This window comes from Oryctolagus cuniculus, chromosome 11 (genome assembly GCF_964237555.1).
Source record: "Oryctolagus cuniculus chromosome 11, mOryCun1.1, whole genome shotgun sequence".
Classification (NCBI taxonomy): domain Eukaryota; kingdom Metazoa; phylum Chordata; class Mammalia; order Lagomorpha; family Leporidae; genus Oryctolagus; species Oryctolagus cuniculus.
This window is the reverse complement of record NC_091442.1, coordinates 23423193-23565687: the sequence shown is the minus strand read 5'-3', so window position 1 is coordinate 23565687 and position 142495 is coordinate 23423193. Positions and strand designations below refer to the sequence as shown.

General features: G+C 47.1%; 3 protein-coding genes and 1 long non-coding RNA gene across 10 annotated transcripts in view; 3 read left to right on the top strand and 1 right to left on the bottom strand.

Moving 5' to 3' along the window:
* The window catches only part of DYNLRB1 (dynein light chain roadblock-type 1), a 24714-nt gene extending 14515 nt beyond the window's left edge, over nucleotides 1-10199 (top strand). Inside the window, exons 3-4 of the mRNA XM_002710795.5 lie at nucleotides 5608-5775; nucleotides 9825-10199. Of these exons, the coding sequence (XP_002710841.1) occupies nucleotides 5608-5775; nucleotides 9825-9868 (212 nt within the window). The 3' untranslated portion in view covers nucleotides 9869-10199. The remainder of the gene's footprint in view (nucleotides 1-5607; nucleotides 5776-9824) is intronic.
* A 14169-nt stretch (nucleotides 10200-24368) lies between these two features.
* On the top strand, nucleotides 24369-27348 carry MAP1LC3A (microtubule associated protein 1 light chain 3 alpha). 2 transcript variants are annotated; one of them, XM_070051956.1, is made up of 5 exons: nucleotides 24369-25997; nucleotides 26309-26364; nucleotides 26442-26548; nucleotides 26765-26934; nucleotides 27191-27348. In XM_070051956.1, the coding sequence occupies exons 1-4, from the start codon at nucleotides 25958-25960 to the stop codon at nucleotides 26925-26927; spliced, it is 366 nt and encodes a 121-aa protein (XP_069908057.1). In that variant the 5' UTR covers nucleotides 24369-25957; the 3' UTR covers nucleotides 26928-26934; nucleotides 27191-27348. The 2 variants fall into 2 exon arrangements, with proteins under 2 accessions (XP_069908057.1, XP_051702140.1); XM_051846180.2 differs by having other exon boundaries at nucleotides 26765-27348.
* Nucleotides 27349-27543: 195 nt separating this feature from the next.
* PIGU (phosphatidylinositol glycan anchor biosynthesis class U) lies at nucleotides 27544-140662 on the bottom strand. 4 transcript variants are annotated; one of them, XM_002710794.5, is made up of 12 exons: nucleotides 140449-140662; nucleotides 130119-130183; nucleotides 109250-109309; nucleotides 107532-107594; nucleotides 101668-101777; nucleotides 99439-99539; nucleotides 77873-77970; nucleotides 51220-51374; nucleotides 48889-49032; nucleotides 47082-47206; nucleotides 41669-41811; nucleotides 27544-27968 (listed from the first exon to the last, which is right to left on the bottom strand). In XM_002710794.5, exons 1-12 carry the CDS (start codon nucleotides 140576-140578, stop codon nucleotides 27855-27857), a joined length of 1308 nt encoding a protein of 435 aa, XP_002710840.1. In that variant the 5' UTR covers nucleotides 140579-140662; the 3' UTR covers nucleotides 27544-27854. The 4 variants fall into 4 exon arrangements, with proteins under 4 accessions (XP_002710840.1, XP_069908036.1, XP_069908037.1 ...); XM_070051935.1 differs by lacking the exon at nucleotides 140449-140662 and adding an exon at nucleotides 139910-140017; XM_070051936.1 differs by lacking the exons at nucleotides 130119-130183; nucleotides 140449-140662 and adding an exon at nucleotides 111917-112172.
* Nucleotides 47984-52372, top strand: LOC108176607 (uncharacterized). Of its 3 annotated transcripts, XR_007919646.2 has the most exons (6): nucleotides 47994-48201; nucleotides 49478-49560; nucleotides 50022-50096; nucleotides 50324-50439; nucleotides 51164-51361; nucleotides 52142-52372. It is a non-coding gene; the product is annotated as an uncharacterized lncRNA (long non-coding RNA). The 3 variants fall into 3 exon arrangements; XR_007919645.2 differs by having other exon boundaries at nucleotides 47984-48201; nucleotides 49478-50096; XR_001793261.3 differs by lacking the exon at nucleotides 49478-49560 and having other exon boundaries at nucleotides 47996-48201.
* Nucleotides 140663-142495: the final 1833 nt, after the last annotated feature.

The following is a 142495-nucleotide window of genomic DNA, read 5'->3' as shown; positions in this document are numbered from 1 at the left end:
CTGAGCATGCCGTCAAGTTTGGGGGGTGGGGGGGCGCTAAGGAGATGGGTCTTGCTTCCCCACCTCTGCTCCTCTTGGAACAAAGGGCTTTTTGGATGTAAATAGAAAAGCTTCTATCTGAGTTTTCTACCTGAGTTTAGAGGAAGGGTGAGCAAGACCCTCTGGAGAATGGGGATCCAGAGCAGGGTGTTTGAAATGCAGATACTGGGCTGCATCTGGGAGATTGTGGAAGATTTGTCAGGCATAAGGGGCGGGGATCTCCACCTGGCAGGTTATCAGGTAGAAGGGGGCAGGGCAGGATGCGAATACCGGGCTGCCCCGAAACATTGTCAGCAGGTACATATGCTGGACATAGATGTCTTCTCTTTAGGCCTTTATGTCATACACACATAAGCTCATAACTGACTTCCTACCTAACAGCCTAACAGTTCCATTTTAAGAAATGTGTTCCAAGGAGATAATCCCAAAGGGAGAAAGAAACTTCTGTGATCACATTAGATGCCGTAGTCATTGATTTAATAATCAGATAATACCTAGAATAGTAGCATGATTGAAAATAATAATACTCTTTTCCAGGTATAACTGTAAGTTTACATAGACTAATTCAATTAATCCTTAAGGCAGCCCCCTGAGGATGGAACTGTTAATGTCTCCATTTTATAAATGAGGAAACAGACCCAGAAAGAAGTTCAGGTGTCTCTGGAGAAAAGCCATGGGTTCTTCACGCGGTAAAGAACTCAGGTGTGAGACAGAGATCAGTGGAAAGCAAAGTAGCAAGGTTTATCAGGGTAGGACATCTGTAAGAGTGAACGGGCACCGCTCCAGACAGAACCTGAGAGAGGGCGCCCAGTCACTCAGACTTGGGGGAAAGCAAGGTTGCGTGGTTGAATGGGGAGAACACACCTGGGCAGGCCAGGCGGGCGGCTCGCAGAGAGCTGAGTGCGAAGGCTTTGTTTAGACTACTGGTTTTTAAGGAAGTCTGTTTACCTCCTCCCCCTTCTCCTTTAGGATAAAGGTGGGGTTTTTTTGTTTGTTTGTTTTTTAAAGATTTGTTTATTTGAAAGGCAGAGTTATAGAGAGGCAGAGAGAGAGAGAGGTCTTCCATCCGCTGGTTCACTCCCCAGATGGCCACAACGGCCAGAGCTGCGCCCATCTGAAGCCAGGAGCTTCTTCAGAGTCTCCCACATGGGTGCAGGGGCCTAAGGACTTCAGCCATCTTCCACTGCTTTTCCAGGCCATAGTAGAGAGCTGGATTGGAAGTGGAGCAGCCAGGACTCGAACCAGTGCCCATATGGGAGCAGGCACTGCAGGCAGCAGCTTTACACCCTGTGCCACAGCACCAACCCCTGGGATAAAGAGTTTTGTGGAGAGTAAATTAGCAAATTCCTCCCCAGGTTTGCTGGAGCTGGGCAGAGCAGAGGGGCTTCCCCTAGGGCATCTGTGAGGGCTTTATTGTGCCATGTTATCAGGTCAGGTAATTCATTTGGCCCTGAGGGGAGAGAATTCTGGGAGCTTTCCTTGGAGGAAGGGCTGGGACCATCTGGAAGATACAGGATCCTTTCTTTCTATACCTATCCAGACCCTCTGCCATCCTGCTGCTACCCACACAGCGCAAAATAAGACTCAGATATGTAAGCCTGTGAGAGATTTGTGTCTAGTGTTCATTCTATATTCCCGGTACCTAGAATAGTGCTAGCTTAGAGTTGATAAAAACATCTGTTCACTTTTTCAGATTCCTTTTTCTTACTGTTTGCAAGAGCTGGGCAGAGCAGGAGGGCTTGGTGCACAGCCTGTCAGGTCCAGGCCGAGGGTTAGAAACCGCGCCTCCCCAGTAACCAACTACGTCTGCAGGCTACACAGTCTCCATTCACAGAGGCAGAAGTTTGAATGAGGTGGCCTAATAATTATGTTTGAGGTCTCCTCCAGCTTTGGCATCCTGTGAGTCTGAAATTAATCTCTTGCTTGAAATTCTTCCCAGCTTTGGTCCCTGCCCCTACACCTCCGTTTTCTTTGTTTTAGAAGAAACCAACAAACGGTCGTTTCTTATCTGCATTACACAATGCTCATTTGAACAGACGTGACCAAATGCATGTCAGTATTTGTCAGAACCTCTGAAAGTAGACCCTTGAGACAACCGCAATAATGCTTAGGGGAGTCTCTCCAAGGACAGTGGTGAGCACATCAGACTTGGTCCTACACTCAGAGCGCTTCCCTTCTGATGGGGAGTGTACAGAATGATCATTCCATGACAGGTGGTGTCAAATTCAGGTAACTGCTCCAAGAGAAAATGGTGGGGGCGGGAGGTGTGGTGGAGTGGGTCAAGCTACTGCTTGAGACACCCACGTCTCATATCAGGGCCTGGCATCAAATCCTGCCCCTGCTTCCAAGCCAGCATCCTGCTAATGCACCTAAAGGCAGCAGGTGGTGCTTCAAATACTGCCTGCCAGCCACGTGGGAGACACAGATGGAGTTTCTGGCCCCGGGCTTTAATCTGACCCAGCCCTGGCTGTTGCAGGCACTTAGGAAGTGAACCATCACATTAAAGATCTCGTCTCTGCATCTCCCCCTCTCTCTGTCACTCTGCCTTCCAATCATTAAATAAGAACTTTAAAATTAAAAAACAAAAGAGAAAATTAGGTGGTGCTTGGACCATTAGAGTGGGGGCACTGACCACCACGGAGGGGAGGTGGAGTATAATCAGGAGGTGGAGACCTAGGCCAGCATCATAATTTAGGCGACTAAGCCACCACCTGCCAATGCCGGCATCCCATATCAGAGGTTCTGCGCCGGGGAAAGCAGCGGAAGATGGCCCGAGCGCTAAGGTCTCTGCCACCCATGGGGAGAACACAGATCCATTGTGGCCATCTGGGGAGATGGAAGGTCTCTGTGTCTCTCCCTCTCTCTCTAACTCTGGCCTTTCACATGAACAAATAAGTCTTTAAAAAAAAAAAAAAAATGGAGACCTGAAGGACTGGGGCAGTCATGAGTGAGTGGGAGAAAGAAGAATTCCAGGCTGAGGGGTCTGCAGGGAGGTAGTCTGTGGTGTGCAGGAGGAGGGAGGGTCTGATCTGCTGGACTGTGCCAAGCCTTGAGACGGGTAGGTCTTTTAGTACGGGGGCCAGCACTGAACTCAGGGGAGGGTTTCTGGCCAGGCAGCCAGCCCAAGACCCCATCTGGGCTCTGGTCCTGGCCCTCAGCAGATGGGCTACTTGGTAGCAAGGCCTTTACAGATTTAAGGAAAAGTCACATCCCCTCAGGTTATCAGGAATGGGATTTATCATGTGATGATGTTAATTAAAAAAAAACAACATTGATTAAGTGCGTATTCATCCTCATAGCAGCACTTGGAAGAACAGGTGTTATTTTACAGGTGAGGCAGTGGAGGCTGGAGAAATTAAATCACTTGCCAAGGCTCCACAGCTGTGAGGGGGCAGAGCCTGGGCACGGGCCCAGGTCATCAGCTCTCGGGATTGCCTCCGTCATTGGCACCATCGTGGCGAGATTGTGATAGACACACGGCTCACACTGCCGTCCTCCAAGGGGGCAGCTCTAGAGTGGGGCCCCGTGGGCGCCTGGTGTGCACATTGTTGCCATTCAGGACCCAGCAGCATGGTGACCTGGTCCTCTGGTGACCACAACAACCCATTCTCGAAACTGCACCTGACCCACACAGCCTCTCACTCAACTTTCTTGCTTTTTTTCTTCTTTTTTCTAAGATTGGTTTTCTTTGAAAATCAGAGTTACAGAGAGAGAAGGATAAAGAAAGATCTACCCTCTGGTTCACTCCCAACTTGGTCACCATGGCCAGAGCTGCTGACGTGGGTGGCAGGGGCCCAAACACTTGGGCCATTAGCAGGGAGCCGGATGGGAAGTGGAGCAGCGGGGACGTGCGGCGCTCATGTGTTGCCGGCATTGTGGGCAGCGGCTTTACTTGCCACACCACAGTGCCAGCCCCTCACGTCCTCTTCCACCATGTCCTCTCCTGTTGACTGCTGTTTCTTGCTGCCCGGCAAGCAACCCTGAGGTCGACTGTGTCTGGCTGATCCGTAGGCTGGTCAGTTGTGGGCCAGATTAGTCAGGTCCTGGAAGCCGCCGGTGCCACATTCTTCCGACGTGAATCGTAGCTGCTTTGCTCTTGGAGTCTGATGAATGGAAACTTCTGCCAGCTGGTCGTGACCAGTCGCAGGCACCTGATGCTCTCATGGCCTGAGGTGGCTCTGGTTGATCCACGTCCCTCACCTGCATGACAGCGGGCACCGTGTGGTGAGCAGGCCCATTTCATGGTTTATCTTGGGGTGGCCATTCAAGACAGCAGCTGAGACTCCGGGGTGCTGCATCCCCTATTGGAGAGCCCGGGTTGAGTCCTGGCTCCTCTCCTGGTTCTGTGTTCCTGCTAATGCACCCCTGGGAAACGTGATGGCTTAAGTACTGGGGTCCCTGCCACCTACATGGGAGACCTGGGTGGAGTTTCCAGCTGCTGACTTCAACCTGGACCAGCCCTCATTTTGCAGGCATTTGAGGAGTGAACCAGCAAATGGAAGCTAGGTACATAAAAACTTTAAAAAAAGTTATTTCCTTGATGTCGAGGAAACAATCCTCCAAAGGCTTGATGCACAATAAGCTTCGTTGCCCAGCTAATTACAGTAGTAAAAAGTCCAGCCCAAGTGCACAACCCCAGACAAGTGGGGTGAGCTCTGTGGCCTGGCCACTGGGAGGCTCTGTGAAGGGGTGGCAGTGGGTCTGTGAGCGTCTGTGTAGACTGTTTGTAGCTGGTCCCAAGACTGCCCTGGGTGGGAACAGCGATGGTTATGGCCCGGGCAGAAGCTGGCCTTTTTTTCCCTCCTTTGCAGTACTCACAAGTGTGTAAAAGCTGTTATCCTTGGCCAGCGCCGCGGCTCACTAGGCTAATCCTCCGCCTGCGGCGCCAGCACACTGGGTTCTAGTCCCAGTCGAGGCACCAGATTCTGTCCTGGTTGCCCCTCTTCCAGGCCAGCTCTCTGCTGTGGCCCGGGAGTGCAGTGGAGGATGGCCCAAGTGCTTGGGCCCTGCACCCCATGGGAGACCAGGAGAAGCACCTGGCTCCTGCCATCGGATCAGCGTGGTGAGCCAGTCACAGCGCGCCAGCCGCAGCAGCCATTGGAGGGTGAACCAACGGAAAAAGAAGACCTTTCTTTCTGTCTCTCTCTCTCACTGTCCACTCTGCCTGTCCAAAAAAAAAAAAGCTGTTACCCTGGCTCAGGTTCTAAGGGTTATGAAGGAGCATTTCTTTATGGCTGGAAACCAGTCAGGCTGAGTGGGCCTGTGAAGAGAGTCCTCAGGCCTGCATTGGAATCCTGGCCCTTTGCTGATCTACTGTGTGACCGGAGGCAGGTCACTTCACACCTCAGGCTTATCTCGTTGGCAAATGAGGTTGGTGATGCCACCCACAGAGTAGTCTGGGCCTGGTGCTGACACGCTTCTGGTGCCCAGTGCCGTGCCTGCTTCATTGCAAGGCCTGGGTAAATGGTTAACTGCTAGTCCACTGCTTGGAGATTGCACATGTGGGGTCAGGAACTTGGCACAGAGGGTCCCAGCACCCTGCTTAGTCTCCTTCTGCTCCACCCTCAGGTATCCCCATCAAGAGCACCATGGACAACCCCACAACCACACAGTACGCCAACCTCATGCACAACTTCATCTTGAAGGCGCGGAGCACGGTGCGTGAAATTGACCCCCAGAATGACCTGACCTTCCTTCGAATTCGCTCCAAGAAAAATGAAATTATGGTTGCACCAGGTAAGGGGTCTCTCCGCTCCCCATTAGGTGCAGGCCCTCAGCACATGTGGTCTGTCAGGAAGGCCTGGCACATTGGTGTCTCCAGAGGGCCCGGGGGTCCTGGGGGATTGGAGTAGCCAGCCTCGCCCCCACATTCTCGCTCACGGTGACTCAAGGCCACAGGAGTTGTGGGCTGTGTCATGGGGAGGTGGACATGCAAGCCCGCCCCACAGGCTCCCCTACCTTGTTGTGGGGAAACTCAAGGAACATTTAGGACAGAGGTGTGATCGGGTCTGCCTGGGGCCAGCAGCAAAGGCGTCTGGGAAGAGCTGAGTCTTAGGGCCCAGAGCGAGGAGGAGGGGTGGGGAAGTTATGTTTGGGGGAAAGAGCATTCAGAGATTCTAAACCGAAATGTAAAGCAAGCGTGCCGTGCAGTCATTATGCTTGGGGAAACGTCGATTGGCCTGCTGTAAAGTCCAGTCCTGTCTCCCTGCTGCGGCCAGCCCGTCCACACGCGCCAGAGCAGGCTTCCTTCTTGTTCTCCATGGACTCACTGTGTGGTGCAGCAGGGCCTGCTGTTAGGCCTTCGGGGGGGTGAGATGCTCAGCCTGGGAGGAGCCCCCAAGGAGCCGCAGCAGGGCCACCTCTCGTGCACTGCCGCCCCGTGAGCGCTGGGCGTGGACAGATTCTCCTGCACTGTTTCCTCCTCCTCTGACGGCTGAGCCACACAGTTGCATGTGTGTGAGTTCAGGGTGCATGTGATGATGTAGTTCAGTAGTGATGCACTTCTCTGGGGTATTAATATGTGGAGGAAGGCATAGGAGGAGGTGCGACTTTGGCCCAGATTAGAAGGGAGCTCAAACACAAACTCAGCTGTGCACGTTGGCCCATGAGCAGAGGTTTTTAGAGTGGGAGGTGAGATGACAGTGTTTCGGGCCTGGGTGACTGAGGGCTGTGGGGCGGCTGAGGACGCTGAGTGCCCTAGGCTTAGCAACACGAATGGCGAATGGCGCAGGATTCTGAGATAATTTGATGGGGCGGGGCAGGAGGTGCCTGTTCTAGTTACCTGGAAGGAGGAAACTACAGAGCCACACACAGGCCCCAAGTGGTCTCCCAGGACCCTCCCAGGAGGGGAGAGGAACCTAGGGATAGCTGCAGAAACATTTATTCCAAAAGCCATGCACTGTTTAATGTGGCAGAGACAGATCAGCTGATGGCTGATGCTGTCGGGGCTTGGGGGGGGGCACTGGAGGCAGAGTCTGTTTTCCTGGCTTTGCTTGTTCTAGACGAGTCGTGGGGCACCTCCTCATCCTCATCTGTAAAGCGTCGGCTTGAGGCCTTGCTGCCCTGGTCGCCGCGGGGCACCCATGGGACTGAGGCAGAAGCCTCGGCATCCAGTTTGGACGGCAGTGGAATCTGGGACTCCGTGCTGTGTGCCTGTGGGAGAGACCTCCACTCCCCTAAAAGTTGGGTCAGGAACCTCCTCTCCACTCATCTCTGCAGACCGGCGCTCCCCGCCGACCCGCCCAGCTCCGAGTGTGCAGCCAGGGCAAGTCAGCCTGCGTAGACAGCGTCTCTTGGCCGGGAGCTTCTGAGAGTGGCTCACCCGGAAGGGCGGAGTTGTCTGAGAGTCTCAGCTCATCAACAAAGGTGTCTCTCCACCTTGGCCTTGAGGCCCCAGAGCCCGATGCGTGTGGTGGTGCTCCAGCCCAGGGTGGGTAGCTCCCGAGTGGGGTCCTCCGTGAGCACAGAGGCCTGGAGGCCCCTCAGCCTTTTCAGGGAGGCGAGGATGTGGTGGCCAGCAGTGCCCTGCACAGCACACGGAGGCCCAGGGGAGTGCACGCCTCTCACTCGTACTCTTTCTCACGTGCCCACGGCCTGTCCTGCTGGCGCGCGTGTGATGTGCTGAGCTTGCCTTAAACCCAGTGGGCATTTCTTCAGATCACCGTCGCCTTAGACTCCTCTCCCTGGGCCCTGCTCCCAGAGCGCCCGCCTTCCTTGCCGCTGGGCTGGCCAGCCGCTTCCTGCACTTTGCAACCTGGTCTCCTCCATTAGACAGAAAGTTCCTTGAAGACAGACACTTGTAAGCACATAGTAAGCATTTAACAGATATTTGTTGAAGAAATGAATGACTTCCTAAACGACCCCCACGGCTGTGGGTCCGAGGTGGGGTCAGGGATGTCTGTGGGCCATGATTTTTAGGTCTGATGATTTGGTGCTTTGATAAACCCACTTTGATGCAGCCAAGAAAAAAAGTCGGTTTTTAGAACCAGAACTCCTGTGGTCAGGAGCCACTGAGCAGAGCCTTGGAGGCATTAGGTAGGGCTGGTAGCTTAGCACCACCCTGGCCAAAGGCCATACCGACAGCACCCTGCACTGCAAGCGCCTGGTGCAGGTCCCTGGCCCCTCCCTCCCTACCTCATCTGCTCACTGATCAGCCCGAGGAGCTGATTCTCAAGCCAAAGCTAGCAGCAGGCGCCCCAGTTTGGCCTTTGAGCTGCAAACCACGTTCCAGCCATCCTCAGCTAGAGCAGCCCGCGTGGAGAGACGGCTTCAGGCACTTTTGCTTTTCACGTAGGAATTCACTGGTGCAAAGCTGAGCACTCCGCGTACACAGGCTGTAACTACCACCTCCCACAGGGCAGGCGGCGCTTTGCTGGATTGAGAGTTTGATTTGGAGAAGACTGGTATTGTTGATGATGCCTGTTTTTTTCAGCGGTTCGCTGGTTATTTCTGTTTTCATCAATAAGCGATTTGTTATTTACGCGGATTGCTTAGCCATGAAACTGTTAGTCACTTCAATGTGTTTCTTCCCTGCTGAGGTCCTCCTGTCATTTCTCTCTGCTCAGCAGGGGGGCAGCAGGCCAGAGGGGCTCAGAGTAAGGGTCATAGCCTGCTCCTCCACTGCACCCCACCCCACTGTGTATTTCCTTGGTTCTTGGGCAAGTCATTAACTCTTTGAGGCTCAATGTTTCCATCAATAAAATGGGAAAACAGTAGTTCCTGCAAGGTGTCCGGCACATAACAGATCTTCCCAGGCAGACGAATCAGTTAATTCACAGGCTTTTATTGGGGTTCCGCTCCCGGGCGAGGTTCCCTGGTCCCAACAGGGCAACAGAGTGGGGGCCGGGGAAGTCGCGCGTCAGAGATTGGGAGAGCTCCTTTTATAGATTCAGGGCGTGGGGGTTAAAGGTTGAGGCGGGTCTGATCCTCATTGGTTGACCTTTAGGCCCCCGCAGGGATCTTGATGAGGACTTTTCTTCCCCAGAAGTGCAGGTAGGAGCTCTCCATTCCCGGAACTGTAGGTCTTTCCTCCATGCGGATCCCAAAGCTACCAGTTCCCACCTAGAGTGACTCGGATTCACTGGGGGCCAGCGTAAGTGGTCCGCCCAGGCCCATAGTAGCCTCGATAGATGTTTGCAGGGTGATTAAGTGGGCAGGGTGGAGACAGCCTGCGTCTGGGCATGGTCAGCTCGCCTCTGAGCACTTGAACTTGCTGTGAATTCATGGTAGACGTCCCTCCTCACCAGACTGGATCCCTGGAACTGGAATCTAAGCAGTTTTGTCCACACACTTTGACACTGTACTTTTGAAACTTTGTTTTGCAGAAGGTCCTGCTTGTGACAAACTGCCATTGAATTCCACCTTTGACACTAAGTAGCTGGGGAAGTCTGAGTCACTGGTTCACCCAGTATTGGCTGCTCCTGGGAGCTTGGTAAAAATGCAGAATCTGGGACTCCACCCCGCACCCACTGAACAGGGACCCTGGGGGTGGGGCCCACCAGTCCTGCAGCTGAGCAGGATGTTTCTACTGAAGGACCGCCCCGCCCCGCCCCGCCCCCCCAGACAAGCGCCTGCTGCTGGGGGAGGGGCCTGTGCTTTCTGCCGCTGCGCCTGCCTGCGGGTGTTTTCCTGGCAGTGGAGGAGGCCTGGGCCACAGGCCTGGACGACTTTGATTGCTTCCCTCCCCGCCCGTGTTATGAGCAGTGATTTAATGAGTTGTTCACACTCTGTTGTGTGTTTCTGCCATTTTACATTGAGTGATTTGTGTTTCTGCTTTTCTCTTACAGATAAAGACTATTTCCTGATTGTAATTCAGAACCCAACTGAATAAGCCATTCTCTTGGCTCCTTGTCATTCCCTAATTTAATGCCCCTACGAGATAATGTTGTGTCAACTGGCTGGCGCATGGAAGTTGCCTTGCAGCCCGCGTAAACCAACCTGAGACCAAGGGCGGGCTGCTCGGCCCACCCCTCCCCAGGGACCCCTCTGCTGCGCCGCCGGCCACCCCTGGAGCTCCTGGAAGAGGGCCCTCCCTCTTTCTCACTTCCGTTTTGGAGCAAGAGCTTGTGAGAAGCCCACACCCAGCTTCCTTCTGACCTTCAGATCATCTTGTCGCCCTTGGCAAAGGCTGTTTTTCTTTAACTAAAAATAACCAAAATGCACACCGTGCTGTTGTGTCTTTAAGCACTAGGGTGAAAAGGCCCCTCTCTTCCTGTGCAGTCACATGGTCTGAAGACCAAGCCTCTGCCTCCCCCGGCGCTGCACTAGACCCTGGCTGTGGCCTGAGCGGCCTGCTGCATACTGCACCTGTGGCCACACTGGCCGTGGCTTGGCGTGTCGTTGCTGCCCTGGTTTCTGCCCGTAGACAGTCCTTGTAAGAGGTCCCACGTCTGCCTGTGTTTGAAAGGGTTTTCCTACTACATTGCACTGGGAAGGGAAGAGAGTGTGCTTGGTGCTTGCTCAGTACCCAGAATGCACTGCAAGTGAGGCACATAGAGAAGCTCTTATTCCCCGTGCCCTCCGCAGACAGGGAGGCCCTGGAGTGTGGGGACGGCGTGCCTGAGGCCCGCTGCAGGAACAGTGTAGTGACCCAGAGATCCTGGGAGCCGACTGCACCCCGGTGACCGCCCAGCGCCTGCCCTCAGTCCTCCCCGTGAGCTCCGGGACCTCAGTGCTCGCCGAGGCACTAGGCCATCATTACCCAGCGGCCCTCAGGGTTTTCCTCCCAAGAGACCGCATGAGTTTCTTTTTCCTTAGATTTTTCTTTTTGTCTTTGTTTCTTGCTACACAGGAAAACCATTCAAAGCTGTGTAGTGTGAACCTGGAAACCCCCCCATTGCCCCTCCCCCTCTCCAGAAGGCCACCATCCAAGTGTGGGTCCAGTGATGTTTCCTTACAGCATGAGGGGGTGAAACATGTCCCCTGGGGCTCAAAGATGTAGTTTATAAGGACTTGGAATTTCTTCACAATCTGTAGTAATGTATGGTACTGGGAGTGTCCCACTCTGTAATATACCCATGTTGTCTTAACACAAAAACAATCTTTTCCCCCCAAATCTTCAAATAAGATTCTCAGGGAAACCACTGTTGCTTACCCGGTCCCTGTGGGCCCAGGGAGCAAGCCCTGAAGGGGCGGTCACCTCACTGACTGTTCCAGGAGGTGGGAGGCGTGGGCTCAGGGCGGCCTCTGGTTCCCAGGACCCGGGAGGGCGTGGTTTGGGGGCCTGTTCCCTCCCTTGCCCCTGGCTCTTGCCACTCTCTCTCTTTCCTTCCTGTTCCCTGTCCTCAAGTGTTCCTCAGGGCCCTAGGGAGAGATGAGGCTCGGGCTCTCTTTAGGGGAACCCCTGACGACGCATGATATAAATAATGGCATTACATGTGCAGAAGTCCTAGGACTTCTGTTCTTACAAGGTAACACACACAGGAATGCGCTGCTGTCAAGGTCAGAGACTGCTGGCTAGGCCTGGGGGAGGGCATTTGCCCAAAGAGCAGAGCTGTGCCCCTGCCAGCATTGCATCATGAAGATTGTCAGAGAGAGAAGTGACAGGACGCCCTCCATCCAGAGTCTGGACTGCTTCCCAGTCCTCAGCCATCCTTTTTTAAAAAATTCACTCACTCGAAAGACAGGCAGGCAGAGACAGAAGAGACCAAGATCTCCCACCTGCGGGTTCGCACATCCGCCAAGATGGCCAGGCCTTCGCTGGGTGCCAGGTCCCTGCCTTCTGGGGTCTGCATTGCAGGAAGCTGGCGTGGAGAGCGGAGCCCAGACTCCAACCCAGGCACTGACAGGGGAGGGACTGTGGGCATCCCGAGCTGCGGTGGAAGTGCTGCCGATGCCAGCCCTGCGGAGTGTGCTGCGCACAGCACCTGCCTACAGCGCCTCTGTATGCTTCAGGTAGCTCGGTTACTGGTTTTGGCAGGTAAGATGGCACACAGAAATGCATCAGTGTTACGTGTACCACTTGAAGTGTCAAACGCTGACCTCTGACCTCTGACCTCATCCCTCTAAGATCACATCCTGCCAGCAAGTACTTCCTGGTCAGAGCTGCCAGCCCACCCCACTCCTGTTCGGATTTCCTCCAGGTCTGATTTCTGCGGTCCCCTTCACACGGGGCCACCATTTCTTCACAAAGACTCCATAGACTTCGCCCCCTTTCAAACTGGCTGCACTCTGTACATGTTTAATTGAGCACCTAAGTTGTCTGTCTCCACCCCAAATCAGGCTCCAGCTTATTTACCAAACTACCAGAGAGAGAAAAGGAGAAAGCAGGTGGAAAGCACTAAGCCCCAGACGTCCCACCGTGGCCACGCTCACTGGGAAGGAAGCAGCACTCGGCCCGCCGTCCTGTGGCCGTGCCACAGCCGGCTCCGCTGCGCTGGGCGGGGAGTCTGCCAGCAGTGTTGGGCCCGTGGCCTTGTTTGTGCACCTTGCGCTGTCACCTCCTCTGTGCCATGTTGCTAAGAGGGGTGAGGTGGAGAGAGGAAAGCTCAGAGTCGGCTGTGCCCGTGTAATGGCCTCTGGCTCTGAGCCTGTGTGTGTTTAGAGCTACTTGTGCTGCCGGTGTGTTTTGCAGGGTCTGGCTCCCGCCTGCCTTTCCCGTACTCTGGAAGATGCGCTCTGGCCGGCCTCTTCCGACTCCCACTTTGGCCCAGCAGCCCTTCTGGTAGTGAATTGGGGGTGAAGCCCCCACCACCTGTCTTACTGCATAGTGAGGCGCAGTGAAGCAGCGGCCTCTGAAGAGCTCCCGGCCCTGTTTTTGTTTTTGTTTTTGTTTTTGTGGACAGGCAGAGTGGACAGTGAGAGAGAGAGAGACAGGGAGAAAGGTCTTCCTTTACCGTTGGTTTACCCTCCAAAATGGCCACCGCGGCCGGCGCGCTGTGGCCGGCGCACTGCGCTGATCCGATGGCAGGAGCCAGGTGCTTCTCCTGGTCTCCCATGGGGTGCAGGGCCCAAGGACTTGGGCCATCCTCCACTGCACTCCCTGGCCACAGCAGAGAGCTGGCCTGGAAGAGGGGCAACCGGGACAGAATCCAGCGCCCCGACCGGGACTAGAACCCCGTGTGCCGGTGCTGCAGGCGAAGGATTAGCCTAGTGAGCCGCAGCGCTCCTGGCCCTTTTATAAGCTGCAGCCCGGGCAGGAGGTGAGGTCCCCTGGCTACCGCTGTGCTATTTCTGATCCCTTGGTGTATGGCCAGGCACCAGGTCTCGGGGTCTCGGCAGAATCTAAGATGAAGGTGATTCCACTTGGACAAAATTTGAGTTCACAAGAAGTAGGCCATTGATGACCGCCTGGAAGGCCAGGGGAAATAAGGAATTTCATGACGTTTTCCGATTCTCTGGATTGTTAGCGCCGTTTTGACATCTGAGGCTTGTTGGGCTTAGTATTAGAGTCTCAGATATATTTAGGGGAAGCAGCGAGAGCAGAGCTGTCCCTGTCCCTGGTCACAGCAGTCTGCCTTCCTGTTGCATGCGGGTGTCACTCTGCGGGTGTTCCGTGCAGGCCTGCTGTGTACCAGGTCCAGTGGCGACATCACGGACATGGTGACAAGGCTTCCATGCTGCTGCTGGTGAGGCAGCCAACAAAACCGTCCTTGGGCCCACCCTGCACTAACAGATCATAAGCCCTGAGCAGAATTGATTGTATATGTAGTATTTATTTGTTGAAGATTTATTTGAAAAACAAAGTGAAAGGAAAATAAAGATCCTCCACCTACTGGTTCACTCCCCAAATGACCACAACGGCCAGGACTGGACCAGGCTAAAGCCAGGAGCCTGGGGCTCCATGCTGGTCTCCCACATGGGTGCAGGGGCCCCAGCACTTGGCCATCTTTTGCTGCTTTCCTGGTACATTAACAGGAGCTGCATTGGAAGCCGAGCAGCTGGACTCTGACGTGGGACGCTGCTGCTGCTAGTGGTGGCTTCACTGGCTGTGCCCCCTGCATTGGTTTTTAGGACTCCCAGGCTTTTGTGTTGAGAACCACAACAGGGGCTATAGAATACTCAGGGATATGGAAGAACTCTTGAAAGATTAAAAACAAGCAATAAAGTCAGTAGAAACTTGCAAGAGAAAGTTGGGGAAGTCTCCCAAGTTTAAAAATACAAAACCTGTGTGGTGCCCCATAATCGTGAAATGTCATGACAGGAAGTCCAGAGGGAGACAAAACAGTACAAAGCTTAGCAATCAAAACAGCTCTGGGAGCCGGCGCTGTGGCTTAGTGGGTAAAGCTGCCGGTGCCGGCATCCCATATGGATGCCGGTTCGAGACCCGGCTGCTCCACTTCTGAACCAGCTCTCTGCCATGGCCTGGGAAAGAAGTAAAAGTTGACCCAAGTCCTTGGGCCCCCAGAAGAAGCTCCTGGCTTCAGATCAGCCCAGCTCCAGCCCTTGCAGCCATTTGGGAAGTGAACCATCAAAGGGAAAGACCTTTCTGTAATTCTGCCTTTCAAATAAATAAAATACATCTTAATAAACAAGCAAGCAGGGGCCGGTGCTGTGGTGTAGTGGGTAAAGCCACTGCCTGCAGTGCTGGCATCCCATATGGGTGCCAGTTTGAGTCCCAGCTGCTCAGCTCTCTGCTATGGCCTGGGAAACTAGTAGAAGATGGCCCAGGTTCCTGGGCCCCTGCACTTGCGTGGGAGACCCAGAGGAAGCTCCTGGCTCCTGGCTTTGGATCAGAGCAGCTCTGGCCATTGCTGCCAACTGGGGAGTGAACCAGCATTTGGAAGACTGATTCTCTCTCTCCCTCTCCCTTTCCCTCCCTCTCCTTCTCCCTTTCCCTCCCTCTCTCTCTACCTCTCCTTTCTCTATGTAACTCCAACTTTCAAATAAATAAATAAATCTTTAAAAACAAATGAACAAACAGAAAACCAGCATCAGGTATCCCAACAGCATCGTCAGGAACTGGGAGACCGTGGAGCAGGGCCTCACCATTGGGACAGAAATCGTTTGCAAGCTCGCCTTCCCCACCCAGCCACGCTGTCAGTCATGTGTAAGAGTACGTGGGTATTTCCAGACCTAGAACCGCGCATGAGTTCATCCCCCTCTCTCAGGAAGCCACTGAAGAACGTTTATCAGAAGCAGAGGCAGGCCTGGGATCCAGGCACTGAGAGCCCGCACCACAGGGACAAAAGGGGGACCGGGGCGAGGGTCCAAAGCCCTAGGCAGCAGGCCCAGCACGTCCTGGGCAGGGCAGGGATGACTCCCAAAGAACACTGCATCTACTCAGAATTCTGACTATTTGAAAGGCAGAGAGAGGTCTAGCATCCAGTGGTTCGCTCTCCACCTGCTCACAACAGCCAGGGCTGGGCCTGGCCAAAGCCAAGAGCCAGGACCTCCATCCGGGTCTCCCAGGTGGGTGTTAGGGACCCCAGTACTTGAGCCATCTTCTGCCCCTCCTAGGGTGCCTTACCAGGAAGGTGGACTCCAAACGGCCGAGCTGGACTTGAACCTGCACTCTGATACAACATTGCTTCACCTGCCAGGCACTGGAGAAGAATTTCATGTTGGTGCATAGAATAGCGACTGGCAGTGAGGGCTGGGGCGGGGCTTCTGCAGGGGTGCTGGTGGGGCAGGTGTGCTTGAGAGCGGCTTGGGGTACACCTGAGAGGACTTGTGGCTGGACTGGTGGACAGGCCAGGCCCGGGTGAGGGGACCCGGCGTGAGCAGGGGGCATTAGCTGGAGGCGCAGGTCTGGGGAGACGGTGGCCGGGACCTCCTTGGGTGTGGGTTGAGAAGTTTGGGCAACCTTCATTTAAGGGGCAAGACCCAGACCTGAGGCTTGGCGGGAAAATCCGGAGGTGGGGAGTCGCGGGTCGCTCTGGGCTGGGGACACTGTGCATGGGCAGTGGCAGGACCTGGCTGGAGCAGCCTCCCCGGGTGACAGGCCGGCTTGGAGGGCGGGTCTGCAGAGGTGGAGGTGGCAAGCCCCGCCCCATCCTTCCCCTTCAGGGAGGAGGGGTTAGACTGGGGAGGCCTGCGTGCTCCCTGGGCGGCACTGGGACAAAGGGGACTCCGCGTGAGGCCAGGAGCAAGGCAAGGCCAGCCTGAGACCCTCTGTGGGCAGTGGGGTTGGTGGTCTTGGCCTCCACTTGCCCAGTGAGCCGAGGCACCTGGGGACCGAGGAGGGGACAGTCTGGGCTGAGGGCTGGGCTCCCTGGGTGACTGTCAGTCCCAGCAATCTTTGGGAAATTCTACTGGAGTCTGTAAACAGGAACCACCAATCCTGACTCAGAGATAATGAGTCTGGGCTCAGCCTCCTGCGTCCTCCCAGCGTGAGCAAGCTCATCACCTGCAACAAGCCAGCACCACAGCCCCCAGGACTTCGGGTCACTCCTAATCTCACTCCCAGAAGCAGCTTCCTACATGGGATCCATTTTGCAGAAGAAGAAACTGAGGCCCCAGGGTAAACGTGGCTCAGAGCTGTTCAGAAAGCAGTGAGGCTGCCGGCGCCGCGGCTCACTAGGCTAATCCTCCACCTGCGGCGCCGGCACACCGGGTTCTAGTCCTGGTCAGGGCGCTGGATTCTGTCCCGGTTGCCCCTCTTCCAGTCCATCTCTCTGCTGTGGCCAGGGAGTGCAGTGGAGGATGGCCCAAGTCCTTGGGCCCTGCATCCCATGGGAGACCAGGAGAAGCACCTGGCTCCTGGCTTTGGATCAGTGCAGTGCGCCGGCTGCAGCGGCCATTGGAGGGTGAACCAACGGAAAGAAAGGAAGACCTTTCTCTCTGTCTCTCTCACTGTCCACTCTACCTGTCAAAAAAAAAAAAAAAGCAGTAAAGCAACCCCGGGCCCAGACCCACCGCTGGCCTGCCTGCCCTCCCGTGAAGGAGCCGGCAGGTGCTCAGCGAGGGGACCTGCCGTGACCACGTGGCAATCAGTGGCTGCAGGCCAGGGCCGCTCCACCCCGCTCAGGCCAGCCCAGGCCAGTTCTTTGGCCTTTTTCAGGTAAGAAAGCTCTTCCCTGAGCTCCAGCCCCTGGTTTTCTTAGTGTCCAGCGCTTGGATGCCCCCCCGTGATAGTCAGTGGCAGGGAGAGATGACTGTGGGGACCAAAGAGAGGTGCTCCCTCCAGGAGTACTGACCAAGCACTTGCCAGGTGCCGCACCCTGTCCAGGAGTCGGGCAGAGCCGGCGCACACAGGTCAAAGTCCTGCCCTTACGCAAAATAAATATTCAAAACAGTACTGGGTAGTAAACTTAGAACCATGATGAGTGGCCACTATAGACATTCCTAAATGGTTAAAATTAAAATGAAAGACCCTGGCTGGCCAGGAAGCAGAGCAACCACAACTCCCAGTCAGTGTTGACAGGAGTCTGCAGGGCCCAGGCACTCGGGCCGTCTTCCACTGCTTTCCCAGGCCACAGCAGAGAGCTGGATCAGAAGAGTAGCTGGGGGTTGGGGCTGTGGTGCAGCGGGTTAATGCCCTGGCCTGCAGTGCCAGCATCCTGTATGGGCACCAGTTCAAGACCCGGCTGCAGCATTTCTGACCCAGCTCTCTGCTGTGGCCTGGGAAAGCAGTAGAAGATGGCCCAGGTCTGTTGCGGCCAATTGGGGAGTGAACCAACGGATGGAAAACCTCTCTCTCTGCCTCTCCTCTCCCTGTGTAACTCTGCCTTTCAAATAAATAAATAAATCTTTTAAAAAAGAGTAGCCAGGATTCAAACCAGCAGCCATATGGGATGCCAGCGCCGCAGGATTAACCCACTGTACCACAGCATCGGCCCCTGACAGACGTCTGAAATGGAGCACTCTGTAAAAGTAACCCCCGCCCCCGCCCCCACAGTCTAGCGACTCCTTCTCAGTGTTTGTCCAAGTGAAACAAGAGCACAGGCACAGCCCGTACAGGAACAGCCACAGCAGCCTCATCCACAAACTGCCGTCAACGAATGAGAACCCGGTGCACCTGCCAGCGATGGTGAGAAAGGGTCTGTCACTCCCGGTGAGCGCGGAGGTGGGCAGTGAGTCTCGGGGGCTTTGGGTTGTAGAGAGCTCAGGCTCCAAATAACACCCCATGCAGAGTCCCGTCTCTAGCAATTCCTAGACTAGGCCAGGTAACAGGGGGCCAAATCAGAGCGGCGGGCGCCTCTGCAGGGGAGGGCAGAGACAGCCCAGGAGGCGGTGTCAAGACTCACGGTGGTGGTCCTGGTCTTGACTGCTAGAGCTACAGGCTGTGTGTGCCTGTCACTCACATCTGTGCATTTCATTCATGGAGAAAAAATAAACGTTGACGTGCATGTCAAAGGTCAAGGGAGAAAGTGTGCTGCTGACAGCTTGCCTGCAATGCGAGGCAGCCGTGGGGAAGCCAGCTGGGCAGACTGCATGGAGGGTGGCTGGGGCGTCTGGGTGCACCCCACACTCGGAGTTACTGTGCTGTGTATGTGTTCATGCGTTCAGAAGAAAATGCTTAGGAAAGTTAACAGCCCTTGTGTTAGGTGATAACTGCAAGAATGTAAGCCAAAATTGAGGGGGCTGAGAGGGGCTGGGCGGCGATATTCACAGGACCCCTCAGGAAGGTCTACCTGAAGAGAGGGGGCCGCGCGGAGGTCCTGGGGAGGGCTTCCAGGCACAGGCTCTCAGGCAGAAGCAAGTCAGGGGTTCCTGGAAGAGGAGGCCAGTGTGGAGGGGAGGTGGGTGCGCCAGGGAAGCAGCTGGGAACCAGACCCTGGGCCCCTGTGGGCCTGTGGTTTCACTCTGAGTGCTTGAGGTGCGGTCCCCAGGGTTGCTGAATGGCGCAAGGCCAGGGCAGGGCACAAAGCCCAGTAGGAGATGGTGGGGCTCGGGCAGTGGTAGAGCTGGTAACACACAGTCTGCAGAGATCTTGAAGGTTGAACCACAGGATTTGCGGACGGACGGGCTGGGGATGAGAAGGGATCAAAGGGGTTGAGGATGACTCTGAGGTTTGGGGCTTGAAAAATGGAGACAAGGAAGATCACATTGGGTACTTTTTTCTTTCTTTCTTTTCCTTTTTTTTTTTTTTTTTTTTTTTTTGACAGGCAGAGTTAGACAGAGACAGGGGGAAAGGTCTTTTTACCGTTGGTTCACCCTCCAATAGCTGCTGCGGCCAGCGCACCACGCTGATTCGAAGCCAGGAGCCAGGTGCTTCTCCTGGTCTCCCATGCCGGTGCAGGGCCCAAGGACTTGGGCCATCCTCCACTGCACTCCCTGGCCACAGCAGACAGCTGGCCTGGAAGAGGGGCAACCGGGACAGAATCCGGCGCCCCGACCGGGACTAGAACCCGGTGTGCCAGTACCACAGGTGGAGGATTAGCCTAGTGAGCCGCGGTGCCGGCCTTTTATTTTTTAAATTTTATTTGGAAAGCGTTTCAGAGAGGGGGGCGGCAGGAAGGGGGAGAGAGCTTCTGTCCACTGGCCACTCCCCAGATGGCTGCAAAGGCCAGGGCTGGGTCAGGCTGGAGCCAGGAGCATCATTTGAGTCTCCCACACAGGTGGCAGGGGCCCAAGCACTTGGGCCACCTTCCACTGCTTTTCCCAGGCCATTAGCAGGGAGTTGGATTGGAAGTGGAGCAGTTGAGACTTGAACCATCGCCCATATGGGATTGCAGTGTTGCAGGCCATGGCTTGGCTCGCTATGCCACCGGGGTAGGTGGTAGGCTGGTTCTGGGCAGGCCCCGTTTGAGGCATCTGCCAGCCATTCACATGGGCACCGAGTGAGGCCGGGCAGGTGGATTCAGGGGAGTCAGGCAGGAGGAAGAGCCTGGCTGAGTGCCAGGTAAGAGCAGGAGGAGGACAGGCTCTGAACCTTGGGCGACAGGCCCTCCCCCCACTCCGCAGCCTCATCCCTGCCTGGGTCTGACAAGTCAGAGCCAGTTCTACTGCCTCTGATCCCACTCGGGCTCGGGACCTTGTTGAGGGTTTGCCCACTGGGGAGCGCACAGCCCTGGGTCAGGAGTCAGCAGACTGCGGCCCTTGGGCCTGTGTGACAAGAGGTTTCACAGGGATGCGGCTGCACCTGTCGGGTTGTCTAAGGCTGCTTTCACACTACGCAGAGAAGTCGCCAAGACTCTGTGGCCTGCAAGCCTGGATCATTTGCTGTCTGGCCCTTTGTTTTTAGAGATTTATTTATTTGAAAGAGAAGAAAGGGGGAGAGAGAGAGAGAATCTTCTGTCTGCTGGTTCACTCCCCAAATGGCTGCCACCACCAGTGCTGGGCCAGGCTAAAGCCAGCAACCAGGAGCTTCTTCCAGGTCTCCCACATGGGAGCAGAGGCCCAAGGACTTGGGCCATCTTCTTCTGCTTCCCCAGGCCATAGCAGAGAGCTGGATTGGAAGTGGAGCAGCCAGGACTGGAAAGTTGCCCATATGGGATGCTGGCATTGCAGGCAGTGGCTTCACCCGCTACGCCACAGCATGGCCCTAGCAGGCTGATTTTTAAGTTAATAATCTTGTATGGCCCACAAGTGATGTTACAAATATTCAAATGGCCCTTGGCAGAAAAAGGTTCCCCACCTCTGATAGGAACACAGCCAAGACTAAAAACATTTAGGTGGTTCCCAATCCTGTGCTATTAGGAAAATGTTACAATAGGGCTGGCGCTGTGGTGCAGTGGCTTAAAGCCCCGGTCTGCAGTGCCGGCATCCCATATGGGCACCGGTTCAAGTCCTGGCTGCTCCACTTCCGATCCAGCTCTCTGCTGTGGCCTGGGAAAGCAGTGGAAGATGGCTCAAGTCCTCGGGCCCCTGCGCCTGCATGGGAGACCCAGAAGAAACTTCTGGCTCCTGCCTTTGGATTGGCCCAGCTCTGGCCATTGTGTTCATCTGGGGAGTGAACCAGTGGGATGGAAGACCTCTCTCTCTGCCTCTGCTTCTCCATAACTCTGCCTTTCAAATAAATAATCTTTTTTTTAAAGTTACAATAAAAATTTTGTTAAGATTTATTTATTTATTTATTTATTTATTTATTTGAAAGGCAGAATAACAGAGAAAGAGAGAGAGCGCGCACACGCACGCTTCCATCTGTTGGTTCACTCCCCAAATGCCTGCAACAGTCAGGGTGGGGCCGGGCTGAAGCCAGGAGTCTGGAACCCTCTTAGGGTCTCCCACATGGGTGCAGGGGCCCAAACACTTGGGCCATCCTCCACTTTTTTTTCTAGGTGCATTAGCAGGGAGCTGGATCAGAAGTGGAGCAGCCAGGACTCAAACCGGTACCCATATGGGATGGTAGCCTCACAGGCAGTGGCTTAACACGCTGTGCCATCATGCCGGCCCCAGTAGGCATTCTTAGCCGCGTTCCCTTGGGCTCCTGTACACCTGAGGTGGAATTCCTTATCCGTAGGGCCTGGACATCTTCCGTTTGGGGAGTCTGTTAAGCTGCTCTCCACTGCGGCTGAAATGTGCATCCTGGCTGCAGTGTGAAGACCTCCCGTTTTTCCATCCCCCTCTAAAACTTGGCATCAGCTGTCAGCAGAAGTCACTGGTCTTGTCACTGTGGATTTCCGTGGCTTTTCTGGCCGTGAGTGTCCACGGCACTTCTTTCTCTTCTCGTGGTGGTCGGCACCGCCATTTGTCCAATGGCCCTTTGTTCCTGGCTTTCAAGGGAACAATGCCCAATGCTTCACCATGTAATGGCTATTCAGAATGTTCAGGAAGATGCGTGTGAACAAAAAACTGTGCCTGGATTATCAGAATTTTTGCATCAAAGGAAACTTGCCTCTTAATTCCATTTCCACAAGCTTTTTTTTTTTTTTTTTTTTTAAAGATTTATTTGATAGGTAGCGTTACAGATAGAGAGAGGGAGAGACAGAGAGAGAGGTCTTCCATCCACTGGTTCATTCCCAAGTGGCTGCAATGGCTGCAGCCAGGCTGATCAGGAGCCAAGAGCTTCCTCCGGGTCTCCCACGTGGGTGCAGGGGCCCAAGCCCTTGGGCCATCTTCCACTGCTTTCCCAGGCCATAGCAGAGAGCTGGATCAGAAGAGCAGCAGCCAGGACATGAACCAGGGCCCATGTGGGATGCCGGCGCTGCAGGCAGAGGCTTCGCCCGCTGTGCCATGGCGCCGGCCCCTCCACAAGCTGCCTCTTGCACCTTGCATACAGTGCTGCTTCACCATCATGTACAATTTTTGTGTGGGTTGGGATTTTCAATTTTGGTAGAACTAAGAAATGATTCAGTTTTTGGAAGGGTTTTTACTTTGTTTCCCTTCAGTTTCCTTAACAGATATGAATATTCAGTTTATTTCTTTTTGAATTAATTTCAGCATATATTTTTTCTAGAAAATTGTCCATTTTATCCGAACTTTAGGTTTACTGGCATAAAGTCGATCATTTTCTTCCAGAGTTTGTCATTTCCGCTGCACCCATAGCTGCTCAGGGTTTATTTGCTTGGTCTCTCCCGAGGCTCAGCTTTATTGTGTGTTTGTTTCTCGGTCCATCAGCTTCCGCTCTTCCCTGTTAGCTCTCCTGCCTCCTCTTCCTCTGGGTTTAAACTGTGATTCCTCTTAAAACTTGGCACTCATTGCTCTTCTGCGTTTCCTCTAGTATAAGTAATAATCTTCTAAATGCTGCTTGTGTTGCTCTCTACCCCCCAGTTTTTATGTTTTATTTATTTATTTTTTGACAGGCAGAGTGGACAGTGAGAGAGTGAGAGACAGAGAGAAAGGTCTTCCTTTGCTGTTGGTTCACCCTCCAATGGCTGCCGTGGCCAGCGCACTGCGGCCGGCGCACCGCGCTGATCCGATGGCAGGAGCCAGGAGCCAGGTGCTTTTCCTGGTCTCCCATGGGGTGCAGGGCCCAAGCACTTGGGCCATCCTCCACTGCACTCCCTGGCCACAGCAGAGAGCTGGCCTGGAAGAGGGGCAACTGGGACACAATCCGGCGCCCCGACTGGGACCAGAACCCGGTGTGCCGGCACCGCAAGGCGGAGGATTAGCCTAGTGAGCTGCGGCACTGGCTTATGTTTGTTTTGATCTAAATATTTTTTTACTTCTAAATGATTTCACCTTTAGAGTTACAAGGAGGTTTAAGTTTCCAAACATTTGGAGTGTCTTTGGCTCTTGCCTGTGGTCGAAGAATACGGCCTGTGTGAGATTCACTATTTGCTATCCGTTAATGAGATTTGTTTTGGTCACTTTTTGTAGATGTCTCTTATATGATTCAAAGAACCATGCTGCGATAAAGGTCCTTTCAGCATCTCTGACCAGCATTAGTCATTGTATTAATATCTTCTAAATCCTTTGGGCGTTCAGTTTATTGGTTACTGTAAGAGGTATTTAAAGATTTATTTATTTATTTGAAAGTCAGAGTTACACATCTTCCATTTGCTGGTTCACTCCACAAATGGCTGCAATGGCAGGGCCTGGGCCAGGCTGAAGCCAGGAGCCAGGACCTCCTTCAAGGTCTCCCACATGGGTGCAGGGGTCCCAGGTCATTAGCAGGGAGCTGGATAGGAAGTAGAGCAGCCAGGACTCAAGCTGTGCCCATACAGTATGCCTGGGCTGCAGGCAGTGGCTTAACCCACAATGCCACAGTGCCAGCCCCGTGAAAGAGGTCTTAAAACTCTGCCTACAGGGGCCAGTGTGTGTCATAGCAGGTTAAGCCACCACCACCTACAACACCAGCATCCCACAGAGGTACTGGTTGTTGTCCCAGCTGCTCCATTTCCAATCCGTTTCCCTGCTAATGTGCCTGAAAAAGCAGCAAAAGATGGCTCAAGTGCTTGGCTCCTGCACCCTCATGGGAGACCCAGAAGAAGCTCCTGGCTTCAGCCCAGCCTAGCCCCAGCCACTGCAGCCACTGGGGGAGTGAATCAACAGATGGAAGATCTCTCTCCTATAACTCTGCCTTTCAAATAAACAAATCGCAAAACAACTCCCACTGCAATGGCAGAATTGGCAGTTCCTCCTATTAGTCTGTCATTTTTTTAAAAAAATATTTTATTTATTTATTTATTTTAGAGGTAGAGATTCAGACATTGAGAGGGAGAGACAGAGAGAAAGGTCTTCCATCTGCTGGTTCACTCACTCCCCCAGTGGGTGCAACAGTCAGGAGCCAGGACCTTCATCCAGGTCTCCCACTTGGGTGCAGGGGCCCAAGCACTTGGGCCATTTCTACTGCTTTCCCAAGCTTACTAGCAGGGAGCTGGACTGGAAGTGGGGCAGCCAGGACCTGACCAGGTGTCCATATAGAAAGCCAGCACCGCAGGCCAGGGCTTTACCCACTGTGCCACAACATGGACCCCCCATCTCCCAAACTCTTGAAATCACAGCTTATCAGTATTTTTCCTTTAGAGGTTAGAAGGTACTATTACATCTTTCTCAACTTTGTACACTTAGTGCCGAGAAGTTGGCTGTTGGCATAACGTTTTAAAGTGAATCCATCCTGGCCGGCGCCGCGGCTCACTAGGCTAATCCTCCACCTGCGGCGCCGGAACACCGGGTTCTAGTCCCGGTCGGGGCGCCGGATTCTGTCCCGGTTGCCCCTCTTCCAGGCCAGTTCTCTGCTGTGGCCAGGGAGTGCAGTGGAGGATGGCCCAAGTGCTTGGGCCCTGCACCCCATGGGAGACCAGGAGAAGCACCTGGCTCCTGCCTTCGGTGCCACGGTGGCCATTGGAGGGTGAACCAACGGCAAAGGAAAATCTTTCTCTCTGTCTCTCTCACTGTCCACTCTGCCTGTCAAAAAATAAAGAAAGAAGTGAATCCATCCTTTTGTGGTAGCTTTTAAGATCCAGCTTTTGGAGTTCTGAAATTCACTGCAAAGCTGTCTCGGTGCTGACTTTTTAGCTCGGCTTGCTCCAGGGTAGTCCCCCCCTCCCCCCCGATTTATTTATTTATTTGAAAGGCGGAGAGAAGAGGAGAGGGAGGGAAAAGAGAGGGGAGAGAGGGGAAGAGAAAAAGAAAGAAAAGTCTTCCATCCGCTGGTTCACTCCCCAGATGGCTGCAACGGCCAGAGCTGTGCCTATCTGAAGCCAGGAGCCAGGAGCTTCTTCCGGGTCTCCCACGTGGGTGCAGGGGCCCAAGGACTTGGGCCATCTTCCACTGCTTTCCCAGGCCATAGCAGAGAGCTGGATCAGAAGAGCAGCAGCCGGGACATGAACCAGGGCCCATATGGGATGGCGGCACTGCAGGAGGCAGCTTTATGCGCTGGCCCCCGGTCCAGGTTTTCCGTGGGAGCCGTGGTCTTGAGCAGCGTAGGGGGACCCGCCCCTGCTCTCCGCTGCCCTGCTCGGCCGGACCTCGGGTGCTCCCTGCCCCTCTGCCACGGGCCCCCGCTGTCCTCCACCACGGCCTCTGGGTGTTCTGGGCCCCCTCCAGCTCCGCGATGTTCTCTTCTGCTGTCTAACCTGCTTCCTTACCTCATCGTCTGAGGCCTGCGTTTGCACGGCTCGGTTTTTGAACTCTAGAATCCTTCCTCAGACCCAGGCATTGCTCCCCGGCGCCGTGCTTTCCTGGCGTTTAACCGCCCCGTCCCCTGAGCCTGGCTGTTCTCCTACCCCAGGCCTCCCGCGGGCCCCGCAGCGCCGAGGGGACGGGCCGTCCAGGGCGCGAGATGCGGGCGAGGCCGCGCCTTCCCTCAGCCGCCTCACTCCCACCTCGGTCTAAACCGGAGAGGAGCCGCGCGGGCCGTGATGTCACCGAACTGTGACGCGCCCCAGCGCACACAGACCCCAGCCCCTCCGCGTCTCTGCAGAGAATCCAGGCCCGCGGCGCCGTGACGTCATGGTCTGGGCGGGCGGCTTTTGCGTCGGGCCAATGGGAGCGACGCGCCGGCCTCCCCTTTAAGGAATGTTGTGACCTGACGTCACCGGAGCGAGTTACCTCCCGCCGCCGCTGCCGCCGCGTTCAGCGCGAGCCCCGGAGCCCTTGAGCGCGAGGCGCGGAGTCCCCGGAGACCCCGGATCACAGTCCCCGGATCACAGTCCCTTCCTCGAGCCGCGCGCCCCGGAGTCCCGGCTGCGCGCCCCACCGGGCCCGCGCGATGCCCTCAGACAGGCCTTTCAAGCAGCGGCGAAGCTTTGGTGAGGCCTGGCGGGCGATCCGGGGACAGGGGGTGGGAGATCCCTGGGGGGCAACCGACCCCCCAGTGCCGCAGGTGACGTCAGCCCCATGACGTCAGGCTCCGGCCTACCGGGTCTGTGAGGCCGCTCTGGCCTGGGCTGGGGCTACCCGCCTCCCCACCGTGTCCCCAGTCTGGGGCCGAGAGGCCGGACGGCTGGGGGCGGGGGCGGGGCGGGGCCGGGAGCCGCCCCTCGGAGACCGGCGGGCGGAGCCGCAGGGAGGACCTCAGGCCGGCCGGTCTCACCGCCCCGCCGCTGTCCGCTGTCCGCAGCCGACCGTTGTAAGGAGGTGCAGCAGATTCGTGACCAGCACCCCAGCAAGATCCCGGTGAGTCCCTCGGCCCCGGCCCGGCCCGGCCCCGCCCCCAGCCCTGGCTCATTTGTGGTCCACCTGCCCGCTCCCAGGTGATCATCGAGCGCTACAAGGGTGAGAAGCAGCTGCCAGTCCTGGACAAAACCAAGTTCCTGGTCCCGGATCACGTCAACATGAGCGAACTGGTTAAAATCATCCGGTGCGCAGGCAGCAGCTGCCCGAGGGGCTTGGGTCGGGTCTCCTGGAGGAGTGGAGTGAGGTCAGGGGCGTAGGCCTGGCCTTGGGCCTGCGTGCTGGGGAGCTGGGAAAAGCCAAGGCCCGAGCTTGAGTCCTTGTGGGGTGGGAGGTGAGGGCCTCTGGCAGGGAGCAGGGCCACCCTCCCTCACCACGGGTTTGCCCTTCCTGCCTGCCCCAGGCGCCGCCTGCAGCTGAACCCCACGCAGGCCTTCTTCCTGCTGGTGAACCAGCACAGCATGGTGAGCGTGTCCACGCCCATCGCCGACATCTACGAGCAGGAGAAAGACGAGGATGGCTTCCTCTACATGGTCTACGCCTCCCAGGAAACCTTCGGCTTCTGAGCCAGCAGTAGGGGGGAATTGGCCTGGGAGTGGGGGACCTGGTCAAGCTCTCCCCAGGGAGCGCCTGGCTCCTGAACTGAGCTGCCCCTGGTGGGCTGGGCAGGCATGTGGGCCCCTAGCCAGAGGGGCCCAAACAGCCCCCTCTGCTCCTCAGTGGATCTTGGGCCAGTCACATTAGGGTTGCCCCTCTGGGTGCTGGTTGGGATGGGGAGGGTGGAGAGCTGCCCCCAGCACCCCTGCTCTGTGTGGTTTGTTTTTTTTAGGCCCCTGCCTGTCTGCCCCTCATCCTCCTGAGGCTCTGTCCCCTGCCTGGACCTGTCCACCCCTGAAAGACTGGCCCCTGGCTCCCCCACCTCCACACGTGTATGGATCTGTGGTCACTGTCCCTCTGCAGAATAAAGATTGCTCAGGCCTGCCTGGCCCTCTGCCTCCAGCTGCTTCTTGGGGCGGGGGGGGGGGGCGGGGGGGGGGCTGCTGGTGCTGTCCTACAGCATGCTAGCCTGCCAGCACAGGCTGTAGACTCAGGGTGCATTCTGAGAACCCACACCTAGGGTAGAATACTGGCAAGTCCACCCTCTCCAGGACTGCGGTTTTGATGTGGTTCCAGATAGACTTCTTTGTAACAAAAATCATTTATTAGGTAGCCACAACCTAACAATCCCTGCTCACCTGCTGCCTCCCCCTTCCTGTCCGGGAGGGGGCTCCTTGGTGTGCAGAGCCACAAAGGGGGGTCTGAGGTACTCCCAGCTTCTCCCCACAGGCCTTGCTGTCAGCCATGGGTCTCCTTTAGAGCCAGAGACTGATGATCCCGGAACTTGAACCTCTTCTGCCCACGGACTTGTCTTCTGGCAACTCCGGATTGAGGGCTTTGCCCAGCATCTGGGCCCTCCACCCCCTGAGGTCTGTGCTGCCTGTGCCCAGCCAGGCCTATTTGAGCACAAGCATGGCCTCTGTGCCGTCCTTGGCAGTCAAGTAGAGGCCATGTGTGAGGTAGTACTCCCGCCGCAGGAAGGCATAGAAGTAGTCAGAGATGAGCATGATCTGGGGGGAGAGAGGGAGTATTAGAAGCTGTGGGGTATCTCCCCCCCAAACCCAGGGGTTACAAGGGGCTAGGAAGTTCTGGGAGAGGAGAGTACCCTATCTGGAACCTCCTGTCAAGGTTCCAGTCTGTCCCCCATGGGTCAACTACCATTGGAAGGTCTTAGCCAACTCACCTCAGGGCCCACATGCCCCCTGCTTCCCCCATGGGCTAAACCCCACCCCAGGCTATGGCCTCTGAATTGCAGGCTGGTGAACATGCAGTCAGAGGGCCCTCTTGCTCACCTCTCAGTGCCCACAGGCACTTCCATCCCACGCCACCGGCATAAACTCCTCAGACTCCTCGCCAAACTTGCTCCCAGTGACCACCCATGCCCCTCTCTTCCAGGTTTACAGGGCAGAGTCATCTGACACCTTCTCCCTACACCAATCCATTAAAGCCTAACAAATCTACCCCTACTCTCTCAGATCCACCATTTCTGTCCAGCCACAGCCACAGCCACAGCCACGGCTAAACCTCACCCCGGGTTCCCTGCTGTCAAACCTACCCCCACCCTATGCTCCCTGGCAGCCAGGAGGAGCTTGTCCAAACAAATCTGATCATGTTACTTGCCAAGGTTTCCTGTGTTCTCAGAGTGAAGCTCAGACTCCCTGGGACTCCGCAGCTTTGCCCTTGGTTCCTGCCCACACGCACACATCACCCTCTCACTGCACCACCTTACTCCTTACAATATCTATGCTGGCTGCGCTGCCTAGAGTGATCTCTTCCCCCTTCCTCTGGTCAACAGCTGCCTGCCCTTCAGGTGTCAGGAAGATCACATCCCCAGATTAGGTCTTGGCCCTATTAAGCTCTGTTTGCTGGCACAACTCATTCAAATTGCAATTTCACACTCAGCTATGCAGCTGCCTAGTGACCGTGTCTCCTCTTCTGGACTGGGCAGGGTCCCTGAGTGGTTGTGCCATTGTGGTATTGCCGTCCAGCTCAGCCCACCATCCCTTGAGGGGACCCAGAGAAGAATGGACTTGCCAAGGTTCCTGCAATCCAGTGTAAACTGACTAACACCTCTGAGGCCTGTGATAGGAAGGATGAGAAGAGGAGGGCGGCAAACACCGCAGTTCTTATTGCCTCTCAGAATAGCAGCACCAACCTCCTCTTGGCACAGTTGGGGAGACAGAGGCCCAGAACAGGAGGCACTGGGCTAGGGTCGTGGGGCTAGTCAGAAGTGGAGCTGAGCCTGGGATCTAGCCCTCCATAAGTCCAGAATTCTGTCCTGAGCAGCTTCTCACTCAGCTGAAGGTGCAGCCAAGGAGAGCTGGGAGGGGCCTTAGAGGGGAAAGTCAGGTGCCACATCAGCAACATTGCTGATGGTCTTGGGAAAAGCACCTGTCATTCTATTACAGCAGGGGCCTGTCTGAAAGGTGTAACAACCCTTATCTTATAGATGGGGAAACCGAGGCTCACAGGGTTCAATAGCCCGAGTCTACAACCTGGGAAGATGAACCAGGGACCATTGAGCCCTGTAAGCAATGCTCCCAGGGCCCAGTCAAAAGGGCACAGCACTCTGCCAAGGGAACCTCAGAGGCTTTGCCCACAGCTGCCCAGCTGGCAGCTAGGACTGGCCTGGTCCTGTCTGGGACCAAGGAACCTGGAGCAACACCTGAGGTCAGAGGCTGAGCCCTGAGCCAGCCAGGTCAGCTGACAGGCTAAATGAAGTCACAATTCACAACCAAACAAAATGAGGCAATTCAGTGTCACACAGCACATGGCCAGATGAGTAGTAGGAAGTCAAAATATTAGGTCAATAGGTTGAACCTTGTGAAACTGCCATTTTTTTCCAGATAAAAGAGTTAAATATTGGCAATATATGATCCAGTGTAATAGAAAATAGAAAAAAATACAAATGGTAGGGTAAGTATGTTACTCAGAAGTGCCAGAAGACATGTTAGATCTTAGGGAGCTATTCTTTTTGTTTCTAAGCCTTAACTTTGTAATCTGTATACATGTACCACCTGGATAAAATTTCAGTTAAAAGCAACCAGTCAATAAATGATTGAAACAATAAGTGAACAGGGGAAAGAGACGAATCTTCCTGCCAGAAGAATCCCAACAAGCCATGTGGCTACTGCCCCCTCCCAGAGGTGGAATGGCTGGTTGCCATTCCCCACTTGCTTCTCTCAGGGTGACCTAAAATTAGTGACTCAGGAGCTTAGGCAAGGGAAAGGGAAGAAATCTGGCCGACACAGACACCGACACCGTATGCAGAGCTGCAGGTTAACAACAATTGAGATCCTGATAAGGCACAAGTAGAAGGGCACCACACCTAGGATTCTTTCCAGAAACCCATGACCTCAATTTAATTGTCAGACAACCTCAACTTGGGGAACATGCTACAAGATGCCCAGCGAGGGCTCCTCAGGGACTGTCAAGGTCATGAAAAATAAGGAACATGGAGAAGCAGAGCAGAGGACATGTGGAGACATGACGCTTAATCTAACATGGCCCCTGGACTGGGTCCCAGGAGAGGAGGAGAACATGCCTGGAGGAACTGGGGAAATCTCAATCAAGTCTGGATTTAGCAATTAATGATGTACCAGAGCTAGTTTCTTAGTGTTGACAAATGTACCATGACATTATAAGATGCTAATGACACAGGGAATTGGGTATGGAGCTTATGGGAACTCTGTACTGTTTGTAACTTTTCTTATAAGTCTAAAATGATTCCAAAATAAAAAGTTTATATAAAAAAAGCAAAGGGGCAGGCATTTGGCCTAGCAGTTAAAACAGCAGCTGGAATGCTCACAGCCCGCTTCAGAGTACCTGAGCTGCATCCTGGGTCTACTCCTGGTTCCAGCTTTCTGCCAGTGCAGACCCTGGGAGGCAGCAGGTGATGGTTCAAGTAGTTAGGTCCCTGCCACCCATCTGGGTGAGCTGCACTGAATTCCTGGCTCCCCATTTCCAGCCACTGCAGGCATTTGGGGGAATTAACCAGCAAGTGGGAGCTTTCTGTCCCTCTGTCGCTGCATCTCAAATAAATAAGGAATAAAATTTAAAAATCAATGAACTGGTACTCTATGTAATGACATGAATCTCAAGAACATTTGAGTGAAAGAAGGGCTCAGCAATTGTGAAAGTTTGTGTTTTTCTGTATATGTAAAATTTATGTAAGAAAAAATATTGAATTCTAGTTAATGATATACATGCTGAAATATTTAGCAAGAAATATAATGATGTCTGCACTTTGATTTGAGATACATTAACAAAGTAAGATGGGCTGATCAATCAAGCACAGCCCAATGTTAAGAGCCCACCGGTTGTGATGTGTTCAATGTGAAATCTCCCAGCATTACTATGCGTGAAGATTTGCATAATAAAGGGGGCAAGGGAAGAGCCCTAGGGCACACAGTCCTGAGGGTCCTAAGTCCTGGGCGAGGCCCTGCCCCTGGGTGGAGGGTCTCATGCTGGCCTGGAGCCTTGGCTCTTTCAGAGGGAAGCCTGCAGCTGGGGGCAGGCTGGCTGAGACCTGGGCTTTCCGTATGGACGGTGGGAAGGGATTTCCCAGAGGCCCTAGGATTCAGCCAACACAGCAGTTGCAAGACCCAGGGTGCCTCTGCCTAGACTGTGCAGGGGCAAGTTGAGCAAGGGGTAGTGGAAAACCTTGGCCAGTGAGTGGCTGTGTGGCTCTGTGGAGGGCATCTCCTGTCCCCTAAGCTGCATTTCCCTCCTGTGTGAAGAGTGCTACGCTCCAGCTCGTTACCCACAATGGTCGGACCTGGAGGCTCAGAACATGTCAGGCCTTCTGGGACCTGTTCTTGAAGCCGCCCCACCCCATGGGTCTGGGCTTCCATCTCTCCTATCAGTCACCAAATCCCGTCAACTTCTCCCTCTCACACTTCCTCTCAGCCCATTTTTCTCCCTCCCCCAGCCTCCTCTTGCTGGAGGTCTCCCTGACTTTCCCTGGCTCCTGAGGGATCCTCAACACCCACCCAGGGCCCTGCACATGTTGCTCCGACTTGGCCCTCCAGGGGCAGCACAGTTTGCCCCAGAAGTCTCCCCTAACCTCAGACTCGGGTATTGACCCCTGAGGTGAAATCACTTCTCACAGCCTCTCAACTAAATGGGGTGGCATCTGACCCGACACAGGGCTGGCACCCTGGGCATTGTTTGCTGTTGTCCACCCTCTTGGCACTGCCCTTCTGGAAGGCTCAGTGGGATCCCATTCCCCAGCGGCAGCTGTGAGGGCTCCAAGACTGCTCCCCTCTGGGCATGAAGAGTTCACCAGGAAGCTGGTAAGAGGGTAGCAGGGACAGGGAGGGCCAGGTCAGAGATGGAACCACACTGTCAGAACACACCCTGCTGCGGATGGGAAAGACGAGACAGGAAATGAACACTTTCTAAGCACCTGCCTTAGGACCTTTAGCAAAACACTTGCCAACGTTCACAATACTCTTGGATGGGGCTAGTAGTCCCCACCGACACTCAGAAGCTCCAAGGGTAGGGGTCTTACCCAGGGCCACATTGCAGAGTGAAGTGTCGGGTGCAATGCCAGTCCCGCCTGAGGCCTAACTCTGAGTTCGTCCCATCGTCCATAGCCTCTCAGGGCCTGCACCCACTTGCATGGGTCCTGCTACATGCCAGACCAGGGATGACACTTCACAGAACTCCACACCCTGTCAAGGCTCCCCCCGCCCCCACAGCGGTCATCCAGCCTAGAAGAAAGGTTATTACTTTTTATGGACAGAATGAGCATGTGGGCCTTCCAAGTCAGTGAAAGTCATTATTCTAATCCGTCTTGAATCTCCTGCAGGTCGCAGGATAGTGGCCTTGGGCTTCTGAAGAAGCAGGTGCCATCACCCAGGCATGTCCTGCTGACACCGAACAGCAGGAAACTGAGGCCAGAGGTGGCTGGTGAGCAACTGCAGGACTGAGGGGCCCTGGCACAAGCTGCCAACCCCAGCCTGAATGGAGGAGACAGCGCTCCACCTGCCAGCTCTAAAGTAGTGAAAATACTGGACCTCACCTTTAGGGGCTGCAGGGTCACAAGTTAAACCCGAAGCTGGGGGTACAAAGCAATGGTCACCCACCTGGCATTTTTCTTTTTACCAACAGCTCCTTCTTCCCAGCTGGAATCAAGATCTCATATTATCTGGTTAGGAACCTAAAGTGGTTTTTGTGGCTTTGTGTGTGTGTGTGTGTGTGTGTGTGTGTTTTAGAAGCAGAGACAGAGAGGGAAGGGGTGGGGGTAGTTGGACTCTCTCATCCTCTGGTGGAAAAGGTGGAAAGAGAGAAACAGCATGTATTTCCACCCACTGGCTTACTTCTCAACTGCCTATAAAGCAAAGGGGCTGGGCCAGGGCCTAAGTTGGGAGCTGGGGAATCAACCCAGGTTTTCATGCAGGCAGCAGGAACCCAACTACTCGAGCTATCACTTGCAGCCTTCCGGGTCTGTACTGGCAGGAAGCTGGAGTCAGAAGCTAGAGCAGGAATCTGAACCTATGTACTTGGATATGGGATGCAGGAGTCTTACCTGCCAGGGCAAATGCTCATCCTTACATCGCACTACAGCTTTCCCCATCAAACTCCATACTGAATCCTGAAAACCACCCTCCCGAGTTGAAGAAACTGAGGCTACCTCCACCTCCTCCAGGTTTCCAGTCTCCTCCCTGTGCCCTGGATTCCAGACTCACCCCCCTCACCTCTTCCCGTCTTGGCAGAGCACGGTTTTCAGAGCAGTAATCTGCCAAGATCTGTACTCAGCTTAAAGCCAAAGGCTCAGCCTGGACCTCAGCACAGCAGGGCCCCATGGGCCATGGGGCTCCACAGTGCTGTCCTGAAATGGCCTCACTCTTTATCAAGTGCCACAGCCAGTCCTACAGAACGACTGGCTGCACACGGCACTTCTCTCCCTGTCCTTCTCCTCTCTCTACTCTCCCCTCTTTCTGTCCTCCCCCACCTCCAAATCTCTTTAGAACTTGCTAAGATCCATACTTCCCTCAGCACTCCACTGAGCTCTGCGCACTCCGTGCCATTCTGACCCCTTCACAAATGAGCGCGTCATGCTGCCCGGTCCTGTTTCCATTCCGTTTTCTCTCACAGACCATGGACTCCTTGGAAGCAGGAATGTGTCTCATTCACCCCAGCAGAGTTCTTGGCACATGGTAGATGCAAATTAATATTTGTAAATAAACTCTCCAGGAGTTACAGGACTTCCTGCAGGCCAGTGAGCTGGACAGGCAGGAACTGCTGTGCGCCGCTGTGCAGCCTGGGCTTCCAAAGCCTGGCCTTCCTGCTGGCCTGGCCTGCTGTATCCAGCCTGGGCTTTTCTAGTCACTCTGGCTGTTGGCAGAAGAGCCTGAGACAGACTTGGGATGCTGACCACTGGAGAGACAAAGGAATGAACTAAGACCTTGACAAATTGCCACCAGTTGAGGACAGCAAAATAAACACGCACAACCAGCCGATGAGGGCAAGGCCACAGGCAACAAATGTCCAGAGGCACAGACCTTCCCACACACAGACCAGGGATCTTGCACCCAAACACAAATGGAGGCTACACACCACCCAGCCATGGATGACCCACCCTGCATGTCCCTGAACATTTCCTCACTGGTCCCATTCCCCAGAATGACAGCAGGCCAACTGAGAGGCAAGGCAGGAGACGGGAATGGGCTTCATTCCTATGGGAGTGAATCAGCCAGTCCTGAGAAGGGCTTGGAGGGCTGGTGCCTGTCTCCTGGAGATAGAGGCAAAATGGCCACGGCAAGGCCTGCCCTGTGTGTGCAGGGTGTGCCAGGCAGGGAGGAGCCTGGCCCCTCACAGCAAGGAGGCTGCAGCCTGTGGAACGCTGTTCCTGAAGTTGCAGACCCTGCTTGGCCGGCGAGGAGTCTGCTTCATCCACAGAGCATCTGAGCGGGGTTCTCAGAATTACCACTTGGGTAAGAGAGGAAGGGGCCTTTTTTTTTTTTTTTTTAATAAATGTGAATTTACAAAGTGCAACTTTTGTATTGTTGTGGCTCCCGCCCCGCAACCTCCCTCCCTCCCGTGGCCCTCCCCTCTCCCACTCCCTCTCCCATCCCGCCCTGAGGAAGGGGTCTTAATCCCAGAGGACCTTTCACAGGCCCAGGTCTGATGGAAACAGACAGGAATTGGAAGGTTAGGCCTACAGAATTGTGTTAATCATTGGTCATAGAAAATAGATTCGGATCCCAGCTCTTTGCGTTAAGTCATCAATAATCACTAGATATTCTTGATGTTGTCAGGACACAGCTGTGGGGCCTGCCCTAATGGAACCCATGGCCTACTAAGATGATGCAATAAACAAGACTGAATAAATAGATCCTTTTACTAGCTTTGTGACGCCCTTCTAAGCCTCAGCTTCCTTATTTGTATCAAGAGACATTAATAGTGCCTCCCTCAAAGGCTCATTAAGGAGATTAAATGAATTCCTTCTAAGAAAAATCACCTATAGGGATGTAATAAGGGGAGCAGTTGCACCAAGTGTGGTGGATCCCATATGCAGGACTTAAACAAAAAGGAGGCTCCTCTGTCATACATGAGCATGGAGAGATCATCAAGATGTCTTATTGAAAAGTCACTTTAGCCGGCGCCGCGGCTCACTAGGCTAATCCTCCGCCTTGCGGCGCCGGCACACCGGGTTCTAGTCCCAGTTGAGGCACCGGATTCTGTCCCGGTTGCCCCTCTTCCAGGCCAGCTCTCTGCTGTGGCCTGGGAGTGCAGTGGAGGATGGCCCAGGTGCTTGGGCCCTGCACCCCAAGGGAGACCAGGAGAAGCACCTGGTTCTTGCCATCGGATCAGCGCGGTGCGCCAGTCGCGGTGCGCCGGCCATTGGAGGGTGAACCAACGGCAAAGGAAGACCTTTCTCTCTGTCTCTCTCTCTCACTGTCCACTCTGCCTGTCAAAAAATAAAATAAATAAATAAATAAATAAAAAGAAAAGTCACATTCATCACTGTACCAATAATACACACCACACACACACACACACACACACAAAAACTTTTCTAAGAGCATATGCAGATGATTAGGGCAATGAACAGAAATCCAAACACATGATCCAGAAGATTAAAGGGACCACACAGGGCTGGCCCCCAGTAAACTCCCTTTAAAAATGAGCTCTTATCAATAATAATTTTCCTTGTTTTTAAACTGAATTACAGTGAATGGGACATTTTATCTTATTCTTTTAAAAAAGCTACACTTAAACAAACTCCTTTATGTTTACATGTAATCTTTGGTTTTTGCTTCTTGGCTTTGCTTCTACTGATCACAGACCCACAAAAGAAAAGGGTGTAAAAAAAAGGAGAAGAAAGGAGGAGGAGTGGAGTTAGCTCTTCTCCCCATGGTTTATGCGGCTGACTGTTTCTCCAGGACGTTGCCTCGGTGTCTCGGCTGCCTCTGCTGCTTCCCAGGCTGACACAAGATCAAGGCACTGTTGAGCCTTGGGTAGTGTCCTGGGAAGAGGGGATTATCACCCTGGTTTTTGAGACTGGGAAATCATAACACCAAGAAGTTAAATCACTTGCTGCAGGTTACACAGTGAGAAGTGAGGGAAGACACTGCGTCACCATCAGATCTCAAGTGCTCCTCCTCCCTCTCATATCCATGCTCACGCACATCCATGGATGCTCTGTGTTGCCATTTCCTGTTACCAACGCTGAGGCACAATCCTAATTAGCAAATGATCTGTGCCACATGCTGAAACATACTTAAGGACTACCGGGGAAGGGAGGGGACTTAGTGTCTGGCTTATCAGCTAGTGTAACTCAGACCTATATATAATCCGCTCTGTGTCAGGGCATGACACTGATCAACTTAAACAGAGCAAGACCTGGGAAACAATCTAAGCCCAAGATGTTCTCCACACTTGGCTCTTGATTTTGGCAATGATGGTCTGGGTTCTGGACACATGGCTGAAATCTGGACTCCAGGACAGCTCTGACCTGCTCTACACAGGGAGGGAAGGGTGAGGCCTGCTGAACAGGAGGCACCTTCCCAGCTGGAAGTGCTCAGAAGACAGCCTGTGGAACTGAGACATGCCCCTGAATGCCACACACCTCAATGAGAGCACTGACTGCGAGTCCCATGGAAGCAGAAGCTGGGCCTCGGGGAGCAAGTGTCACCATCTGACATACTGCTTTAGCGATCTGGAAGCGGCAGGAGCAAGGCCCAAAGCCAGCAGCCCTGAGAAGCATTTGACCCAACAGAGCTATCTGTGACTCACAGAGCTCAGGCCCAAGGAGGTCAATGACACAAGTGTGCCAGATGTCTGAACAACGTGCCAGCTCAGGGGTCACTGGACAACTCTTGCCGGGAGACCTGGGGACTGGGATCTTTGACAGTATCTCCCAAAGACATAAAACACATGCACTCCAACCCAGTAAATCTCACAGCCTGGAATCTATCCTGAAAAACACGCACATGTGTGCACAAGTACGTGGAGGGATGTGCAAAGCTCTTCCTTAACCAGGAGTAAGCTCAATGCCCATTGACAAGGCTTCCCTAGCTAAATACATCATGGTACGTCCTAACCATGGGCTGCCATAGCACCATTAAAAAACAGCAAGTCCTGTTATATTGATCCGGCAATCCCACTACTGGGTATGTACCCGAAAGACGTGAACACTTCGTATCAAAGAAATATCTGCATCACTGCTCACAATAGCCAAAATATGAAATCGACCATCATGTCCATCATCAGATGAATGGATAAAGAAAATGTGGTATACATACACAACGGAATATTATTCAGAAAAAAAAAATTCTACCATTTGCAGCAAAATGGACACAACTGTTGAGTGAAATAACCCAGACACAGAAAGACAAATACTGTATGTTTTCCCTTATATGTGGGAACTAAAATTAAAAAAAAGAAAGCCCTGTGTGTATCAGTATTGTTGCAAATATAGTTTGTTTTTTTTAATTTTTAATTTTTATTTCTATTTTTTTTTGACAGGCAGAGTGGACAGTGAGAGAGACAGACAGAGAGAAAGGTCTTCCTTTGCCGTTGGTTCACCCTCCAATGGCCGCCGTGGCTGGCGCGCTGCGGCCGGCGCACTGCGCTGATCCGATGGCAGGAGCCAGGTACTTATCCTGGTCTCCCATGCAGGTGCAGGGCCCAGGCACTTGGGCCATCCTCCACTGCACTCCCTGGCCACAGCAGAGAGCTGGCCTGGAAGAGGGGCAACCGGGACAGAATCCGGCACCCTGACCGGGACTAGAACCCGGTGTGCTGGCGCCGCAAGGTGGAGGATTAGCCTATTGAGCCGTGGCACCAGCCTGCAAATATAGTTTTTTGAAACTGTTTTTTTCATCTTTGTCAAACTAATGATAAAGAATGTTATACTACTAGTATAGTTTTAATGACCTGTGATTACTTTATTATTTATGGATGAAATGGTCATTTTCCATTCAATTATTGTTTATAGCCACTGTATATTCCTATTAACTACAGTCTTTTTGCTTTTTACGTGTTAAACTTCTTATTTGGTGAATTATTAAGCCTTTTTACTGTATTTAAACTTAAAGTATGTTATCTCAAAAACTAAAAAAAGAAAGGGTGAGAGGGAGAAAGGGGGAGGGTGGGAGGAAAGGAATACCACATGTTCTTAGAATTATATCTATAAGCCATATTTAATGTTTAAAACTAATTAACATTTTTTAAATAGAAATAGATGAAAAAAAAAATATAAAAACCAACAAAAAATCCCAAACCCAGCAAGTCAAAGAACAGTAGTTAGAGTAGGATGCCATTACATATCTGAACTGAAAAGCTCTCCACTTCCAGCTGTCTGTAAATCACAGAGAAAGTCTGCAAAGACACAAACCGTAGTGAACACGGGGCAGAGAGAGAGGATGGAGGCTCAGACGGAGCTTTATTTTTTATTTCATATTCTTTTATCTTGTTTGTTCTTTCTCCCAATGATAATGAATTCATGTATTACTTGTGTGGTTAGAAACACATTTTACCAGGGGAGGCATTTGGCCTAGTGGTTAAAATACCCACACCCCACGCTGGAGTTGCTTCGGTTCAAGTCCTGGCTCTGGCTCCAGTCTCCAGCCTCCTGCTAATGCAGCTCCTGGGTGGCAGCGGATAATTACTCAATTGGCTCTGTTACCCATGTGAGAGACCTAGATTGAGTTCACAGCTCCTGGCTTTGGCCTAGTCCAGCCCTGACCACTGGCAGCAATTTAAGGAGTGGACCAGAGGATAGGAGCTCTGTCTCTCTAGACCTCTCAAGTAAATAAAGTATTTTTTTTAAGTACACTTTACAAAGGTTTTTTAAGGTAAAAGAAAACCAAAAACATTTATTTGAAAGGCAGAGCTTGAGAGAGGTGGGGGGCAGGAAGAAAGAATATGAATCTTCCATCTACTGGCTCACTTATTAAATGGCTGCAACAGCCAGGGCTGGGCTAGGCTGAAGCCAGATGCCAGGAACTACAACTGGTTCTCCCGCACGGGAGGCAGGCCCAAGCACTTGGGCCGTCCTCCACTGCCTTCCCAGGCACATTAGCAGGGAGCTGCACTGGAAGCAGAGGAGCTGGGACTTGAACCAGTGCTCCAATATGGGAAACACCATCATAAGTGGTTGTGGCTCCCACAAAGACATTTTTAAGAAGAGACAAGAAAATGCTAAGAGTTCATCTGGTTTTTCTGTGTAACTCAGCTAACACACTTGATACACCTGCCTTTGGTTTCCACGCCCAATGCCAATCCCTCTTTTTCCAAAATTCCATTTATGAGACCCCTCCCTCAGAGAGGTAGCCACAGGGGAGGAGGCTCTTATCCACCAAGTTGCGTGGATACTTCAGAGTCACTGTAATTTTATTTCATGACTCAAACTTGAGACTCAAGACAACAGGCCACAGACTATTTCAGGGAACTTGCCAAGAGTTGGCCCAGGTCCCTCACATGCCAGTTATCCCTGTGACATAAGGAAAAGTAAGGCGATTCCAGCAAGACAGTAGAGCCAGGATAAACATTTAAATTCCTTCAGATATAAAGTTGTTTTTTTTCTTTTTCTTTTTTTTTTTTTTGACAGGCAGAGTGGACAGTGAGAGAGACAGAGAGAAAGGTCTTCCTTTGCCGTTGGTTCACCCTCCACTGGCCGCCGCGGCTAGTGCGCTGCGGCCGGCGCACTGCGCTGATCCGATGGCAGGAACCAGGTACTTCTCCTCGTCTCCCATGGGGTGCAGGGCCCAGGCACTTGGGCCATCCTCCACTGCACTCCCGGGCCACAGCAGAGAGCTGGCCTGGAAGAGGGGCAACCGGGACAGAATCTGGCACCCTGACAGGGACTAGAACCCGGTGTGCCGGCGCCGCAAGGCGGAGGATTAGCCTAGTGAGCCGCGGCGCCGGCCCATGAAGTGAATCCTGAAGATGACTGCCTGCATGGACGCAGGTAGGACACTGCACACGCACCGTCAGTAACTGCCACCCAGGCGACAGTGGCTCCCAACATCCACGTCTCTCTTTATTGTTCACACACCAAGACGAATGGTTGGACTGGACATTAATCCTCCAGAAACGTCCACGCAGGGAACACCAGCCCCACCACTCTCTGACAAAGCCTGAACTCGCTTCTACATTCCCAGCAGCTGACTTTGGAGGCAAGGAGTTCCTCGGGGACAGTCACTGCCTCCTGGCCTTTCCAGTGAGCCGCTCCCCATCCTGTGCATCACACTGGGAGGGGCCTGGCTGTGCCCACGGCCCGGGAAACGGCACATGGTACAACTGATTTTCCCAAGGCCTCGAAGACAGGACGGAGCCTGACCTGGAAGAGGGCAGCACAGTGAATGAGAGAACTGCAGAGGAGGGTGGATGATGCCACGGGGGGTTTACTAGATCCTCTGCCCAGAACCTCGGAGAAAACTTGCTAAAACACAAATTCCTGACCTCATTTTCCAAACTGAATTGACATTCTGGCAGTGGGATCAGAGAATCTTCATTTTTAAAAAAACAATCAGAGCCATGCAGTTGTAACAATCACAACTGTGAGTGTAAAGGGTTCTAAACAAATAACAAGGACTCCGTGTGTTTAACAAGCTCCCCTGTGGATCGGAGGCTCAGGTTTCCCAGGTCAGAGGAAGGGCCACACTCTGTGCTGGCCACTCCTTGGTCTGTGACCCTCACGGCCTCCTCTCCACTACTCCCAGCCCACCACTGATACTCGACCCTCCTAACAGACCAGAGCACTTCTCGGCTTCCTGCTTTGCGCCTAATATCTCGGGTCTGGAAGCTTCTGTTCCTCCTGGCCCTGCTCTGCTGTCTCACTCCACGTACTCTCCAAGGCTACTATGCACCCCAGGCACCATCACAGACAGAGCCTCAGAAATCAAACCGTAATTGATTTCGGCTCCTGGCTCCTTCAATGACCTGGGGCAAGACAGCCTCTGTCTCCATTTATAAAAGAGGGAGGTGGGACTCTGCATGGTGCTCAGCACACGCTTGCCAGATTCAGCTTCTGTGTTCTTAACTCCCTCTCCTCTCTACCAGACTATGAGCTCGGTAGACTGTAACCTTGAGCGTGGTCTGGTCTATAATCCTTGGCAGGGATTAGAGACGGTGGGGGTGGGAGGGTAGGACGGTCCCTCTTCATGCAAAGCCCTAGGACACAGAACAAGGGCCTGGTGTGGATACCCAAGGCTGCAAAATGAATCCCTAACCCCATGCAGCCCTCAGCTCTTACCTGCCCAACATTGAAGGTCAGTGTGATGGCATAAAAGAAGTTTGAGTTGGCACTTCCTGCATAGATCCACAGGTGCCACAGGACAGGGAAGAGCAGGGAGCAGACGACAATGATGCAGGTGAGGACAAAGATGTTTCGCAGGACTGCAAAGACAGACGGTCACAGTTAGCCCAGTGCTCTCTGGAGCATCCTTTCCTTGCTGAGATGGCCCTGCAGTTAAAAGGGGCCCGAGGAAAGCTGTGTGCACCTCAGAGGCAGAGCTCCCCAGAGGCACCACAGGGCCAGGAGACAAATCTCAGACCCCCGAGTCAGTGGCTCCCCATGCTCACAGCTGGTGGGAACGCCTGGATTTGGATTCTTTCCTCTTACTGTGGGCTGGGTTGGCCCAAGATCTGCTATGGTTGGCAATAACCCGAGTGCCTCTGGTCACGGCAAACAGGGTACTTCAGGAGGGTACTGCCTCCCTCCCCAAAATCTGAGAGTGTCCAAGAGCAACTCTTCCCTTTTCCCCAAGCAGGGCGATCTGACCATGTTGGCTCCTGAGTGGGAAGTGCAGCACGAATCACGGAGGTGAGTCCCATAGTGAGTCCCATGGTGCTACAGTCCCGTCCTTAATGAGTGTTTCAGGTCCCCGTCTTGTTCTTCAAATGTCCCTCTCTTCCCTAGATGATGATTTGAACATCTTTTTGACACTCTCCCCTCTGACACCACTGTTGTGTTCTCAGAGGTGGTAGTGCTTCCTGAGGCCCAGGAGCAGCCCAGACAGCAGGTGGAGTTTGGATGGGCAGGCAGCATGCTGGCAGGGCGCGGACTTGGCCTCAGAGAGACTGTGGTGAGAAGTCCTGCTCGTCATTTACTAGCACTCTCTCTCTCTGTAACTGACTTTCAAATAAAGTAATTAAAAATCTAATAAATTAATTAAAAGTTTGTAGAAAATGGTGCAAAATGTTTGGGGCCATTTGGGGAGCACTTCTACCCGTAGGTTCACTCCCCAAATGGCCCCAACAACCGGGACTGAGGTAAGCTGGAGCCACAGCTGGAACTCTATCCGGGTCTCCCACATGGGTGGCAGGGAAACAAGCACTTGGGCATCTTCTGCTGCTTTCCCAGGCCATTAGCTGGGAGCTGGCTTGGAAGTGCAGCCGATGGGTATTCATGTACCAGTACTCATGTTGGATGCCAGCATGGCAGGCAGCAGCTTTACCCACTATGCCACAATGCCGGCCCCATGAGAAGTATTTTTTTTTTTTTTAAAGATTTTATTTGAGAGGTGGAGTTAAAGTGAGAGGGAGAGACAGAGAGAAAGGTCTTCCTTCCGTTGGTTCACTCCCCAGATGGCTGTTACGGCCAGAGCTGCGCTGATCCAAATCCAGTATCCAGGTGCTTCTTCCTGGTCTCCCATGCTACTGCAGGGGCCCAAGCACTTGGGCCATCTTCTACTGCTTTCCCAGGCCATAGCAGAGAGATGGATTGGAAGACGGGCAGCTGCGACTAGAACTGGTGCCCATATAGGATGCCGGCACCGCAGGCAGAGGATTAACCTACTGTGCCACGGCACCGGCACCAAGAAGTATTGTTGTTATTACTATTATTGCTATTATTATTATTCTAAAGATTCATTTATTTGAAAGGCAGAGTTACAGAGAGGCAGAGGCAGGGAGAGAGAGAGAGAAAGAGAAGTCTTCTATCTGCTGGTCCACTCTCCAGATGGCTGTAACAGCTGCAACAAGCCAGAAGCCTGGAACTTCTTCCAGGTCTCCCACGCAGGTGCCGGGGCCCTACTTCCACTGCTTTCTCAGGCCAGAGCAGAGAGCTGGATCAGAAGTAGAGCAGCCAGGACTCAAACCGGTGTCCATATCGGATGCCAGCACTGCAGGAAGCGACTTTACCTGCTACACCACAGCACCAGCCCCTATTTTTGTACTAAACAATGTTACAAGGAGAACAATTTGTTTGCTACTCCTTCACTCTATCATCGTTATTTACATTTCTCAGTGGTTCCTTCTGATCCTCTAGAAACTGTTTTGCTGAACATACGTGCTATTCCTAAACTAAAACTCTGGTGGCCTGATGGTCGAGGCGGCTCTGTGCTCCGTGGAGATTTCAGATGGGCACAGGGACAGGGTGAAGGGAGGAGACGAGTACGGAGATGAGAGAGGCTCACATGCAGCTTCTGGGCGGCAGAGACACATTCCCATGTGCTCAGAGGAATCGTCAGCAACGTCCAGTTGGCTTCTGGCCTGTGGTGACCTTTGCAGGAACAGGGAGCTGCTACTCTCTCTAGCTGGCTGAGAGGCCAGCAGATTAAGGCTAGACGCCAGAGCAGATGGAGCTGGGGACCCAGGGCACAGTACAGCTTGTTCCAGGCACCAGGAGGCGTCAGAGATGACCAGGGCGCAGTGAGACGAAAGCATTTACCCTTCATCAGACTTGCTAGCCCAGATGAAATCAGGTGCTTCCCACAGTCACTGGGTAGCTTATCCCACACTTCCAGCAAGTCAGTTTCCCTCTCTGAGCCTCAAGGCTTCAGAAATAAAATTTCACTTGAAAAATTGAGACCCACCAGGGGGAGCACAGAAGACATTCTGGGACTCCCAAAGGTCATAGTGATGTTTCTTTCTTTCTCTCTCTTTTTTTTTTCCTTAAGACTTATTTATTTACTTGAAGGGCAAAGTTAGAGAGAGAGAGAGAGAGAGAGAGAAAGAGAGAGAGAGAGAGAGAGAAAGAGAGAGAGAGAGAGAGAGAGAGAGAGACATATAAGGAGAGACAGAGAGAGATCTTCTATCTGCTGGTTCATTCCGAAATGGCTGCAACAACCAGGGTTGGGCCAGGCTGAATCCAGGAGCTTCTTCCAGGTCTCCCACATGGGTGCAGGGACCAAGCACTTGGGCCATCCTCCGCTGCTTTCCAAAGCACAGGAGCAGGGAGCTGGATCAGAAATAGAGCAGCCAGGACTTGAACTGGTACCCACATGGGATGCCTGCATTACAGGCTATGGCTTAACCCACTGCGCCACAGTGTTGGTCAAAGATGTTTCCTTCTTAAATTAAATGCCAGGTAATGTGAATTTACTAAACTATTAGTCTTTATCTGTAATTTGCATTTTCAGCAATTTTCTTTTATCTGTATATAACAGTTAATAAAAACAAACACCACATGCAGAGCACTTTGATGGCTGCTCTTTCAGCTAGATAGCTGTAGGCTGGCTGGCATTGGCTCTACCAGCAGGCTGCTCCCTAACACCACAATAGTGTGTCTGGGTGACTCATCCTGGCCCCAAGCTCCAGAGAGTCCAGCGTCTTGGGCCTACGCTCAGGGCAGGGTCACGTCTCTCTTCCACCTTATTGACCAGAACAGGAAAACAGAAAGGTAAATATGGAAGCAGGCCTAATAGCACTGACAACTAGTGTTTAAACTGAATTCCTACCCACATTAAACATATTCATTCTAGGCTTACAAATTTCTCAAAGTCTCCGCATAGGTCCCACAGATCAGGGCTGAAGATACTTCTGGCTGAGTGTAATAATCACCTTGTCAAGCCCCAAACAGGTACTCTAAGCATGCAGATTCCCTGCTACCCGACATGCTGAGCCTAAAGACTGCCGGCCCCACAGCCTGCAGGGACATCCATTACATCACCCAGTTCTGGAAACTCCATCCTTCTTCTTTGTGCCTCATGACGCCAGAGGGCATAAAATAGCTTATTTCAAGTTTTGAAAAATATGTTTATTCAAATTACTTTGGCTACCAAGCCTAAAACTTTGATCATGGAATTATGCAGGAAGCTTCCTGAATTATTACTACTGATGATAACTGCTCTGCTATTTTCATAATTCTTTCTCAAATTTAAAACATCCATTAAAGACACTCTCTTCATTTAACAGATGAAAAAATATCAAAGGCTCAGAAAGGTTAAATGATTTGCCTATGAGCATGCAGCAAGAAGTAGGAAAGCTAGGATTCAGACCCGTCAGTCTGTAGACCGTGGTCAGCAGTCCAAAAGGAAAGATATTAACTGAGGGAGAATGCCCGTGTGGGATTGACAGCCAAGAAATAAACATTCCAGTTTTGGGAAAAGAGAGCAATGTTCCCCCAAGACCCACCCTGTCACAAACTTGGGCACATCTATATGATTTGGTGGCCTTGTGATTTGTCACTAGTCACTCTGCCAGTGGGCACCAAGTTGACTCTCAGCTCACTAGACTGGGTGATTCTTGTCTGGGCAATGCAGATGTCACAGGCAGAAGACATTGCTTCCTGCTCCCAATCAGGCCAGACTAGTCCCTGTCCCACCAAGCTGTCACCTGCGGCAGCAGCACGCTTGGTCCGCCCACTGGGCTGTTTACCTGCACTCAGAGGCTGCCTGCTACAGGCAAGTTTTTTATTGGCAGCTGGCCAGTTTCACTTCCTGGTTGACACCCAGACAACCCCAAAACAACAACAAAGACTGTCTTAAAGTCTGAACCTCCTGAGTTCATTCCCAACGCCTACTCTGCACCCACAGCTGGCAAGGAAAGTTCAACAGCTCCCCTCCCTGTTCTGTTGTGGAGAAGCAGGCGGCGCTGGACGCTGATGGTAATGTTTAAAACATTAAAAACCCCTCCCCCAAACATCTGCTCAGGTTCGATCCTGGGTGCTGGGGACACAGAGGTGAGGAATCATCATATAAGCTGACCTTAGGAGAACCTCAAAACACTGAAAAGAACCATCACAGAGGACTGAGAGTCCGCCGATGGAAGCACTGGGAGTTGTGGGGCACAGAAAGGTCAGCGCTGAGACACCTCCTGAGGAGGGACAGGGAGAGCGAGAGGGGCCTTCACAAAGGCAGGAAATCTAGCGCCGTCCATCTGTCTTCCAAGAACCCTTGGTGCAGCAGGGTCTACAGTTGCACTATCCAATATGGAAGTTAAGACACACACGGCCCCTTAAATTTAAAATTCAGTTTCTCAGTCACACTAATGGCTACTCTGCTGAACTACACAGATAAGCGTCAGTTCCATCATCCCAGAAAGCCCAGACTGCATGAGGTAGAAGCTCAGAGATCTGCATTCCAATCTCAGCTCTTCCACTTACCAGTCTTGAACAGGTGTCTACCTTTTTGCACCTCCAATTTCCCATGAGGATATCTACCTCAAAGGCTGGTATAAAGATAAAATATCTAATGGATGTAACATTCCTTGAGTCACAGTGGCCAGTTACACAACAAATGTTCAATAAGTAGCAGTTATTTGTTATTATCATCACTGGTCCTGGGGGAAGGGTGCTGTGCCTCACGCCTCTGCCCCTCCCCTAGCGCTATCAACACAGCAAAGGCCCAGGAAATGTCTATGAGGTCCGCTTTTCTCTGGCTGTTTCATTCAGGGGCCTGGCTTATACAAGTGTGCCACTGGTGGGGAAATGCAGGGGTACTCACATCTGTAGAGATGGTTCCACACAGGGAAGAAGGCCATGTAGAGGGCTACATCCCCCACAGTCGGGTAGGACTTAAAGATGGCGATGATAGCAATCTGGATGAACATGAAGAAGATGGGGTGCTCCCTAGGGTGTGGGGGGTAGACAGACAGAGGTCAGCAACCAGACCTACTCCAGACACTCTTGACCCCCACTCCTTGAACCAAAAATATACCCCATTGGACCAGGCAGGGTCTGGCTCTGCTACACACAAGGCATAGGCCAGGCCAGAGATGGTGAGAAGGGCCAGCTCTGTAAACTCCAGAGAAACAGCCCCAAGTGATATTCCCATCAACAAGCCCCACCCGCCCCCCAGCTATGAGGAAGAAAACAAATGAAGTCAGCCTTTTTTATGAGGGGACTTAAATGATAGCTTGTTGGGGTAATTTGAAAGCCTCCCTTGCCTGAGGCCCCTATGACAACTGGGCCCAGAGCAGGAAGGGCCTCCTAGCCAATGCTTTTCCTTTGGATAATATGGTCAGTGGAGTCTGCTGGCCCTGAGTATCCAAAAAGAACTGAGGGCTACACAGAGATTTTCAGCATTTAGGACTGGAACTGGAGTTATCATTATCTTTAACTACAGTTTTAAACCAGTCATAAGTCATAGCAGTGGCTACCATCTACTGAAACCATCTACTGACAACCTCTTCTGCATCACCTCACACGATCTTCACAGTATCCCAGTCTCCTCTAAGCAGCTAATGCTTCACCACACTTACAGAGGTGCAAACTAAGGTCCTGAGATGGCTGAGCTCGTAAGCAGTGCCATGGCAGCGGAGCCCCTGGCTACCACCCACACTGCTCTCCTGAGTGCTTAACATGCTTCGCAGTGCTGGGAAGGGCCGGGGAGGGACTGGGGTGGGGGTGGTTAATGAGCTCAGTTTCAGTACTCCTCTGGGAGCTGATCAAGTACTAAAGGGAAGCTAACAGGAAGAGGCCAGATCCACGTCCTCCTCAGTGCCACCTGAACAGGGTGCTTGGGTGCTCAGCTGATAAAGGTTTTCAAAGATGAAGCTTCTCTGAGGCTACAATAATGGAACCATTTCTGGATGCTACACAAGTGCTGGAACCTCAGGAGCACGGTGAGGCACAGGGGGACGAGCGGGGATTCAGAATGGAGCCAGACAAACCAGGGCTGACTTCCAGCTCTACTGCTTGCTAGCTGTATGGCTCTGGGGAAATGCTTCCACCTCTCTAAGGCTGTGGGTTAGGTGTGATCACTTTTCAGAGAGAGAGAATGCCGCTGGGGTAGGGCAGGCTCAGCATGTGTTAGGTCTCTCATTGAAGAAGCAAGCTCCACAGAGAATCTCCTTTTTAGGGAAACCAGAAGATTGAGCAGAGCTCTTGAGTCCCTTGGATGAACTGACACTGGGCTGCTGACAGAGGACATCCAATCAGATCCACTTAAAAAAAAGTGATGCGGATAGTGGCAATCTGGACAAACATGAAGAAGACAGGGTACTCTCTGGGGTAGGGCAGGGGAGACAGAGACCAGTACAATCCCTGTTCTTGTCCAAAACAGTGAGTGGGTTTCAGCACCTCAGAGCGAGGCCAGGGGGAAATTTGAGGGCTGCAAATCACCATGCCTGCAGCCTGCACTGCCTATGACTCCCCACTGCTGGCCCTGGCCACAGGTACCCCAAGGTGGCTGAAGGCAGGAGCTCTTGAGCTGAAGTGCAGAACACCTGACAGCAGGTTTTAAAGGGCAGCTGTAAGGTCACAGGAGGTTAGGGGTCCACAAACAAGCAGCAGCCGGTCCCACCACTTACTTTAGTTTGATGGCTAAGGGGATGGTGTAGAAGAAAACGTTGATCTGAAACACACACACAAAGAAGAGGCTGAAGTGCTCAAACATCTCTGCAAAGAAGTACCAGAAGAGACCAATGTTTGGGGTGAGATCTGGAACAGAAAGTCTGGAATTAAGAAAAAAAAAGGGGGGGAGAGAAAAAAAGAGAGCAAAGTTATAAAGGGTCTTTTTTTGATTTTAAAGATTTATTTTTTATTTGAAAGGCAGAGTTACAGAGAGGAAGAGGTAGAGAGGCAGAGAGGTAGAGAGAAACAGAGAGAGAGAGGTCTTCTGTCCGCTGCTGTACTCCCCAAATGGCCACAATGGCCAGAGCTGCGCTGATCCAAAGCCAGGAGCTTCTTCCAGGTCTCCCATGCGGGTGCAGGGGCCCAAGGACTTGGGCCATCCTCCACTGCTTTCCCAGGCCACAGCAGAGAGCTGGATCGGAAATGAAGCAGCTGGGACTCGAACCGGCACTCATATGGGAAAACGGTGCTGCAGGCGGCGGCTTTACCCACTATGCCACAGTGCTGGCCCCTAAAGAGTCTGTTTTGTCATGTTTTCTCCTGAAGACTTTAACTGCTGGGCAGCCAAGGATGACTTTCTCCTTACAGAGAGCAGGCTGTGAAGGGCTCTCGAGGTTCCCCGGATGAAGGTAATTAATAAACACAAAGGCAGGGAATGATAACATAACAAATATTAGCTAAGCCAAACAAATCTGAAACGAAGCAGGAATTCACCTGAGAAATAAGAGACCAGTTCCCCTCTATTGCTCAACAGTTTTAAATCAGGAGATACCCAGTACTGTAACAAAGGAGGAATGGGGTTTTAAGTTAACACTCTTGAGTATTTCAAGACCTGCCTAGAAGAACAAGTTCAAAGATCTCATCTACCTCCCCACAGCAGGAACCAGAGGACTGAGTGCCTGAGGCTGCAGTGAGATTTCTGGGACTCCAGGACACCCTGGCAGGTTCTGGCTAGGATTCACAGGGTCTCCAGACCCCTTTTGAAAAATCAGGGTGTAACTGGGAAACTTATGTTAAACCAAAGATTGCTAAAATTTTGACTCTTTTAAAAACATGGAGTTTAAATTGGTCTCAATTCACAATTTAAAAGGGCAATGACTGGGGCATGGAGAGGGAGAGACACGCAACGGCTCACAGATCTCCCTGACCAAGGCTTCTACTCCGGGTAAGTCTTTGCTTCTTGCTGTGAAATGAGGTCAAGGACAGAATGTGGGGGCCCAGCAGAAAGCCAGGAAAAGCTCTTCACCAGGCATCACAAATTCCCACCCAAGGCAGAGCACAGAGAACTGCAAGTGACTCATTGCCATGCTCAGCCAGTATCTAACACAAGTCGGCAGCATGGAATCTCAAATGGGGATTTTGCCACTCCAGAACCCTTCCTTCCTCTGACAGGTTTAAATGTCTGAGACCATGGCTGTGGGCTTAAGGCCTGGGCAGTGCCCAACTCCTCAGTCTCCACAGAGAGTGGCACATGGAAATGTTTGTGGAATTCATGAATATACACTCAGGTAAGCCTGTAGCTCTGCAAACCCATTTGGATTTTATCTAAAGGATGACATACTGCAGGAGGCTTCATGTTAAAATTGTCAGGACCGGGGCCGGTGCTGTGGCGTAGAGGGTAAAGCCACCACCTGCAATGCTGGCATCCCACGTGGATGCTATTTTCAGTCTCAGCTGCTCCACTTCCAATCCAGCTCTCTGCTGTGGCCTAAGAAAGCAGTAGAGGACAGCCCAAGTCCTGGCTCCTGGCTCCTTGCTTCAGATCGGCGCAGCTCTGGCTATTGTGGCCAACTGGGGAGTGAACCAGCAGATGGGAGACCTCTCTCTCTCCCTCTCTCTCTCTGCCTCTCTGTAACTCTGCCTTTCAAATAAAATAAATAAATCTTACAAAGAACTGTCAGGACCCCCCTGCAGTACAGGAATATATCTCCCAATCAGAGACTGGTAGTTGCTTTGAATGTTCCTCAAGAGGGCTCATTAATCCCTCTGATCCACGGTGTGCACTGGCAGTGGTCCTCAAACTGACTTCCCTGGACCAGCAGGATCCGCAGCACCTGAAAACTTCAGAAATGAAAATTCTTGGTGCCTACTCTAGACCTACTTAATCAGAACCTCTGAGGCAGGTCTAGCAATCTGGGTTTTATCAAGTCCTGTGGCTGATTCTGATGTGCCTCAGAGTTTCAAGTCCATTGTTATACATGTTCCTTGTGGTTACTGTGCCTCTGATTCCAGCTGGAGCTACGAAAACCAAATTAGTGTCCACAGTTTCTAATGAGGTCATAACTTACATGAAGCCGTAGACTGCGGGAATGAAATCCCAGGAGCTGAGAAGGAAGAAGGAGAGGCAAACGATTACCACTAGGCTTCCCACATACATCATGGCATACTCCCACAGGAAGATCCAGAAGGCCTTGCTCTTCACTTTCACAGGTATGTACTGGCGCTAGGAGAGAAGGCAAAACGATACATTTAGGGACACTGAAGGTATTATCAGTTTAAACTTAAAGATCTTTCCTGCAAAACCATGCCATGATGCACAGCTAACAATTTTGCCATGGTCTTTCAAGAAATAAAAAGGATATAAATGTTTAAAAAAGGAGCATCCTCTGACCTCAGACCTGGTAACACCATTTCTATGTATGTATCCTGAAAACATGTTGCATGAGAAAAAAATGAAACATATTCACTGCACTATTGTTTAGAGTATCAAAAAAAAGTCTTCAAAAGGGAGACAAATAAATTATGGCATAATGGCATAATGATACACTATTTAGCTGGTTAAATAAACAAACAGTACAGATACCAACATGGAGAGACCTTAAAAAATATGAAGTTATAATAGAAAGTTGCTGAATAAGCCATATAAACATTTATATAATATTTTGAGATTATATTCAACAAATGCTATGTATCCTTCACAGATATATCTGTACAAATATATCTATAGGTATCTATATGACTTCATCTACATTTTCTAAATATGACAAATACAAATATGAAACTATGACAAAAATTTTAGTATCTGTTTACTCTGGATAGCAAGCATATGGCTATATATCATTAAAATTTAGAACTTGTTCTAAGAGAAAGAATACAAAATATAGTAAGAAAAATTAATTCGGGGTTGATGTTGTGGCTCAGTGAGTTAAGCCACTGTTTACAAAGCTGGCATCCTGTATCAGAGAGCTGGCTGCTCTGTTTCTGATCCAGCTCTCTGCTAATGTACCTGGAAAAGCAGCAGAAGATGGCCCAAGTACTTGGGCCCCTGTCACCCACATGGAAGACCCAGATGGAGTTCCTGGCTCCTGGCCTCAGCCTGGACCAGCTCTGGCCACTGCTGCCATGTGGGGAGTGAATCAGCAGATGGAAGATGGAAATATGGATATCTCTCTCTGTCTCTCTCTCCCCACCTCTCCCCTTCAAATAAATAAATAAATAAAATTTTGTTTTGAAGATTTATTTGAACGACAGAATTTTAGGGGGGGGGGAGGGAGAGAGGGAGAGAGAGACAGCATCCCAAATAGGTGCAGGTTCAAGACCCGCTGATCCACTTCTGATCCAGCTCCCTGCTAATGTACCTAGGTGATGCACCTAGTCCTTGGGCCCCTGCACCCATGTGGGAGACGCAGAAGAAGCTACTGGCTCCTGGCTTTGGCCTGGCCCGGCTCCAGCTGTTGTGGCCCTCTGGGGAGTGAACCAGCAGATGGAAGATCTCTGTCTCTCTCTGCCCCCACCCCCACAAGTCTGCCTTTCAAATAAATTAAAAAAAAAAAAAAACTCAAAAATAAAACCAATATAAAGAAATCATACTAGTAATTTGATATCTGCAGAAAAGAAAAGAAATGCAATAATTATTTATGATGAAATAACTAAAGGGCACTGTTGTGCCACAGCAGGTTAAGCCACTGTCTGCGGCACCAGCATTCTGTATGAGTACCAGTTTGAGTCCGGGCATTCCTCTTCTGATCCAGCTCCCTGTTAATTACATGGGTCCCTGCCACCCAGCAGAAGACACAGATGGAGTTCTAGGCTCCTGGTTTGACCTGGCCCAGCCTCAGCCATTGCAGCCATTTGGGGAGTGAACTAGCAAATAGAAGACCTTTTTCTCTCTTTCTGTCTCTCCCTCTAACTCTGCCTTTCAAATAAATAAAAAAAAATTTTTTTTTTTTTTTTAAAAAGAGAACTCAAAAGAATTCAACGAAGTGGCAGAATATAACATTAACATACAAATATGTACAAATAAGAGTACATAGGGGTACAGAAAAACACAACTAATATAATAGGGAAGATTAAAAGTTAGAATTAAATTTAATGGGGCTGGTGCCATAGTGTAGTGGCTGAAGCTCCTGTGCTAGCTGTGCTATTCAAGTCCTGGCTACTCTACTACTACTACTACTACTACTACTACTACTACTACTTCTTTTTTTTTAACCAGGCAGAGTGGACAGTGAGAGAGAAAGACAGACAGAAAGGTCTTCCTTTGCCGTTGGTTCACCCTCCAATGGCCGCCACGGCCGGCGTGCTGCGGCCGGCACACTGCGTTGATCCGAAGGCAGGAGCCAGGTGCTATCCTGGTCTCCCATGGGGTGCAGGGCACAAGCACTTGGGCCATCCTCCACTGCACTCCCTGACCACAGCAGAGAGCTGGCCTGGAAGAGGGGCAACCAGGACAGAATCTAGCGCCCCGACTGGGACTAGAACCCGGTGTGCCGGCACTGCTAGGCAGAGGATTAGCCTGTTGAGCCGCGGTGCTGGCCTACTCTACTTCTAATCCCTGTTAATGTGCTGGGAGGGTAGCAGAGGATGGTCAACAGATTGGTTCCCTGTACCCAGATGGGGGACCTGGTTTCAAACCGTCCCAGCTCCAGCTGTTGCGGTCACTTAGGAAGCAAACTAGCAGGTGGAAGATCTCTGTTTCTCTCTAATCCTGTCGTTCAAATAAATAAATAAAATTTTTAAAAAAGTAAAAATTAAACATGAAAAGTGTAAACCGTATATAAGAAAAGTGTTAACACACTCCTAAAAAACAAGAATGTAGACTAGAACAACATCTATTCTTGTTCAGGATTCAACATTATAGATGTCTGTTCTCCCAGAGTTAATTTTTAAATTCAGTGCAATAATGTGAATACAATGAAACTGCCAACAATGCATTTCATGGTGTTACACGAGATACCGGCCTTCATATGGAAAGACAAATATGCAAGAAGAGCTAAGAAAACACTAAGGAAAAATTATGAAGGGGAGACTAGCCCTACCAGACATTAAAATATATTATAAAACCTCTATAATTAAAATAGTACATTAATAGGCAAGTAGACTATAACAAAATGGAAAGTCCAGCATTGAATCTACATATCACATATATACATTAAACCCACACACACACATATATAAACCCATAAACATACAATTTATTATATACAAAGGTAGCATATCACTGGCATAAAGAAGGATTTTTTTTAAAGATTTATTTATGTAGTTGAAAGGGAGAACAAGAGAAACAGATTTTCCATCCACTGATTCACTCTCTAAATGACTTCAACAGCCAGGGTTGGGTCAGGCCACGGCCAGTTGTCAGGAATTCCACCTGGGTGTCCCGAGTGAGTGACAGGGGCCCGGACACCTGGGCTACCCTCTGCTGCCTTCCCAGAGCATTAGCAAGCAGCAGGATTGAAAAGGGGCCAGTGTTATGGTATAGCATGTAAAGCCGCCACCTGCAATGCCAGCACCACATATGGATGCTAGTTTGGGTCCTGGCTGCTCAAATAAATAAGATAAATCTTAAAAAAAAAAAAATCCAGAGGCAATAAAAGACTGATGAAATCTGTACACACACAATAACTCACATGACAGAAACACCATATGCAAAATGAGAACATATGTATAAAAACATGTACATGAATGTTCACAGCAGCATTAATCGTAATAGCCAGGGATGGTAGTTTGGCCTCAGGGTTAAGATGCCTATTCTCATCCTGAAGAGCCTTGTTTAGATACCCAGCTCCAGCTCATGACTGCACCTTCCTGCTCATGTGGATCCTGGGAGGAAGTGGTGACACCTTAAGCAACTGTGCTCCTACCACTCAAATGAGACCTGGATTGCATTTCTGGCTCCCGGCTTCAGCCTGGCCATCATAGGCATTGGGGAAGCGCACCAATGGATGAAAGCTCTCTCTCTGCCTCTCAAATTAAAAAAATAAACAAAAATGTTTTAAAATTTATGATGCAAAAAAAAAAAAAAACCAACTGTCTATCAGTTAGTGAATGTATACATAAAATATTGTAAATCAATACAATGGCATAGTAATCAGCAATAAATGGAATGAAAGAGCACACATTTGGTCCAGCATTTAAGACACGGGTTGGGATGCATTACATCCCACATAGGAGAGCCTGGGTTCAAGTCCCAGCTCTGACTTCTGATTTCAGTTTCCTGCTAATACAGATTGTGAGTTCCTGCCACCCACATGGGAGACCTCAGCTGAGTATCTGGTTTTGGCTTTAGTCCAACCCAGCTCTGGCTGAGGCATCTCGGGTGAGCCGGTGGATGGGAGCTCTCTTTCCATTCTTCTCTCTCTCTCAAAATACATCAAGCAAGCAGCAGGTACTAATAATACAAGCTATACTATACATGAATGAACCCTGGAAATACACCAAATAAAAGAAGCTGGTGACAAGAGACCACATATTATAGAAAATGTCCAGAATAGGAAAATTTATAAAAATAGAAAGTAGCATAGTGTTTGTCCAGGGTTGAGAGGAGGGGAGACGTGGGGGAAAACTGAAGAGTGACTGCTAATGGGTCAGGGTCTCTTTTCAGGTGATGGAAACGATTGTGGTGATGGCTATACAATTCTGTGAAAAATCTTAAAAATCATTAAACTGTAAACTTCAAACAGGTAAACTGCATGGTAAGTAAACCATATCTGATAAAAAATGAAAACTACTAGGAATACACCATAAACAAAATCAAAGTAAAACTGACAAGTAGAAGAAAATATTTGCAGACAAAAGCTAAGACTCCTGGTATATATCCTTTTAAATGGAGGGGAAAGAACCAAAGCCCAATCTAAAAAAAGACATTGGGGGTTGGGGGGGAGATGAACGAAGTCACAGACATGAAAAAATACTCAAACTCAGTCATATTTAGAGAAATGAAGATCAATACTGAGATGTTATTTCTCATGATCAGACTGGAAAAATCTTAAAATGAAACAAGGTATTCAGTTAGCAAAGCTGTAAGAAAACAAGCACTCTCAAATATTATTGGTGGGAACAGAGAATTTTGACAAGACCTCACAAAACTACATACACACTTAACTTCAGACCCAGTAATTTCACTTCTAGAAATCTACCTTGAAGATACACCTCCAACAACAGGAAAATGTTGGAAACAATCTGGATTCTTATACATAGGAGAGGGGCTGAAAAATTGTGGTATGTCAATGAAATGGAGTACTGTACACCTATAAAAAAAGAACCAGGAAGATCTCTATGTACTGATAAAAAGTAATTTTCAAGAAGAGAAAGAAAAAAGCAAAGCATAAGAAGCATCTATAGTACGCTACTCTATGTATAAGAAAGAAGGGGTATAAAACACATATTAATTGGTGCAAAAGGAATACAGGAAGGAAAAATCAGAAACTAAAAAGAATAGTTACCTGGGGTGAGACGGAAAAGGCTAGAAAAGAAAGAACAGGAAAGCAGAGATGAGGACGTAATGTGTCTTGAGACATGTCTTTCTGTACAGCTTTTAAAATCACAGTTTTATTTTTTAAAGAAAGATTTATTGATTTATTTGAAACTCAAAGCTACATAGAAGAGAGAAGGAGAGGCAGAGAAAGAGAGAAACGTCTTCCATCCTTTGGTTCATGACCCAGTTGGCTGCAACAGCTGGCGATGTGCTGATCTGAACCTGGAAGCTTCTTCCGGGTCTCCCATGTGGGTTCAAGGGCCCAAGAACTTGGGCCATCTTCTACTGCTTTCCCAGGCACATCAGCAGGAAGCTGGATTGGAAGAGGAGCAGCTAGGACTTGAACTGGCACCCATATGGGATGCGGGCACTGGAGGTGGTGGCTTTACCTGCTGTGCCACAGCACCGGCGCCTATTTATTTATTTTTAAGATTTATTTTATTTATTTGAAAGACAGAGATACAGAGAGGAGTAGAATCAGGGCAGAGGGTGTCTTCAATCTGCTGGTTTACTCCCCAGATGACTGCAATGGGCAGAGCTGAGCTGATCCAAAGCTAGGAACCAGGAACTTCTTCCAGGTCTCCCACGTGGGTGCAGGGGCCCAAGGACTTGGGCCATCTTCCACTGCTTTCCCAGGCCATAGTAGAGAGCTGGTTCAAAAGTGGAGCAGCTGGGACTCGAACTGGTGTCTATATAGGAAACCAGAGCTGCAGGCTGGGGCTTTAACCCACTACGCCATAGTGCCTGCCCCCCACAGTAGTTTTAATTTTATTTCACACTTCCTTAACATACTCCCAAATAAACAAACAATGAAGATCAACTAGAATGTGGGCAGAATCCATAATGAATATAAACACTAAAACTAATCTTACTATATTACAAATCAGTAATATAACTACACTGAAGGGCCTCATGAGAGAAGAAAAGAGCTAATCTAAATAACTATAGAAAGTAGAAACTTAGAATACTACAAGGCCAAAGACAAAAGAATTATATATAAATGTTATATAATCAAGTCAGTATACCTATTTCCTTTTAAAATATTGATTTACTTATTTATTAGAAAGATAGAGAAGCACAGAGCCTGTGAGACCAAAAGACATATACAGCAAGTTCCCAAGAACTGGTTCACTCCAAATGCCTGCAACAGCCCAAGCCAGAAGCTGAGTATTTAACCCATAGGAGGCAGGAACCAAAATTCTCAAGCCATCACCACTGTCTCTCGAAGGTTTGCCATTAGTAGGAAGCTGGAGTCAGGAGCCAAAGCTGGGGGTTATATTCCAGTGTGGGATGTGGGAGTCTGAACTGCCAAGCAAATGTCTACTCCAATAAATGTACCTCTTGCAGAGATATTTTTTCACAGTAATTCTGAAAGTACCTTATATGTATACTAAAAATGAACAAATAAGCAATATGTTGAAGATAATGAAATCTCTCTTGCTACTAGAGAAAGAAGTTAATAAGTAAGGAAAAAGAAGAGACTAAATTCCAGTGGTACCTTGGAATTACAGGCGTCATTATAAACAGAGAGGAATATAAAGAAACAGTTGTGAGGACAGGAGCTTGGCCTAGCAGTTAAGATACCACTTGGGTTGTCTGCATTACATATCAGAATACCTGGGTTGGAGTCCAGGCTCTGCCAGCACATGGGAGCTCTCTATCTGCCTCATAAATAAAATAAAGAAATTAAGAAATAGGGTTGCCTACGTGTGTACAGATTAGTATACATACATAGACATCAGAGCTCTGTCTGCTAAGGGGGCCTAGAAGCAAACGATACTCTAGAAATAAGCACACCCAACATCCAAATCTTGGCTGCTAAACAGCATTTTCCTATGAAAGACACCAGGGGTCCTTGTAGAAGCAGCTGACTTTAGAGCTGGAACAGGAAATACACTAGATAATCATGGAACATCTTGTTGTATCACAAAGGAAATGCTTAAAAATAGATGTGGGTTTGTCAAAATAATACAGGCATCAACATGAAGGAGGTCCTAATTGTTAAGCTATAAAAATTTAAGCAAGAAGGCAATGACAGTATTAGATACATATTTTCTGAGGTGACATAATACATTGAATCATATTAAAGTTCATAATTCAGTGACATTTTGTACATACACCACATTTCTCTAGTTTCTAGTTTTCTCCATTGCCAAGAACACTACTAATATCCTTTATATAATCATCTTCTATTCATTCCCTTCTCCTCCCCTGGCAACCATTAATCTGGTTTCTGTCTTTATGGATTTGCCTATTCCAGATATTTAATACAAAAGGAATTACACAATATGTGGCATTTTGTGTTTTGGCTTTTCAGTTAATATTTTTGAGGCTCATCCAAGGTAACATAAATCAGTAATTAATTATTTTTATGGTGAATAATATTCCATCTTATGGATATACCACATCTGTTGATGAACCTTTGGGCTGTTCTTCCCTTCTGGCTGTTTTAAACAGTGTTGCCATTAATATTCACAAACAACTATTGGTTTGAGTGCCTATTTTCATTTCTATTAGGTATATATCTAACAGTTGAATTACTGAGCTATATGGCAATTTTATGATTAATTTTTGGAGGAACTACCAAACCATTTTCTACAGTGGCTGTGTACTTTTATGTTCTTACCAGCAATGAATGATAGTTCTAGTAATCATTTTTTTAATATAGCCTTCCTTCCTAGTACGTGTGAATTTCATTGCAGTTTTGATTTGCATTTCCTTAAGACTGTGTTGGGCATAAACTCACACATCTTCTTTGGAGAAATGTCTACTCAAGTCCTTTGTTGATCTTTTAAGTTGAGTTGTGATGACTTTTTATTTTATAAGTTCCTTATTCTGTATATTAATCCCTCACTAAACATGATTGGCCAATATTTTCTCCCATTCTGTGGTTTACCATTTGACTTTATTGCTGGTGTCCTTTGAAGCATACAATTTTTAATTTTCACATAGTCTAATTTACTTAATTTCTTTTGCCATGCCTCTGCTATCAAACCTAAGAATGTTCCAAATTGAGGTCATGAATATTTACTCCTACATTTTCCTCTAATGGTTTTAGCTCTTATGTTTCGGTTGTCAATTTTTTTAGGAATCCAACTTTGTTCTGTTGCATATCATTAACCGCTTGTCTCAGCACCATCTGCTGAAGAGACTATTCTTTCCTCATCCAATGGGCTTGGTAGCCTTGTCAAAAATCAACTGGCCACAGTATTGGATTTTAAACTGTAGAATGAAATTGCTATTTATGAGACCATACTAACAAAAATAAATGATCAAGTAAATAAATAAATTGGGGAGAAGGAACTACAGCTGTTTCTCATATTAGAATTCCAATGAGTAAATGTAAAAATAAGAAAGGAAACAGAGAACAGACTTACATAATCTCAAAATACCTTCCCCAAGATACATACTAAGTACAAAAGAAAAACTAACAACTTTACAGAGAAGAAACCTGGCAGACACCAACCTAACCAACTGACCAATCTACCAAGACCCAGCCATTCCACTCTTGGGAATTTACCCAAAGGAAACGAAATCAGCTTATGAAATAGGTATCTGTACCCCATATTTATAGCAGCTCAATTCACAGTTGCTAAGATATGGAATTAACCCAGATGTCCATAAACTGATGACTAAAGAAAAGGTGGTATATAATATTATATATATATACACATACATACATTATGGAATACCACTCAGCAATAAAAAGGAATGAAATCTGTCTTTTACAACAAAATGGATGCAATTAGAGACCATTATGATTAGTGAAAAAGCCATTCCTCAAGACACAAATACATGTTTTCTCTGATTTGTGGTAACTAATATATAGAGTAAAAAAACACAATGCTCAGGAATGACATGAACTTCTTGAAATTTGATTACGGTTTATAGCCCTTGTCTATACTCCTGAAGAACAGTAGTCTTTCTACTTATTATTTGTTGAATTCAAGATAATTAAGCTTGTCATTATAAAGTAAATTGAAAGTATGTCATGGCAAAAATTAAAAGAAAAATAGAAAAAAGGAGAAGAGAGAAAGGAAAGGAGAGTGTGGGAAGTATATATCACTCCTCAGCCTTTTGGCTAAGATCAAGTGTGAAGACTATATATATGAAGTACATGCAATCTGTTCTCTTTAAATATATAAATAAATAAATGGTAAACATTACCAGTGGTTAAGATATAAAATCATGAATTCCTTGATATGGTACACAGAGGACACAATTTTAAATTTTTGCTAAAATTTAAAAGTTAGTCCAATCATGAGCAATCATGTGATAATCTAAACTGAGGTATGTTTGACAAAAATAACTTCAGGGGCCGGCGCAGTGGCATAGTGGGTTAAGCCTCTGCCTGTGGTGCTGGCGACCCATATGGGCACCAGTTCATGTCTCAGCTGCTCCTCTTCCGATTCATCTCTCTGCTTGTGGCACAGAAAGCAGTAGAGGATGGCCCAGGTGCTTAGGCCGCTGCACCCATGTAAGAGACCTGGAGGAGGCTCCTGGCTTAGGATCAGCCCAGCTCTAGCAGCTGCAGCCATCTGGGGAGTGAACCAGTGTGGGGGAGGCAGACCTTTCTCTCTGTGTCTCCCTCTCTGTAACTCTGCCTCTCAAATAAATAAAATCTTAAAAAAAAGAAATTGTGAATGACAAGAAAAGACAGAAACTGTCTCTGACCAGGGGACACTAAGAAGATAAAACATCTCAACACAATATGGGATCCTGGGTAGGATCCTGAAACAAACAAAAAAGATTGCTTTAGCAGAAAGATGCGAATTTCTAATAAGGTCTGTAGTCGACTTTATAATATAGCATAATTGTTCATTGTTCATTATTGTTAATTCCACTGTGGTTATGTAAAGTGTTAACATTAGAGGAAGTGGGTGAGGAAAATAAGGAAATTCTTTGTACTATTTTTGCAATGTTTCTGTAACTCAAATTAATTCAAAATGAAGTTTTTAAAAATGGAGATAAAACCATCTGTTACAAGTTAGTAAAAAAATATATACACACAGTTTTAAAAATAAGAATTCTATAAGACTTAGTATGAACAGTCCTTTGCCTCTAATCTTCATTAAATCTTTTTTTTTTTTTTTAAGATTTATTTATTTGAAAGTCAGAGCTGTCAGAGCTGTAGAGAAGAAAGACAGAGAGAAATCTTGCATCCGCTTGTTCATTCCCCAAGTGGCTGCAACAGCAAGGGCTGGGCTAGGCTGAAGCCAGGAGCTTCCTCTGGGTCTCCCACAATGGTGCAGGGGCCCAAGCACTTGGGCCATCCTCTGCTGCTTTCCCAGGAGCATTAGCAGGGAGTTGGATCAGAACTGGAGCAGCCGGGGCTCAAACTGGCACCCATATGGGATGCCAGAGACAGAGCTTAACCTGCTGCATCACAGTGCCAGCCCCAAGTCAAGCTTCTTAATTGTGATGTTCAGTCCATATAATTATTAAAATTTCTGGCTGCTTAATGTTACTTTCAGAGTGTGTTAAAACTCTTTGATGGCTGCTTTACCAGATTCTGCTTGTGGATGTGTCCATTTTTATTGTTGTCTATAGCCTATCTTTAAAATATACTTTGTCAAATACAGATTTGAAATGTCAAAACAAAGCAAAATAAATAAAAACCAAGTACAACCTCACAAAGTAACCACTATACTCCCACCAGAATGGCTAATATTAAAAAGACTGACACCACCAAATGCTGTTGAAGATGTGCTGAAACTAGATTCTCATATTTTGTAGGTAGGAGTGCAAAACTGTATAAACACTTTGAAAAAATGTCTAGTTATGCTAATTAATGCTAGTTAAACTCAACATATGCTTGTTCTATGTTCCATCAGTCCTATTCCTAGGTATTACCCAAGAGAAATGAAAACATAAGTCTACAAAAACATTCATACAAGAATATTAATAGTAGCTCCATTCATTACAGACAAAACTGGAAAACAGGCCAAGCTCCCATCAATACGAGAATGGACAAACAAAACATAGTATATAAATACAGACTGATTGAAAGATGCTATATGTGAAAGACTCATAGTTTTAGGCCACATACATGTTACAGAGAGTCCCAACGGCTCCACATTCATTCCATCTCCCTGCTAATGTGCCTGGGAAAGAACCAGAGGATGGTCCAAGTATCTGGGCCCCTGCACCCACATGGGAGACCCAGAAGAAGCTCCTGGCTCCTGGCTTCAGATCAGCCCAGCTCTGGCCATTGTAGCCATCTGGAGAGTGAACCAGCGGATGGAAGTTCACCTGCACAGGCGCACTCACTCACTCTTGCTTTCTTCCTCACCCTCTCTCTGTAATTCTTTCAAATAAAATAAACAAATCTTAAAAAAAAAAAAAATCATACCTCTCCCCCTAAAAAATTCAGCGTATCAAGTAGAATTTGTTATTGGTTTAGTTGTTTTCATTTGAAGTAAAATCTATATACCATAAAATGCACAAATAATTAAGTATATATATTCACTCCATCTTTTTATTATTTGACAGATAGAGTTAGACAGTGAGAGAGAGACAGAGAGAAAGGTCTTCCTTCCGTTGGTTCACTCCCCAAATGGCCACAACAGACAGAGCTGCGCCAATCCGAAGCCAGGAGCCAGGCGCTTCCTCCTGGTCTCCCATGTGGTGCAGGGGCTCAAGCACTTGGGCCATCCTCCACTGCCCTCCCGGGCCACAGCAGAGAGCTGGATTGGAAGAGGAGCAACTGGGACTACAACCTGGAGCCCAAATGGGATGCCGGCACCACAGGCAGAGGATTAACCAAGTGAGCCACGGTGCTGGCCCCTCATTTTTTTTTTTTTTTTTAAGATTTTCAAAGATTTTTTTATTTGAGAGGCAGAGTTACAGACAGAGGGAGGGAGGGACAGAGAATGAGATATTCCATCCTCGTTCATTCCCCAAATGGCTGCAACAGCAAGAGCTGGGCCAATCCAAAACCAGGAACCAGCAGCCTCCTCCAAGTCTCTGACATGGGTGCAGGGGCCCAAGTACCCCGGGTCACCTTCCACTGCTTTCCCAGGCCACAAGCATAGAGCTGGATTGGAAGAGGGGCAGCCAGAACATGAACTGCTGCTGCCTGCAATGCCGGCATCCCATATGGGCGCTGGTTCGAGTTCCAGCTGCTCTACTTCTGATCCACCTCCCTGCTAATGGCCTGGAAAGCAGATTATGGCCTAAGTATTGGGCCCCTGAAAACCACATGGGAGACCCAGATGAAGCTCCTGGCTCCTTGCTTCTGCCTGGCCCAGTCCTGGCCATTGTGGCCATTTGAGAAATGAACTAGTGGATGGAAACGCTCTCTCTCCCTAATTTTTTCACATAAAATCTTTTTTAAAAATAAATAAGATTAACTGGGGCCGACGCTGTGGCGTAATAGGCAAAGGCATCGCCTGCAGTGCCAGCATCCCATATGGGCGCCGGTTTGAGTCCTGGCTGTTCCACTTCCCATCCAGCTCTCTGCTATGGCCTGGGAAAGCAGAAGATGGTCCAGGTCCTTGGGCCTCTGCACCCACGTGGGAGACCCAGAAGAAGCTCCTGGCTCCTGGCTTTGGATCAGTGCAGCTCCGGCCATTGCGGCCATCTTGGGAGTGAACCAGCGGATGGAAGACCCCTCTCTCTCTCTCTGCTCTTCCTTATCTCTCTGCATAATTCTGGCTTTCAAATAAACAAACAAATCTTTTGAAAAAATAAGATTAACTGATGGAAAGAAAGTATGGTAAAATTTTAGTAACAGCATATAGATGGTAGGCATATAAAATGTTCATATTTGCTCTTTCTTTGAAGTTTTTCATTATAAAATCTTGTTGGGAAAATGTAAAATATAATATATTGTTTAGCAATTCATACACATGTGGTAAGACTCTTAAGGAAAACAAGAGTATGATTAACATAAAATTAGGGTAGAGGTAACCTCTAGGATACAGGGTGGGGAGTACAATATGGAAGGGTGACCCAAGGGGCTGCAAAAATATTAGAAATATGTTTCTTAAGCAGGATAGTAGGAGCACAGTTGTTTATTACCCTTTAAACCACATATTTATTTATTAAAAGGCAGAAAAAAATTTATGAAGGAGAAAAGCATTCCAGCAAATGGGACACCCTAGATCTGGTCCTAGCGTGGGAAGGAGCTTGCACAATGGAAGAAACAGGGAGGCCATTGTGGTCTAAGATGTAAGGAGCGAGGGAGAAGTGGTACAAGGCAAGCCAAGAGAGGTACGAGATAAGCCGAATCATGCAGGATCTAAGCCAGTTTGATCACAAAGAACTCATGGGTTCTGTAACAGCTGTCCTGAGAAAAGTTTGGTGTGGGTAAAGATTAGCTCTTCTTCCACAATCTTGCTGCAAAGAAAGCAAGTCACAGATCAAATTCTTAGAGACTTTCCATTACTGAGCAGACATAAACTAGTCACACAAACTACTACAGAAGCTTGATTAAGTCCCAGCTCGCTCTCCTTTCAGCTGTTTCCTTACTTGCAAGAAAGGTTCACTCAAGGCAAAAGTTCACTCGAGACAGCATCCAATGGTAGGGCTCTGTTGCCTTTGGAGTCACATCAGGCAACCAGAAACCTTCCTAACCAAAGGTGAATTAAGGAATTAAGTCTCTAGCACCAATCAAACTGAAGAAATTAAAGACCTTAATAGATTCTTAGTCCCTCTTCATGCAAGCATAGGAAGTCACTTTTTGGTAAATTCCACTTTTGGATACTTTAACTTCCCTAATCAGCACCAACTTATAATATTCATTTTGCTAACTGGTAAGACATTCGTATTACCAAGAAAAATCCAATTCACTGACGACATTCACTATGATAATTAGCAAATGTTAGTCAAATCAGAGAGTTGAAGTCCCAGTGGCAACTCCTGTAGTGTGGGCTATCTAGATGACCACCATAGAATTTGGATGCTTTATTAAGATAGCTCATTGCCCCTGGAGTTAAGGTTGAAACTAAGTGGCACATTTATATCAGATGGTCTATGCAGATGTATTTTAAAACAAACTGTAGGGATGGGCATTGTGGCACAGCAGGCTAAGGTGCCACTTGGGATGCTCACATCCCTTACAGAGTGCCAGTGAAAACATGCCATGAAGAACTGAATCAAGTAGATAAAGGCAGCTCTCCCTCTACTCCAATATCAATGGCTCTACTCCCGACCTGCGTATATTGACAGTCCTCTCCCTGACTTAATGTTGTAGGATTGTTCAGAATTTCTTTACAGACAAACCCCTCTACCCGCAAAATATGAGTGGCCTTTCTCCCAGTCTTGTCCATCAAACAGTCTTTACCAGGGTCCAGAGACCCTCCCCCACTCATTTCTTCTCCTCTATGAAATCCTCTCATTACTTGGTTAATGCCACTACTGGGACCACTGGTTGCTATTCGCACCCTGTCTTTTATTCTACCGTATTTAAGTGTTTACAGGAGTTTATAATGGAACGAACCAAGGTCTTCACCAGCCAGTCAACCAAATGCTGCTACAAGGACATACTCAGCTCCCCACCCAGTAGAAAGCGGCGTGAGACATCGCCCCATGCCAGCAGAGAGTACCTTGTCACCCCATGTCAGCAGGAAGTAGCTCTAAAGACAGATCATCATCCCTCTACCCCTCCTAGACTTTTGAGGCTAATATAATCCCATACAACTCTTGCTTTATAAAAAACAAAAGGAGGGGAATGTTAGTAAAATGGCAGTCTTATCTATGGCGCAGTCTACACCCCAGACATCATCCTAGGCTCTAGTCCCTGCCATCATAGTTGGAAGCCAGGTAACCCCATGGCCCAACCACCGGTGTCAGCTCCACTCCCACCCTAATGGGATTCGCTGCTCCTACTTCCCTGCCTGATCCCCCGGCAAAGGTTTAAGAGGATCTGTTCTTCAACACGTGGTCCTCTCTCCCTCTCTACTGATCTCTCTCTTATACTCTCCTTCTCCCTCTTTTTCTTCTTTGCCCCTTCTCGCCAGTCTGTCGGGTTTCCCCAATAAACGCTTTCCCTTAAAAAAAAAAAAAAAAAAAAGGCAGCTTTCTTTAGGACAGCCTTAAACACATTTCCAGTCACTCTGCAAATCCCATTAGCAGCCCCCAAGTTTCAGTGCCCTATCACATTCCTAGGGTTCTACTAAAGTGTTACTGTTGATGCCTGAATGGAAGGCAAACTTATGATTATAAAATATGTACTAAATTTTAGATGTAATTTTGGTTTTAGGTCTTGGTTTTAGTGTCAAGTTTGCTCTAGGAAGCAGCCCTGAAACGATGAAGTAACTTGGAGTATTTAACTGCATCTATTTATAAAAATTGAACTTGCATTTAATCTTTCAGCACTGCTCCTGTTACACAGTGAGGCATACCTGGAATTCTTAAAAAAGAAAACCCCAGCAATACTTTGATAGCTTGCTGTTTATAAATCCCATAGCCAAACTTTCATCTAGAGGTTCACACTGCAAATTTCTCAGTGAACAGGTGAGCCTTCATTTTCCTCGCCTCTTTTACTCTAGAGTGAATGCTGCCTTAAAATATAAGTAAGTATAAGCGACAAAAGAATGGTACCCTAAAAATTCTTTAGCTACTTTATAGTAAACTAAAACACAAAACACAGAAAACCACACAAAACAAATACTGAATAAAGCTTAAGGAATGATTATAAGGCATTTGAACATCCTTGTAACCACTACCTAGGTCAAGAGAAAGAATTTTTCACCCACTCCCCAAGTCCTCCCACGACTCTGACCCAACCACAATCACCTACTCTATTCAAAATAATGACTACCTCATAATCACTAGCTTGCACTTTTTCTGGTATTTCACTTACATATGCATTCCTTCATATTACAGTTTAGCCTTCTCTGTTTTTAAAAACTTTGATATAGGGGACAGTGGTGTGGCGTAGCAAGTACAGCTGCCGCCTGCAGTGCCAGCATCCAATATAGATGCTGGTTCTAGTCCCAGCTACTCTTCTTCTGATCCAGCTCTCTGCTATGGCCTGGGAAAGCAATGGAAGATGGTCCAAGCGATTGGGCCCCTGCACCTATGTGGGAGACCGGAAGAAGCTCCTGGCTTTGGATCAGCCCAGCTCTGGCTGATTTACCTACTGAGCCACAACACCAGCCCCCTAAATAAATAAATTTTTAAATAAAACACTTTGATATACTATCTAAGCCTCTTAATTTACAGCGCCTCTACCCCACCTTATTTCTTCCCATTCATCTGTGTAGAACCTGGAGCATTTACCCAATAGAACATCCAGTAGTCTGGCTTCTAGAATTATATAAGGGTACCTTAAAAGGTTTGTGGAAAAATGAAATTAAGAGAAAAGTTTATTTTAGTGCAAACATTTTTTGAAATTTATGCTTTTCATCATATGCATTTTTCAAGAACTTTTTTAATAAGATTTATTTATTGACTTGAAAGGCAGGGTTATAGAGAGAGGGAGAGACAGAGAATGAGATCTTCCATCCTGTAGTTCACTCCCCAAATGGCTACAAGGGCTAGAGCTGGGCTGATCTGAAGCCAGGATCCAGGAGCTTCTTCCAGGTCTCCCACACAGGTGCAGAGGCCCAAGCACTTGGGACATCTTCTACTGCTTTCCCAGGCCATAAGCAGGGAGCTGGATCACAAGTGGAGCACCTGGGACTTGAACTGGTGCCCACATGGTATACCGGTGCCACAGGTGGATGCTTAGCCTACCATGCTACAGCACTGGCCCCTTTTCATGAACTTTTTAAAGTTAACAAGTTTTTTTAAAACTTGTCTTCAGTATGTCTTGCAAACTGAAGTCAGCTCCAGAGGCTTGACCAAAATTTTTTTAAGGATTTATTTGTTTAATTGAAAGGTAGAGTTATAGAGAAAGGGAAAAGAGAGAGAGGGAGAGGGAGAAAGAGAAAGTGGGAAGAGGAGGGAAGGAGGGAGGGAGGGAGGGAGGGAGGAAGGGAGGGAAGGAGGGAATGAGGGAGGGAGGGGGAGGGAGGGGGAAGGAGGGGGAAGGAGGGAGAGGGGGAGAGAGAGAGAGGTCTTCCATCTGCTGGTTCACTCCCCAAATGACTGCAATGGCCAGGGCTGTTCCAGGATAAAGCTGGGAGCCAGGAACCCCATCAGTGTCTCCCATGTGGGTAGCAGGGCTCAAATACTTAGGTCACCTTCTTCTCAGGCACATTAGCAGGATGGGAAGCAGAAAAGTCAATACTAGAACCGGTTCTCCTATAGGATGGCAGCAGCTTAACCTGCTTTACCACATGGCTTGATCAATTTTGGATCCCTCTGCAAAATTCTGCTGATGGTGTATTTATTTTATTGTTTACTTTATTTCCTTGGGGGCGGAGGGAGAGAGAGAAAGCTCTTTTTCTGCCCGGATTTATTTATTTATTTGAAAGACAGAGTTACAGAGAGGCAGAGAGAGAGAGATCTTCAATCCACTGTTTCACTCCCCAGATGGCAGCAACAGCCAGAGCTGGGCAGATCCAAAGCCAGGAGCCAGAGGTTTCTTCTGGGTCTCCCACACCGAGGCCCAAGGACTTGGGCCAACTTCTACTGCTTTCCCAAGCCATAGCAGAGAGCTGGATTGGAAGAGGAGCAGCCAGGACTCAACTGGCACCTATATGCGATGCTGGGCACTGTGGGCAGTGGCTTTACTCGCTACAACACAGCGCTGGCTCCTGGTGTATTCTTTTGTTAGGAGCATCAATTTTGTCTGTTTTTGGTGTTAGCTGATATTGGCATTTAATGCCTAGATTAATAAAGGTTGCAAAACGATGCCATTCTATCATTTTATTTATAAGTTGTAATACTGTTATAAAGAATGGCATCCTCTTACCTATTTTATAAGGTTTACTATTGTACAGAAAAGACTAGATGAATGCCTAATTTTTAACTTTTATTTACCTAGTTTTCAAGATAATGATTTTTTTTCACTTTTCCTAATTTACCCAACTAGATTTCCTTAAAAAAATTTTTTTTTGAGAGACAGAGACAGAGCAAGCAAACTTCCAGCTGCTGTATTACTCTTGAAATGCCCACAATGGTGGTGGTAGTGGGGAGGGGCAAAGTCAGGAGCTGAGAATGCAGGACTCCCAAATGGGTGGCAGGAACCTAACTACTTGAGCCATCAACTGCTGCCTCCTGTTCTGCATTAAGAGGAATCTGGAGTCAGGAGCCAGAGTTAGCTACTGAATCCAGGTACTCTAATGTAAGACACTGGTATCTTAACTGTCATCTTCCCTGGTAGGCTAAAACCAAACCCCAGGTTTCCTTTTTAATATAACTAGATACCTGAATTTAAATATATTTATTGGTTTTAATAATGCAATTCTTATCCCATTAAAGCTCAGATTACCCCCCTTTGGTCAATGAGAACCTCTTTGGCTTGGATTCTTGGTCTGAGATAACTCCAACAGCGTGTGGTAGCTTCCTTGTTATCTGCTATCACAACAAGCTATACATTTCCTGCTCTAAAACCTTGGATCAGTCAATTCTCAAAGAAACCCCAGTTTTTTCAATGGTTAAGTGGTATTTCAAGGTCACAATTTGGGCACTAAATATGCTCATTGACACAGCGTTGGTCATTGTTTACAGACCTTCTAGTGGACATAAATACACAAACACATTCAATACCTAAGGACCAAGCAGATACATAAAGGATGAAGCATGACAGAGATGAAGCATAGAAGCTGTAGTAAAATGGAGAAGGAAACAGATCTCCTAATTACTTAAAACAAAATTTTAACATAAATTTTTGAAATGCTGACAATTTATTTAAAACAAAATTAAATACCAAGGTCAAATAAAATCCATTTTTGAGTCAAATTTGGTTCACGGACTATTTGAAGCCTCAATCTGAAAAATTTATCTTGGAAGTCACATTGTTGCTATTGAAATATTTAAGGAAGTAAAGAAATTCTCAGACTGATTCAGTAAAATATATACAGTGTATACAGTGAGTGATATTAAGGAAGGGAAGAAATGTATCTCCTTCCTAGCTCTCTAAAGCATTAGGGAGAAAAGTATTTTTTATACAGAAACTGCTTTCTTTCTAAGATATGAAAGGGAGAAAGTTATCAGAAAAACTCTTAAAAGGAGTTTGAATCTAACAAAAATTTTATACACACCCTTAAGATCTCAAGAACAGATCCAGGAGATATATTTTGCATAATAAATGTATTAGAGGCAACAAAGCTTGTGAAGTTAATTATAAATGAATGATTAAGCTCTTATCCTCATTTTTCTGTTCTAAAAAGAAAAGAAGCTAACAACACTGCCACTTCTGCCCTGGTGGCCTCCTGGGAGCAGCAGAGACAACAAACGCTGTTTGGGGGAAAAAAAAAAAAGGTGAAAATTCTAAATAAGCACCTAAGTAAGAAAGCCTGGGAAAGAACTCCACTATCAAGAAGCATCGGATGGGGCCAGTATTGTGGCATGGTGGGTAAAGCTGCAGCCTGCAGTGCCAACATCCCACATGGGCACCAGTTCGAGTCCCAGCAGCTCCTCTTCCGATCCAGCTCTCCACTCTGCACCCACGTGGGAGATTCAGAAGCTCCTGGCTTCAGATTGGTGCAGCTCGGGCCCTGCACTCACTGGGGAGACATGGAAGAAGCTGCTTTCTGCTGACTTTGGATCGGCACAGCTCCAGCTACTGTGGCCATTTGGAGAGTGAACCAGCAGACGGAAGACCTCTGTCTCTGTCCTTGTCCCTGTCCCTCTCCCTCTCTCTGCCTCTCTGTAACTCTGCCTTTCAAATAAATAAATAAGTAAATCTTTAAAAAAAAAAAAAAAAGCAGCATCTGATTGGCTTTGCCTCTTCTGAAGAGAAGTAATATCTTGCAACGTGACTAAAGCTCCAGAAACCACGTATAGACTCACAGGATTAGATTAGCCTTTTTAAATTCAGAGAAATTCAGATTTGATCAAAGCAGAAACTAAAAGAGCACTCACAGGATACTTTCCTTTGGTGCCTTATCACTGTCATTGAAAGAAAATAAGGGCCTCAACCTACACGAGGAAGTCCAAAGCTTTAGAAATCCCGAGGGAAAGGAGGAGCGGCCTAGAGCTTTCTGGAGTGCGCCAGGAGCTTCTCAGCAAGCCTCTTGTGGTCTCACGGCGGCAGCTTCTTGTCCTGTGCACCTGGCTTTCCCTTCACTGCAGCCTCTGGAGCCTGTGTGTGCTAGGACTTTCTATTTTACCCTGCATGCTATCAGATCATAACATTTTAAGCTTCTCTCTAATTTGGAAACTGGGCTCTAAGCCAAGGTCAGGGAAAGAGAAGTGGGGGTGGGGTGGGGAACCAGATGGGCTCAAACTACCATTCTTGTAAGTGACTCAACAGGGAGCCAGATGCAGCATCCTCTGCCTTTGATCTTATGTTTCATGCAGGGAAGAGGAAAGCAGCTTTGCCTCTGGCACTGATGAGACACTAGCTTGTCTACCACCTATCTTTTGCACTGTCTGAAAATTCCACCAGAATAGAGGCAGGTATAGGAAGAATAAATTACCTTTTCCAGTTTCTCTGACTCCAAAATTGAATTATTATCTGTTCCTCTTATCACCCCACATACTTACAGGCTGATGACCATGTCCCTTTCTAAGGCCATCTGAATACTAATAACAATAGCAAGTACTTATTGAGCTCTTATAACAGACTCTGTGCTAGAAACTTGCCATGTATTAATCCGTCACAGTATTATTATACTAGTATTACCTCCACAGTACAAACAAGGAAACTGAGGCAGAAGGAAGTTAAGCAGTCATTTTTCTAGGATCACAGAGCTAATAAGTTTCCAAACCAAGACATCAGAAGCTCTATCGAGGTCTTCAAAAAGTTCACAGAAGGGCCGGTGCTGTGACGCAGTAGGTCAAGCCTCCACCTATGGTGCCAGTATCCCATATGGTCACCAGTTCAAGTCGTGGCTGCTCCACTTTCAGCCCAGCTCCCTACTGGTGGCCTGGGAAATAGTGGAAGATGCTGGGGCCCTGCACCCATGTGAGAGACCCAGAACACATTCCTGGCTCCTGTCTTTAGACTGGCCCAGCTCCAGCCATTGTTGCCATTTGAGGAGTGAACCAGCAGATGGATGACCTCTCTTCTCTCTAACTCTGACTCTCAAAAAAATAAATTTCCTAGAAAATGTGTACTATGAAAAAAGCATACATAGATTATAAAATTTTTGCACCCAAAATAAAGTTTTATTTTGTTTTAAAGATTTATTTATTTGAAAGGTAGAGTTACAGAGAGAGGGGGAAGAGAGAGTTTTTCCATCTGCTGGTTCACTTCCCAAATGGCCACAATAGCTGGAGACGGCCAGACCAAAGCTTTTCTTGGGTCTCCCACACAGGTACAGGGGCCCAAGTACCTGGGCCATCCTCTGCTGCTTTCCCAGGGAAAATTAGCAGGGAGGTGGATTGAAAGTGGAGCAGCCGGCAGTTGAACCAGCACCCATATGGGATGTCGGTGTCCCAGCCTGAGGTTTTACTTGCTATGCCACAAAACTGGCCTCATTTTGCCATATTTGTTATCTCTGTATGTATACAAATTTATTCTTGCAGAACTATTAAAGTTGTACACATCACACCTTGCTTAAAAACACTCTGCATGAAGCTCCTAAAAATAAGAACAATAGTACTATTATTACATCCAAGAAATTAAGAATTCTCTAATATCTTCTTATAGTTGACATCATCTAAAATCTAATCCATCTTTGAGGTGGGTGTTTGGTGCCGACTGGATGCCCACATGCCATTTCAGAGTGCCCTGTTTAAATCCCAGTTCCTCTGCTTCTGATTCAATTTTCTAAGTAGTTGGGTTCTTGCCACCAGTGTGAGAGACCTAGATTGAGTCCCCAGTTTTGGACTTTGCTCTGTCCAAGCTCTGGCTGTTGCAGTCATCTAAGGAGTAAATTAGTGGACAGAAGATATCTGTGTATATATGTTATGTGTGTGTGCACACAGATGAGTGCCTTTCAAATAAAATTAAAACAAACAAATTTTTTTAAAAGGTGGTAACAGAACACTCCTTTTCTCTTTGCTTATTAGAAAACAATTTAGAGGGTGAGAAGCGGGGTAATATTTCAACACCATGCAAACGCAAATATATTATTCTCAAAAAAGCATTCACCTAATGGCTTTAGTATCCATTAATGGACTTTGCTGGAATCAGTAATTTCACTGGTGATTTGCTATTCAATCATTCTTTCTACATTTATAAGCTAGCATTTTACGGTTAAATTTTTCTTCCCTTCATTAACAGGGCAAAAATTATGGTTCTTTTTTATTTCATATTTATTTGAAAGGCAGAGAAAGCAACAGCTCTCCTTTCTACTGGTTTACCCCCAAATGCCCATAAGAGCCAGGTTGAGACAGAGTCAAAGTTGGGAACAAGGAAACCAATCTAGGTCTCCCATGTGGGTGGCAAGAATTCAACTACTTGATCCATCACTGTTGCTTTCCAAGGTGTGCATTAGCAAGAAGCTAGAATCAAGAGTCAGAGCTGGGAGTTGAACCGGGCACACCAATGTGGGATGCAGGTGTCCTAACCAACTGTTAGGTCAAATGCCTTTTCCTGATTCCTTTTTAAAAGGCAAAATAATTACTTAGTTCTTTCATATTAATTATCAACTTTCAAAATAAGAAATTGGTAAAATAGCCATATTTAATGATGGTATATGTATTTTTTTCTCCACTTAGCTTTTACCTTTCTTAGAGGGAAGTGTATGCCTACTGAGGGCTTGAAAATGTTCTGAAGAAATCAATATCAAGAGCAGACGTGTGGCATGTGACTTCTCTACTTCCACGATTTTGCACTGCTTACACTTATGTGCAATCTTATTCCTGGTCTCCACACAGATGTGGAAAGTTAGAAATAAGTGTTAAAGCTTAATTTTTATAAACATTTTAATACATAAAAAAAAGAGCAGATGTGTGGGCAGCATCGTGGTGCTGGGCATTAGGCTGCCACCTGCAATGCCAGATCCCATATCTGAGTGCCACTTCCAGTCCCAGCTACTCTGCTTCTGATCCAGCTCCTTACTAATGCTCCTGGGAAGGCAGTGAAAGATGGGCAAATGCCTGCTTGGACCTTTGCCATCCATGGGGGAGATGTGGATAGAGCTCCTGGCCTCTGGCTTCTATCTGAGAAGTGAAACAGCAGATGGAAGATCTCTCTTTTTCTCTCTGATGGCTCTGCCTTTCAAATAAAGAAATTAATCTTAAATAAGATGAGCAAATGTATCACATCCTTAGGTCATCAAATCCACTTTGAATCAGAAGTGAAAGTCCCTCTGGAGGCTGGCGCTGTGGCGCAGTAGATTAATCCTCCGCTTGTGGCGCCAGCATCCCATATGGGTGCAGGTTCGAGTCCCGGCTGCTCCTCTTCCAATCCAGCTCTCTGCTATGGCCTGGGAAAGCAGTAGAAGATGGCGCAAGTGCTTGGGTCCCTGCACCCGCATGGGAGACCAGGAAGAAGCACCTGGCTCCTGGCTTCGGACTGGCACAGCTCTGACCGTTGCGGCCATCTCGGGAGTGAATCAGTGGATTAAAGACCTCTCTCTCTCTGCCTCTCTTTCTCTCTGTATAACTCTTTCAAATAAATAAATCTTGATTTAAAAAAAAAAAAAAAAGAGCTGTACTAGGACTCCACATCAAGTGGCCATTCAACCTCTGACCTAAATCCTGTGACTCACAGGGAATGCATGTCACTTGGGACATCCCACACGTTACAGTGCCTTACAGTGAGCTCCCTGGATCTCCCACTCCTTATTTCTTGATCTCTGTGAAACTCAGGCTTAATGGGTTCAGTTATGGCCTTGGAGGAACTCAGCCTAAAAAGAGTAACTTCCTCCTCTGCCCCTCCTTCACATATAAATAGGAGGGTTTGTTTCCTGGAAGAATCTGGATTGATTTTCCAAATATTCTACCATGACTCAAGAGGTCTTAATGCCTTTTAGGTCACTTCATATATTAACATAAAACACAGTATGGGTTGGGGTTTTAATTTCTACCTAGACAGGATCCTGAAATTTATCTCAGACTCCCACTCTTCCCGAGCACAGTGATTCTACCTCCTGGAATTCTTCTGACACTGGCTGGGCCCTGAAGCAACCCCTCTGACCTCACCAGGTACAATGGCCTAAGCTTTTCCAACTTCATTTAGCTCCCCTATTCCCACCCACCCCACAGGCTTCCAGGCAACCACCAAGTACCTCCTCCCTGCAGAGTCTAGAACGGTGTCCAGCGCACTGAGGGTGCTCAGTAACCGGCACTAAGTACTCAGGAAGCACTGAATGAAGTGACCTGCTGAGCTTCTCCACCTCATGGCTCAGCTGCACTGCTCCCTGCTGTCAGGAGGAAGCTTCCCTGAGCTTTAAATAGAAGTGGTTTTTACAGAAAACAGTGTTCGAATTGGCCCAAAAACTATTTTTGAATTGTTGGTCAGTACAGGTGTACAAATAAATTTTGCTTTCATACTATTTAATAGTTGCATAAAATTTCTGGTTGCATGCACTCCTCTTAGTATACATTCTCCTTAGTGCTCTGATTTGCTAGATGAAACCATAAATACGAATTAATAAAGAAAATGTAAATATCATATTCAACAAAAATACAGAGAGAATCAAAACAAAGTAACTTCACAGTATGGTGACCTATTATCTATCTATTCAACTGGTAATCATACATCAAACTTGAAATGCCAGTGCTGAAAGACTGGGAGGTAGCTGGTTCATTTCTCTTCAAGTACTGCTAGCTGCATTGCAAACTGGCTCAGGCTTTCTGATGAACAATTTGGCCTTGTACAGTAAGAATATAAAACTTCTCACACCCTTGGGTCCAGTGACTGATCTGGAGGAATCTGTCTTAAGGAAATAAGTTAAAGAAAAACAAAAGTATAGTGTATTTATATTAGGAACAACTAAGACACATCACAAACTCCCTAAACAGAAGTAAAATCATGCTGTATATCACTATATACATCAACATAATATTAAAGTTACTTAAGATGATAAGTGAACAGCCTGTTTCAATAAATGGAGATACACATTCAGCTTCAGCAGCAGTGTTTATGATGAACAAGAGCTCTACAAATCAGGCTTTTCTGGGTTGGAAACTTGGCACTGCCACCAGAACAAGAACGCTTCTCCTCTAACAATGGATTTGGGTCATGCAAGGCCTACAAGCAATGGCCATATGTGCATTCTTACCTGAATGGAAGACAGTTAAATAGTAAGCTCTTGCATCAGACTACCTGAGTTCATATCTCGGCACTGTCACTCACTGGCCATGTGACCTCAGGTTAGTGGCTTTACTTTCTATATGGCAAATACTGTAACTACCCCCATGACGTTCTTATGAGATTGAAATGAGATGATGCCTGGTGAGTACCTAGCACAGTGTCTGATGTATTATATTCTCAGTAAATGTCATCAATTTGTATCCTTCAATTAATAGTCATTGATTATCCACTATGTTCCTATCATGGCATCAATTGTACTCATTACCCTTAATTTCTACATTAAGTTTATAAAGTGAGTGATATTATAAAGACAAGTTAAAGAAAGGAGCTCTGGGGGCTGGCCCTGTGGCACAGCGGGTAAGGCTGTTGCCTGCAGTGCCGGCATCCCATATGGGTACTGGTTCAAGTCTAGGCTGCTCTACTTCCAATCCAGCTCTCTGCTATGGCCTGGGAAAGCAGAAGATGGCCCAAGTCCCTGGGCCCCTGCACCCATATGGGAGACCTGGAAGAAGCTCCTGGCTTCAGATCTGCATAGCTCCGGCCATTGTGGCCAACTAGGGAGAGAACCAGAGGATAGAAGACCTCTCTCTCCCTCTGCCTCTCCTCTCTCTCTGTGTAACTCTGATTTTCAAATAAATAAATAAATCTTAAAAAAAGAAAAGAAAAGAAAAGAGCTCTGAAGGGTCTATGAATGGTCTTCCAAAAGTTCATGGAAAATGCTCATTTTTTAAATTACTGTTTCCATGAACTTTTTGAAGTACCCTTGTATGTACATAAGATGAATAAGGAAAAAAGATACCAACTACAAATACAGAAATGAAATGCACTTTCATATTTGCAGTGATATTAGTAATTAGAACTTAGTGAGCATTAGGTTCACTTTGTTTAAAATTAGTCAAGTTTCTTTGTGTTTTCAAGCAAGCACATTCTGGGAGAACCCAGTCCAACTGCATTTATTGACCCATGCTGTTCCTTCCCCCTAGCAGGGAGCAGACCATCTAATGTCACTTGGGTGCTGGCTTCTGACCAGCAAGCTTACCTGGAGGAGGTAGAGGAGTCCTGGGACAAACAAGGTGAGTGGGTACAGAGACTGGTATGTTGCTAAGGCAAGAAAAATAGCACTGAGGAAAGCACTTCCTGTGAAAAGAAATAAATGTATGGAATCATCCAGCCTCATTAATCAGGAATAGACTCATCAAATCTCTAATGGTTCAAATAATCTCTTGCCAAATGTTGCCTGGTGCACAGGGTACTACGCAAACTCACAGAGAGTAAAAGCTTCTTGGCTTAGTTTCCAACGAAAGGAAACCAAGAAAGTCAAAACTATCTACCTTTAACAGTCTGAGATGCCACAAGCATATTTCTTGTAAAATCCTCAAGCCCAGAAAAGTTCCAGCCAAAGATGCACGAAGGAATCAAGTCTATAAAATCCACGTCCTATTTAATGTACCAGTTTACTAAGCCTACAATTGTTGCTTCTGATATTCAGAGCTGTGAAACTGATCCCTCTGGGTGTTACAACCCCATTACTCTCCATAACACCTCTTCTTTTTATGACATCTTCAGGTCACTTTTTTTTCCAAATCAAATTATAGTAATCTTTATTAATAATGTCCCCAACTCCTACATAAGATGGACAACTATGGAATCATCAACCATGTTATAAATATAAAATAATCTGCAATGACATGAAACATGTTAACATTCCATTAAGTGAAGGTTATAAAAGAAATCTATACTATGATCCCTTTTTTTAAGAAAGATTTCTCCCTCCCTCCCTCCCTCCATCTAAAGGGCAGAGTAACAGGAGAGACACACACAGACGGACAGAGAGAGATCATCCATTCTCTAGTTCACTCCCCAAACGTTCACAACTACTGGGGTTGGGCCAGGCAAATCTAGAACTAGGAATTCCATCTGAGTCTCCCATATGGGTAGCAGGAACCCAAGTACTTGGGCCAACATGTGCTGCCTGCCAGGGGCATTAGCAGGAAGCTGGGTTGAAAGCATAGGTAAACTCAATTCCAGGCATTAGAACATGGGATACACTCAACCCAATCAGAAGATTAACCCACTGTGCCACCACACCATGCCTCTATGATTCCTTTTTTGGGGAAAAGAAAAAAAAAGCACAAGAATTTACAAAAGAGACTGAAAGGCTAAGCCACAAAGTTCACAACAGTTACCTCTAAGTGGTAGGATTCTAAATGATTTTTTGCTTTTATTTCTCTGTATTTTTAAAAACTTTTTTAAGACGAACATGCTTTGTTTTCATCATAAGAAAAAAACTTATTTTTAAATAAACACACAGCTATTTTCTTTCAAATGGCTAACAGGACACCCGAAAACCAAACCTGGAGAGACTGAGTTTATAATGGGGATTTCAGAGTGGCTCAGAAATTAGTAGGGTGAGACTGATGGTCGAAGACCGAGGTCTCATGTCAATGTTCCCTAAAATGACAATTCCCATGGTCACTCTCATCTGTGTAGGATCAACTGTTTACTGAAAACAACAGACATTTTCTCAATGGTGTCTCATAAAAGGAGGAGTAAATCATTCTATTCAGGCCAAGGAGTTTTACTGCTCTCCCAATCCAACTTCAGACAGAAGGAGATGATCCATAGGATCTTTCACCCACCAAAGTGACCTGTATACTAGAGATAATCAATGAGCCATCTTGAAAGGGCTATGAATGTGACAAATTCACAGAAGATGCAATGAAGAGAAAAGAACTTTGAGTGCTCTATCCCTTAAACCTAGAAAACTCAGTAGCTAAGAACATCCTGGCAGGCAGAGAATTGAAGCTGGATATAAAACACAAAGGACAGAATCCCATGGGGTAGGTCTGTTTTGCCATGTGGATTATTCCAGGCATTATGTCTGCCTCCAGGGTACTTACAAATATGACTGAGCAGGGACAGGATCATGCCATCAACACAGACCACCCCACATACCTACTGAGTCAAAGACTCTGGGACCAGACACAGGTCACTCTATGAGAGGGAGGTGGCACCAGTGACAAAGGTGCTGGTCTGGAGCCCAGCAGCAAGGTTAGCTTAGGATTCTTCACTCAGGCAAAAATCATTTGTGGGAAACTGGATAAGAAGGGGAAAACATTGGAAAGAGCTTTCTATTTCACGTGTTGTTTTACAGATATGGGGTGGGAGATAAAAGAGAATCTTGTGCCTGTTATCAGAGAAAAGAGGCTATTGCTCCAACTCCATCCATGCATTCTTGCAAATGGGGTGAAAATAAACACGACTGTTTCTTCTGTCTTCCCTAGAGATACCAGGAATGAAATAAACACAGCCACCTCCTGCCCTAATTACCTGAGATCAGTAATTGTGTGTCTGACTCTCCAAAAGGCCCAAGAGAGAAGACAAGATTCAAGCCTTGTAGAATGGTCTAGTAAGTTTTAGAATAGGTGCTCCTAGGGTCAGGAAGCAGTCTTTCTTCTCTGGATGAAACTTTTAGGAAGGAAAACGCTTACTGCTACTGCTCTTCTCTCTGTCAGTAAGGGGCACAACCATACAACTAGACAGCCCAAACATGCTTCACCCTCTGACTCCCACTCCATGATCACCAAGCCCAATACGCCCACCTCAGGAGCATTAATTACTTTGGTTCTTGCTCTCATCAGCTCTGAACAGAGTTTTCAGCAGTCTCTCTCCTCTCATTCCCTCCTTTTTTTTTTTTTTTTTTTGACAGGCAGAGTTAAACAGTGAGAGAGAGAGAGAGAGAAAGGTCTTCCTTCCATTGGTTCACCCCCCAAAATGGCCGCTTCCTATCCAGTCCATCCTCCATGGAAGAACCAGAAGAAATCTTGTGAAACACTGTTTAGATGTGACAAGCCCATGGGGAAGTCTGCAAAGGTTTCTGACAGTTCTACTTCATCTACTGAACTGAGTGAACACCAAGAGCAGACAAGATCCTTCACCATCTGGGGCTAGTTTCTCTAGTTTCTCTCTCTCTCTCTCTCTCTCTCTCTCTCTCTCTCTCTCACACACACACACACACACACACACTCCCTGTCCTCTAAGATCCTTCACCATCTGGGGCTAGTTTCTCTCACCTCTCTCTTTCTCTCTCGCTCTCTCTCTCTCTCACACACACACACCCTGTCCTCCAAATGCACAAGACCACTGCCCATTTTCCAAAAAGATCGTATCATTCCTCCTGCCCAAGCATCTCTCTCTGCCCTTTTTTTGTTAGAAACTCATCCTTCCACGGCCAGTTGAACCGTCACTTCCCCTACAAACCTATGCAAAGACGGCAACACTGGTTATAATGTTTCTTGATCTCTTACTAGGTACCAGGCACGGTTCTGCATCATCTGCATCAAGAACACTGCCTGAGTCAGAAAGACCCTGAAGCATCACAACAGTCTTGTGAAAGTTTTTTCTGTTTATCTTCTTTACTGAGACAAAATTCATATTCTACCCACTTTGCAGGTGAAGAAACCAACACAGAGAAATACAACAGTTTACTACCCAAAACCACAAAGCTGATTCCACTACTCACTCTTAATGCTTGCGTTAATAAGCCTTATCCCATTCAATACTGATACCATCTTAAGACAATTTGCTAACGTGCCCTCTCTCTCCCCATTGTTTTGTGTCTCAAGGGCAAAAAAAAAATCTCTCTTGGGGCTGCACTGTGGCATAGCAGGTAAACCCGCCATCTGTAGTGCCGGCATCCCATATGGGAGCCAGTTTGAGTCCTGGCTGCTCCACTTCCGGTCTAGCTCTCTGCTATGGCCTGGGAAAGCAGTAGAAGATGGCCCAAGTGCTTGGGCCCCTGCACCCACGTAGGAGACCTGGAAGAAGCTCCTGGCTCTTGGCTTCAGACAGGCGCAGCTCCAGCGGATATGGCCAGTTGGGGAGTGAACCAGCAGATAGACTCTCTCTGACTCTCCTTCTCTCTCTGTGTAACTCTCACTTTCAAATAAATAAATAAATCTTTTTTTAAGAAATCTCTCTTTGAATCTCCAGCACTTAAAACATTGCTTGGAACATGTGATGTGTTTGAATGAATATCACTGATACATATAAAATCTTTTTTAAAAATGTAAGTATAAAAAATGAAGTCAAAACAGGTATTTGGCCTAGCAGTTAAGAGGCCAATTAAGACACACACATGGGGCCAAAGCAGGTTAAAGCCCCAGCCGACAGTGCTGGCATCCCATATGGGTGCTGAGTCAGATCTCGGCTGATCCTCTTCCTGCACCCATGTGGGAGACCTGGAAGAAGCTCCTGGCTCCTGGCTTCGGACTTCGGACTGGCACAGCTCCAGCTGTTGCAGCCATCTGGGGAGTGAACCAGCGAGTGGAAGATATCTCTCTCTCTGCCTCTCCTTCTCTCTCTGTGTAACTCTGACTTTCAAATAAATAAATAAACCCTTCAAAAAAAAAAAAAAGACACAGATACCCCATATTAAATATCTAGGTTTTAGTTTCTGGTTCATACCAATGCAAACCCTGGGAGGCTGTAAGTGACAGCTCAAGTGGTTGGGTTCCTGCCACCCATATGAGAGACCTAGATTGTGTTCCTAGCTCCTGGCTGTGTCCCTAGCCTAGTTCTAGTCATTCAGGCATCTGGGGAGTGAACCAGTGATAACAGCTTTCTTTTTAGCGCCAGCCCTAACTGTGACTTCCAAATAAATAAATAAATCTTAAAAAGGGGGGGGGTGCCGGCGCCGCAGCTCAATAGGCTAATCCTCCGCCTTGCGGTGCCGGCACACCGGGTTCTAGTCCCAGTCAGGGCGCCGGATTCTGTCCCGGTTGTCCCTCTTCCAGGCCAGCTCTCTGCTGTGGCCCGGGAGTGCAGTGGAGGATGGCCCAAGTCCTTGGGCCCTGCACCCCATGGGAGACCAGGAGAAGCACCTGGTTCCTGCCATTGGATCAGCGCAGTGCGCCGGCCACAGCGCGCCAGCCGCGGTGGCCATTGGAGGATGAACCAACGGCAAAAGGAAGACCTTTCTCTCTGTCTCTCTCTCTCTCTGTCCACTCTGCCTGTAAAAAAAGGGGGGGGGGTGCTGGCACTGTGGTGTAGCGGGTTAACACCCTGACCTGAAGCACTAGCATCCCATATGGGTGCCAGTTCGAGACCTGGCTGCTTCACTTCCAATCCAGCTCTCTGCTATGGCCTGGCAAAGCAGTAGAAGATAGCCCAAGTCCTTGGGCCCCTGCACCCACATGGGAGACCTGGAAGAAGCTCCTGGCTTCAGATCAGCGCAGCTCCGGCCGTTGTGGCCAATTAGGGAGTGAACCATCGGATGGAGGACTCCCTCCCCCCTCTCTGCCTCTCCTCTCTCTCTGTGTAACTCTGACTTTCAAATAAATAAATAAATCTTAAAAAAAAAAAAAAAAAAAAGGCTGGATGGCTGAGGCTCTCAAACTGTGGGCAAAAACATGGTGTTGCAACAGTCAGTAGCCTGGTGTGTAGGAAGCCTGAGTGTGGGATGTTCCTGAGCTGGGACAGGTGTGCATGGCCCACGTGTACAGTCTGAGCAAAAATGAGGGGGAGTATGAAGACACAGAAAGCACTAACATGTTTTGCAAAAAGCTAGATGAAGCAAGAATGGGTTAGGAGGGTAGAGAAGAGGAACGCTGTGTGCTTGGGACAGAGGCAGGGTCTAGGAAGACAAAGAAAAGTAAAAGGCAACTTCAAATATTTTAGACAAACTGTGTAACAGGCCAAACATTTCTGTAGTTCGTCCTATGCCCAGTACATACTGGGTGCCAGGGAGACTGGTGACTCAGACAGTCTCTGTCCTCTGGGAGCTCCCAGTAAACAATTACAAACTATGGGAGGAAAGTGTAAAAGGAAGTAGACAGAGCCCATCAGGGGGAAACTGACACCTGAGTTCTGAACTGTGAGCAGGTGGGGCCTAGCAGTCCAAAGACACAGCATGTGCAGGGGCAGGAGGGCAAGAGAGAAAATGGTGTGCTGTGGGTAAGGGCTGGGGCTAAGCTTTGCTCAACATGGCAAAGACAGGCCAGAGTTGGGAGGAGTGACTAGAAGAGGACACAAAAGGGGCATCTGTGGATACTGGTAATACTCTGCTACTTAATCTGGGTACTGGTTACCCATCAATTTGTAAAAATTCATTTATTTGTACACTAACGTTTTGCACACTTTTCTGTATATATGTCATACTTCAATACAAAGTTACAATCAAAAAGCCTCAGCAAGCAGGAAGGGGTCTGATCATGGAAGGCTTAGCTCACACCATCATCCAGAAACATCTCCTGCAGGCAGGCAGGACACCTGAAATAAAGCCTGAAATGGCAAACCTCACGAGGCCTAGAACTATGGCACCCTGCTGGCCCAATACGGAGAACCTGTGCCAAGAGGACTCTGAGTTTTACCAAAAAGTGATATAATCTACCTTTTTTCTGCTAGCATTGCTAAGTGCTCAAACGTTGGCTTTTCTGTACAAGCATAGATTTTTGGCCTAATCACAGGAATACACTGGCTGTTCTCTCGGGGATTTTATTATCTACCCAATCTAGCTCTGACTATGTTTTCCAACTGTCTATTTGTGTGTCAGCAAGGGGGCCAAAACAAGCCCCAGCAAGACCTGGTATAATGCTGTGCCTCCAGGAACTGCACCTTGAAGTGATCTGGGCCTCAGTAGGTAGCACAGCACAGAGCAGGAAAGAAAGACAAGGTGGGGCCAGAGAAACTGGTTCAGGATATAGACTGCAGATGCAGTAAGAAGAGTCAAGAGACTGGTTCAGTGACCTGCATCAGTACAACCAGTGGGACAGAAAGGGCTGAGGTTCCACAGGACAATCGAAAGAGGAATTTGCAGGGTCTGAGGCAATAAGTGAAGAGTGTCCAGAAGGAGGTGATGCAGGGGGCAAGGCCCAATATCCTATACTCCTTGCCAAGTGTGCTCCTTTAACTCTCTCTGAGCAGCTCATCAGTGACAATGATAAGTTATTAAGTACCTACTCTGTTCCAGCTATGTATAATGCTAAGCACTATACATACACAAGATGACTTCAAAAGTTCATGGAAAATGGAATTAAAAGATAAGTTTGAGAGGCAGAGAGAAAGAGCCAAATCGAGAAAGAGAGCTCCCAGCCAGTGGTTCACTCTCCAAATGCCCACAAGGGCTAGGGCTGAAGCCAAGAACCAAAATGCAATCCAGGTCTCCCAAGTGGGTTGCAGGAACCCAATCACTGCAGCCATCATCACCGCCTCTCACTATCTACAGTAGCAGGAAGCTGGACTCAGGAGCCACAGCCAGGAATCAAAACCAGATACTCCAATGTGGGATGCAAGTACCTTAACTATTAGCCTAAATGCAGTTTACTGCATGAATTTTTTGAAGATTTCTTTCTTTCTTTCTTTTTTTTTTTTTTTTGGACAAGGCAGCATTGCAGCACAGTGGATTAAGCTGCAGCCTGCAACACTGGCATCCCATATGAGAGCCAGTTCAAGTCCTGGCTACTCTACTCCCTATCCAACTCCCTGTGAATTCACCTGGGAAAGCAGCAGAAGATGGACCAAGTACTTGGTTCCCAGCCACCCACATGGGAGACTGGGATGGAGTTCCAGGCTGCTGGCTTTAGCCTGGCCCACCCCAGGCTACTGTAGCCATTTGGGGAGTGAACCAGCAGGTGGAAGATCTCTCACCACTCTCTTCTCTATAACTCTGCCTTCCAAATAATCTTTTTTTTTTAAAGATTTTTTTTAAAGATTTATTTGAAAGAGTTACAAAGAGAGGTAGAGCCAAAGAGAAAGAGGTCTTTCATTCCTATGGTTCACTCCCCAAATGACGGCAATGGCCAGAAGTGAGGCTGATCTGAAGCCAGCAGCTAGGTGATTTTTCCGGGTCTCCCACGTGGATGCAGGGGGCCAAGGACTTGGGCCATCTTCTACTGCTTTCCCTGGCCATAGCAGAGAGCTGGATCGGAAGAGGAGCAGCCGGGACTTGAACCAGTGCCCACATGGGATGGTGGTGCTGCAGGCTGGGGCCTTAACCCGCTGCACCACAGCGCCAGCCCCTTGCATGTATTTGAAAAACGTTTTGCCAAAACAAAACGTAATTCCATTTTCCATGAATTTTTTGAAGCAGTCCTTTCATTAATTCCATGAACTAGATTCTATCACTATCTCCTATTTTATACATATGGAAGCTGAAGAACAGAGAATCTACCCTGGGTCACAAAACTAGTGAATGATTCAAGATCTGAATTCAGACAGTGCCATTCCAAAGTCCATACTTAATCCTCTTCATTTATTCCTCCATTTACTCTCTGAAGCGAGCATCTGTATGATCAAACATGATTTGTCCAAGATGACAGAATAAGAATAAAATAAAGTTTTGAAACTGGGTTGATCTGACAAAACTCTACCCTAGGCTGCTTCTCCTTTGGGTACCTGAGTCCACGATGACTCTCCACCGGCTTGGCTTTCCCCTACAGGAACCCCAAATGGAAGTGATGGGATCATCAGGCCTCCATTGTTCCTCTAAGGGTGGGCTCCAAGAAGAGCATTTCTTATTCTAACCTTTTCCCAGATCTTCCCAGAAGGTTCAGGAATATCCCATCCACCCTGAGGGATTTTTTTTTTTTTTTTAATTTATTTGACTTGAAAGTCAGTTACACAGAGAGGGGAGAAGGGGAGAAGGAGAGAAGGGGAGGGGGGAGGGGGAGAGGGGGAGGGAGAGAGGGAGGGAGAGAGGAAGAGAGAGAGTGAGAGAGAGAGAGTGAGTGAGTGTCAGTCTTCCATCCGATAGTTCACTCCCAAGATGGTCACAACAGCCAGAGCTGCGCCGATCCGAAGCCAGGAGCCAGGAGCTTCTTCTGGGTCTCCCACATGGGTGCAGGGGCCTGAGGACCTGGGCCATCTTTTGCTTTCCTGGGCCACAGCAGAGAGCTGGATCGGAAGTGGAGCAGCTGGGTCTCGAACTGGCACCCATATGGGATGCTGACACCACAGGTGGCAGCTTTACCCACTATTCCACAGCGCCACCTCCACCCTGAGGGATCTTAAAAACAGAGGATATTTGGGCAGGCATTGTGGTGAAGCAGGTTAAGCCATCACTTACAACACCAGCATTCATATCAGAGTGCCAGTTTGAGTTCCAGCTACTCCACTTCTGATCCAGCTCCTTAATTCACCTGGGAAAACAGCAGATGGATGATGGCCCAAGTTTGGGCCCCTGGCAACCAAGTGGCAAGAAGGATGGAGTTCCTGACTCCTGGCTTCAGCCTGGCCCAGCCATGGCCATGAGGCCATTTAGGGAGTGAATCAGCTGATGGAAGAGGTATCTCTTCCCCCCATCATTTTTATAAATGAATGAATGTTTTTTAAAAAGGGAGGGTAGCTACTGCTTGGCACAAATGCACCCCATATCAGAGTACTCGTTCAAGTACTAACTACTCTGTACTTCCAGTCCAGCTAACATGCTTAAGAGCCAGAGATGATGTCCCAAGTACTGGGATTCCTGCCATCCACATGGGACACCCAGATAGAGTTCCTGGCTCCTGGCTTCAACCTGGCCCAATACCAGCAGTCTTTGGCACTTGGGGAGTGAACCAGAGAATGGAACATATCTCTTTCTCACTCTCTCACTCTCCACCCTTCCTCCCTTTGCCTTTTCTTTCTCCCTCTGTCAATAAAATACATATTTTTTAAAAAACAGGATATTAACAACCACTGCCACCATCTACTGAGCACTTAGAACTTGCATGCATCCATACCATGTATTATATGTCATTCATTCTTCAATTACTCTAAAAGGTGGGACTACCTCAATCTTCAGGCTATAAATATAGAAACAGACCTAGAATTGTTAAGTGATTTGCCCACAGTGATAAGCTAGGAAAGGGTAGAGCGGGGACCAGCCACTAGACCTATCCATATCAGAACAATCTGAACTCTTAGTCACACTTGACTGTCTTCTGATAGTACATAATGATCCTACTTTTTCCTTGGCAAGCAATTCCCGTCACAGAGCCTCTTTTGGTGAAAGAAGAAAAAGTGGGGCCAGTGTTGTGGCATAGTGGGTAAAGCCGCCACCTGCAGTGCCAGCATCCCATACAGGCACTGGGTCAAGTCCCGGCAGCTCCACTTCCGATCCAGCTCTCTACTATGGCCTGGGAAAGCAGTAGAAGATGGCCCAAGTCTTTGGGCCCCTAAACCTGTGTGGGAGACCTGGAAGAAGCTCCTGGCTCCTAGCTTCTGATTGGCGCAGCTCTGGCCGTTGTGGCCATATCTCTCTCTCTCTCTCTCTCTCTCTCTGCCTCTCCAAATAAATGAATGAATAAATAAATAAATCAGGAAGGAAAGAAGGAAGGAAGGAAGGGAGGGAGAGAGGGAGAAAATGTTAAAAAAATCCTAAGGTGGTCAATTTCAAGAATTTCTGGTTTGGAATATCTCATTGTTGGCAAACACCAACAGTGAATAAGCAAGGGCACCTATCAACATGTTTGTTTTCCTTTTTAAAATCTAATAAAGATTATCTCACAGGAATGGAGTACTTTAATTAGCTCATTGAAAGGCAGAGTACCGTTTAACCATGGCAACAGCCTTCAAAGTGAAACCAAGCTGCTCCACTAAACTATTATCAATCCTGCCCCTAGACCTGTGTTTCCTGGCCAACACTCCAATAAGAACATGACATACAGTGGCCAAGGACTTGCCCTGACCTGTGTTTCAGTGTGTCCCAGGCAACCTTCACTGCCACAAAGAAAGCCAAGGCACGACAAGCAGAAACATTCATGCGGACAGAGCAAATAGGTCATTCTCTTCTGTGGGGCACCCGCTCCATGGACATTTGGGGAACATCCAAGTTTACTCCCATTTTCCTTTTATTCTCATCAATAAAGTTATTTCTAACTACATACTCATTGAAGAAACTCTGAAAAAAAAAAAAAAAGAAACAAAGAGAAAATAAATATCACCCACGGTAGTGGGCTTTGTGGCACAGCAGGTTAAGCTGCTGCTTGGGACACCCACCTCCCCTTACTGTAGTGGCAATTAGAATCCCAGATACCCAACCTTAGGTCCAGCTTTTTGCCAATGCACGTGCCGAGAGGCAGCGAAGAACGGCTCAGGAGCTTGGGTTCCCGCCACCGATGCGGGAAACTCAGAGTTCTAGGTTCCAGGCTTTGGCCTTGCCCAGCTCCAGTTGTTGCAGGCATTTAGGGAGTGAAACAGCAGATAGAAGACCCATCTCTCCCTTTCTCTCTCTTCCTCTCTCCCCCCACCCACCTTTTTAGTTGATGAAAACAAATAAATAGTAAAAAATCATCCATGAAGGGCCAGTGTTGTGATGGAGGGATCTAAATTGCCATCTGCAATGCTGGCATACCATATTGGAGTGATGGTTTGAGTCCCAGCTACTTCACTTTTTTTCTTTTCTCTTATTTTTAAAAAGATTTATTTATATATTTGAAAGGCAGAGTTATAGAGAGGCAAAGGAAGGGAGAGAGAGATCTTCCATCCGCTGGTTCACTCCCCAAATGGTCACAACAGCCAGAGCTGGGCTGATGCAAAGCCAGAATCCAGGAGACTCCTCCAGGTCTCCCATATGGGTACAGGGGCCCAAGGACTTGGGCCATCTTCTACTGCTTTCCCAGGCCATAGCAGGGAGCTGGATCAGAAGTGAAGCAGCCAGGACTCAAACCAGCACCCACATGGGATTTTGGCACTGCAGGCAGCAGCCCTGCCCACTACACCACAGCGCCAGCCCCCCAGCTACTTCACTTTTAATCCAGCTCCTTGCCAACGTTCCTGAGAAGGCAGCAGAGGATGACCCAAGCGCTTGGGCCCCTGCCATCCATATGGGAGACCTAGATAGAGCTTCAGGCTTTGGACTTGCCTAGTCATTGCAGCCATTTGGGGAGTGGACCAGTGAATGGAAGATCTGTGTAAACGTGTGTGTTTGTGTCAATCTTCCCTTCAAAAAAAGTAAATAAATCTTTAAAATAAATCATCATGAACTTTAATCTACCAAGAAAAGTATTGTCCTTTTGGGATCTGTTTTTGATCTGTTTTTGTTGTTGTTCTCATAGTTGAGATTAATTAAAATATATAATTTTGTACTCTGCTTTTTAAAATTATAAATGTATTTTCACATAATTCATAGAATTATTTTCAAATTTTTATTTCTTAATTGAGAGGCAGAAAGACAGAGAGAGAGCTTCCATCCACTGGCATGTTCCCCAAATGTCCATAACAGTGTAGGGGCTGGAGTCAGGAGGTGGGAACTCAATCTAAGTCCAGGTCTCCCACATAGGTGGCAGGAATCCAACTACTTGAACCATCACTGCTGCCTTCCAGGGACCATATCAGCAGGCACTTGGAACCAGAAGCTGGATCAAGAATGAATCCAGGTATTCCAGTGTAGGATATAGGTATCCCAGTGGATTAACCACTAGGCCAAAGCCTGCCCCTAGAATTATTTCTAAATATCATATACGTAATATTTTACTTAATTATTGTTTTCTCTATTTTGAAGTATTCTCCAATTTTTTCAGTTATAAATCTACAATTAGGGCCAGTGGATTAATCCACCACTTGCAACCCTGGCATCCCATATCAGAGTGCTGGTTCAAGTACTAGTTGCTCCACTTCCTATCCAGCTTCTTGCTAATGTGCCTGGGAAGGCAACAGAAGATGGCTCAAGTACGTGAGTCCCTGCCATTCACAAGGGAGACTTGGATGGAGTTCCTGGCTCCTAACTTCTACCTGACCAGACCTGGCTTCGTGGCCATTTGTGGAGTAAACCAGCAGATGGACAATCTGTCATTCATCCAAATCCATTTTTAATTCTGCTGTTAATGATTTTGTACCATGAAGATTTGCATTTTCTGCATTACTTTTAAGATAAAGTCTCAAAAGTAGACTAATCAAAAATACAAATTGGGCAGGAACCTAATACTTAAGTCATCAGCACTGACTCCCAGGATCTGCCTCAGCAGGAAGCTGGGTCAGGAGCAGAGCTGAGTACTGAACCAAGGACACCAACAGGGAATTAGAGTCTGAACCACCAGGCCCTTCAACTGTTTTTTATTTTTGTTTGTTTGTTTTTTTTAAAAGATGTATTTACTTGAAAGGCAAAATGACAGAGAGGGAGAAAGATGGAGAGAAGGGGAGGAGGTACGGGGGAGTGAGAAGATGGAGGGGAGAGACAGAGATCAAGGTTCCACCAGCTGGTTCATTCCCCAAATGTCCACAACAGCCAGGGCTGGGCCTCCGCAAAATTAGAAGCCAAGAACTCCATCCAGGTCTACCTATGTGAGTGGCAACCCAAGTACTTGGGCCATCACTCACTGCCTCCCAGGTACATTATCAGGAAACTGTAATGAAAGTGGTGGCAGGACTCAAACCCTGGCACTCCAATATGGCATGAGGACATCCCAAGCAGCAGCTTAATCTGCTGTACTATAATGCTTGCCTCAACTGTTACTGCTAAAATTTTTTCTTAATTTTTATGTAATTTGAAAGGCAGAGAGACAGAGCTCTTGCATCAGTTGGTTCACTCCCACAATAGCCAGGGCTAGGCCGTACCAAAACCAAGAGCAAAGAACTCAATCCGAGTCTTCCACATGACATGGATGGCAGGCACCCAAGTACTTCAGCCATCAGATGCTGCCACCGAATGTGTGTCTAAGTAGGAAGCTGGAAGTGGAAGCAGAGCCAAGACTCAAACCCAGGTCCTCTGAATCAAGATGGGGGGCATCCCAAGCAGCATTTTCTTTTTTAAAGGTTTGGAGATATCCTGGGTACTACATTTTTTTTTTTTTTTTAAGATTATCATTTATTTATTTGAAAGGCAGAGATACAGGGAGGCAGGGGCAGAGAGACAGAGAGAGCAAAGATCTTCTATCCACTGGTTCACTCCCTAAACGGCCACAACGGTCAGTACTGAGCCAATCCAAAGCCAGGAGCCAGGAGCCAGCAACCTCCTCCGGTTCCCCTACGTGGGTGCAGGAGCCCAAGCACTTGGGCCATCCTCTACTGCTTTCTTAAGCCATAACAGAGAGCTGGATCAGAAGTGGAGCAGCTGGGTCTTGAACTAGAGCCTATATGGGATGCTGGTACTGTAGGTGGCAGCTTTACCCACTACGCCACAGTGCTGGCTCCAAGCAGCATCTAAACCACTAAATGCTTGCCCCCAGTTTTGTTTTTTGTTTTTTTTTTGTTTTGTTTTGTTTTGTTTTGTTTTTTTGACAGATAGAGTTAGACAGTGAGACAGACAGACAGACAGAAAGGTCTTTCTTCTGTTGGTTCACTCCCCAAATGGCCGCAACAGCCGGAGCTGTGCCGATCCAAAGTCAGGAGCCAGGTTCTTCCTCCAGGTCTCCTATGCAGGTGCAGGGGCCCAAGCACTTGGGCCATCCTCCACTGCCCAGTCTGTCTTTTTAAATACTGAATTATTTCTTCATTAATTTTGTTAAACACTTATTAAGAAGTATGAAAATGTGAAAACATGGCTTGCAGACTTTATAACTAAAGTGTATATATAACTGTCTGTGTACATATACTATTAGTAGGGAACATCAACACATTCAAAGACTCCAGGGTGGCTCACAGAACTAGCTAGAATAGACCTCTTCAAGTATTTTAACAGATTAGAAATGTTGTTTGTCATAGTCTCTATTTATAGTAGCCAACAATGGAAAATTAACGTCCAGCAAAAGGGAAGGGCTAGGACTCGTGACAAATATGCACGAGGAATGGAAGTGGAGGTGGGGCAGGCTGAGGAAGGACGCTTTTTTCATTTTATATGTTTGAATTTCTTTTATTCTTACCAAGTGCTTGAACTACTTCCAAAATTAAAATGAAAGAAAATAACATGTGACCAATGTTAAATATAAGAAATAAGTGATAAAACTTACACAAAATTTTGTATATAACATTAGAAAAAGTCTATGAATTCCTTCAACATAAATGTATAGTAATACAATAACAATGTGGCTTTGAAAGAGACTGGTGTAACTTATTCATATTTTTACCCCCAAACACAACATCTCCATTGACTTAAGGGCCACAAAATACGTATTTTTAATGGCATGGTTTACATTTCTGTGAGACTCCTATTACGCTGACCTTCAGAGGCCATAACGCCAGTCTATCTTTGTGCTTGGCTCTTCTAAAGGTGACATTTCCAAAGGCCAGGGCTTGGTTCCTTATGCCAGGCTGCAGCGTATATCCTTTATTTTATTTAATTTTCATCCCTTATTTTAATAGGCACCTTGATAAATGATAGCCTGTTCAAGTCCGTCTCTAGAAACAGGAACCAAAGCAGGGAGTACTCAAAGACAGCAAAGTGTCTGCACTATTTCGGAGTTGTTTCTGACAAAATGACCACAACCTTTAGAGCAAGATAATTCAGGTTATGCAACAGCTAATCTTTTTAAGTAACCTGACAATAAATAAATTAAAGGGGCTATAGAAATACTAGTCTTAACTACTTCAAGAGAAACAATGCCACAATGACCTAAGTGATTCTCACATGCCATCCTAGGAAAGCTAAGTGCACTGTAAGTGAAAGGTTCTATAGGGGCCGGTGCTGTGGCACAGTGGGTTAACACCCTGGCCTGAAGCGTCGGCATCCCACATGGGCACCAGTTTTAGACAGGGCTGCTCCACTTCCGATCCAGCTCTCTGCTGTGGCCTGGGAAAGCAGTAGAAGAGGGCCCAAGTCCTTGGGTCCCTGCACCCGTGTGGGAAACCCAGAGGAAGCTCCTGGCTCCTGGAGTCAGATCAGTACAGCTCCAGCCGTTGCAGCCAATTGGGGAGTGAACCAGCAGATGGACTACCTCTCTCTGCCTTTCCTCTCTCTGTGTAACTCTGACTTTCAAATAAATAAATCAATAAATCTTAAAAAAAAAAAAAAAATAAGGGTTCTACAGACAACTTCTGACTCAATTTCCTCAGCATGCAAACTACTGAGCAAGACGGTACAGATATAAAGATCCTTATAAGCTTTTTATGGAAGTATAAGCTTAGCAAAGAAATCCTAAAGATACATACCTAGTACCATAATAATTATATTTCTAGGACTTTATTGTAAGAAAATAACTGGATATGGGTATGAAAATTACTATACATTAGAAAGTTAATGATGGGGGCCGGCACTGTGGCATAGTAGGTAAAGCCACTGCCTGCAGTGCCTGCATCCCATATGGGTGTTGGTTCAAGTCCCAGCTGCTCCACTTCCGATCCAGCTCTCTGCTATGGCCTGGGAGGACAGTGGAAGATGGCCCAAGTCCTTGGGCCCCTGCACTTGTGTGGGAGACCCGGAAGAAGCACCTAGCTCCTGGCTTCGGATCAGCTCAGCTCTGGCCATTACAGCCAATTGGGGAGTGAACCAGCAGATGGAAGACCTCTCTCTGCCTCTCCTCTCTATGTGTAACTCTGACCTTCAAATAAATGAACAAATATAAAAATAAAAAGAAAGTTAATTATGGTATTACTTTAGTAGCTGAAAACTAGAAAATCACCTAAACATTTAGTGGTGTAAGTTTGTTAAATAATTTCTACACTTCCATTTATATGATGGAATAGTACACAGTCCTTAAAAATTACAGCTAGGGGCCGATGTTATGGTACAGCAGGCTAAGCTGCTGCCTGCAACACCAGCATCCCATATCACAGCACCAGTTCAAGGCTCAACTGTTCCACTTCTGCTTTAGCTTCCTGCTAGCGAGACTGGGAAAGCAGTGCAGACAGTCAAAGCAAAGGCTGGGCTCCTGCCAACAACGTGGGAGATCAGATGGAGTTCCAGGCTCCTCACTTCAGCTTGGCCCACTTACGGCTTTTGCAGCTATTTGGGGAGTGAACCAGTGGATGAAAGACCACTCCCTCTCTGTCACTCTGCCTTTCAAATAAATAAAATAAATCCTTAAAAAAAGTAACAGACTAGATGTTTATTGATGTGTGGCAGATTATATTCCTGGACCCAATTCTTCATCCCTCCCTACATCTAGACCCTTCAGCATGTAAATCTGCAGTGCCGTTCTATTTCAGATAAGATAAAATCTCTACCTCTGGACTTGCCAGGTGGAGTGTGTGTTTTGAACAGCAGAGAAACAGGGCAGGAGAAAGACAGAGAAAGAGACAGACATGGCCCTTTCATTTGTTCAGTTCCCAAACACTTGCAACAGCCTCCAGGAGTCAGGGGCCAGGAATTCAACGCAGGTCTCTCTCATGTGGGTGGCAGGGACCCAACTACTTGAGCCATCATCACCTGCTGTCTCCAGGTATACATTAACAAGAAACTGAAATCAGGAGCGGAGCCAGGACTCTAATTTAGGCACTCTCATATGGGATGGGGGCGAATCAAGCAGCATCTTAACTGCTATGCCAAAACTCACTCCTGTGTTGGGTTTTGATTAATCAGATGCTAAAACATGTGACTTAACCAGAAACTTAAAAGTGCCTGTCTGACTGGACTTGTTCACTGCTGTGCCTCTGCCAGCCCTATGAGATGATCAGCCTTAAGTTAGTCCCCTAGTCCAGGAGGATGACAGATATGTGGAACAGAGCCCAGCCTGGATCAGCCAACTCCAACCTGTCACCGATGCATGAATGAGCCCTGATGAAAACAGCCAGCTGACTGGTTTAGAGCAGGCCACCCCTGGCTGATGTACACACAAGCTAAATAAATGCTTGTTGCTTTTTTAAGTCACTGAATTTAGGTGCAGTTTGTTAAAGAACATTTTTGTAGCATTAGCTAATTAATATACTATTTATTTATTTTTATTTATTTTTTTGACAGGCAGAGTTAGAAGTGAGAGACAGAGAGAAAGGTCTTCCTTTTTTTCTGTTGGTTCACCCCACAATGGCCGCTGCGGCCGGCATGCTGCGCCAATCCAAAGCCAGGAGCCAGGTGCTTCTCCTGGTCTCCCATGCGGGTGCAGGGCCCAAGCACTTGGGCCATCCTCCACTGCACTTCCGGGCCACAGCAGAGAGCTGGCCTGGAAGGGGGGCAACCGGGACAGGACCCGGCGCCCCAACTGGGACTAGAACCCGGGGTGCCAGCGCCTCAGGCGGAGGATTAGCATAGTGAGCCGCGGCGTCAGCCTATTAATATAATATTTAAAAATCTGAGGGAAAAATCTAAAAACACAAGGGGTCTTCAAAAGTTTATGAAAAACATATATAATGAAAAAACTATGTATGGATTTCAAAAGAATTTTCACACCATAATTTTTTTTAAAGTAGCAAGGTTTAATGGGGTAGAGCATCTGTCAGAATGCATGGCACCTTTCCAGACAGATCTGAGAGTGCACCCATTCCAATGGGGGTAAAGCAAGGCTACCAATTTAATGAAGAGAATACATCTGATAGGACAGGCAGGCATCTCAGCACAAAACTGAGAGCTGAGAACCTAAACTTTTAAAATTTTTAAAAGTTTATTTATTATTTGAAAGGCAAAGAGACAAGAAGAAAGACACAGAGATCCTCCATCAGCTAGTTTATTTTCCAAATGTTCACAATAGCCAGGGCTGGGCCAGGCCAAAGCCAGGAGCCTAGACCTAAATCTGGGTCTCCCACATGGGTGGCAGGGGCCCAAGTAGTTGGGCCATCTTCTGCTTCCCAGGGCATCAGCAAGGAGTTGGACTGAAAGCAGAGCAGCCAGCACTCAAACTAGCACTCTGATGTTGGACATAGTGTCACAGAGAGTGGCCTAACCTACTGCATAATGCTGGCTCCTAGACTTCTCTCTTAGCTTCATTTTCCACGCATGTTTTAAAGTACTCCCATATATGTGACAGATAGCATGTGTTTATTATCTCTCCTCCAAAAATCTCATTAAACAAACAGTAAGGGAGTTAACACTAGTATTAAACCAGAAAGAACCGAAGGCCATAGCAAAATTATTTTAACACAACAATGGAAAACATAAGTAAAAGAGGGATAAATAACTTAGCAATGTGGAAGAAATTAGTGCTCAGTGGCCAACCAAGTGGAATACAAATAAAACTCAGGCCAACTCATCCCTAAGAACATTTGAGAAATCCAACCCCTGGACATCAGGCATTATGGAAGGTGAGGGTACGGTTCAGAGATGGAAATCAAGCTAAATGTTTGTGTACAGACCAGTAAGAATCATAGACCTCATTCCAACTAGGTGCAGTCAGACGACGACTCACGTATAACCCAACCCTCTAACATTCCATTCCAACTGCAGAAGACCACAGTTCTGGAGAACATGAACTGAAAAGAGGACAGAGTCTAGGAGATACTAAAGCACAGTGAAGGGCTGGAGAGAAACATGGGCTAAAAGTAATGAAATTACGTGAAAGTCCACAGGTTGAAATCAGCCACCTTCCCAGTTCCTGTTCTCAAAGTCTAATAACCACTGGCATGTACTTTCCACCCCACCTCAGCCCCGCGTCTCTGCTGCTAGACAGGAAACTGGAAGGCTCTTCTCTGGAGGAACCAAATAATTTCAGAGGAAAAAAAAACGATTGACAAAACATTTAAGGATGCTTCCAATTAAAAAAAGCCAGCCCACTGCCTGATCTCCCTACAGTGAGAATGACCTAGCAACAAGCCCTGCTGTTAAAAGGTTAACATGTGAGCACCTCACCCTCAAATTAAAAACAGCCATCATCACACATAACAGGAAGTCCTTCTATATAAACGACAGAACCCAAAACAAAGGGGGTTGGGGGAAAAGGATCAGGAAGAAAAATTGTTTGGAACAGATGGAAACTGAAAAAATATATACTCAGAAACATAAGAGGGTATTATAACAAAATAAAAATAGGATGCTTCAAAGAAACAAAGATCAAGTAAGAATTTTAAATATTACAAATAAACTTAAAAATCTGGTAGGAGAGTTGGAAGATAAAAACAAGGTAATATCCCAGCAAAAGACTAGGTAAAACTGACAGGGAAAAAAATCAGCAGAAAATAAAATATGGATATTTGATCATTCAAGAAAGTCCAACATCCAACAGACATACAAACAAGACAGAGAAAACATAAAGGAGAGAACCTGAAAAACAGAACAGGAATACCTTCGAGAACTAAAAAAAAAAAGACACACCATCATGAGCCAGCACTGTTGCATAGCAGCTAAAGCTGCCGCCTGCAGTGCCGGCATCCCATATGGGCATTGGTTCAAGTTCCAGCTGCTCCACTTCTGATCCAGCTCCCTGCTATGGCCTGGGAAAGCAATAGAAGATGGCCTAACTCTTTGGGCCCCTGCACCTGCGTGGGAGACCTGGAAGAGGCTCCTGCTCCTGGCTTCAAATTGGCGCAGCTCCAGCTGTTGCGGCCATCTGGGGAGTGAACCAGTGGATGGAAGACCGCTCTCTCTCTCTGCCTTTCCTTCTCTCTCTGTGTAACTCAACTTTCAAATAAAATGAGCAAATCTTTAAAAAAAAAAAAAAAACCTACTAGAGACAGTAATTCTGCACAAAAGAGCAGAAAAATCAATAAATGACAGAAGTAATCCATCCAGGAAAGAAGGGACACAACAAAGGAGAATTACAAAAAACAATCCAGTATGACAGCTTTGCACTAGGCCCAGAGAACAATGAGGACAGTAAATGATATGTGAGGGAGGTCTCTAGAAAAATAATGAAATCAACACAGACTATATTTGATGTATTTACACATTAAAAGTTTTTTTCAGGCCAGTGCCGCAGCTCACTAGGCTAATCCTCCACCTGCAGCGCCGGCACCCCGGGTTCTAGTTCTGGTTGGGGCGCCAGATTCTGTCCTGGTTGCTCCTCTTCCAGTCCAGCTCTCTGCTGTGGCCCGGGAAGGCAGTGGAGGATGACCCAAGTGCTTGGGCCCTGCACCCGCATGGGAGACCAGGAGGAAGCACCTGGCTCCTGGCTTCGGATCGGCGCAGCACGCCGGCCGTATCAGCTATTTGGGAGGTGAACCAATGGAGGGAAGACCTTTCTCTCTGTCTCTATGTCTATCTCTGCCTGTCAAAAAAAAAAAAAAAGTTTTTTTTAAGATACTTGACAGATCTAGGAATAACTCGGGGGAAAAAAGAGCAAGAACAAAACAATAACCCACAAATAAACAATAAATCCCAGAAAAAAAGATCATATAAGAAATAAAAAGTAATCATAGTATCTTGCCTACCAGTCAATAATACATACAGTATCATAAAATACAGATTTTTGAATACTGACTGATATGTAACTACAACAAGAAAGGAAGGTAAGGAGGAAGTGGGGATATTGGTATAAAAGAGCTAAATATTTAATGCCCATAATGGGAATGCAATAAGTAATGTCTACAAATCACAATTCATGAAATAACAATATAAAGACTAAATTAGAAATACAGACACAGATATTAGCAAAAGTCAGAAGGTAGCTGTTTTGATGAAGTTAACCAAAGGCGGGAAGAGAGAAGCAGAAGATTGCTATTCTCATTATAAGCCTTCTAGAACCATTTTTAAAAACTATGTTAAACTATGTTAAAACTACTTAAGTGGTAGATGGTCAGGACATCTTAATTTGTTTTCTTCTTGTTTATCTAAATTTTTATTGTATTTACTACTTGGATAATTTTTAAAAATATTTTTAGGTGTTGCATCAAAAAAAAAAAAAAGGCTACAACATCAGGGACTGAGCTTCATCCTCTCCTTTAGAGCCTTACCTTTTATTGTTGTCAAAATGAAGAGAGCAATGAGGGTGTTGTTGATGGCACAGGTAGACTTGGCAACGCAAGACAAGACCGTGTAGGGATTTAAGAGATAGCTGGGGAAGAACACACATATTTAGCATTAGTAATCCTGGTCAACGGACCAGGGAGTCTCGCCACTACAGCCAGGAAGTTCAAGAGGTTTACTAAAAACATACTCAAAACAAGACAACTCCTTAGAAATCTCCCAAATCAAAGAGAATGGAGTGGGGACTGGGTTCAATGAGTAAACGGTATTGAACAGTGTCTATTCTGTGTCAAGCGGTATATGAAAAACAATACGTAAACATCAGAGAGATTCTGTAAAGCGGCAATAATATCATTCCAGTTTTGCAGATGAGGAAACTAAGACTTGGTGGTTAAGTTGCTAGCCAGAGGACTCACAAGACAGTAAACTGACTCAAAATCAGCTCTGGCTATACTGCCAATGTTTTTTCTACTGCTTCAGATTTCAAAAATAGCAAAAATCTGCCAATTCCCACAGCTGTCTCGGAAAGCTGTTTTTCCTCAGTCAAGAGTTCGGGCTCTGAAAAGAGCCACCTATAAAAGCATATTGGATTTAGCTCTTTTGAGAGGCAAGCAGAATCCACTGAGCCACACCCCAAGGACTGAGTAAGTATTTTACTGAATTCAACAAGCCAGCTGCCATAGAACTTCACAGGACATGTTGACCTTCCACTGGGAGTAAAGCCAAACCCTTGGTCTTCTCCTGAGGTAGCAAAGAATAGACTGAGAAAATGAATTTGATATACTTGTGGGTAGTGAAATCTTATATAGTCATAATGGATTATTATTTGTATTTATTTCGATACTGCTTCCACAAAGGATTTGAGGAAGGGAACAGATTTTAAAAATAGCAAAGTAAAAATAATCAAGAGCAGGGAAAATAAAAATAAAAGGAGAAAGTAAAGGCAAGGAAAGAAGACCAAACGGATCTTCTACAGCACTGCAATAATCAGTTTCAAATCTGCTTCTGAGTTTCCCGGCAGACAAAGTGAAAAGGGAGACCAGTTACATAATTCTGATTATCAAATGGGAAGAGACATACCAGTGTCTCAGAGAAAGATCAGAATTATTATTCACAAATAAATAACTTAAATCTAATACCTCCCAGGACTGTAAGATTAGCAGTTCTAAAGCCAAAGGCCTATAATTGTTTTGTTTTTTTTTTCAACAATTACAGATATGCTTGTTGCACAACCTTTTAAGAAATGGCTGTTACTATTACAAAACTACCCCCCAGGAAACATAAAAGTCCATAATTAATTCATAATATTGCTAAACCTCGACTCTTATTAAGGTAGCTTCCACCAGTATTTCTGAAATACAAAGATGCAAACTGATATCTCAAAATTGGTGGGGAAAAAAAGCCACTTATAAATAATGGTGATATTTAAGAAGCAGCTGCACTGACATTCATGTGAAAAAAATAAACAGGAAAGTCACACACAAGGCAGAGGGTTGAAAAAAAAACTCTCCTCATAGAGCCCCCTCTAATTCTGAAGTTTGAAGGGCATGTTTTTCCATGAGGAAACTTGTCTGTCTTGCTCACTTGGTATCCCTAGAAACTAACACATTTTAATATTCAGTGACTATCAGTTGACGGAACAATTACTCACATTTGCCTATCTCAGGAACAGAAACAGGAAAAACCTGAAAGAATTAAACTTATTGACAGCACTGGGTACTCCTAAAGAATTCTTTCATAATGCCTCAGTAAGTTCCACTCCTCCACACTGGCCACCCAGCTAAGGATGGGTCTGTTTGCCACTTCTGTTTTCTGAACTACAAATGGAGGACTAAACTGTATGCCAATCATACAAGCTCCACGTAACAGCCACATAAAGAGTAGAATTTTATTCAATCTATATATTACAATGGAAGAACTTTTTTTTTAAGAAACACTGGTTACAAAGAGGCTGGAGCCTAAGTCAGCACTGAGTCAAAAAGCATTTGTGAAGGGTTTGATTGTGCATGTCCCTGTGTGAGTCTTTGTCCCAACACAGACAGGATGGCTCTGTCTCTTTCGCTGGCTAGAACCCCAGTTGTGCAACTGAACTACAGCAAATACTTGATGACTAAGACTGCAAATCTCCAAAAATACAACAAACAACATGGGAAAGTCTCATCAGATTTTCCTCGCATTCATTGGCACTGAGCCCAGATATGCCAGGAAATACTTACAACAGGGCCACTTTCAGAGGGATATAACGCATTTCCATAGGGGTCCGGATGAGTTCAGCCACATCTGGGGCATACTGGTCCAGTTCTAGGAGGAGTTTCTGCTTTTTAAACTGGAAAAAAAAGTGACAAAACGTAAAACTTACTTCCCATTTCCTTTAGGATGCTGACAAGTCCCTGTGGGGGCCCACACAGCCCTGCCTAATCTGACTGTACCCCATTCCAAGCCTGTCTCACTCTTGCTCCCTCCACCTCCCACTTTCTAGGTTCCAGCGCCGTGAACATGCCAGCACACACTCCTGCTCGCAGGCCTTTGCACCCAACCTGGAATAATCTCTTTCCCTGATTAACTCTCACAGTCTTTTTTTTTTTTTTTTTTTAATTTATTTGAAAGGCAGAGTTACAGAGAGACAGAGGTAGAGAGAGAGAGAGAGGTCTTCCATCTACTGGTTCACTCCTCAAATGGCCACAACAGCCAGAACTGAGCTGATCTGAAGCCAGGAGCCAGGATCCTCCTCCGAGCCTCCCACATGGGTACAAGGGCCCAAGCACTTGGGCCATCTTCTGCTACACTGGCAGGGAGCAGGATTGGAAGTCAAGCAGCTGGGACTCGAACCGGCAACCATATAGGGTGCCAGCACTGCAGGTTGCGGCTTTACCTGCTATATCACAGCACCGGCCCCTCACACATTGTTTAGATCTCAATTAATCATCACTTTCTCAGGAAGGCACATTTTTCCTTATTCTCTGATTATACATTCTTCCATAGTACTGTTCACAGTTACAACTTTTCTATTTATTTGTGTAACTAATGCCTGCTTCCCTCACTAGACTACAAGTTCCATGAGGGCAGGGAATATTTTCAAGCAAGGTGAATAATCATAAATGTCACACTATCTTGGGTGTTCTCCCTTCTCTTGTTTGAAGCCATGTTTTCCTTCCACAGAGGAAGGTGTAGAATGGCCATAGTGAAGAGAATGAGAGCTGAGGTGGCTGGACAGCTGGATGGTAGAGGGAGTGGGGTGGGGGGCAGGGCAGGGGCGGAGGTTAGCTCTCGCCTTCCCCTGGTATGCCCCTACAAGTTCATCAGTATGCTCCTGAACGAAGAAAAGGCAGGCAACCTTACAGCAAGCATGTATCAGAAGTCAGATGGAAAAAGCATCAGAACCCAAAATGGGTAGCCCTGCTGGTTCAAAGATCAAAGAATCTTAGTATAAAATCAACCCTGCAGGGGCCAGTGCTGTGGCGCAGTGGGGTTAAGCCACCGTCTGCAATGCCGGCATCCCATAGAGGCACCAGTTTAATCCCAGCTGCTCTGTTTCTGATCCAGCTCCCTGCTAAAGTGCCTGGGAAAGCAGCAGAAGATGGTCCAAGTCCTTGAGCCCCTTCTCTCCAGTGGGAGACCTGCAGGAAGGTCCTGGCTCCTGGCTTTGGTGCAGCCCAGCCCTGGCCACTGCACCCATCTAGGGAGCAAATAAACGATGGAGGATTTCTGTCTCTCCTTTCTCTCTGATATTTTTCAAATAAATAAATAAATCTTTTAAAAAAATCACCCCAGCAGCCTACTAGAAAACAGAATATTTCTGAGGAGCCAAAATAGTTAAACACTTGAGGCCAGTGCTATGGTGTAGTGGGTAAAGCCTCCACCCCATATGGGAGCTGGCTGGAGTTCCGGCTGCTCCACTTCCAATCCAGCTCTCTGCTATGGCCTGGGAAAGCAGTAGATGACCCAAGTCCTTGGGCCCCTGCACCTACATGGGAGATCTGGAAGAAGTTCCTGGCTTTGGATCAGGCCAGTTCTGGCTACTGTGGCCATCTGGGGAGTGAACCAGTGGATGAAAGTCTCTCTGCCTCTGCCTCTCTGTAACTCTGCCTTTCAAATAAATAAATAAATCTTTTAAAAAATAGTTAAGCATTTAAGTATCTGTGTATGATTAAAGGTTTAATGATGAAAGGTCACAACAGAACATATGTTGCATTGTGCTATTTACATAAAGTTAAAAGTGAAATAGTACTGTATTTAGAGCTGTTTACAAATGTAGTAAAAGGGTCATGTGTGTGGGAATGATAACCACTAAATTCAGAACAGTGATTACTGGAGGGAGGGAGGATAAGAAGATAAAAGATTAACAGAGGCAACTGCATGTGTAATTGTTTTCAAGCTGAAAATAGGTTCACAAGTTTGTATTAATTTTCATTTTTGCGTGTCTTGGGTATTTGAGAAAAAAATTTTTTAGAAGAGCATCTTCCATTTTAAAAGAAAATCAAGAAGTCACCATAGGAATACAGGTAACCCCAGATTTCTTGTCTACACAAGAAATTTAGTACAGACTTAGAAAACCTGAAATAAAACTTAAAACCTCCCTTTGGTTATTAGTCCACTCTTCACACAGTTGGCAGATTCCAAATTAAGTGGTGGGGATCATCATCAGTAAGACCGATGGTGCCACTCACAGCTGGGGCTGTTTAATTAAAAGGACAAAATATAACTAAGGTGCTTTTATCAGAGAGAAGGGAGCTTACTGAGCAATCAAAGCACTTAGTGAGGACAGCTGCAGCGATGGCAGGAGGAAGGAAGGAGGTCCCATGAGCTTAGAGATCTGAGTTCTGCAGAAAAAAGGAGGCCTCCTGGAGGGGGTGAGATCCACAAAGAAGGCTGTTAGAAGGAAACAGGGAGCCCATCCAGGGGCAGCCAGAGAGACAGGTGGGAACGCAAATCCCGTTCTCTGGGCTGGAAGGAAGCCAGCAGGGCTGCGCTGAGTGATGGCTGCAAGTGCCAGGGATGTGTAGACACTGGCAAAGGTGACACTGTGCCAGCAATGGGAGAAAAGATCGTCCTTGTAATCACAATCTTCTCAGATGGTTTAAAACAGAAAGAGAGTGTACAGGAGGGAAAGGCAGTCAGGCTAGCAGTCCCCACATTCTCTCCTACCTCTCAGTACGGCTGGCCTTAGAGGCCCAGCATCAGCAACCCTAAGCATAAGCAAAATCCCTTTAGACAACCTCCATTGCTTCTAGCTAGAGACAGGTAAATGATTAAAATTCTAGGGAAATAAAAATTTCAATTATAAACACAGGCACACCAAGAAAACATTAGAAGGACAGCAATCAATGAGGTTAAAAAAATATAGTTTAAGGGGCCAACGCTGTGGCGCACTGGGTTAATCCTCTGCCTCTGGCGCCGGCATCCCATATGGGCGCCAGTTCTAGTCCTGGCTGCTGCTCTTCCAGTCCAACCCTCTGCTGTGGCCTGGGATAGCAGTACAGGATGGCCCAGGTGCTTGGGCCCTTGCACCTGCGTGGGAGACCAGTGAGAAGCACCTGGCTCCTGGCTTCGGATCAGCGCATCTCTGGCCGTTACTGCCATTTGGGGATTGAACCAATGGAGGAAGACCTTTCTCTCCGTCTCTCTGTCTATAACTGTCAAATAAATAAATAAAATCTTTTAAAAAAGAATATAGTTTAAAATCTAAACATAAATATATTTTTAAGTATTCAGCAATCTTGACAATAATAAAATTTAAGGCAATCACAGGAGAGGTTAAAAGTGACCTGAAGGGTGGTCACCTGGATGTGTTACCTCTGTGATATTAGCTTGTACATAGATGGTATGCTTTTCCACATGCATATTTCAACAAAAATTTTTAGCTAAAAAAATCTGCAGAGTTGAGTCTTCCTTTTACCTACTCCCCTAAATGCCATCTCCTTGTTCCTTGGAAGATTTATTTTTGCAAATCTGAGATGTACAAATGGGTATAGACACAGCTTCAATCATTAGAAAAAGTCTTGGCCGGCGCCGCGGCTCACTAGGCTAATCCTCCGCCTAGCGGCGCCGGCACACCGGGTTCTAGTCCCGGTCGGGGCGCCGGATTCTGTCCCGGTTGCCTCTCTTCCAGGCCAGCTCTCTGCTGTGTGGGAGTGCAGTGGAGGATGGCCCAGGTGCTTGGGCCCTGCACCCCATGGGAGAACAGGAAAAGCACCTGGCTCCTGCCATTGGAGGGTGAACCAACGGCAAAAGAAGACCTTTCTCTCTGTCTCTCTCTCTCTCACTGTCCACTCTGCCTGTCAAAAAACAACAACAACAACAACAACAAAAAAAGAAAAAGTCTTGCAAAATCATTTGGTAGTAAGCTGCAAATATCATGACACTTCATCCCTTATACTGTAGCATTTGCAACTTCAAATAAAGACTGGTTTGGGGGCCAGCATTGTGGCACAGCACGTTAAGCCACTGCTTGTGACACCAGCATCCTATATGAGTACCAGCTCAAGTCCTAGCTTCTCCACTTATGATCAGCTCCCTGCTAATGTGCCCGAGAAAGCAACAGAGGATGGCACAGGTGCTTGGGCCCCTACCACTCACATGGAAGTACCAGATGAAGTTCCAGACTCCTGGCTTCAGCCTGGCTCAGCCCTGGCTGTTGCAGCCATTTGGGGAGTAAACCAGCAGATAGAAAATCTTTCTGTCTCTGCCAAACACTGCCTTTCAAATAAATAAATTGAATCTTTTTTTATGAGATGTATTTATTTATTTCAAGGATTTTACAGACCCATTCGAGCCCTTAGTCTAGATATTTTAAAAATCTGAGATCTAAAATACTAGACTTTGTCAGCTTTATTTGTTACTGATGACCAGTGCACAGAAAGCCATTCTGCTGATTCTGGTTCTGTAACTTGGTAACAGAAGTAAAAATGAACCACAGACAGATACCACTAGTAAGATGCAGCTTTATCTTAAACTAGTCCAAAAACTCAATGGTTCCCAGACAACCAAGGAGGACTGGAGCTTTGCCTTTTTTTTTTTTTTTTTTTTTTTGGTAACTACATGGCTAGCACATGTGATTATTCTGTTAACTAAGAACCCAAGAAAAGGAGATCAGCTCTACTATGCAATTCCCTTGGCTTAAGACTAAAGTTTGTATCAATACTTTCAACAGGGATTTAATATACGTTAAATTTTCCAATTCTGGGGGCCTGTATTGTGCCATAATGGGTTAAGCTGCTGCCTACAATGCTGGCACTCCATAGTGGGCCCCTGCATCCATATAGGAGACACAGATGAAGTTCCTGGCTCTTGGCTCCTGTCTTCTGCCTGGCCCAGCTCCTGCCATTGTGGTCATTTGGGGCGTGAATCAGTGGATGGAAGATCTATGTGTAAGTCTGCCTTTCAAATAAATCTTAAAAGAAGCAGGAGCCAGTGCTGTGGCACAGTAGGCTAAGCCTCCGCCTGCAGTGCCAGCATCCCATACAGGTGTCAGTTTGTGTCCAGCTGCTCCTCTTTTGATCCAGCTCTCTGCTTAACGGCCTGGAAAAGCAGTGGAAGATAGTCCAAGTGCTCGGGCCTCTGCACCTGTGTGGGAGACCTGGAAGAAGCTCCTGGGTCCTGGCTTTGGATCAGCCCAGTTCTGGTTGTTGCAGCAATTTGGGGAGTAAACCAGCAGATGGAAGACCTTTCTCTCTGTATCTCCTCCTCTCTGTAACTCTACCTCTCAAATAAATAAACAAACAAACTTAAAAAAAGCATCATTTAAAATTTTTTCCAATTCTGATTACTCTGCAGGAAATAGAACACTGGAAACGCAATTTTATCTCAGATAAGCCTAACACAGTGATTAAAAGGTGTATTCATTTTCCTGTGAAAAGAAAAACTTGTGAAAAGGGAAATTTGTAAGGGTCCTCATATAACCAACATTCGATTCTGTCCCAGAAAGTGTGAACATCCTTGGGTGTGTGGACATAAATATTTATTAAGAAGACACACTGATTAAACTGTCCATCCACATCTATTAACAAAGCTGTCTTGTAGATTTGGGTTTGTCTTTCCAGAGCTGGCTGAACAGGCCAGAAGCTTCACTCCTACCACTTACCACAACTTTATTGAAGTCCTGGATTGCAAAATACAAGGCAATAGCAGTGAGTGCATCAGTTATCTGTCAAGAAAAAGGGAATACAAAACAGAATCCAATTAGTGCAGAAGTAACAGAATACTATCGGGGCCTGGAGTTTCAGGATGGTGAGGGACTACCGAGCACCTAACTCTTCCGGTCAGGCTTGAATATATGTCAAATGCGTTGCACACAGTAAATACTTAGCTAGACAAGTGTTTTAAATTGCTATGCTTTCAAACCATAGCCCTGTCATCTCAATTTTGAATGTTCCAATTGCTGAACTCATAAAATCCTCTAGGCCTCCGTCCTCAGAAAACGACTTACAGAACCTCTAGGCAGAATGCTTAGGAAATGCAGGATGCCTTTCACACTGGCATCACAAATTAAAGTCAATCATAAAATCTGGGAGTTAAAAAATTCAAGACTACAAATACAATCCAAAAATCAAATTCTAAAAAGAATAAAGAATTAGAACTGTTCAGATGTCAGAGATTATACTTCACACTTCCATAATACAGCCACAATTCCATGAATTCAAATGTAAGTTTTTATGGAGGATGTTTTGTGTAGCAGTTAAGACATAGGCTGGGACACCTGCATCCCATATTGGAGTGCCTGGATTTATGTCTGGCTCCACTCCTGATTCTAGCTTCTTGTTAATGTGCACCACAGGGGCAGCTTTCATCTGGCTCAAGTGGCTGGATCTCTGCCACACACATGGGAGATCCAGACTGAGTTCCCAGCTCTTGGTTTATGCCTGGCCCAGCTATAAATATTGTGCACATTTAGGGAGTGAACCAGAGGGCAGGCTATTCATTCTCTCTTTCTGTGTATATGTCTGTCTGCATTTAAAAAAATTAAGATTTTATATGTGTGTGTGTGTGTGTGTGTGTATGTATATATAGAGAGACAGACAGACAGACAGACCGGCACTGTGGAGTAGCAGGTAAAGCTGCCACATTCCATGTGGGCACCAATTGGACCCAGCTGTTCTATTGTAGATCCAGCTCATTACTAATGCGCCTGGGGAAAGCAGAGGAGGACGTGAGGAGGATGTCCCAAGTCCTTGAGCCCCTGCACCTATAAAGGAAAACCAGAAGCAGCTTCTGGCTCCTGGCTTCTCACCAGCCCAGCTCCAGCCATGGCAGCCATTTGAAGAGTAAACCAGCAAATGGAAGATTTCTGTCTCTCCCTCTCTCTCTTTCAAATAAATAAATAAAAATTTTTAAAAAGATATATATACCTGTGTGTTTTTGTTTTCTGAAAAACTTTTATTTTTTAATTAATTTATTTGAAAGGCAGAGAAACAGAGACAGAGAGAGAGAGAGAGAAAGAGAAGGGAAGAGATATTCTATCTGCTGGTTCATTCCCCAAATGGCCACAATAGCCAGGGCTGGGCCAGGTCAAAGCCAGGAGACAAGAACTTCTTCCAGGTCCTCCACGTGGGTGCAGGGGTCCAAGTACTTGGACCATCTGCTGCTGCTCTCCCAGGCACATTAGCAAGGAAATGGATTTTAAGTGGAGCAGATCAGACTTAAATAGGGGCCTATATGGGATGCCAGTGCTGCAGGCAGAGGCTTAACCCTCTACACCACAACGCCAGCCCCCTGAAAAAGTTCCAAGACAGTTTTCTTAAAAATAAGAAAATTTGAAGTGAGAAATAAATACATAACAATTTTATGTGGGAGGTTACTTACCATGAATACCAATTCAGCATAATCAATTAGGAAATGAAAGAGGTATATTATTAACGGAGTCTGCAAGAGAAAAACATATTAAAAAGTTAAGTTAACCCTTAGTATACCGTATTATCAGTTTCCAGAGTGGGGGTAAGGGAAAACACTTCTGTCAGCAAAAATCTTTCTTTCCTAGAATACTGATCTATGTTAGTTGACCAGTATACAAATGAAGGAGAAAAATTTAGTATCACTGGGTCATTTTTGTGCCTCTAGGACTACTGAATGAAGGGAATAAACAAAATCTGACATATGATGAACATCCGTTTAGGTGCTGTTAACACACTAAAGGTAGGAGGTGAATTTTAGTTCTAGATATGTGTAAGAGCTAAGGCAAGTGGGGGAGGGGGCCAGCACTGTGGAGCAGCGGGTTAAAGCCCAGGCCTGCAGCGCCAGTATCCTATATGGACACTGGTTTGAGTCCTAGCTGCTCCATTTCTGAGCCAGCTCCCTGCTAATGCACCTCAAAGGCAGCAGAGGATGGCCCAAGTCCTTGGGCCCCTGAACCTAGGTGGGAGACCCAAAAGCAGCTCCTGGCTCCTGGCTTTGGATCAGCTCAGTTAAAGCATTGTGGCCATTTGGGGAATGAACCAGCGATGGAAGACCTCTCTACCTCTACCTTTCTAAAATTCTTTCAAACAAACAAAATAAATCATAAAAAAAAAAAAAAAAGTTATTTAAAACGTATGGGGGCCGGTGCCTGTGGCACTGGCATCCCATATAGGCACCGGTTCTAGTCCCAGCTGTTCCTCTTCCAATGCAACTTTCTGCTATGGCCTAGAAAAGCAGCAGAAGATGGCGCAAACGCTTAGGCCTCTGCAACCATGTGGGAGACTTGGCAGAAGCTCCTGACTCCTGGCCTCAGATCAGCCCAGCTCCAGCTGTTGCCGCCATGTAGGAAGTGAACCAACAGATGGAAGACCTTTCTCTCTGTCTCTCCATCTATCTTTAACGCTACCTCACAAATAACAATTCTTTAAAAAAATAAATCTTTACAAATTATTTCTTTAAAAAAAAAGAGCCGGGGAACTCCTTAATAGACCAAGATTTCTAATAAAATGAACTGGGAAATGTTTTCTTCTGATCCCTGTGAGTTTGTATAAAATTAATGCTATTTCCTCTTCAAAGATTTGGGACAAATTCACTCCCTGGGAAGTCATCTCAGCCTGAGTTTTCTTTGAAAGATGCTTCATTACAGATTCAATTTCTCTCACAGACAAAACACTATTCAAATTTGCTATATTTTCCCTGTTGGTTTAGATTTTTTCCAGGAATTTGTCCATCACAACTAAAATGTCAATCTTAATGACACAAAGTAATTCACAATTCTTTATTATTTAAAGAAATCAATTTTCTTGAGTTTGACTTTAGCTCCATCACACATGCTTTGATATGCTATTTTTCAATATCATTCAGTGGAAAATATATTCTAGCTTCCATGACATTTCTTCTTTAACTGTGACTACTTTACAATACACAATGTTTAATTTCCAAATATTTGGAAGTTCTTTTTTGTGTTCTTAAGATATGTTTCTAGCTGAACTCCTCTGTGGTCACAGAAAATATAATTCAATTATTTGAAAGGTGTAGGGGAGGAGGTGTTGTGGCACCACAGGTTAAACTGCTACTTGGGACGCCTACTTCTCATACTGAAGTGCCAGTTCAAGTCCCTCCCACTCTGCACTTTCAATCCAGCTTCCACTAATGTGCTAGGAAGGCAGCAGATGGTGGTCCACATATGTGGCTCCCTGCCATCCACATGGGAGACCCAGATGGAGTTCCTGGCTTCTAGCTTGGGCCTAAACTAGCCCTGGCTGTTACTTACCTAGGAAGTGAACTAGTAGATGGAATCTCTCTCTCTCGTGCTCTGCCTTTTAATTGGATAAACATTTAAAAATAAACATCTTAAAATAAATAAAACGTGCTGGCCCATCATATGGTCAACATGGTTAACTGTTCCACTTAAAAAGAATGCACATGTACATGTTAACATTTATAGGCGCAGCATTCTATATATGACACTCAGGCTATATCTGCTAATGATTTGTTCAAATTTTTTATATCCTTGTTGCTGTTTTTGGTCTGTTTGTTCCATCATTGGCTAAGAGAGATATGCTTGAAATCTCCCATTATGATCCCAAATTTGTCTATTTCTTCTTTTAATTATATAATTTTTGCTTTATATATTTTGAAGCTATATAGATAAATACAGTTCTAAAGAAAATCTTCTGAGGGGTCTTTTTTAAAAAATAAATTATTATTTGAAAGGCAGAGTAACAGGAAGAGAGGGAGAGACAGAAAGAGAGACATCTTCAATCTGCTGATTTACTCCCCAAAAGACCACAACAGCCAGGTCTGGGTAATGCCAAAGACAGGAGCAGGAACTCTATCTGGGTCTCCTAGCTGGGTGGAAGGGGCCCAAGACCTTGAGCCATCTTCTTTGCCTTCCCAGGGGTATTAGCAGGGAGCAGGATCACAAGGGGAGCAGCCAGCACTCAAACCAGCACTCATGGGATGCAGCAGCACAGAGACTTAACCTGCTGTGCCTCAATGCCAGCCCCCTCAACATACATTTTAAATCCACAGGACATTATGATTATAGTTTACACAGTCTATATACATATGTACCTTTTTTTCACTGTTATTTATTCCTTCTTATATTCCATGATACTGTTGAAGGTCATAATCCTTCTGCCTTTTTCTCTTTTCTATAATGCAGGTCTTCTGGCAACAAATTCTATCAATTTTTACTTGCTTGGAAATGTCTTTATTTTGCCTTCATTTCTGAAAGACATTTCTTCCTAGTATAGAATTCCATGTTGGCAGCCGTTTTCTTTCAGTACTATATGGATACCTTTCTACTGTCTTCTGGATTCCATCATCTCTGTTAAGAAATCAGTTTCCATTTTACTGTTCTTTAATAACCTTTGTTTTTTGGTTTCAGCAGTTTTATTACAGTCTACGTTTTTCTTTGAATGTATCCTGTTTGGCTTTATAGAGCCTCTTGAGTCAAAAAACTTTAATAAATTCTGAAAATATTTTTAGTATTTCTTCAAATATCACCGCTACCTTATCATCCCTTCTCCCATTCTGTAACTCCACTAGTAGATATAAGGTACTTTAAAAAGCTTGTGGGAAAATGAAATGAAAAGATAAGTTTAGGAGTGAGTGTTTAGCCTAGCAGTTAAGACATCCCATATGGAAATACCTGGGTTCAATATTCAGCTTCGGCTCCTGCCTCCAGCTTCCTGTTAATGTAGACCCTGGGAGGCAGAGGTGATGGTTCAAGTAATTAGGTTCCTGCCACCCACTTTGGAGACCTGGTTTGAGTTCTTGGTTCCTGACTTCTGCCCGATTCCGTTCCAGCAGTTGTGAACATTTGAGGAATGAACCAGTCGATGAAACAGCACACGCACATGCATTCTCTCTCTCTCCTCCCCACTCCCCAAAATAAGTAAATATAGTCTTTACAGCTTATTTTGGTGCAAAAATTTTTTAAATCCATCAATAGTTTTTCATAATACACATTTTGTTTGAACTTTTTGAAGATCTCTCATGTTAGATCTTTCTATTGTGCCTCACAGATCTATGGGTTCTCTTCATGTTTTCTATTCTCTCTCCAAATTTCAGTCTAGGTATTTTTTTACAGACCTTATCTTCCAGGTAATTAATTTCCTCTTCAGCTCTATGTAATCTGCTGAAAAATTTATCTATTATATTTTTATTATGTTTTCCATTCTAGAGTATTCATGATTCATTTTCATATATTCTATTCTATGGCAAAATTCTCTTACCATCTATTTTAATCATTGATGACACTTATCTTGTCCAAATATGACTAATTCCAATATCTCAGTAACTTGTAAATCTCTTTTTATTACCTATTTTTAAATCTTACTGTACTTGGTCATTTTTGATTAAACAATAGAAAAATTACAGCACTCTGGATGAGGCTATTTTCTTCCAGAAAAGATTTCTTTAAACGTTTGATAAGGAACTAGAATCCATCACTTTAATCTAATTAGGGAGTGAGCTAAATGGAAGGCGGGTTCAGCCTTCATGCGACCGGTCTAAATCTGACCTACCTTCATTCCTCGAGCGAGCGCCGTCCTTCAGAAGCCCCACCAGAATGCCATGTCCTTTAACCAGAGCTTTGTTACTTTGGTTGGGCTCAAGTTTTTACTTGCCCAGTAACCTAAGACTACCAAAACAGCTCTGTTTACCTCCTTGGCCTCTGAACAGCCAGCTTCTGCTCTGCTTCCTGGCCTCTCAGCTTGTGTCACTTACAGACTGATAAATGCTTCAGGAGAATGCAGTTTGGATTGCTGCACTCACTGTTTGCAGTTTCCTCAATGGAACACAAGCCCTCCAAGTCCTGGCTACCTTGGTCCTTTGCAATACACTCAAACAGATGATTTTTCTGTTCATTCTGCTTTTCTAGTTGTTTTTGGCAGGAGGCTTGGTCTGCTACTACAGGCCATTAATCAATCCACCAGAACCAAAAAGGAAGCACATGACTTGGTTTTAGTGAGTCCATGCTGATGACTGAGAAGAATTTCTCCCCAAATTCCAACTACATGCAAAAATGTGTCCTATGATACTGTAATGGTCATTGACAGCCTTTTTAGTGAGGACAAGTTAGCATGGTAGAAAGAACAAAGGCTTTGAAATCAGACTTGAGTTTATTTACTTAATATAAAAATTATTTATTTGAAAGGCAGAGTGACAAAGTGAAGAGGGAGGGAGGAAGGATAGAGGGAGAGAGAAAGAGATCAATCTTCCAACCACTGGTTCACTCCTGAAATGCCCGCATCAGCTAGGTCTGGGCCAGGCTGAAGCCAGCAGCCACAACTCTATCCAGGTCTCCCACATCAGTGGTAGGGGCCCAAGTACTTGGACTACCTTCTGCTACATTCCAAGCACATTAGCATGAAGCTGTATCAGAAGTAGAGTAGCTGGGACTCCATCTGCCACACCAATATGGGATTTAAGCATACCAAGCAGAGGCTTAATCCACTGCAGCACAATACCAGCCCTCCAACTTGGGTTTAAACCCAGGTTTTGGGGCCGGCACCATGGCTCACTAGGTTAATCCTCCGCCTGCGGCGCCAGCAATCCATATGGGCACCGGGTTCTGGTCCCGGTTGCTCCTCTTCCAGTCCAGCTCTCTGCTGTGGCCCGGGAAGGCAGTGGAGGATGGCCCAAGTGCTTGGGCCCCTGCACCCACATGGGAGACCAGGAGGAGGCACCTGGCTCCTGGCTTCAGAATGGCGTTGTGCGCCAGCCGTGGTGGCCATTTGGGGGGTGAACCAATGGAAGGAAGACTTTTCTCTCTGTCTCCCTCTCGAACTTTGCCTGTCAAATAAAAATAAAGTAAAATAAAATAAACCCAGGTTCCACTTGTATGGCTTTGAACAAGTTGTTTTCCCCTCCGAAGGTTAGTTTTCTCAGCTATAAAATGGATTAGTAACTTATTTCACAGGGTTCTTTGAAGGATAAATGAGGTAATAAGTACACACACTTAGCAGAAAGCCTAGTATATATTATACTTCAAATATGCTAATTCTGAGATTAACTTTTTTTAAAAAATATTTATTTATTTGAAAGTCAGAGTTACACAGAGAGAGAAGAAGAGGCAGAGAGAGAGCGAGAGAGGTTCTTCCATCTGATGGTTCACTCCCCAATTGGCCACAATGGCTGCGGCTGTGCCGATCCAAAGCCTGGATCTAAGAACTTCTTCCGTGTCTCTCACATGGGTTCAGGGACCCAAGGACTTAGGCCATCTTCTTTTTTCTTTTTTTTTTTTTTTTAAGATTTATTTATTTATTTGAAAGAGAGAGGACAGAGAGAGAGAGAGAGAGAGAGAGAGAGAGTCTTCCATCCAATGGTTCACTCTCCAATTGGCTGCAACAGGGCAGAGCTGTGCTGATCCGAGCCAGGAGCTTCCTCCAGGTCTCCCGTGCGGGTGTAGGGGTCCAAGGACTTGGGCCATCTTCTACTGATTTCCCAGGCCATAGCAGAGAGCTGGATCAGAAGTGGAGCTGCCAGGTCTGGAACCTGCGCCCATATGGGATGCCAGCGCTTCAGGCCAGGGCATTAACCCGCTGCGCCACAGCATTAGGCCATCTTCTACTGCTTTCCCAGGCCACAGCAGAGAGCTGGATTGGAAGTGGAGCAACCAGGTCTCGAACTGGTGCCCCTATGGGATGCCAGCACATCAGGTGCCAGCTTAACCTGCTACGCCGCAGCACAGGCCCCTGAGATTAACTTTTTATCTCTCATTGAAAACAGAGGCATTAACTTTGCGTTTCAAAGTTCTAAAAAGATTACAGCTACCTATTAATGGATTCTGGTTTCCACTTACTCTTTTTTTTTTTTTTGAGGTTTTTATTTAATGAATAAAAATGTTATATGTACAGCTTTTCAGAATATACTGCTTCTTCCCCCTATTCCTGCCCTCCCACCACTACTCCCATCCCACCTCCTACTCCCTCTCCCATTCCATTTTTCATTAAAATTTGTTTTTAATTCACCTTATATACAGAAGACCAACTCTTTACTAAGTAGAGATTTTCACTGTTTGCACCCACATAGACAAAGTATAAAGTACTGTGTGAAAACAGGTTTTACCATTAATTCTCATAGTATACCTCATTAAGGACTGAGGTCCAATATAGGGAGAAAGTGCACAGTGACTCCTGTTGTTGATTTAACAATTAACACTATTTTTTAAAAAAAGATTTATTTATTATTTACTTGAAAGTCAGAGTTACACAGAAAGAAGGAGAGGCAGAGAGAAAGAGGTCTTCCATCCACTGGTTCACTCCCCAGATGGCTGCAACAGCTGGAGTTGCGCCAATCTGAAGCCAGGAGATTCCTCTGGGTATCCTATGTGGGTGCATGGGCCCAAGGACTTGGGCCATCTTGCACTGCTTTCCCAGGCCACAGCAGAGAGCTTGATTTGAAGTGGAGCAGCCAGGACTTCAACTGGCGCCCATATGGGATGCCTGTACTGCAGTACAGCTCCACCTGCTATGCCACAGTGCTGGCCCCAGCACTAATTTTTTTTTTTTTTTTTTTATTGACAGGCAGAGTGGACAGTGAGAGAGACAGAGAGAAAGGTCTTCCTTTTTTCTGTTGGTTCACCCTCCAATGGCCGCTACAGCCGGCGGGCTGCGGCCGGCGCACCACACTGATCCAAAGCCAGGAGCCAGGTGCTTCTCCTGGTCTCCCATGCGGGTGCAGGGCCCAAGCACTTGGGCCATCCTCCACTGCACTCCTGGGCCTCAGCAGAGAGCTGGACTGGAAAAGGAGCAACCGGGACAGAATCTGGTGCCCCGACCAGGACTAGAACCCGGTGTGCCTGCGCCGCAGGCGGAGGATTAGCCTATTGAGCTGCAGCGCCAGCCCCAGCATTCTTATTTTTGATGTCAGTGACCACCCGAGGCTCTTGATATGAGCTGCCAAGGCTATGGAAGCCTTTTGAGTCCACAAACGCCACTGGTATTCATATAGGGCCATATGCAAAGTGGAAGTTCTCTCCTTCCTTCAGAGAAAAATACATCCTTCTTTGATAGCCCCTTCTTTCTACTGGGGTCTCACTCACAGAGATCCTTCATGTAGGTTATTTTTTTCCACAATGTCTTGGCTTTCCATGCGTGAAATGCTCACCTGGGCTTTTCTGCCAGATCCGAATGCCTTAAGGGCTGATTCTGAGGTCAGAGTGCTATTTAGGGCATTTGTCCTACTATGAGTCTGCTGTTCCACTTATTCTTATTAGGAAGAAGTAGCAATATGACATTTATATTTCAAAGAGTTTTGATGTGGATAGTTTAAAAGTGCTCTGAATACAGGCAGGCATTTGGCACAGTTGGTAAACTGCCACTTCAGATGCCTGCATCTCATACTGGAATGCCTGTGTTAGAGTACCAACTCTGATTCAAATTCCAGCTTGTAAAAATTAAAAGAATGAGAAAGGCAGTAAGGGGGACTGGCGCTGTGGCGTAGTGGATAAAGCCACCCCCTGCAGTGCCAGCACCCCCCCATATGGGCACCGGTTTGAGTCCTGGCTGCTCCTCTTCTGACCCAACTTTTTACTATGGCCTGGGAAAGCAGTAAAAGATGGCCCAAGTCCTTGGGCCCCTGTACCCATGTGGGAGACCTGGAAGAAGCTCCAGGCTCCTGGCTTCAGATAGGCCCAGCTCAAGCCATTGCAGCCATTTGGGGAGTGAACCAGCAGATGGAAGACCTCTCTCTCTGCCTCTGCCTCTCTAACTCTGCCCTTCAAATAAATAAATCTTTTATTTATTTATTTATTTTATTTTATTTTTGACAGGTAGAGTGGACAGTGAGAGAGAGAGAGACGGAGAGAAAGGTCTTCCTTTTGCCGTTGGTTCACCCTCCAATGGCTGCCGCGGCTGGCACGCTGCAGCTGGCGCACCACGCTGATCTGAAGCCAGGAGCCAGGTGCTTTTCCTGGTCTCCCATGGGGTGCAGGGCCCAAGTACTTGGGTCATCCTCCACTGCACTCCCGGGCCATAGCAGAGAGCTGGCCTGGAAGAGGGGCAACCGGGACAGAATCCGGTGCCCCGACTGGGACTAGAACCCAGTGTGCCAGCACCGCAAGGCAGAGGATTAGCCTACTGAGCCATGGCGCCGGCCTCAAAAAAGTAAATCTTTAAAAAATTTTTTTAAAAAATGAAAGGAAGGAGGAGGGAGGCTGGTAACATAGGCAGGATGGAGAGTAGGGTGAGAAGCATCACTATGCTCCTCAATCTGTATATATGAAATACATGAAATTTGTTCACCCTATATAAGTCAAAAAAATTTGTAAAAAAAAAAAAAAAAAAGTTCCAGTGTCCTGTTAATGCACACCCTTTGAGGCAGCAGATGATAGCTTAATTACTTGGCCCCTGCCACCCACTTGGAGATCCTGGCTTCAGCATGACCCATTCATGGCTATTACAAGCATTTAAGGAGTGAACCGTGGATGAAAGCTCTCTCCATCTCTTATATAAACAAAAATAAATAATTTACAAAAATAAATAAGATGGCCCTAAATAGCTCTCAGAAATACCATAACAAATATTCCCAAAAAGCCTATTAGGAAATAGGCCGGTTTCCATAATAAACTTATAAGTATGCAGTAGTATTTTATAGAGAAGCATATGCTGAATATAATTGTCTTTATGTGGGCCAGTGCTATGGCGTAGCATGTAAAGTCGCCACCTGCAGTGCCAGCATCCTATATGGGTGCTGGTTTGAGTTCCAGCTGCTCCACTTCCGATCCAGCTCTCTGCTATGGCTTGGGAAAGCAGTAGAAGATGGCCCAAGTCCTTGGGCCCCTGCACCCGTGTGGGAGACCAGGAAGAAACTACCAGCTACTGGCTTCAGATGGGCACAGCTCTGGCCATTGTGGCCAACTGAGAAGTGAACAAGTGGATGGAAGACCTCTCTCTGCCTCTCCTCTCTCTGTGTAATTCTTTCAAGAAGATATATAAATCTTAGAATAATAATAATAGTCTTTATACTATATCTCTTTGAGTGACCCTTCCCAGTTGAGTAGGGGACGAACGCACTCATAATTTTACTATCAGTACTGGGTATAACACAGAAAATAAAAACATCTTTTTCGAAAGCAGTCAAAATCTAATCTGTGGTTAATAAATTCACTTTGTATCTTATGCAGAATTTTCCTCTCTACTTTCACATATTCTGACCTTGCCCTAGGAACTGGATAATAAAATCTGAAGAAGGTTAAGAAAGAAATGATGCAAAGTCATGATAAACTTTCTCACTGTGGTGCAGTGAGTTAAGCTGCCACTTGCAACACTGACATCCTATATCAGAGCTAAGTCCTGGCTGCTCTGTTTCCAATCCAGCTTCCTGCTAATGCCCCAGGAAGGCATTAGTCCAAGTACTTGGGGCCCTGCCACCTTTGTGGAAGACCCAGATGAAATTCCTGGCTGGTGTCTTGGCCTGGTCTAGACCTAGATACTGCAGCCATTTGGAGAGTGCACCAGTGTATGGAAGATCTCTCTCTGTCACTCTGCATTTCAATTAAAAACTAATTTTTTTTAAAAAAGTGTTTTCATTTGGCATGACATATTGTGTTTCTTTATATTTTATTACTTAGAGAAACTATATTAAAACATAACTTCATTGTTGATATTCTAGTGCCAAGTCACCATCATCCTGCTTACACTACTCCAACAGCACCTTTATAATTTTCTCTGTCTCAACTCTTGCCCTATGGTCAACTTCTCTCGGTATTTGCAGCAGTATTTATTAAACATAAACTATAAATATTACCACATGTCTCCTAGTGTTTCTTTTTAAACCTTTTTAAAAATAAAAAAAGACTTTCTATTTGAGAGGCAGAGTCACAGAGAGAGGGAGAGACGGAGAGATAAGTCTTCCATCTGCTAATTCACTCCACAAATGGCTGCATTGGCCGGAGCTGGGCCAACCTGAAGCCAGAAGCTTCTTCCAGGTCTCTAACAGAAGTACAGGGGCCCAAGCACCTCAGTCATCCTACACTGCTTTCCCAAGCCACCAGCAGGGAGCTGGACCAAAAGTAGAGCAGCTGGGACTGGAACCAGTGCCCCATGGGATGCCAATGCTGCAGGCAGAAGCCTAACCCTCTACACCACAGCACAGGCCCCTGTCTCCTGGTTTAAAAGTCTCCAGTGTCAAGGCTGGCACTGTGGCATAATAAGCTAAGCCTCATCAGTGAAAGATGGCCCAAGTGCTTGGGCACCTGTACCTACCCAGGAAACCCAGAAGAAGCTCCTGGATCCTGGCTTCAGATTGGCCCAGCTTCAGCCCTGGTGGCCATTTGGGGAGTGAACCAGCAGACGGAAGATCTTTCTCGCTGTCTCTCCTTCTCTCTGCAACTCTGCCTCTCAAATAAATAAAATCTTAAAAAAAAAATTATCCCCAGTGCCACGGCTCAATAGGCTTATCCTCCGCCTTGCAGCGCCAGCACACCAGGTTCTAGTCCCTGTCAGGGCACCGCATTCTGTCCCAGGTGCCCCTCTTCCAGGCCAGCTCTCTGCTGTGGCCTGGGAAGGCAGTGGAGGATGGCCCAAGTGCTTGGGCCCTGCACCCCATGGGAGACCAGGAGAAGCACCTGGCTCCCGGCTTCTGATCAGCACGGTGCGCCGGCACTCTCGGCCATTGGAGGGTGAACCAACAGTAAAGGAAGATCTTTCTCTCTCTGTCTCTCTCTCTCTCTCACTGTCCACTCTGCCTGTCAAAAAAAAAAAAAAAAAATCTAGTGTCTTTCCATCATACTAACTATGTTTATATAAAGTCCTATATAATCTGGTTTCTAACTTCTCAATTCATCTCTATTTTTTGTTTATTTTCATTTTATTTGAAAGGCAGAAAGAGAGACAGAGACATGTTCCATTCACTGATTCACTCCCCAAATGCTAACAGCCAGGGCTGGGCCAGGCCAAAGTCTAGAATTCAATCAAGGTCTCCCATGTATGTGACAGAAACCCAGGTATTCAAGTCAACCTGGCTGCCTCCGAGGGTGCACATTAGTAGGAAGCTGGGTCAGAAGTAGAGTAGCTGGAACTCAAACAATGCACTCCAATATGGTATGTGAGTATCCCAAGTAGCAAATTAACCACTGTGGCAAATGCTCAACCAAATTCACCTCTAATATTGTTTTCTTTGCTAATTCTACCTTCGCCACACTGGCAATCTTGCTGTAACTCCCAAATACCAAACTCATTCCCAAATCAGGGCCCTCTTATGGCTTGTATGCTTCATTTAGATCTCTTAACCAAATTTCATTTTCTCAGAGCATATTCCCTGAACGTAATACTGTATCTAAAAAGCTATACACACACAACTATTATCTTGTTAACCCAGCTTTAGTTTTCTCAATTTACTTATCAGTAACTGAAATCACATTTTTAGATTTATTTATTTGAGAGGCAGAGTTACAGACAGAGAGGGAAAGAGAGAAAGAAAGATCTTCCATCTAATGGCCCACTCCCCAAATGGCCACAACAGCCAGAGCCAGGCAGATCCAAAGCCAGGAACCACGAGCCTCTCCTGGGTCTACATGTGGGCACAGGGGCTCATGCAGTTAGGCTATCCTCAACTGTCCTCCCAGGTCATAGCACAGAGTTGGATCAGAACAGGAGCAGCCAGGATTACAACCAGCGCCCATATGGGATGCTGGTGGCTTAGGTGGAGGCTTACCCTGTTAAGTCTAGTACTTTTTATTAGTTCAATTGTGGTCAGAGAATTTACCTTGTAAGACTCGAGTCTTTTTAACCTTATTGAATCTTGTTTTATGGGCCAGAATAATGGTCTATCTTGAAAACATTCTGTGGACATTTGAAAAAGAGTATGTGTTTTGCTCTTATTCAAAGAAATAAAGGGGCCAGCATTGTGGTGCAGTGCCCTGACTTGCAACACCAGCATTCCATATGAGCACCACTTCGAATCTCATTTGTTCCACTTCCAACCCGGCACATTGCTAATGTGCCTGGGAAAGCAGCAAAGACAGCCTGAGTGCTTGGGCCCCCGCCCCCTATACAGGAGACCCAGATGGAGTTCCAGGCTTCCTAGCATCAGCCTGATCCAGCACTGGTCACTGCAGCCATTTGGGGAATGAACTAGCAGATGAAGAATATCTTTCTCTCTCCCTCTCTTCCCCCATTATAACTTTGCCTTTCAAATAAGTAAATCTTAAAAAAAAAAAAAAAAGTCAAGTTGGTTGATAAAGTTGTTCAAGTCTTGGAAAATCTTGGTGATTTTCTGTCAACTTATTCTATCAGTCATTAAAACAGCAATATTGAAATCTCTAATCATGATTGCAAATTTAACTATTTCATTATAGTTCTATCAATCTGGACTTCACATTGTTGAAGCTCTATTATTAGGTATATAAATATTATTTTACTATGATGTCCTCTTGACGAACTAACGAACATCTTGGGGTAGGAGTTGTGATACAGCAGGTTAAGTCGCTGCTTGGGATACCTGCATCCCATTTGGGAGTGCCAGTTTGAGTTCTGGCTACTCCACTTCCTATCCAGCTCCCTGCTAATGCACCAGGGAAGAAGTAGACAATGGCTCAAATAATTGATTCTGTACCACCCAGATGGGAGACCACAGTGGAATTTCTGGCTTCAGCCTGACCCAGTCTTGGCTGTTGCAGGCATCTGGGGAGTGAACCAGCAAATGGAAGATCTCTCTCTGTGTCTCTCCTTCTATATCACTCTACCTTACAATAAATAAATCTTTTAAAAGTTTATTTTATTTATTTGAAAGTGTTACAGAGAGTGGTAGAGAGAGATGGAGAGAGGGTCTTCCATCCACTGGTTCACTCCCCAAATGGCCACACTGAACCAAAGCAAGGCCAGGACCTTCTTCTGGGTCTCCACATGGGTGCAGGGGCCCAAGCACTTGGCTATCCTCGGCTGCTTTCCCTGGTGCATCAGAAGGGAGCTGGATCAGAAATTGTGGGGAGCAAACCGGACTAGACTGTTACTGGAATTAAGACTTATTCTATGCATCTGCTCTCCCACAATATGGCGCTGGGAGAGAAGTAAACAGCTTCCGCACAGCTGCCTCCAGTTCAACCAATTAACTGTAGGACTTGCTCCTGATTGGAGAGCAGCGTACTCGGCGTGTGGGCAGCCGAGTTGGGATTGGCAGAGAAGGACTATAAAGGAGGAGAGAGACGGCATGCACCAGGAACATCTATGGGGAACATCTAAGGGAACCCGTGCAGCCCCCGAAAGAGCCGGCCGGCGGTCTGCCGCTCCCCTGCGGAAGTGGGGAATGCGGCCAGGGGGAACTGCCCTTCCACGGAGGTGGAAGGGATAGTAGCCAACCCGGGAAGAACCAGCAGCAAACCCGGGGAGGGCCGAGCAGACGAAAGAACAGCGCAGGGTCCTGTGTTGCTCCTCCACGAAGAGGGGGAGCGACATAATGGTGCCGTGACTCGGATAGGAAACCTAGGACGGATATGAAACTTAGGAGGGAAGAAACGGGAAGAAGCAGGAAAATACTGGAGAGAGAGACTAGCAAAGAGCCTAGGTGCCGGAAGAAGCTATTGAAAGCCTAGGCATAGACTCGGATATGGATTGTGGGAAAGAAGTTAGGATTTGAAAGCGAAAGTGAAAGCTTTCGTAGACTCGGATGCGGACTATGGCGGGGAAGCTAGGAGACTGAAAGCGAAAGTGAAACCTAGAGGAGGCTTGGACTCGGATACGGACTGTGGGAAAGAAGTTAGGATTTAAAGTGAAAGCAAGAAGAAACTTAGACTCAGATACGGACTGCAGGTTGAAAGTGAAAGTGAAACCTATAAGAAACTTAGACTTGGATACGGACTGTGGGGAGAGGCCAGGAGAAATGAGGGAGGAATATTGTTGGAAGAAAACTTAGGGAAACACACCGGGTAGAGAAAAATGTTAGGGAGGATGAAGCCGCGAGTGCAGGCCAAGCCATCTTGGAATTCTTCAAGTCACCCTGGGGAGCAAGAGGCGAAGATCTGGAACCAGAGGCAGAGACGTGGGCCGCCAGAATTCGCCAGGTTAGTCCGGGGAACTTGGACTGAATGCCGGTGGTGGCGGAAACATTCGCGGAAGCCGCCGCGTGCAGAGAGAGCACGGGGCGTTGGCGCGAGGCCGTGGTGCGGGCGCGAAGTGCGTGGAGACCGCGGAGCGTGCGCGCAGAGCCGGGAACCCGCCGGCGGGGCGAGGCGCCGGGAAGCCGCGCAAAGCCGGGAAGCTGCGCAGATGAGAGAGGCGCGGGCTGAAGCGGCTCAGCCGGGAAGCCGCCGAAAAGCAGCCTCGGGGCGGGCGCAGCCGGGAAGCCGCGGGGATAAGAATGAGAGCGGGAAGCCGCAGGGATAAGAGAAACAGAAGTTTAGAAGTAAAGTGAGAAAAATAGGAATGCTGGAAGATAGAAGTAAAATGGGAGAAATAGGAATGCCCGGAGATAGAGAAATAGAGAAATAAAAAGGCCTCCCTACAACACTGCAATGTGAGAGCTTGGATTCGGTCTGCCTAATCAAGTGAGGCGATGAGCACCTGCGGGCAGCTAGCAGCTTATGCGCCGCAGGTCACCGAAGACAGGCACGAATTAACATCAGTAAGGCTTCCCCACAATACAACAATATTAAGCTTGGATTCGGTCTGCCTGATTTAAGGCGGTAAGCGCCAGCAAAGCTCGACCAGAGTATGAGCTGCAGGTCACCGAAGATAGGCACGAACCAACACTAATAAGTCTCCCCCACAATAAGGCAATGAGAAGGCTTGGATTCGGTTTGCCTGATAGGTTTTGTAAGTCCCCTGCAGGCAGAGCAGAGCATGCGCTGCAGGGCACCGAACACAGGCATGCATCAGCGCCTAAAAACCTCCTCACAATGGCGAAGAGAGGACCCGGATTCGGTTTTCCTGATTGATAGGACTTGTAAGAGCCTGTGGCAACTCTAGCAAGTAGAGTAGAGTGTGTGCCGCGGGACACCGAAGACAGGCGCGTATCAACGCCAAAAATAAAAAGAAAGGGGGATCTGTGGGGAGCAAACCGGACTAGACTGTTACTGGAATTAAGACTTATTCTATGCATCTGCTCTCCCACAATATGGCGCTGGGAGAGAAGTAAACAGCTTCCGCACAGCTGCCTCCAGTTCAACCAATTAACTGTAGGACTTGCTCCTGATTGGAGAGCAGCGTACTCGGCGTGTGGGCAGCCGAGTTGGGATTGGCAGAGAAGGACTATAAAGGAGGAGAGAGACGGCATGCACCAGGAACATCTATGGGGAACATCTAAGGGAACCCGTGCAGCCCCCGAAAGAGCCGGCCGGCGGTCTGCCGCTCCCCTGCGGAAGTGGGGAATGCGGCCAGGGGGAACTGCCCTTCCACGGAGGTGGAAGGGATAGTAGCCAACCCGGGAAGAACCAGCAGCAAACCCGGGGAGGGCCGAGCAGACGAAAGAACAGCGCAGGGTCCTGTGTTGCTCCTCCACGAAGAGGGGGAGCGACAAGAAATGGAGCAGCCGGGAGTCAAACTAGTGCCTATATGGGATGCCGATGCCATGGGCCAGGGCTTTTAACCTGATGTGCTACAGCGCCAGCCCCATAAATAAACAAATCTTAAAACACATGAACTTCAGGGCCGCTTCCTGTCTGGGTGCTGGTTCGAGTCTCAGTTGCTCAACTTCCTATCCAGCTCCCTGCTAATGGCCTGGGAAAGTAGCAGAAGACAGCCTAAGTCCTTGGGCCTCTGCATCCATGTGGGAGACCCAGAAAAAGCTCCTGGCTCCTAGCTTCAGATTGGCCCAGCTCCGCCCATTTCAGCCATTTGAAGAGTGAACCAGCATATGGAAGATCTGTCTGTCCTTTCTCTCTCTCTAACTCTTTCAAATAAATAAACAAATCTTTTTAAAAAATTAAATTCTTTAACCCTGATAACATTTTTGGCTTTGAAATTTGTTTCTTTACTTACTTATTGTCTGTCTCAGAAATATAAACATAAGGCAAGAGATTGTATCTTGTTTTGTACCTCTAGTACCTAGCAAAGTAACTGGCATTTGGTCTACTTAACAAATGGAATGCAAATACAGATTAAAAGATAAGCATTAGGAATCAGGGATGCTAGTACCTGTTTTGAGGAGAGTATATCATGAGTAAAACAAATACAGAGGCAATTTCAAGAGTATGATAAAAGCCATGAAAATAAAAAGCCTAGACTTTTTGCAAGATACAGGAGGGAATCTAACCTAGTCTAAGGTGATGAGGATGGCTTTTTAGAGAAGGTAAATCCTGAGCTAATATCTGAATAATAAAGTCAACAATAGAGGGAAGAAGGGCCAGCACTGTGGCACAGTGAGTTAAAGCCACAGTCTGCAGTGCCAGCATCCCATATGGGCGCCAGCTCAAGCTCCAGCTGCTCAACTTGCAATCCAGCTCACTGCTAACTTGCCTAAGAAAGCAGCAGAGGATGGCCAAGGTCTTTGGGCCTCTGCACCCAGGCAGGAGACCAGAAAGAAGCTCCTGGTTTTGGCCTGGCACCAGCCACTGTGGCAATTTAGGGAGTGAGTTAGCAGATGAAGATCTCTCTCTGTCTCTCCCTCTCTTTAACTCTGCCTTTTAAATAAATAAGTAAATGTTAAAAAAAAAAAGAAGAAGAAGAAGAAGAAGAAGAAGAAGGGAGAGTGGCCCTCCATAAAGAGGACATAGCGTGAGCAGACATCAGGGTAATAGAGAATATAGTATTAGCATAATGAGAGGAAGTCAGAACTCTCAGGGAGTTCTCACTACGTCTAGAAAACACAGTACCCTGTGGTTAGTGGACTGCTCTTTGACATGCCTACATACATCTGTTCCCTATAATTGAAATATGTGCTTACTAAGAGTCTCTTAAATTGTTCCTGTTTCTGCCAATAGTTCTTTTTGTCGTGGTTTGATTAGATTGTTTTTGACAGAGTTATAGACAGTGACAGAGAGAAAGAGAGAAAGGTCTTCCTTCCATTGGTTCACTCCCCTAATGGCCGCTATGGCCGGCGCTGCGCCAATTCAAAGCCAGGAGCAACCAGGACTAGTACCCGGTGCCCCAACCGGGACTAGAACCCGGGGTGCTGGCACCTCAGGCGGAGGATTAGCCAAGTGAGCCATGGCACCGGCCTTGATTAGATCTTAATATAAAGAAAACAAAATACGAATGCAAAAGACAGCTGCTATTTCTATGAGGCCCAAGTTGAATGCTTTTGAAGGACTAGATAGAAAAGAAAAAAAATTGTTCTCCAAGTATTATAAGGCAGATAAGTAGATAATTATAAAAATTAGAATGTAGGTGGCTGGTGTTGTGGTGCAGTGGGTTAAGCTGCCGCCTGTAATGCCCCCACCTGGTTCAAGCCAGCTGCTCTGCTTCCATTCCAGCTCCCTGCTAATGGGCCTGGGCAAGTAACAGTGGATGATGCCCACATGGGAGACCCAGATGGAGTTCAAGGCTCTTGACTTCTGGCCTGGCCTAACATTGGCCACTGCAGCCACTTAGGAAGTGAACCAGGGGATGGAAGGTCCCTGACTCTATCTCCCTCTCTCTCTGTAACTCTGTTTTTCAAATAAACAATCTTTTTTTAAAAATTAGGCAATAAGGAGCTGGCACTGTGGTGCAGTGGGTTGAAGCCCCAGCCTGCAGTGCCAGCATCCCATATGGGCACCAGTTTGAGTCCCGGCTGCTCCACTTCCCATCCAGCTCTCTGTTGTGGCCTGGAAAAACAATAGGAGGATGGCCCAATGCTTGGGTCCCTGCACCAACGTGGGAGACCCAGAAGAAGCTCCTGGCTTCTGGCTTTGGATCAGCTCAGTTCTGGTTGTTGCGACCATTTGGGGAGTGAACGAGTGGATGGAAGACCCCTCTCTCTCTGACTCTACCTCTCTCTGTAACTCTTTCAAATAAAATAAAATAAATCTTTAAAAAATAAATTAGGAGGTAAACTGTCAAATAAGAAGACTTCTACTGTAAAATGATACGGTCAATAAAAATAGAAAGAGAAAAGGAAAGAAATGTGGTTGGTATATTGAGGAGGACCTGCAGGGCTTTTTTTTTTTTTTTGACAGAGTTATAGATAGTGAAAGAGAGAAAGAGAGAGAGAGAGAGAAAGGTTTTCTTTCCTTTGGTTCACTCCCCAAATGGCTGCTACAGCCGGCACTGCATCGATCCGAAGCCAGGAGCCAGGTACTTCTTCCTGGTCTCCTATGCAGGTGCAGGGGCCATCCTCCACTGCTCTCCCGGGCCACAGCAGAGAGCTGGCCTGGAAGAGGAGCAATCAGGACTAGAACCCAGGGCCCATATGGAATGCCGGCGCCGCAGAGGATTAACCAAGTGAGCCACGGCGCCGGCCCCTGCAGGGCTTTCTTTTTAGATCAGTGCAGCTCCGCCTGTTGCAGCCATCTGGGGAGTGAACCAGCGCAACGGAAGGCCTCTCTCTCTGTCTCTACCTCTCTTTGTAACTCTTTCAAATAAAAATAAAATAAATCTTAAAAAAAAAAAAAAAAAAGACTATGGTGAGGGGCCAGTATTGTGACATGGCAGGTTAAGCCACTGCCTGCAATACCAGCATCCCAATGAGCGCAAGTTTAAGTCCCAGCTGCTCCACTTCCAATCCAGCTCCCTGCTAATGCACCTGGGAAAGCAGCAGAGGATGGCCCAAGTATTTGGGCCCCTGCGGGAGATCTGGAAGAAGCTCCTGGCTGCTGACTTCATCCTGGCCCAGCCCTAACTGTTGCAGCCATTTGGGGAGTGAACTAGTAGACAGATCTTTCTCTTGCTGTATCTCTGTCTCTCCTGTAACTCTGCCTCTCAAATAAAAAAATCTTAAAAATATAATAAAGGTGGGACCGGCGCTGTGGCGCAGTGGGTTAACGCCCAGGTCTGAAGCGCTGGCATCCCATATGGGCGCCAGTTCTAGTCCCAACTGCTCCTCTTCTGATCCAGCTCTCTGCTATGGCCTGGGAAAGCAGTAGAGGATGGCCCAAGTCCTTGGGCCCCTGCACCCGTGTGGAAGATCTGGAAGAAGCTCCTGGCTCCTGGCTTCAGATCGGTGCAGCTCCAGCCATTGCGGCCAAATGGGGAGTGAACCATTGGATGGAAGACCTCTCTCTCTGCCTCTCTTCTCTCTGTGTAACTCTCTGACTTTCGAATAAATAAATAAAATCTTTAAAAAAATAGAGATGATAATGAACTAATTAAGAGTTTTTTTTGTTTTGTTAGTTTTGGTTTTCTTTTTATTATTTTTTGTATTTTTTTTTTTATTTGACGGATAGAGTTAGACAGTGAGAGAGAGAGAGAGAGAGAGAGGTCTTCCTTCCATTGGTTCACTCCCCTAATGGCCGCTGCGCCGATCCAAAGCCAGGAGCCAGGTGCTTCCTCCCAGTCTCCCACGCAGGTGCAGGGGCCCAAGCACCTGGGCTATCCTCCACTGTCTTCCAGGGCCACAGCAGAGAGCTAGACTGGAAGAGGAGCAACCGGGACTAGAACCCGGCGCCCATTAATCCTCTGCCGGCGCCGCAGGCAGAGGATTAACCAAGTAAGCCACGGCGCCAGCCCCCTATTATTATTAAGAACTAATTTTATGGGGCCAGCATTGTGGTGTAGGCTAAGCCCCCACCTGCAGCGCCAGAATCCCAAATGGGTGCCAGATCACATCTTGGCTGCTCCTCGTCCAATTCACCTCTCTGCTTATGGCCTGGGAAGGCAGTGGAAGATGTCAAAAGTCCTTGGGCCTCTGCACCCATGTGGGAGACCTGGAAGAAGCTCCTGGCTTCGGATCAGCTCAGCTCCAGCCATTAACATCTGCTGGGCGAGTCAACCAGTGGATGGAAGACCTTTCTCTCTCTCTCTCCCTCTCCCTCTCCCTCTACCTCTCAAATGAATAAATAAAATCGTTTTAAAAAAAGAATTAATTTTATAGATTAAGTAAATTTTCATAGATTTCTATGGAACCAACACCGCTGTCACATTTTCCATGGGAAACCATGTTCCAAAGAACTGATTACAGCCAACAAACACATAATCTATTTATGGATTGGGAATTATTTACAACTTGCCATTAAAAATGGTAACTTCTACAGAGGCCTCATCTGTTCCCCACCCCCAACTACAATCTTAATCTGGATCATTTCCACTGCAATTGTGAAACCTCTTACATGCAGCACATCTAAAAAAGGACTGTTTCTAAATATAGTTTTCAAAAGTGGATATTTTTAAATGTTTGTACAAAACAGCAGTTAGGCTTTGGTATCTGAGCCTGTAAACTACTCTTAATATCTGGAAAACAGAAAAAGAACACTTACTTCATGAAAGACTGCTCCAGAATACGGAGACACTCCCAAGTCCAACAGTGCAAGGCCTTCAACCACTGAAAAGTAAAATATTTAAAATCACTCAGACTTCAAAGACACGAATAGATGGTCATAAACTGAACTATGAGACACTCCCAGGACCAAGCAGCAGCCCAGAATTTAACAGATCCCTTTTACCGCATCCCCAGCAAGCGGCTCTGAGTCTCGCCTGGAGCGTTTCCGAAGACGAGGAACTCTTCCATGCAGAGCATCCCTTTACCCTGAAGGACAGTGGTCACGGTGAGAACCACATGGATATAGCTACACTATCCCCTTCTAACTTCCACCCACTCAAAAGTGATTGATTATGTATATTCAGCTCCCACTGCAAAAAATAATAACACAAAGTGGAAGCTGGCAAGAAATGTTAGCCATAGAATGTGGAAATGGGCAGTCAGTCTCATATGCTGTCTGTTTTAATGACATTTGGATAACTTTTCTACAGGGAAATATGCACTTTATTTTGTTTTTAAAGATTATTTATTTGGAAGTCAGAGTTACACAAAGAGAGGAGAGGCAGAGAGAGAGAGAGGTCTTCCCCAATGGTTCACTCCCCAATTGGCCACAACGGCCAGAGATGCGCTGATCCGAAGCCAGGAGCCAGGTGCTTCCTCCGGGTCTCCCATGCAGGTGCAGGGGCCCAAGGACTTGGGCCATCCCACACTGCTCTCCCAGGCCATAGCAGAGAGCTGGATCGGAAGTGGAGCAGCTGGGTCTCCACATGAGATGCCGGTGCTTCAGGCCAGGATGTCACCCGCTGCGCCACAGCGCCGGCCCCAGGGAAATATGCACTTTAAATAAATTTCTGTATTACCATATATTTCAAGTTTGTTTATTGTGCAAATACTGAGCCCTGAGAATGATTTTTTAAAGATTCATTTATTAATTTACTTATTTGAAAGGCAGAATGACAGACTAGAGAGATAGCTTCCCTTCCACTTTGCATATGGCCCTGTCTAAATACTGAGGGAGTTTGTGGACTCAAAAGGCAGCTGATGTCAACAGCCTCGAGTGATCACTGACGTCATAAATAAGAGTGCTAATTGTTAAATCAACAACAGGAATCACTGCGCACTTACTCCCCAAGAAGGTTCTCTGTCCTTAATGAGTTGTACTATGAGAATTAACTGTAAAACTTGCTTTCAAACAGAACTTTATACTTTGTGTCTGTGTGACTGTGTGTGTGTGTGCAAACTGTTGAAATCTTTACTTAGTATAGAGTTGGTCTTCTATACATAAAGTTAATCAAAAACAAATGTTAATGAAGAATGGGATGGGAAAGGGAGTAGGAGGTGGGACAAGAGTGGGGTGGGAAGGCGGGTATGGGGGAAGAACCACTATATTCCTAAAGCTGTACCTGTGAAATTTATATTCATTAAATAAAAGCTTTCTTTTTTTTTTTTTTTCTTTTTTTGACAGGCAGAGTGGACAGTGAGAGAGAGAGACAGAGAGAAAGGTCTTCCTTTGCCGTTGGTTCACCCTCTAATGGCCGCCACGGCTGGCGCGCTGCGGCCGGCGCACTGCGCTGATCCGATGGCAGGAGCCAGGAGCCAGGAGCCAGGTGCTTTTCCTGGTCTCCCATGGGGTGCAGGGCCCAAGCACCTGGGCCATCCTCCACTGCACTCCCTGGCCACAGCAGAGGGCTGGCCTGGAAGAGGGGCAACCGGGACAGAATCCGGCGCCCTGACCGGGACTAGAACCCGGTGTGCCGGCGCCGCTAGGCGGAGGATTAGCCTAGTGAGCCGCGGTGCCGGCCTAAATAAAAGCTTTCTTAAAAAAAAAAAAAAAAAAAGAAGAGGTATCTTCCTTCCAGTGGTTCACTTCTCAATTGCCTGCAACAGCTAGAGATGGGCCAGGCAGAGGTAAGAGCCAGGAACTCCATCCAAGTGTCCCATGTGGGTGTCAGGGGCCCAAATACCTGAGCCACCATCTGTTGCTTCCAAGGCACATCAGCAGGAAACTGGATCAGAACAGAGGCAGCACTTAATTCCAAGTACTCTGACAGGAGATGTGGGCATCCCAAGAGGTGGCTTAATCATCTGCACCACAATGCTCTCCCAGTATGCACTTGTTAAGTGCTTGCCTATTGACTCAGAAATGATAATTCCCAGTGTATTATCCCAACAAAATAACTGGACAACTGCCCAGAGAGGCAGGTTCATTATAGTGATCACAATACTGAAAAAAGTAAAAAGAAACCCAATGTTCATTCATGGAGATTAAGCAGATTGATATAATGTATATATCTATATACAACACTTTGAAGTTAAAAATACTGAGGGCCAGCACTGCTACAGTGGGTAAAGCCACCACCTGCAGTGGGCTCCGGTTTCAAATCCCAGCTGCTCCACTTAAAATCCAGCTCTTTGCTACAGCCTGGAAAAGCAATTCAAGATGGTCCGAATGCTTGGACCCCTGCACCTGCATGGGAGATCTGGAAGAAGCTCCTGGCTTCCGATCAGTGCAGCTCTGGCCATTGCAGCAATTTGGGGAGTGAACCAGCAGATGGAAGGCTTCTCCGACTCTGCCTCTCTGTAATTCTTCCTTTCAAATAAATGAATAAACATATAAATCTTTTAAAAAAAAAAGTTAAAAATACTATTATGAATAACTGAATATATTAATAAACAAATGGAAGGGAAAGGAGAACAGTTTTTTTTATAGACATTTTGTATAGAATTTTAATTTAGTCTGTTATAACTGTGATTTGAATTTATCCATGCAGTTTTGGCCATGATTATATGTGTGGCTTTAATCAATGAACTTTTATTATTTATTTATTTATTTATTTATTTGACAGAGTTACAGACAGTGAGAGAGAGACAGAGAGAAAGGTCTTCCCTCCATTGGTTCACTCCCCTAATGGCCGCCACAGCGCTGATTCGAAGCCAGGAGCCAGGTGCTTCCTCCTGGTCTCCCATGCGGGTGCAGGGGCCCAAGCACTTGGGCCATCCTACACTGCCCTCCCGGGCCACAGCAGAGAGCTGGCCTGGAAGAGGAGCAACCGGGACTAGAACCCAGCGCCCATGTGGGATGCCAGCACCACAGGGGGAGGATTAACCAAGTGAACCATGGCGCCGGCCCCCAATTTCCGTGTTTTTAAAAACTATTATAAAAGGCCGGTGCCGCGGCTCACTAGGCTAATCCTCCGCCTTGCGGCACCGGCACACCGGGTTCTAGTCCTGGTCGGGGCACCGGATTCTGTCCCGGTTGCCCCTCTTCCAGGCCAGCTCTCTGCTGTGGCCAGGGAGTGCAGTGGAGGATGGCCCAAGTCCTTGGGCCCTGCACCCCATGGGAGACCAGGAGAAGCACCTGGCTCCTGCCATCGGATCAGTGCGGTGCGCCGGCTGCAGCATGCCGGCCGCGGCGGCCATTGGAGGGTGAACCAACGGCAAAGGAAGACCTTTCTCTCTGTCTCTCTCTCTCACTGTCCACTCTGCCTTTCAAAAAAAAAAAAAAAAACTATTATAAAATAATTCATGCTCATTGCTGAAGATTAAAAAAATGAAGAAAAGATCAAATAAACTGAGCATCTTCTGCAACCTTATCACTCAGAGATGGTTAATTTTTTTTTTTTTAAGATTTATTTATTTTAGGAGCCTGCAGTGCTGGCATTCCACATGGGCACCGGTTCAAGTCCTGGCTTCAGGTCAGCGCAGCGTGCTGGCCATGGTGGCCATTAGGGGAGTGAACCAAAGGAAGGAAGATCTTTCTCTCTGTCTCTCTCTCTCTAACTCTATCTGCCAAAAAAAAAAAAAAAAAAAAAAAAAAAAAAGATTTAGAAGGAAAAAAAAAACACGGAAATTGGTGCTGGTGCTGTGGTATAGTAGGTAAAGCCACCACCTGAAGTGCCAGCATCCCATATAGGTGCTGGTTCAAGCCTTGGCTGCTCTATTTCCAATCCAGCTCTCTGCTATGGCCTGGGAAAGCAGTGGAAGATGGCCTAAGTCCTTGGGCCCCTGCACCCGCGTGGGAGACCCAGAAGAAGCTCCAGGCTCCTGGCTTCAGATCAGCCCAGCTCTAGCTATTGCGGCCATCTGGGAAGTGAACCAGTGGATGAAGAACTCTCTCTCTGCTTCTGTCTCTTTGTAACTCTGCCTTTCAAATAAATATTTTTAATTACAAGGAAATTATTTTTTAAAGTAGGTGACAGGCATAATAAAAAAAATAAAATGGAGTTACAAAAATCTATAAAATGAACATATGTGCATACAAATGCATAAAATGTCTGGAAGGACACAGAGGAAACTGATTACAATGGCTGCCTCTAGCACACAGAACTGAGCAGCTCTAAGAAAGGGGTAGAAAGGTGCCTCTTAATCATGTAACCTTTGCCCTTACCATTTCTGAAATGTGATTAAACCTTTTAATCTATTCAGAAATAAATAAGTGAAAAACAAAATCAAAATTATAATGCCTATTCAAAAACCCTGTATTTGTAATGAAGGGACCATAAATATGACTTAAACATTCTATTCTCGCTCTAAAGAAGGAAACTTCATCAGTTTAACAGTTTGTGGCGACCACAGAGAAACAAAGCCAGCCGCTCAAAACAATTCTAAGCGGTCCCTACATCAGGACTAGAAAGAAACTTCGCTCAAGGAGCAACAACAGGAGAAGCGGCTGTGCGACAGGCTAGTACACCCGTCACTGTCAGCTTTCCTGGAGACTCGAGGAGAGGATGTGTCAGGTGCTTGACAAGGCATCTCTAAGCCAACGGCATCCTACCACAGAGCACTACAAGCCACGCTACAGGCAACCAGCGTGAGGCTGTTCAGGAACATCCGCCAAAAGCCTAGTTTCATCCAGAGGGAGATGTTTTGATACGTAGCTGAAGGACAGACTGCACAACTTGCAAGAAATTGTCTAAGTTGTAAGTTCAGCTGTGCTTTTGTTGATATGATACAGCAATGAGCTGGTTAACCTATTCTCTGCTGAGGGCCTAAAACATTGTTCTGCTATCTGGATGATTAAAAACCGCACTGTATTCACAGATAACTGATGTAGGAGAAAGGTCAATCTCATGTAAAAACATTAGGAAAAAATTATTACTGGGGCCAGGACTCTGGTGCAGGAGGCTTAAAGTCACTGTTTGTAATGCCAGCATCCCATGTGGGAGCATCAGTCTGAGTCCCAGCTGCTCTGCTTCCAATCCAGTTTCCTGCCAACGAGCCTAGGAAAGCAGCAAATGATGGCCAACTACTTGGCTCCCTGCCACCCACATGGGAGACCTGAATAGAATTCCTGGATCCTGGCTTTAGCCTGGCCCAGCCCTGGCTGTCTGCAGGCATCTGGAAAGTGAACCAGCAGATGTGAACTTTCCGCTGCCTCTCAAATTAAAAAAATTAAAAAAAAAAAAAAAGAATAATCAGGGCCACCAAATTCTATCTAGCAATGTTCCCAGGGCCAGTGCTGTGGCATAGTAAACTAAGCCTCAGCCAGTGGCACCAACATTCCATATGGGTGCCAGTTCAAGTCCCAGCTACTCCTCTTCCCATCCAGCTCTCTGCTACCACCTGGGAAAGCAGTAGAAGACGGCCCAAGTGCTTGGGCCCCTGTTGCAGTGTGGGAGACCCAGAAGAAGCTCCTGGTTCCTGGTGTCAGCCTGGCCCAGCCCTGCTGTTGCGGCCATCTGGGAAGTGAACCAGTAGATGGAAGACCTTTCTGTCTCTCCTTCTCTCTGGCTATAATACTACTTCTCGGCCGGCGCCGCAGCTCACTAGGCTAATCCTCTGCCTTGCGGTGCCAGCACACTGGGTTCTAGTCCCTGTCGGGGCACCTGCACCTGCGTGGATTCTGTCCCGGTTGCCCCACTTCCAGGCCAGCTCTCTGCTGTGGCCCGGGAAGGCAGTGGAGGATGGCCCAAGTGCTTGGGCCCTGCACCCCATGGGAGACCAGGATAAGTACCTGGCTCCTGCCATCGGATCAGCACGGTGCGCCGGCCGCAGCAGCCACTGGAGGGTGAACCAACGGCAAAGGAAGACCTTTCTCTCTGTCTCTCTCTCTCTCACTGTCCACTCTGTCAAAAAAAATAAAAATAAAAATAAAATAAAATCTTTTAAAAAATGTTTCCATAATACATTGCTGAAAACATTGTAAAATCAGTTTGACAAAAAGCTAATTTGGAGGGGAAAAAAAAACTTAAAAATAAGCCCAAAGAATCTATAATTATTTTTTAATTATATTGAAGACCTCTCTGTCTCTCCCTCTTTTCATAACTCTATCAAATAAATAATTTTTTTTAATTGGGGCCCAAAAAAAAAATTGGGCCAGCACTGTGGCGCAGCAGGTTAAAGCCCCAGCCTGCAGTGCCAGCATCCCATTTGGGTGCCAGTTCAAATCCTGGCTGCTCCACTTCCAATCCAGCTCTTTGCTATGGCCTGGGAAAGCAGTGGAAGATGGCCCAAGTCCTGGGGACCCTGCACCTGCGTGGGAGACGTGGAAGAAGCTCCTGGCTTCGGATCAGCTCAGCTCTGGCCATTGCAGTCATCTGGATGATGGAACACCTCTCTCTGTAACTCTTCCAAATAAATAAAATAAATCTTAACAAAAAAAAATCCTTCTGATCCTGACTCTCAGTTATATTAGAAGCGGGTTTCTGGGGCCAGTGCTGTGGCATATCAGGTAAAGCCGCCACCTGAGGTGCCAGCATCCCACATAGGTGCCCATTCAAGTCCCGGCTGCTCTACTTCCAATCCAGCTCTCTGCTATGGCCTGGGAAGGCGGCAGAAGATGGCCCAAGTCTTTGGGCCCCTGTACCCGCATGGGAGACCTGGAGGAGACTCCTGGCTCCTGGCTCCAGGATCCGGATCAGGCTGGCTCCAGCCGTTGTGGCCAATTGGGAGTGAACCAGTGGATGGAAGATTGCTCTCTGTCTCTTCCTCTCTCTGTAACTGTGCCTCTCAAATAAACTAATTAAATTAAATTAAATTAAATTAAATTGAATTAAGTGGGTTCTGGATAGCTGCAGTTCCACCCTGAATCAATTCCAAACCCTTAAGTCAAAGACTTAGGAAAGACCAAAATACAGCACAAAGGTCCCAATATTATTACTGACAAATTTCTAACCACAACAGTATATAGTGAACTCTGGTGGAATAGCCACACCTAAAGATTGTAAACTCTTCACATAAAACGTTATTAGCAGGGCCAGCACTGTGGCGCAGCAGGTTAATCCTCTTCCTGCGGCGCTGGCATCCCATATGGGTGCCAGTTCTAGTCCTGGCTGCTCCACTTCCAATCCAGCTCTCTGCTGTGGCCTGGGAAAGCAGCAGAAGATGGCCCAAGTCCTTGAGCCCCTGCACCCACGTGGGAGACCTGGAAGAAGCTCCTGGATCCTGGCTTCGGATTGACACAGCTCTGGCCATTGTGGCCATTTGGGGAGTGAACCAACGGAAGGAAGACCTTTCTCTCTGTCTCTCCTTCTCACTGTCTGTAACTCTATTTCTCAAATAAATAAATAAAATCTTTAAAAAAAAAAATTAGCAATGTGATCTTGGGCAAGTGACTAGTCTTTCTGTGCCTTAATTTTTTCATCTATAAAATGGAGTGAATAACAATATTTACATCACAGGGCAATTACAGACAGTAAATTAATTTATTATCATACCCGAAATGCTTAGAACAGTGCCTGGAATGTAGAAAACATTGTGTCAGTGTTAATTCTTATTATTTTTATTGGACTGAGAAGCCCATTCTTGTATTTCACCAAGCAGGAAATTCATCTATGTTTTAGTTCAGCTTTCAAATAAACTGATAGGTCTGTAGACAAGAGTGACACAGAAAAGATCTCTTTCCTCTATAAACGGGTATCTGTTGTTTCTGAAACCCAGCATCAGTTTTACCCTCTTCTGGTAACTGCACCCTAGCTTTTCCTATGGGATATCCTTTTCTTCCCCATTTCAGGTGCAGCTGCGTCCTCTCCAGAGACTGACCATGGTAAGTGGCAAAAAAAAAAAAAAAAAAAAATCGATATTTGACCTAATCAATCAAACTTCTGTCGTGCTCTTTGAAGAACAATCATCTTAAGAACACACTGAACCTAAAACCTTCAGATATTTGAACACGATAATCATCCCCTCCAACTATTATTCTCATTTTTTAAAAATCAGTCCCTGTTACAGCCAATCAAAATCTATTTGGATCCAGAGCTGTTCACTCAAAGAACTGGTCACCAAAAATCCAAAATGTTGTGTGAAATAAGAAGCGTTCCTACTTCAGTACTTTCTGAATGCTTACCTTTTATGTTCTTGAGGCTTTCTCCCCACTTTGGGGGTTTTATAAAATTACCTTTTAAAAATGTTTTTAAAGTATATGCTGAAGTCAAGTGGTACTTACAGATACAGTACCCTCTCCCCAAAAGTCAACTCCAAGCTCTTAGCACCTGACACAGGAATTACTACCATCTCTATTACCATTCACTAACTGGGGAACCTGGGCAAATAACACTCTCTAGATCCCAGTTTCATCATCTGTAAAATGGAGAAAATAACACTAGCTACCACAAAGAATTACTGTGAGGGCGGAATGAGAAAAGGTACATAGCAGGCCTACCACAGTACCTGATAGACAGTATTTTTGGATACCCTAACTATAACTATTCATAAAACACTCCTTCACTATGCCATTCCCCATTTCAAAATGTCTATGGGAGGCCGGCGCCACAGCTCACTAGGCTAATCCTCCGCCTTGCGGCACCAGCACACCGGGTTCTAGTCCCAGTCGGGGCGCCGGATGCTGTCCCGGTTGCCCCTCTTCCAGGCCAGCTCTCTGCTGTGGCCAGGGAGTGCAGTGGAGGATGGCCCAAGTCCTTGGGCCCTGCACCCCATGGGAGACCAGGAGAAGTACCTGGCTCCTGCCATCGGATCAGCGCGGTGCGCCGGCTGCAGCATGCCGGCCACGCCGGCCATTGGAGGGTGAACCAATGGCAAAGGAAGACCTTTCTCTCTCTCTCTTTCACTGTCCACTCTGCCTGTCGAAAAAAAAAAAAAATGGGAGAGCATCAGAAACCATAGCAGTTCAAGGTGGGCATTTCGCCTTGCAGTTATGACCCACATGGGAGTGCCTGGGTTTGGCAGCCACTCTGGCTCCTGACTCCAGCTCCCCAATGCAGAGCCTGGGAGGAAGCATACTGGCTCAAATAACTGGATCCCTACTACCCACATGGGGGACTTTGATTGCCTAACCGGCTATCATGGGCATTTGGATAATGAATCACTGATGGGTGTGAGCTCACTCTTGCTCTCTCTCCCCCTCTGCCTCTTAAATAAAATTTAAAATTCTAGCATTTAAAGGCCAAGAATAAAGAGGGGACTTCTGAGGTGCTGCTAACGCTCTTCTTAATACCTGGCTACATGGGTATACAGTTCATAGAAATTCAGTTGAGCCATATACTTATTATATGTCCAGTGTATATATATTGCACGTTAGTAACAAGTTTGTTTTAGTTATCAAACTCTAGCCCCAACCTAATCCCCTTCTAGTTACTCCCCTGCTTTGGGCATTCATATCCTGGACCATTTCTTGATTCTGTTTACTTTCTGCTACCTGGAACTCCCCTATTTCTCTAACGCCCCTTTCCAAGTCCCATGTCCTTCCAGGATCAGCTGAGATCTCATATCCCCAGGAAACTGGAAAAGGAGGGGCAGTTTATTCAGCGTCAGAAAACCAAAGGTGGTACTGGTGCACACAGGAAGTACACTTTCCATAAGCTAGTCTTACTATACGATTGCTGCCCCACTAACCTGTGGCTCCTTCAACCCAAGCTCTGTGTCTCACTCTAGGCGCTAGGGTAAAACAATGTCTACTGAAGAACTTCATGAAACAAGAAGGAACAGTAAGAAAACTGCGCTGCAAGTCCCAGCCCGAGGGGGGTCCACGCACACTCGCGGACACGCTCCTCGCCTGGACACGGCTGCCTCCTCGTCCTCGCCCCGCTCACACACCAGCCCCTACCCCGTGGGTCACCGTTGGCGACTGTGGTTCGCAAATTCCACAAGAACCCCATCCTTATCCCAACCCTTCCCGCGGACCACGCTCCTCCGCTAAGCACGCCGAGGGGGACACGCCCCCTCAAGGTGCTCGGGCGCCCCGGGCCCAAACCTGAAGACACCAGCCCCACACCTGCTCCCCTCCACAGCCCCGCCCTCAGGTCCCCGAGAACGCCAAGCGCCGTCCGTTCCACGAGAACCACGCGCTAGCGGCCACTGCTGCTGCCGCCCATTCAGAGAGGCCGGGGCAGCTGGGGCCGGGCCAGACCGCCGACTCTAGCCCGTGGCCTCACCTCTCTTCCAAGAGCTCAGAGGGGACACCACCTCCACCCGCTCGGAAATGAACTCGGCCAGACTAGAGCGGAATAAGGCCGCCCGCACGGTCACGGCCACCACCAGAACCAGGGCCAAGGGAGCCGCCATGATATCTGGGGCGGGCGCGCAGGCGGCGGGGGAAAAGCGAGGCGGAAGAGCCTTGCGCCCTGCGCGCCACCCGCGGTAGTTCCGCGGTCGGGCGCGCGCCGCAGCTACCGCGGGAGCTGCCGGTTTGAGGACTACCACTCCCAGGAAGCCTTGCGGCGGGGAGGGCGGGACGACGGGAAGCGGGTCGTCTCAAAATTGTTGTAGAGTTGGGCGCCACCGCCTCTGGGCACAGGTGAAGGGTAAAATCGTTCAGGTGCTAAGCGCTGCTGAAAGTAGAAGCTAAGAAAGTTAGGATTGTGAGAGCAATCTTTTAGAGATGTTAGTTTCGCTATTGTGTGTATGTTTTAATGTTTACCCTTTGTGGTTTTAAAAAATGTATTTTAGTAATTCTTCAACTTTATTGAATGCGAACTACTAGTCACTGTATTGCGTTCCGAGGATATATTTTGGAGTTTACTCAGATTTATTAGCTTAATGACCTTCAACAAATTGCTCAACCTTTCTGCACCTCAGGTTCCTCGTCTGAAAAAAAAAGTGCTGATTGTATACTCACTAGAGATGATTGAGGAATGGATAAGAATTTTGCCACTTTAAACACGGCCAGTATTAAAAATTAAGTTATATATGTTTACAATTAAATAGTTTGTTAGAAACAAAGGAATAAGTGCTCAAAATTCAGCGTTCTAATTATTTTACTGCACTCTATTTTTACTCATTTGAAAGGCAGAGCAACACAGAAGGAGAGAGAGACAGATAAAGGAAAGAACTTCCATCTGCTGGTTCACTCCTCAAATGCCCACAACAGCCAGCACCCGGCGCCAAAAACCCTGGGCTAGGCTGCAGGCACCCCGAGCGCATTTAACCTGCTGTGCCACGATGCCCATCCCCTCCAGTACTTCCGTCTGTGCTCTGCAGCTTATTTACCACGGCTGTGTCACGGTGGCGACTACTGTGAAGCATACAATGACACGCCACTGTCCTGCTCTTCCCAACGCAGTGTGCAGTGATCTCCGCTTGGTAACTTGAAATCCCTCCCCGTGGGAGTGTTCCCACCAGGGAAATCGGCAAACACTACACATCACAAGTCTGCAGTTTGGAGAGTCCATTGATAAGCATTAAGCAGCACGCTACTTCATTAGTTAATGGGTGAGAGGTGCGTCTGATAAGTGCTTAAATATTAACAGTAATAGTACTAAATAAATATTCAAGGTGATTGAGATCTGTGAAGAAAACGAAGCAGAGTGCATTATTGGAAATAACTGCTGGTGACACGGCAGGAGTAACCTGTTGGGTGATTAGGGAAGGCTCTGGGAAGAGGTGACGTCTGAACTGAAATCTAAAGATGAAGAAACTAGCAGGTAAACGTGTGCATCCCACAGGGCCGGGGTTCAGTTCCCGGGTCCAGTTCCTGACTGCAGCTTCCTGCCTGCCACTGTAGAGCCCGACAGGCAGTGGTGATGCCCAAGTAGTTGAGTACCTGCCCCACAGGTGAGAGACCTGGGTGGAGTTCCTGGCTTGCAGATAAGAGCTCTATCTGTCTCTGCCTCTCAAATAAGCTTTTAAAAAGAAAAAACTAATCCGAGCTTTCAAGCAGAGGGAACAGACCGAGTTGGTTAACAACAAAGCGTATTTGATTTGAGGATTAAAAAGGAAGCGAGTATGGCCCAGGTGGAGAGGATGAAGTTGTGGATAGAGAGCCAGAAAGAGGGCAATAGAGAACGTTATTCAAGGTGCAATCCATGTGCGCGTGTGAAACCAAGAGGTAATGTTGTCAGGTGTATATTTTTAAAAGATCTCTATATCTCCATGCCCCATATTGGGTGATGGAGAATATTGCATTGTGAAATTGCACTCTCTGCTTTTACGGAATTTGGACAGTATTTGAGATGTGATAATCTTAAGAATGCATGAGTGTAG

Bases quoted from the DNA above. Each gene is read 5' to 3' on its own strand.
- MAP1LC3A (XM_070051956.1), top strand. From the start codon at position 25,958: ATGCCCTCAGACAGGCCTTTCAAGCAGCGGCGAAGCTTTG. The intron at 25,998-26,308 runs GTGAGGCCTGGC...CGCTGTCCGCAG, and splicing joins CAAGCAGCGGCGAAGCTTTG to CCGACCGTTGTAAGGAGGTG. The intron at 26,365-26,441 runs GTGAGTCCCTCG...GCCCGCTCCCAG, and splicing joins AGCACCCCAGCAAGATCCCG to GTGATCATCGAGCGCTACAA.
- PIGU (XM_070051934.1), bottom strand. From the start codon at position 140,578: ATGGCGGCTCCCTTGGCCCTGGTTCTGGTGGTGGCCGTGACCGTGCGG. The intron at 107,595-109,249 runs GTAAGTAACCTC...TTTTCTTGACAG, and splicing joins ATGCTGAATTGGTATTCATG to ATAACTGATGCACTCACTGC. The intron at 77,971-99,438 runs GTAAGGCTCTAA...TTCTTTTCACAG, and splicing joins CATTTTGACAACAATAAAAG to GAAGTGCTTTCCTCAGTGCT.